Genomic DNA, 144,179 nt, shown 5'->3' with positions numbered 1-144,179 from the left:
GTCACGCGGCGATGCCTACGTGCTCTGGTCATGTGGAAAAACCCGGGGTTTTTATCTCAGGGTCCCGTGTTGGGGGCTCATGTTCGTCGCGTAACGCTAACGACAGACGCCTCTCTCACGGGCTGGGGGGCGACCATGAGTGGTCGCTCGTCCCAGGGTCTATGGCAGGAGCATCAGCGGCACTGGCACATAAATCGGCTAGAGATGCTCGCAGTGTTTCTTGCATTGAAACAGTTCCTGCCCGACCTCAGGGGCCACCATGTACTAGTCAGAACAGACAACACGTCCGTGGTGGCCTATATAAACCACCAGGGGGGTCTGAAGTCTCGTCCGTTGGACAAATTGGCACATCGGATCCTCCTGTGGGCCCAAGGGAAATTGCTGTCAATCAGGGCAGTATATATCCCGGGGGCCCTGAATCAGGAAGCAGACAGCCTGTCGAGACAGGGGCCGAGGCCCGGGGAATGGAGACTCCACCCAGAAGTGGTGGAGCTCCTCTGGAAGGTTTATGGGAAGGCAGAGATAGACCTGTTCGCTTCGGCGGAGAATTCTCACTGCCCGCAGTGGTTTTCTCTGACCCATCCGGCCCCGCTGGGGCTGGATGCCATGGTACAGGAGTGGCCGAGGCTGCCTCTGTACGCCTTCCCCCCGATTGTCCTGCTTCCAGGAGTTCTGGAGAGGGTACGCCGGGACGGGGCCCAGGTACTTCTAGTGGCTCCGAACTGGCCGACCCGAGTATGGTTTTCGGACCTGATATCTCTCCTGGAAGGCTCTCCGATGGAGATTCCGACCAGGAGGGATCTACTCTCTCAGGCGGGCGGGAGATTCCTGCACCCACGCCCAGAGATGTGGAAACTGTGGGCCTGGCCTCTGAGGGGGCTAGGCTCATAGAGGAAGGTCTCTCGGCCGAGGTCGTAGAGACCATCCTACACTCCAGAGCTCCGTCCACAAGGAAGCTGTACGCTTTGAAATGGAGACTTTTCTCAGCATGGTGCAGAGAACGCCAGTGGGACCCAGTTAACTGCCCGGTTGGTACAGTGCTGGAGTTCTTGCAGGCAAGGTTCTCGGCAGGGTTGACCCCCTCCACACTTAAGGTGTACGTGGCGGCCTTGGGTGCCTTCCACGTCCCTTGCAGTGGAGTGTCTTTGGGAAGACACCCTCTAATTACACGCTTCCTTCGTGGCACATTAAGGTTGAGGCCAGTTATGCACTCGAGGGTCCCGGCATGGGACTTGGCCATTGTTTTGAGGGGCTTGTCCGGACCTCCGTTCGAACCTCTGGAGGAGGTTTCGGATAAGTTCCTCACCCTAAAAACCATCTTCCTTTTGGCCATCTCATCTCTTAAAAGGATAGGAGATATTCAGTCCCTGTCGGTAGAGCCCTCATGTCTAGAGTTTGCGCCAGGGATGGTGAAAGCATTTCTACATCCCAGGCCGGGTTATGTCCCCAAGGTTCCTACGAGCCCACGGGGCCCCATCACTCTACAAGCCTTCTGTCCTCCTCCATTTATGACGTCAGACCAGGAAAGATTAAATCTGCTGTGTCCTGTGAGGGCACTGGATACTTATGTCCACAGAGCTGCCCTGTGGAGAAAAACTGAACAATTGTTTGTTTGCTTTGGACCCCCTAAGAAGGGGGCCCCAGTATCCAAGCAGAGGATGAGCAAGTGGGTGGTCGAGGCCATCTCACTTGCTTATGAAGCTACCGGGCAGCCATCTCCACTGGGTGTCCGGGCGCACTCAACCAGGGGTATGGCTGCTTCTAAAGCACTTTTGTCGGGGGCTTCCCTCCATGATATCTGTAACGTGGCCGGTTGGTCGTCTCCTTCTACCTTCGTCAGGTTCTACGAACTAGACCTGGCATCTACAGTAGGGGCACAGGTACTCTCGTAACCGTGTGCGCTTCGGCTTCACACATACGAGACACTTGGTCCTATGGCGATGTGGGTATAAGCGTTCTCACAGCGTTTCGACGCAGCTCGAGTTCCCCGAAAGGGAACGTCTCAGGTTACGTATGTAACCCTAGTTCCCTGAGGGAACGAGACGCTGCGTCGCTTTGCCATACTCCCGGCGTGTCCGTGATCACTTACTTCAGGCTTTATCAGAAGTTAGTTCCTGTTTGTTTTCACGGACGTTTTATAGCTTCCGGTCGATGACGTCATCACGCCGACGATCGATCTTTTTTCCGATGGAATGGTTCTACAGGCGCTTCACGACGCATTAACGCAGAGGCGTTCTCACAGCGTTTCGACGCAGCGTCTCGTTCCCTCAGGGAACTAGGGTTACATACGTAACCTGAGACGTTTTCAGGAACTGTATATCTATTACACTGATAAAAACAACTTGTAAGATATACTTGATAAAATCTTTGTAACAATTTGCACTCAGTTTTTCTAAGTAAAATTTACTGCTGCGATATCAAGTACAATTTACTTGCCAATATCAAGTAAAATGTACTTAACTATAAATGTAACATTTGCAAAGACATTAAGTAAATGTTACTTAATTATATTTAACTTAGCATGTTGTATTTATTAAAAGTAATCAAGTAAATTTCATTTTAAAAGGAGCATAACTATTGTGAAAATTTTATAAATCTGTATTATTTACTCTTATGAAGTAATTAAGTAGATTTTATAATGTTTTTCCATTTGACATTTTGAATTACTTAGTTGAATTAATTTATATTACTCACTATTATTATGTAAATGTTGCTATTTTAAACCAAATAAAAGTAATAATGTTCTCTGCATCAAATACATTTATCACAAATCAAACATAAATACAATGAAGTTGAACAGTTTATTATGTCAAAATGTACAATTAACCATTAAATCAGTAATGTTCACATCAACTGATTAAGTAGTTAAGGTACATTCATTATAATTTACAATAACTGTAGAATTAACCATGTATGGTTCAACTAAACATCAGCAGCCAACAGTGGCATAACTAACATTAAAGGGTTAGTTCAGCCAAATATGAAATGTATCACATTTGAGTCCAAAAATAACAAAAACTACGACTTTATTCAGCATTGTCTTCTCTTCCGTGTTTGTGTTCAATCCTCAAATAAAGATTCAAACGGTGAAGAGAAGCCAATGCTGAATAAAGTCGTAGTTTTTGTTATTTTTGGACCCAAATGTATTTTGGATGCTTCAAGAGACTCTAATTAACCCACTGATGTCTCAAATGGACTACTTTGATGATGTTTTTATTCCCTTTCTGGACATGGACAGTATAGTGTGCATACACTTGCATACGCTCTCGGACTAAATATAAAATATCTTAAACTGTGTGTTAAGATGAACGGAGGTCTTACGGGTGTGGAGCGACATTAGGGAGAGGAGTTAATGACAGACATTTCATTTTTGACTGAACTGAACTAACTTAACCCTTTAATGACGAGCACATGCATAGTCCAGCTGAAACAGAATGGTCACTTTTCCTTAATGCTCATTCATCGACTGGATCCTCTCGATCAGCTCCATGGACGACCATCTTAAGGATATGTTCAGCAGCAACACTGCGACTGTCCTCCTGCATACAGTTTGTAAGAAAGAAAGAACAATTCCATTTAAGAAATAGAATTACATTTATAACATTACATTTTATTTTCATTAAAAAGGTGACCGGACCTTCATGTCGTTAGCTCACTAAAATAGAATTGCTGACATTCATGCACTTGTTGCTAACGTTATACATCAATGCTTATTTGGTATCAGAGTTCACCTGCCATCCAAACTTTCCTTCTTTAGTGCAGAGTGCAGACTAACTTATGCTTTGATATAATAATTGCTGTGAAATTTTCAGTGGATATAAAAACAACTAACTTAGACACTTTTAAAAAATGCTAACATTAGCTAGAGGACACACACACAGGCAGCCAGCACTTAAAGGGTCATGAAACCCCAAAACACTTTTTTTGAGATGTAAACAGATATGTATAGGCTGCACATCATTGAAAACACTAAGGGTACTCATTAATGGTATTCATATGTGAAAATAGTTATTTTTGCATTTTTCAGAGCGATTTCTGTCTTCCAGTTTGAAAAGCTTAGTCGGAGCAACGTCACAAATGCTGACGTCGGCGCGGCCTTTTCGGCCCAAGTATGGGCTGCTGTGCACATGCTGACGTCGACCGCTCCGAGCCATTCTCGATATATATTCATGACATAAAGCTCATTCAGTCCAATCCCTGCGCTGTAGTATGCATACAAGATAATTTAGTTAATATGCATGAGACAGTCACTTCTGTCAGGCTCGTCTTACATCATTATTGTAGAGATATGGTGGGGAAGTTTTGGAAGCAGCGTGCGGAAAAGTCACGGAGGAAAGCTAGGCGTTGTGCTGATACGAAATAATGTAAAGGGCGCCGAGCGAGCTGTAACCGGCGCCGTCTGTGGAAGCCTTTGCTACAAAGGCTCGGTAAAGTAAAATTCACCTGAGGAATCGCACGCCGAACCTGCAAGCGTTGACTATCTATGTCAGGAGTGCAAAATAACCAATCTGTAATCTGTAGGCTAATGAACAAAAGCCACGTCCTCTCCGTTTTATTTGTCTTTACAGCCATGCACTAAACCGCATTTGTTCGGGCTCTTAGTGAAACAGTGTGCATATTTGGACAAATATAGATTTAGCTGCCGAGTGATAGACAGCGCGGATCGTCACGGCAACCCAGCGCGCGTCGCTCTGTGCCTCAGATGCGCGGTCGAGACCATGAAGCCTCAAACCCCTTCGCTTTTACCCCGATCTAGAATTACACATCTCTGTCGCATCGCATGTTGGGTGGTTCACGTTCTCTTATCACGTCGGCGCGTTGTTCATCTTGCCAAACAGCGTGCATATTTGGACAAATATAGTTTTATCACGTTTGCAAAATATTTTGTCATGCAGAATAACATTTATTTTCATTTTTCACTGAATTATGCTGGTTTGAACTTTGAAGAGCTGAATGATTTGCGATCTCTGCTGCACGCCACTCATAGCTCCATAGCTCGCTCATTCGCTGTACTCATCCCTCATTTAATCTCTCTTTGGTAAACAATGCCAACGTGAACCAAGAACATGTCTCAGATCCGCTGTAACTGCTGCTGTTGGTATCGCTAATCTTAATGCACCTACTGACACTCCCCTATTTATGCAAACATTCCCTCTTTCCACACAATACCATCCCACCTTTTCACAGTCGACCACTCCCCTTTTAACAAGCTTTTTCAAATCGAAGGTGTGAAAAAACACCGCTGCAGCAGGGGGGTTTCATGACCCTTTAATCACGGCCAGCTAACATTAAATTATTTTGAAGTTAACCAGACAGGGTGACTTTTTCGACAAGAACGTGGCTAACTACATTTAATCCCCTCTATCTTTGACTAAACACCAGTCTCAACTTTATAGAAGTGGATAATGCTTTAGCTTTAGCTACCGTTATTGTGATTAAAACTCACTTTTAGTCAATTTTAAACCGTAACGTCTATGCAATAATCAAACCATCAAAACGAAGTACATCGTTATCACAAATCTAAAATAGAAAAGTCAGAACTTACCGAGAATAAGTCAGCCATGTAAAAGCGAATTCCCAAACCGACCGTCTCTGCCACTGAACCGGGATCTTTTTGAGCAACAACAAAAACGGGCGGGCAGATTCAAACACACTTTGCTTTTCAGATTAAAATTTACTTTTAAATTTGCCCGTCCACCATTGGCAAATGAACGAGCACCCGTGCCCCAGGGGTGGCGTTGAGGTCAAGCTCGTAGGACCTCACAAAAGTGTGCAGTGAGGACCACCCTGCCGCATCACAGGCTTCACTCAGGGAGGCCCCTGATAACAAAGCTTTAGAAGCCGCCATACTCCTAGTAGAGTGGGCCCTTACAGCCAAAGGAGAAGGCTGACCGGCTGCCTAATAAGCACGTGAGATAGCCTCGACCACCCACTTGCTCATTCTCTGCTTAGATGCTGGGCCTCCATGAGAGGGTGGCCCAAAACAAACTAAAAGCTGTTCAGTCTCCCTCCACAGGGCAGCTCTGTGGACAGCATCAAGTGCCGTCATCTCATTGATTGGTTACATACGTGCTTCAGGATGCAATCACACAGAGGCGTTCCTGCAGCGGTGACGCAGCTCGAGTTCCCTTGAAACAGGAACCAATTTACCTCTATAAGGTCTATCAATCAATCAATGTTAATTTATAGAGCACATTTCAACACAACAAAGGTTGACCATAAAAGAAAACAAAGTAAAACAAGAGAATAAAGAAGTAAAATAACAAGAACATGCACACAAATAAACAATCAACAATAAAAAAGGAGAGCAGATATACTAAGCAGTGTTAATAGCCAAAGAAAATAAGATTGAGATGAGATTTAAAAGTAAGGTCTAGTTCTCCCAGAAATGCAAATTCTGTTGCACTTGCTCTCCCTTAGGTTGTTTCATACCTTTAAGACATGCGTTCATCTTCTGAACACAGTTTTAATTAAAAAAATAAATAAATGTTTTAACAGTTTTTTCACTCTATTGAAAGTTAATTAAAAATACCTTTATTTGCTTTCAGAAGATGAACGTACAAATTGACTGCAATGATCAAGAATGAAAAAGTATATTCATGATTAATTGGTGTCACAGAACGCTCAACTGCGCCTCCTCCTGGTGTCACCAGATCCCTCTCTCCTGCGTATTAGGACTGCATGCTCCCATCACACTCATTATCTCTGTATCATTTTCACCTGTGTACCCTCAGCTCACCTTTATATGGACTACTATGTTCTTTGTTCAGTTGTGAAGTCTTGATTTACCTACACGCAGTCTCTAGCTTATTTCTTGTGTTAGCTCTTGTATTTTTGACTTGGACTTTGATATCGTTTTTGAACCTAAGCCGCCTGCCTCTGACCTATGCCTGTTTGACCTACGTTTCTTGGATTGCCCCTGTTTGCTGTATTAATAAATTTCTGCAAATGGACCCGAAAGCCTCAGTCTCTTCATCACAGAAGACTTCACCACAACAGGATCCAGCAGATTTCCTTCGCCTGGCCTCTGAGGTTTCCGCTCAAGCTAAGGTACTGACTGCCCACCAACAGCAGCTGGTGAAACTAACCTCTCTCACGGAGGAGCTTGTGAGATCTGTCCGAGCCCTCTCCTCGCCGAGCGCGGCCGAAGAGCTCAAGCTCCGAATCCTACCGCACCGGCTTCCGTGCCACCGGCCGTGAGTAACAATTCCAACCACCCTAAATTATCCCTTCCCGAAAAGTTTGATGGCTCCCCTTCTGCCTGTAAGGGATTTCTGTTGCAGTGCAGCTTGTATTTTGACCAGCAGACACAGTCCTACACCACGGATGCAAGCCGCGTATCCTTCATATGTTCCCTACTCACCGGCCGGGCTCTGGAGTGGGCTACTGCACTCTGGTATGGAGGTCAGCTCTCCTTTCCCTCTTATGATGAATTTCTAACTCAATTTAGAGAGGTGTTTGAACATTCTGCGGGAGGAAGGAATCCAGGAGAACTATTGCTCACGTTGCGTCAGGGAAACTCTACTGCAGCGGACTTCACACTCTCGTTTCGGACCCTGGCAGCCCAGACTCGATGGGAGGAGGGACCTCTCAAACTGTTGTACCGCAAGGGATTGAACTCGAATCTCCAGGGAGAGCTGGCATGCCGCGATGACGGGAAATCCTTGAATCAACTAATGGAGCTCGCCATCCGCCTCGACAACTTGATTCGCTCCCGACGCACACTTCTCAGACCCAACTCAGTCGAGGGTGCGTTCCCCAACGCGGAGCCGGAGCCCAGGCAGATTGGCTACACACGTCTCTCCAGGGCGGAGCGAGAGAGGAGACGGCGTAATAATCTCTGCATGTAATGCGGAGAGGCGGGACATCTGAGAGCCACCTGCCCGGTCAATCCTGTGCTCAAGAATTCTCCTGCGGTGAGTTCCAAGTACACTTCTAGATTGTTTGAGGTGAATAGTTCTTTGAAGATTAACGGACAAACTCTAAACGTAAAAGCTTTTAATTGATTCTGGTGCTGCTGGAAACTTCATCGATCTTGCCTTCGCAAAAACTCACCATGTTTCTCTCCTCGCATGTGACTCTGGGGTAACCGTGGAAGCGCTCGATGGATGCCCCCTGGGGTCAGGAGAGGTGCAATACACCACGCAACCTCTCACGCTTTGTGTCGGGAGGCAGCATTCTGAAATCATCCAGTTATTCACGATTCACTCACCCATGCATCCGGTTATCTTGGGGCTCCCCTGGCTGGAGAGACATAACCCCCAAATCTCCTGGTCTGAAGGGAGGATTTCCCAGTGGTCAACAGGCTGTCAGAGCCACTGCATGGTCGCTGTCCCAGGTACTGAACCCCACAGCGCTTCCCTCAAGGGAGTTGAGTTTCAGAAAATTCCCCCCGACTATCATGACCTAGCTCTGGCTTTCAGTGAGACCGAGGCTTCTCATCTTCCCGCTCACCGGGCTGGCGACTGTGCGATTGAGCTTTTGCCGGGAGCGGTGCCTCCACGCGGAAGGGTTTACCCGCTGTCACAACCTGAAACGGAGAGCATGAGGGCGTACATTGAGGAACAGCTGGCTAAAGGTTTCATTACTCCCTCTACCTCTCCGGCCTCCGCCGGATTCTTTTTTGTCAAGAAGAAGGATGGGGGTCTTCGGCCGTGTATTGATTATCGTGGCCTGAACGAAGTGACGGTGAAATATCGCTATCCTCTCCCATTAGTTCCTGCAGCCCTGGAGATGCTCCGCACTGCCCGCTACTTCACCAAGCTGGACTTAAGGAACGCTTACAACCTGATTCGCATACGGAGGGGTGATGAGTGGAAAACCGCGTTCTCTACTACATCTGGGCACTATGAATATTGGGTAATGCCGTTCGGCCTTTCCAATAGTCCGTCAGTTTTCCAAGCTTTTATAAATGAGGTTTTCCGGGACATGTTACAGCGGAAAGTGATTGTCTATATTGATGATATTCTGATCTTTTCTGATTCCCTCGAGGAGCATATCCAGGATGTCCGGGCGGTCCTCACGCGCCTGATTGAGAACCAGCTTTATGCCAAGCTCTCCAAGTGTGAGTTTCACCAGACAAGTATCTCCTTCCTGGGCTACATCATCAGTGCGGAGGGCGTCCTGATGGATGACAGCAAGGTCAAAGCCGTGGTGAATTGGCCCCAACCGACCTCGGTGAAAGAGCTGCAACGCTTTTTGGCCTTCGCCAATTTTTACCGCAGATTTATCCGCAACTTCAGCGTCATTGTTGCGCCTCTCACCTCTCTGCTTCGTGGAGGGGGAAAATATTTCAAGTGGACAGCGGATTGCACTGTGGCTTTTGCCCAGCTCAAGGAGAGATTCACTTCTGCTCCTATTCTCCGTCACCCGGACCCGGAGAGGGAGTTCATCGTGGAGGTGGATGCGTCTAACACAGGAGTGGGGGCTGTCCTGTCGCAGCGGTGTGGTAAACCTGCTAAAATGTTCCCATGTGCCTTTTATTCTTGCAAGCTTACCTCTGCAGAACGCAACTATGATGTGGGGGATCGCGAATTGATGGCAATGAAGACCGCCTTTGAGGAATGGAGGCACTGGCTAGAGGGAGCTCATCAGCCTTTTACGGTACTCACGGATCACAGAAATCTTGAATATATTAGGTCAGCCAAGCGCCTTAACGCTCGTCAGGCTCGTTGGTCTCTATTCTTTTCCAGATTCGATTTTAAGATCACCTACAGGCCAGGTGCTCAGAATGGCAAAGCGGACGCTCTGTCCTGACAGTTTGACGGTCCTGGTGAGGAATCCAAGCCCGAACCTATTGTTCCCACAACCCTTATCGTGGCCCCTGTGCAATGGAACATCATCAGGAAGATTAACGCATCCCTTAATCGTCATCCCGCTCCGCCCGAATGTCCCGCTGGTCGGCTTTTTGTTCCACCTGGGCTCCGCCACCGTGTGCTTCAATGGGTTCACTGCACTCCCAGCGCTGGTCACCCAGGTATCGCAGCCACCCTACAATTAGTTGCCAATCGCTTTTGGTGGACTTCTATCCAGTCGGACGTCATAAAGTTCATCCATCAATGCTCTGTCTGTAACACAGTGAAATCCTCTCATCTCAAACCAGCTGGACTATTACAACCTCTGCCAGTACCACAGCGTCCCTGGTCGCACATCGCAGTGGATTTTGTGACAGATCTCCCTCCATCCCAGGGGTTTACCACCATCCTCTCCGTGGTGGATCGCTTCTCTAAGTCCTGCCGTTTTATACCCCTGACCGGTCTGCCCACGGCCTTACAGACAGCGGAGGCTCTTTTCAACCAGGTGTTCCGGCTCTTTGGTCTGCCCGAGGACATTGTCTCAGACCGTGGGCCTCAGTTAACCTCCCGTGTCTGGAGAGCGTTGTGTGGCAAGCTAAATATCAATGTCAGTCTAACGTCTGGTTACCATCCCGAGGCCAACGGGCAGGTCGAACATCTCAATCAGGACTTGATTCGTTTTCTGAGAACGTACTGCCATCAGAATCAGCAGGACTGGAGTCGCTTTCTGGCCTGGGCGGAGTATGCCCAGAATTCTCTGGTAAAACCTGCCACGGGTCTAACCCCTTTTCAATGTGTCCTAGGGTTCCAGCCTCCCCTCTTCCCGTGGGCTATTGAGCCATCCGACCTCCCCGCAGTAGATGCATGGCTTCGGCGCAGCGAAGCCACCTGGGATGCTGCGCACGTTCACTTACAGCGGGCCATACGCCGTTTTCAGCACCAGGCAGATCGGAGGAGGCGCGAGGGTCCTCGGTATCGACCCGGTCAGTGGGTGTGGCTCTCGGCACGAGATCTTCGGCTCAAGCTCCCGAGCAAGAAGCTGTCACATCGTTTCGTCGGGCCATTCAAGATCCTTCGTCAGATAACACCTGTTTCTTTTCGTTTGGAACTCCCCGCTCATTACAAGATCTCACCCACATTTCATGTGTCCCTTTTCAGACCCGCTGTTGCCCCCAGGAGAGAGAGGAGTCGGGAGGAGGTCGCTCAGGTGCAGACTCCCCCCATTGAGGTGGACGGTTCGGAGGCTTTCCGGGTGTGAGAGATCCTGAACTCCAGGCGTCACGGCGGGGGGTTGCAATACCTCATCGATTGGGAGGGGTACGGCCCAGAGGAACGCTCCTGGGTCAGGTCCCAGGATATCCTGGATCCCACACTAACTGCTGCTTTTCACCGAGATCACCCCGATCGACCAGCGCCAAGACCCCGTGGTAGACCCCGCTGCCGGCCAGGTCCTCGCTTCCGGAGCCGCTCGTGGGGGGGGGGCTCTGTCACAGAACGCTCAACTGCGCCTCCTCCTGGTGTCACCAGATCCCTCTCTCCTGCGTATTAGGACTGCATGCTCCCATCACACTCATTATCTCTGTATCATTTTCACCTGTGTACCCTCAGCTCACCTTTATATGGACTACTATGTTTTTTGTTCAGTTGTGAAGTCTTGATTTACCTACACGCAGTCTCTAGCTTATTTCTTGTGTTAGCTCTTGTATTTTTGACTTGGACTTTGATATCGTTTTTGAACCTAAGCTGCCTGCCTCTGACCTATGCCTGTTTGACCTACGTTTCTAACAATACACTGTACAAATTATGAATAAAAACAATGTGGAAGTTTCGAATGTCAATATTTTATTCAGAATACAACATAGACATATCAAATGTTTAAACTAATAAAATGTATAATTTTAAGGGAAAAATACGTTGATTTTAAATTCTATGGTATCTCAAAAAATAGAGGGCCATGTTTACCACTGTTGGCTTCACTTCTTCTTTTTATAACAGTCTGCAAACGTCTGGGGACTGAGGAGACAAGTTGCTCAAGTTTAGGTATAGGAATATAGTTCCTTTTTGGTCTAATACAAACTTCTAGTTGCTCACCTGTCTTAGGTCTTCTTTATCGCATCTTCCTCTTTATGATGTGTCAAATGTTTTCTAATGGTGAAAGATCTGGACTGCAGGCTGGCCATTTCAGTGCCGGATCCTTCTTCTACGCAGCCATGATGTTGTAATTGATGCAGTGTGTGGTCTGACATTGTCATGTTGGAAAATGCAAGGTCTTCCCTGAAAGAGATGACGTCTGGGTGGGAGCATATTTTGTTCTTGTCAAATAACAGAAGATGGATTCAATAGCGAGTGGAATACATGAGTGTTTATTTCTCAGAACACAGTTAGTACAGAGCGGGTCAGATACGTTGGCAGGCTACAATCTAGTGATGTTAGGTTCTTGAACGAATTGTTCTTTTGAGCCGGTTCTCAGCAGGTAACCGGTCGAACCGGTTTACTAATCGAACTGAATCGAACTTTAGTTCCGTGTTTATTACGTAAGACGCAAAAGCCGAAGTAGCACGTCCGACTTAAAAAGAACCGAATGAGCCGGTTCAAACAGCTGTCAAAGTTTGCCGAGGATTACCGAGGCGAGAGTGATTGAGTTGATGACGAAAGTCTGAGGCATGTAGACTACTGGAAATATGTGTATTATGATGACTATTGTTATTAAATAACATTTTATTAAAACATGCAAAAACCATAAAATTTACTGTAATTTATTATGCATGCAGATTATTGTTAAGCGAAATTAATACGTTTATAAGACTGGTTTATTTTTTCTATATCTACTTTAGACATGTTATCCGTGCTTGTTGATCAGTGCCTGTAATGTGTAGGCTACTGTAGTTGCACAATTTTCACTTGAATCTGACACAAAGGATACATTAATTAACTGAACACAACACAAACACCATTGAGTTAATGAAAGGCAATAATCAGAAAATGCATTCTCGCAAAAAACTATTTAATTGTTTCAATATGCATTGATACAGATTATTACTTTATTTGAATGTTCCCTTGATATAACATTACACAGAGAAATGTATTAAAAAGCATAAAAGAAATGCATAGTGACATCATTGCATGATGACATCAGGAACCTATGAATCTGCTTTTTGAACCGGATCATTGAGCCGAACTGTCCGAGAAGAACCGTCATCACTTTTAATAGCCTGGGTCACGAGTTAGCCAATTCTTTTTCTCCTATAGCAGTGAATGAATGTAATCTTTTCCTCAGTGACACTCCAATGCTCTGTCTGTCTGACTAATGGCTGACATCAGCGTTGGTGTAAGAATGTGTGAATGTGAGGCAATATGTAAAGTGCCTTGGATGGCCATAGGTCTGTTAAAAGCACCATATATTAATGCAGTTAATTTACCATGACCGAAGATTTATCCATGGAGAGGGAAGACCAATGTTTTTGTGAACAAAGAAAACATTATGATCAAAATAAACCATAATTCATGATAAAGTACTAATTTTAGTTAATGTTTTAATAAAAGTGTTATTCATCCATGAAGTCATGAATGAAAGACTTTAAACTCCTGTTAGATCCTGATGATTCACAACATAGTAATGCATAAGCAATGGATGAAATAATGCATTACTTCATGACAGTTCATGTACCCTTGCCGTAAAGGGTTGTCGATGTTTCTATCGGAAGAAGGAGGTATTTATTTTTAGATTGGGTGACATGACAGTGACAAAAAATGTACTACAAGAAAGTTATAAAATGCTTGGAGTCTTCTGTTATTGGCTCATCTTGCTCAGGTCATTCTGAAAGGAACAAGGTCCTTATTTTGGCAAAAACCTGGTAATAAGACTTTGCTATGGAGTGTTCAAGTCAAATGTATTGTATTTTCTTTCCATTTCTCTTTACAATCAATCTAGTAACAATAGATGTTAAACTGCTTACAGCAAGAACATTGTGACATATTCTTTGGTCTCATCATGTTTATATTTTCTCTTAAAAATCATTGTCCATTACTTTGCAGAAAAGCCATGGTGATCTACAGAGTAACGGCGCACACTGGAAATAGGCTCTTGGCAGGCACCACTAGCCATATCTCCATCCAGCTGCGTGGCACTGAGGCTGAGAGTGAGGAACACAATCTAAAACGCTTTCAGGGGTTTTCTCAAGGATCAGTAAGTGCACCCAATTAAACCATCAGAAAGGAGTTTTAGTCCCAAAAAAAACTTCAGTCAGAATACTTGAATGAAAATATATATTTTTTAAAAATTAAAAAATAAATTAAAGTAGTATGTAGTAATGATAAAAATGTGTAGTTTTTATTTATCTTAAAATTCCCATGTGTCTGTGTAGGTGCATACATTTGAGATACACTGTAAGGCGTCCCTGGGAGAACTCATATCTGTCAAGCTCTACTCCAAGCCATTTATGGGTCTTCTTTACAACCAGTGGTTCTGCGATAAGATCTTGGTCAACACGCCGGAAGGTGAAGAGATTTTGTTTCCGTGCTACTGCTGGCTTGATGAGAAGCTTGTTTTAAGACCAGCTAAAGGTAGGCACTCCTGTTTCAGGTCATGTCCAACATTTAGATTTACTGGTGTACTTGAAAGTTCAGTGTTGATATCTAACTATGTAAGCCACACACACACACACACACACACACACACACACACACACACACACACACACACACACACACACACACACACACATATATATATATATATATATTAGGGGTGTAACGATACGCGTATTCGTATTGAACCGTTCGGTACGAGGCTTTCGGTTCGGTACGCGGTACGCATTATGTACCGAACGGTTCTTGGACTAATTAATTAGATTTGGAAAATAAAAAAGTGTGTGAAATATAATAATATGCGTTCAACAAGGTAGCCCAATAACCAAAACGACATAGGCAATGCCCCTGACACCGCCGAAGCATGTGGGAAAAAAAAAAATAAAACACCATATATGTTTTAGGCTGCTCAGTCAGGTGCTCGCTTACTCAGTAGGCTACGCGCTGAATGCTCGTGGCAAAATGGCTATTGCGTTTAAAAAACCAGAAATAGAAGATCCTCCAATAACCAACAGGTCTGGTGTTTGGGTGAACTTTGGATTCTTTGTAAGCTATGATGGTGTTGGCAAGAGTGATTGATTAAAAAACAACGGTATGTCGCATTTGCTGATGGTACAGCAGCGGGAATAATTCATGTCATGTCAATCAACTCATTTACGCCGACAACAAGACGATAAAAAGGAGAAACAGCCACAAACTATCCCACAAACTATCCCCGCAGCATTTAGACAGACATTTCCAACTTATTCAAATGGCAAAAGACATCACCGCGGCGAGTGGTCCATTTATAGCCGCGGATATGAGACCTAACGCCCGTTTCACACATACTCCGTCTGCAGTGCGTGTGCGGTGCGTATTTTTCCCGTACCCATGTTAACGGATGACAGCTTTCACACTGCACGCGGATGCGGTCCGTCAGTCTGTTCCAGGAGCGTTGCGTCTGCAGCAGTGCACGGAACGTTTTCGTACCGAGGCTATTTTTTGCTGCGCTGCGTTGCTGCATTAAAGCGACAGAAGATTGTTTGCATTAAAATAAACATGTACTGACGCGAAAATCTAGTAATTTCACCACAGATGCCTATCATTTAAAATATACTCTTGTTTCAAAGTCAACACATGGCTTTTTTTCTCAAGTAAAGCAACAAAACGACACCTTACCTGGCATTTAGGTTAAAAAAAAGTGCCATAATGGAGAGCACTCGTACTTTCTTGGAGGTGAAAAGCAACGTTCTTTTTGACCTGCAGGATTTCTTTTAAAAGGGTGTAAAAACGAAAGAAAAGACGAGAGTCAGCTGTTTTTGAATAGACTATTGTAAGTTTCTAATTTAAAATGTTTTTGATTGAAGGCTATAAACTATGTTTAAATGTTTTGCCACTTGTGTGAGCTAAATCTAAAGTATATAAATATGAATAAATTAATTTAATAAAATGTTGTTTAAATGTAGTAGGCTACGTAACCTGACTTCTATTAAAGAGTAAACAAAGAGAATTGGAATTCTGACGAGGCATGTTCAGTAAAAACTTTTGGATTTTAAATAAAAAATAATGAATCAATGCTGTGTTTGTGGTATGCAACAGCGGATCAGTTTTATTAGTTTTAATAAAGAAATAATAAAAAAGGTAATTTATCTGCCAATTTTTTCTTTTTGCTGTATCTAAAACATACCGAACCGTACCGAACCGAACCGTGAGACCAGTGTATCGTATCGAACCGAACCGTGAATTTTGTGAACCGTTACACCCCTAATATATATATATATGTCTGTGTTTGTTTAATGCAGGATAATTCCTTTAAATAAACAGTTGTGTCTTCAGTATAACACAGCACGGGTCAGGACAAGAGATGGCATCTATCATACTGCTGGCCTATATTTGTTGTGATGTTCATTGAGTGATAGATTGCAGATATACTGTATATGTAGTTGTCATTCATGTGTTTCTTAATTTATTTTTTGCGTTTAAGAAGACTGACTTATGTATAGGCTAATGCACCCATTAGGCATTTTAGATTGAGCACATTTGTAATTAAAGGTGCCCTAGAATGAGTTGAAACTATATGTTAAATTGTTCTTTGATACCTACATATAGGATATGTGGCTTATTTAAGGGCAGACATACAGTTTTACAGGTCCATTTACAACCCTATAAATTGTCCCTAGTATGTAATGCTCTGTTTTTGCCTTATTTGGAAGGGTCATGAATATTAATTGATGAGCTCTGCTCTGATTGGCTTATTTCAGCCACTCACAGCTCACTCAAGTTCAGTTGTTTAGCGAAGCGGCTCGTGAGTCCTAACAGAACACAGACCGACTGAACGACACTTTAAACAGAACATCTCAAATGGAGATGGCTAAAATGCTGCTTACTTGCTTATTGGTGTTTTCAGATCATCCACGCACGAGAGAGAGCGAGAGGTTGCATGCATATTGTTGCCAGATTGCATGTTTAGGTAAAACACCGGATAGTATACATTCTTTTAACAAAAAAAGCTCTGATTGGGGATTTAAATGACTGAAATCTGGCAACCACAGGCACAAATACTCGAACTCTCTTCTTTCCCCCCCAACAAAACCAGTGCTTTTTGTTCAAGTTTTCACTGCAAAAAAATTATTTTCTTACTTAGTATTTTTGTTTTGTTTCTAATCAAAATATCCATAAATTCTTACATTAAGAAACATTTACTAGACAAGTAAAAATTATTGCCTTGGTTTGGGGAAAAATAACTCAAAATTAAGAGTTTTTGCTTAATAAGCAAAACAATCTGCCAATGGGGTAAGAAAAATAATCGTTTTCTGTTTGAATTAAGTTTTTAACTTATATAGTGGAGAAGGTGACGTCAGCTAGAAGGATCGATTGAACGATCTGTAAGCAACTAAACTAAGGTAGTACTATACGGTTGTATTTTGTAATACAAAATATTATTAACCGTTGTCATTAGACACACTATTTAGTTTGGTATGGTACTTGGAGTTTCCTATTCTTACTGTACTAGCATCTCGCGTTATCTAGACAATGCGGTCTCTCTAAGAAACTTTTAATTTAATCAGAACTTGTTTAGTCCATGTAACTACTCATTATAATGCTGTTTGCACATTACACTCCTGCACTTCTGTTATCCACGTATTTATTTTTATAGTCTCCAGTTTACTTCATCTGCCTTATTTTAGTCCACATCTCTTATTTCTTTTACTTGATTTATTCATAATTCTACATATGTATATATATATAGCACCTTATTCTATTCCTATTTTATAATTTATTGTGCTTTTTTTTGTTAATTGTTATTTGCTGTCAATGGAGCGGACCTGTTTACATTTCACTGCCGGTTGTATTCTGCATAACTGTGTATGTGACAAATAAAACTTGAACTTGAACTTGTTTAGACAGTCAATAAGTGGATAAATCACTTCTTACTGCTTGCAGGAATATAGTTGGAATTGCCCCTTTCTTCAGTTTTAGACGCTGAGCGAAGCTTGCTTGATATTGTCCCAGGTTAGAAAAACCGTCCGGGGTGAAATGGGCCAAACAAACGAACGATTGTGAATTAAATTGTTGTGGTATCCGATTATAATAAACATAAACCATGACTATTGTATTTTTTGTCTGTGGGAATGGTAGAAAAGTCCTCACGTCCCCTGCACAGCCTGGAACATGACATTTAAGTCCATGATCTGCCATTTTCGCTATCCTTGTGTGACGCTTGTGAATGTACATGTGCTGACATATGCAAATGTTTGGAGGCGTACATATTAATGATCCCAGCGATTGTGTCACATTTGGTGTTATGTTGAGATTTGCCTATTTTTCCGTGGTGTTATTCATGTGCAAGATTTACATATGAAGTTGTAGGCAATAGTGTTTGAGACTCACAGTATGTGATGTCCATGTACTGAACTCTTATTATTTCACTATGGCAAGGTTTATTCAATTTTTCATTCTAGTGCACCTTTAAGTTAAAGTGTCTATAAAAATCACATGGATGACAAGTCATTGTCATATGAATTAATGTTTCCATTTCAGCTTCACTTGTGTTCGAGGACATCAACATAATAGCACAAAGACACAGGACGAGGCAGAGAGAAGAGCAACAAACGTTATTTAGGTTTGTGAGCAGCATACCAATACAAGTCATGTGTGCCAGTGAAATGTCTGCATTAAATTAAAATAAAATCAGTGAATTCCTTCCAGTGAAATATGGTTGAATATTCTACTCCCAGGTGGCGTGTGTATGCTGAGGGCACGCCCCAAGTTATTGATTATGACACTCCCCTTGCTCTGCCAGCTGAAGTCCGATTCTCTTTCACAAAGGAAACCGAGTTTTACCTCACTGCTGGAAACCAGTAAGTGACTAAGTTATTATTAACCCTCCTGTAGTGTTCTTCTCTTTGTTACGCACGGTCATGGGCATCGCTAGGCCCATTATAGGGGGGCTTCAGCCCCCCTAAAAAATATGCGATTAACCTTTAAAACATATGATACTGGGGGGAGGCTTCGGCTTCGTCCCGTCTTTCTGTTCTTCAATCCGCAGTGGCGCACACGTCAGGAGCAGAGGTGTGTGTATGTGTGTCAGTTTGTGTAAATCTGAGCCTCAATCCATGCACAGCCCCAGCAGCAGCTTCCAAGCCGCAGGAAGACACCCCAGTCCGCTCCAGCCCTGCAGCCCGCGAAAAAAATGCCAGGCCAAGCGGCGCTTCTGGTGCAGACAGCTCAGGGATGGGCAGTTATTTAAGGGAGATGGTAGCAGGAACGCTTCTTCCCACAGTGGAGGGTCGGGGGAGAATATTTTGTTCAGCTGCTGGCCCACGGGTCAGCAGCACCCTAATGTGGTTAAAGAAATCTTTGCCATCACATTTTATGGAGTCAGAAGCATCTGAGGTCCCTTCGTGCTGTCCATATTCCGGGAGAACTGATCCGTGCAGCCGACGAGCTCTCATGGGTTCGGCCCCTCCCTGGAGAGTGAAGACTCCATCCCCAGACGGTCCAGCTGATTTGGGATCAGTTCAGCGACGCATAGGTAGATCTGTTTGCCTCCCACAACTTGTCCCACTGCAGCCTGTACTATTCCCTGACCGAGGGCACGCTCGGCACGGATGCACTGGTGCACAGCTGGCCGCAGGGCCTGCACAAGTATGTGTTCCCCCCAGTGAGCCTTCTCGCACAGCTTCTGTGCAAGATCAGGGAGGACAAGGAGCAGGTCCTTCTGGTCGCCTGATATTGGCACGGCCGGATCTGGTTCTCAGGATTCGTACTACTTGCGACAGCCCCTCCCTGGCCTTTACCTCTGAGGAAGGACCTCCTATCTCAGAGACGGGGCACCCTATGGCACTCACGTCCCAATCTTTGGAACCTCCACATGTGGCTCCTGGAAACTGTGGAACCTCTGAAGTGGAACCTCTTCGTCACCTGGTGTTCTTCTCGCCAAGAAGACCCCTGGAAATGCCAGATCGGGTCTGTGCTCTTGTTCCTCCAAGAAGGGTTGGAACGAAGGCTGTCTCCTTCCACCCTTAAAGTATATGTTTATTTGAATAGGGACAGATGCAAAATCAACATAGATTATTACATAAAGAACAATCCGATGCATGCATCACAGTGTTTATAGCCAGGGCTAATGCGCAACACCTGTCTCCATATGTGGCCACTATTTCTGCCCACCAAAATCTCTTGGAGAACAAATAGGTAAGTCAGCACGACCTGATCATCAGGTTCCTGAGGGGGGTAAGGAGACTGAATCCTCCTTGCGGCCCCTCCTACCCTCTTTGGACCTTGCAGTAGTCTTAAATGCTCCGCAGAAGCTTCCCTTTGAGCCATTGCGGTCAGTTGATGAAGACAGCACTCCTAATCGCTTTGGCCTCCATCAAGAGGGTGGGGGACCTGCAGGCATTTTCGGTTGACGAAGTGTGCCTGGAATTCGGGCCGGGTGATTCTCAGATGATCCTGATCCTGTTTCAAGACCTCAGACCAGCTCTTTTTCTGTTATGGTGGGAAGCTGAAGGGAAAGGCTCTCTCAAAGCAAAGGTTGTCTCACTGGATAGTGGACACCATTGTTTTGGCTTACCAGATGCTGGGGCATCCATGCCTCCTTGGGGTTAGGGCTAACTCCACTCAGACAGGCAGAAAAACACTCCACTACTGGCAGGGTAATGTTAGCGCGAATGCTATGTGTTTACTGTGTGTACGTTAGTTCATTGATAGATTGATGTTACAGCTAATGCCAATAATAACTTTTTTTATGTTAATTTCGGTTTGTCAGTGATGGGTATCGCTATCTGTGCATTGTAATAACTGTTACACACAATTTTCTTTTTACAGTAACAGACACCGTTATAAACCATCTACATAATTAAGCTTAGTGTAGTGTAACCACATCCACGTTAACTTTAAAACCAACGTATACAGTTTGTAATAACACAATAGCAATAACAAGTTGTTCATTATAAACCTTGGATTATGAATTATATTGAGAGCATCATACAATCATACATAGAAAGCATGCCGTAATGTAACTTACTGTCTTTAGCAACATTCATTGTGAAGGGTCCATGTGTTTCAAACTACACTCAGCTCTTCTGGAGGGGCAGCAGGAACATGTCAGATCTGAATCTTTTTTTCAGGAGCAGCTTCTTAGCCAAACCTGCTTTATACTGACACTCGGTTATAAAGCAGTCTGGTGAGAAATAGTTCACGGTTTGCGCAAACATAAAAGCATTGACGAAAACAAACTCAGCCACTGCGTCTTCAGCGGTTCAGAGTTATGTGTTTATTATTACACCCGATCGCTTAGACCCCATTCTGCTCCAGCGTATCAGCAATGGCGGACTATGATGACGACAGCTTGAGCTCGCTCAGGGCGGGTCTGAGTTGAAACGCTGCTCGTCAATCAACAATCGTGGGACGGGTGTTCAACCGTGTGACGTCGCATGGTCGAACAGCTCAATTTGAGAAAGGAGAAAACATACAGTGAGGAAAATAAGTGTTTGAACATCCTGCTATTTTTGCAAGTTCTCCCACTTGGAATTTATGGAGGGGTCTGAATTAGTCATCGTAGGTGCATGTCCACTGTGAGAGACATAATCTTAAAAAAATAATAATCACTCCTTTAATTGATTGTATATTTAAACATTAAACTATATTCATGATTTCACTATAATACTGATCTGCCAACATTGTTGCTATTTGATAAATTCAAACAAGCTGATAACATCACTGTTTTTACCAGGGAGGTTGTACAGCTGAATCAAATATTTTGCATTATTTTCCTGTTTAACACTGTGAAGCTGCTTTGAAAAAAACGTCATTTTAAAAGTGCTATATGAATAAAGTTGACTTGACTTGACTTGACCTGCCATCCACCTAGAATAGTGTATTCTAGGTGGATGGCATTTACAAAAAAACTTTGAAGACAGCAATACAATACCTAACATAATAGTAACTACAAAGATGCTTACAACTACAACTAAGTATATTTCCAGAACATTCATAAATGTTTGCACTGTGTATTCTGTGTATGTGTAGGTTAGCTGCTCTGAAGCTAACTGGATTAGCTGACTGCAGAAGATCGTGGGAAAGCATCAGCCAACTGGAAGAAATCCTTTGTGAAAACATAAACAAAACCTTTGGTACTCATCTTAAAAGGATGAACTGTTTAAAATGACTGTATTGCAAATAAATTTCTGTCTGTACTGTAGCATATGTTCTGACATAGCATGCTTTGCAGAATACATTCAGGAGCACTGGGATGAGGATGAGTTTTTTGGCTACCAGTTTCTGAATGGCCTCAATCCCATGATGATCCAGCGCTGCTCAAAGCTGCCAGAGAATTTCCCCGTCACAGACGAAATGGTCAAAGATTCCCTAAGCGGGAGCAGCTTGGAGCAGGAGATGAAGGTATGCTACTGGCAATGATTTGGAATGACTAGGTCTGGTTTGTCTTGGTTTTGTCTAATCTCCTGTGTTTCTTTATTATTGTTTGTGATCTACCCCCACACCCAGAATGGGAACATCTTCTTGTCTGACTACAAGATGTTGGATGAGCTGGTGGGAAATGTAGTCAATGACAGGCAGCAGTATCTCACGGCTCCTCTGGTCCTGCTGTACTGCAACACTCAGGGCATGATGATGCCCATCGCCATTCAGGTGAATATCTTTCATTTGATGGGGGGAGGAAAAAATTTAAATAAACCTTTTGTTTAAGATGTCAATGTCTTCATAGAGTATTTATGACAAATGCTTTGGAAAGCCTTTGTTATTTTCTTGAAAGAAAGAAAAATCATAACCCAGACTCCCTCAGAATCCATTTGTACCATTTTCAAAAAATCTTAATCTGCACAGTTAGGGCAAAAGCCCAGCAAAGAGAATCCCATCTTCCTCCCAACGGATTCAAATGCTGACTGGAAACTGGCCAAGATCTTCGTCCGAAACGCAGAGTTTGGGGTTCACGAGGTCGACTTTCACCTGCTGAGAACTCACCTGCTGTCAGAGGTGTTCACCGTGGCAACATTGCGGCATCTTCCCTCTCCACACCCTCTATACAAGGTATTGAATCTGTCACGCATGAGTTAGTTTACTCAAGTGAATAATCATGTGCCCTAGCAAGTAAAGTCATAACATAATGATACCTTTATAAATCATTAGCTAATGATTAATTAAAGCAGACAACTGTAAGTTGAAATGCATGGCTTTAACCCCTTGTGGTAATTAACACATTCATTTACATTATTAGTTGATATAATATGTTATTAAGGAATTTATACATTATGAAACATTTAACTAATAACAATTTAATGATTATTCAATCTATTAATCATGTAGAAACTTCATTAGTTGCTGATGCAGTAATCATTAATAAATGAGTTAGTTAAACAATAGTAATACATTAACTCATGATTATCTGTGCATTAATTAAGCATTAATTAGTGCACCCATATTGTAAAGTGTTACCGGCTGGGCCATTCAAGAACAGTCATGGAGTTGTTGTAAAGCCACTCCGTCGTTATTTTAGCTGTGTGCTTTGGGTCATTGTCTTACTGGAAGGTGAACTTTCGGCCCAGTCTGAGGTTTTAAGCACTCCAGGACATCCCTGTACTTGGCCACATTTATCTTTCCCTCGATTGCAACCAGTCACCCTGTCCCTGCAGCTGAAAAACACCCCCACAGCATGATGCTACCACCACCATGCTTCCCTGTTAGGACTGTATTGGACAGATGATGAGGAGTGCCTGATTTTCTCCACACATACGGCTTAGAATTAAGGCCAAAAAGTTCTATCTTGGTCTCATCAGACCAGAGAATCTTATTTCTCACCATCTTGGAGTCCTTCAGGTGTTTTTTTTTTTAGCAAACTCCATGCAGGCCTTCATGTGTCTTGCTCTGAGGAGAGGCTTCCGTCGGGCCACTCGGCCATAAAGCCTCGACTGGTGAAGGGCTGCAGTGATGGTTGACTTTCCACAACTTTTTCCCATCTCCTGATTGAATTTCTGGAGCTCAGCCACAGTGATCTTTGGGTTCTTCTTTACCTCTCTCACCAAGGCTCTTTTCCCCGCTCAGTTTGGCCGGACAGCCAGCTCTAGAAAGGGTTCTGGTCATCTCAAACGTCTTCCATTTAAGGATTATGGAGGACACTGTGCTCTTAGGAAACTTAAGTGCAGCAGAAATACTTGTGTAACCTTGGCCAGATCTGTGCCTTGCCACAATTCTGCCTCTGAGCTCTTCAGGCAGTTCCTTTGACCTCATGATTCTCATTTGCTCTGACATGCACTGTAAGCTTTAAGGTATTATATAGACAGGTGTGTGGCTTTCCTAATCAAATCTAATTAGTATAATCAAACACAGCTGGACTCAAATGAAGGTGTAGAACCATCTCAAGGATGATCAGAAGAAATGGACAGCACAGTGAAATAGTCTGTTCAGAAATGGACAGTTAAATATGAGTGTCACAGCAAAGGGTCTGAATACTTAAGACCATGTGATATTTCAGTTTTTCTTTTTTAATAAATCTGCAAAAACCAGCAGCCATATCACCCTGTAGCCCAAGACTGGTTTCCCTCTGAAGCTAAGCAGGGCTGAGCCTGGTCAGTACCTGGATGGGAGACCAACTGGGAAAACCAGGTAGCTGCTGGTAGAGGTGTTAGTGAGGCCAGCAGGGGGTGCTCAACCTGTGGTCTGTGTGGGTCCTAGCACCCCAGTATAGTGATGGGGACACTATACTGACAAAAGAGCACCGTCCTTCGGATGAGACGTTAAACCGAGGTCCTGACTCTCTGTGGTCATTAAAAATCCCAGGATGTCTTTCGGAAAAAGAGTAGGGGTGTAACCCGGCATCCTGGACAAATTTGCCCATTGGCCTCTGTCCATCATGGCCTCCTAATAATCCCCATATCCTGATTGGCTTCATCACTCGGTCTCCTCTCCACCAATCAGCTGGTGTGTGGTGAGCGTTCTGGCGCAATATGGCTGCCGTCGCATCATCCAGGTGGATGCTGCACATTGGTGGTGGTTGAGGAGATTCCCCCCTTCTATGTAAAGCGCTTTGAGTGCCTTAAAAAGCGCTATATAAATTGAACGCATTATTATTATTATTAAAAATGTCAACAATTCAGTTTTTCTGTTGATATGGGGTTCTGTGTGTACATTAAGGATAAAAAATTAACTTAAATGATTTTAGCAAATGGCTGCAATATATGGATGGTAGGGCTGGATGGATACGGCCCACTTTCCACGCTTCCGCAGCCTCTCACACTGTTCCCGGTCCACACAGTAGCCAGATATCTCGTAGTGTGTCTCGCAGTCCGTCCCTTATTGCTCCTGAACTTGTTTCTCCAATTTTCAGCAGAACTTGTTAATGGTAGACATGTACACATGTACTACCAATGTGCATCTATAAAAAAAAAAAAAAAACTTTTCCTAATTGATATGAAATACACTTAACATTTAACATGCACCATTTGTGGAGCCGAAGTGGCTGCTGCATGCTATCGCGCCACCATTGATTTTCCACACTGCAATATAGGTACACATACACGTGTACACATAATGCACACAAGAAAATAAAATGCATCATTCATTCATATATTTTTATCTTTTGTGAAGAATGAGAAGCCAAATGTCTTACTTACCCTTCCTTCTGTAGCTCATCTTTCCCCATATCCGATACACGCTCCAGATCAACATCATGGCCCGGAATCTGCTGATATCCAAGGATGGGGCAATCACCACGGTATGCATATGACATGGTTTAAGTAACACTAAAGGTTCAATATTCAAATATAATCCAATGCAACTCAAACCCTACAACAATGCATATGGCTCTTTGGTGTTTTCTGTGATGACTGACTTCTTGAACAAGTTACTCTTTTTCTAAATGTATTATTTTTTTAATTAAAATTTTTGGTAAATTATTATGGGATTTGCAGTGCCAGAACCTTGTTTATAGCCTCTATGTCATGTGTCTTCTCTCTCATTAATGACTCTACTCTTAGTATGCAGGAGTAGGTGGAGAGTCATTGGAAAAGTTGATGAAGCGTGCGACTGCCTCCCTGACCTACAGCTCCCTCTGTCTTCCCGATAATATATCCGAGAGAGGCCTGGAGAAGGTTCCCAACTACTACTACAGAGATGATGGGATGAAACTGTGGAATATCATCAACAAGTATGACTACCAGTGGAGTTTAAACTAGTGTTTAAAAAAGTAAAGCTAAAAAAAGTAAAGCTGTAAATATGTAAACCTGGAAAACATCTGACTGTGAGGTTGCTTACAGGTTTGTTGAAGCGTTCTTGTCCCACTACTATCAACACGATGAACTCGTGCAGAAGGACACAGAGCTACAGCGCTGGATCAGTGAGATATTCACCAATGGCTTCCTGGGAAGAGCTCGCTCAGGTCTGTTATCAGTCGCTATCAGTTAAGGATGATTTCTGGTGGAATAAAAATGTGTGTGTGTGTGTGTGTGTGTGTGTGTGTGTGTGTGTGTGTAGAAACATCCTAAACTGAGTTCCTCTCAGAAACAGCCTTTCATTATATTTCCCAGGTATACCATCCTCTTTTCAGACATTGGAAGAACTTATCAAGTTTGTTACCATGGTGATCTTCACTGCATCAGCTCAACATGCCGCTGTAAACAATGGACAGGTCAGTTAGAAGTCAATTCCCTTCCAAAGCTGCAGTCTGTGATCCTAAAACAAAACAAAATATGGACTTTCATATCCACTTTCCATGGTGTGAAATATTAATGAAATGCTAAGTGATGTTAATCATGTGCTTATTATTCTTTGTGAATATTTAGCCTATACGTCACATTTTTCTTTTACATGGCATTTTACATTTACAAAGCGACTTACAACTCAGGAGTACAGGAAGCGATCTGTCAAGAAGAGGCAATGAAACGCAAAAAGTGCCCTAAATACAGAGATTTGTATACTACTCAGAGTAGCAAAAACCAGAAAAAAGGGAAGTAGAAAAGAAAAGTAGAGGAGGAAGAGTTTAGAGGGGTTTTCCTTCACCAATTCTTTTCCCCCAGTTTGACTTTGGCGGCTGGATGCCTAACTACCCCACTGCCCTCAGAAAGCCCCCGCCCAAAGAGAAAGGCCAGACCACTGAGGGCGCGATCCTGGAGACCCTACCAGATGTGAGCACAACGGTGAACGGGATGGCTGTCCTGAAACTGCTGAGCAAGGACTCTGCAGACCATGTGAGTTTGAGCAAATTCAGGGCACATGGGAAAATAATCTGAATGCTATTTGTGTGTGTGTGTGTGTGTGTGTGTGTGTGTGTGTGTGTGTGTGTCCTTGTTTATATGCGACCAATCACAGAAAGTAGGGACACAAGTCGGTTCTGGGGCATTATGAGTTATTCATGAGATTGTGAAAGTGTCGTCTCAAAGCTTTCCAACGATGTGTAACACATGGAAATCTGGTAATATTTAGAGAAGTTGTGGCCATTTGAAGGTAGGCATTTAAAAAGTTTAAAGGGGAGAAAACGGTCTCTAAAGTTTGGCAGTTCTCACCTGTTCTCACCTGCTGGGAGTGACAATAGGGCTCATTTACATATCATTTAGATAAGCCACACCCCCTGTAAAGCTGCATGGTTGCATAGCAACGTCAAACGCAATGGGAAAAATTGGACCACATACTATTAATAATAAAGGATAACTGATGCTAGCATTACCATCTAAAAGCCCATTATAGTAATGGTGGTTTTTATCAAGTGATACGATGCTAAAGATTACAATTAAAATTAGTAACAATCGGTAGATATGGGAAGGTCTAAACATAAGATAACGTGTATGTGTTCTTAGAATGAACACAAAATGACAAATTTGGATGTTTATGGAAATTCACCCCAAAGGACACAGAAAAGTATTCTTGCCTCCAATGAAATAAGTCGTTCGGGCACACTTTCTGTTTTTCGGGGTCTGCATTGTGACCAGTACCGTCGCACAGGGCCTTACACGGAGAAAAGTGACAGCTGACTTGATGTAAAAAGCCAATTGCCTAGATAAAGTTTGTTTTTGTCCTTTAAAATAATATAATAGTCTTAAAAAATCATTGACATAGCTGAAAATGTTTACCTTGATGCTATATTATCTACTTGTTCAAATTGTATTATGTAGTTGGCTAACTTAGGATATTTTTCTTTGTGTGAGACAGTGATATGTCACTCAGCGCAGCATTGCACGTCAGGCCCGTAGAGAGAGCTTTATTCGGGCATTCAAATTCAGATTTTGGCTGCCTTTGAAACTATAGATATTAGACTACCTAAGAAGTTCAAGTAAATAGGCTACACTAGAACTCCACGCTCATTGAAAAACAAAACGGAAGTCACTTTAAATAAAGACTTTTATTCAAAACAATATTTAATGCCTGACCTCACTCCATGTCTCCAGACATGTGCATCTTATATACAATCTCATGCTGCTTTTTTAATAAGCAACAGTGTTTGGAGTAACGCATTACAAAAGTAATTCATTACATTAACTTACTACTCTTTGCTGTAACGCAGTAGTGTAAGGCATTACTAATGAATTTTCTGTAATATTTTACTCTGTACATTTTCAGTAACGCTTTACCCTAAGCTGGGGTAAAGTGAGACACAAAATTACTTTTTTTTTTAAACAATCATATTTTCACTGACCATCACCCTGAATACATGCGGATCATTTCCATTGCTAGGAGACATCCTGAATTAATAGGAAATGTGTCAATTTTACAGATATATCATGTTAGCTTGCTTGGAGGGGAGCAAATGTAAAAACTGTCTCACTTTACCCCACTCTCCCCTACCGACTGTTACATCGTCAAGGACATTTAGCAAACTGTAAGCAGTTTGCAGTTGTTGCAGTTACAGTGTTTCATTGGGCTCTTGCTCAATATGAGTGTGTCGTCATAGTTTGCACATGATTTACTAACAGTTTGTGTCAGTGCAAACCCTCTTTTGCTGTTAAACTACTGTCAGGAATTACTAAAGACACACACAGTGAAAATTTCACACTGAAAGGCATGGCCAGGGTTATTTTTGTTGCTGACATTGTTGCATATGCTTATTGTAGGAGTTTCCCTTCCTGTTCCCTTACAGTATTTATGGGAGGACAGTATTTGGTAACAAGTTACAGTTATTCATGCATTAATTCATTCATGACTTTACTACATGCAATAATATCTCATGAATCATCAGGATCTAACAGGAGTTTAAAGTCTTTTATGACATCATGGATGAACAACATTAAAACATTAATTAACTTAGATGAGTACTTTATCATGAATTGTTCACAAAAAACATTTGTCTTCCTTATCCCTGGATAAAGCTATGGTTATTGTACATGAATCATCATGAATTCATGCATGTAAGACTACTTGAATTATTAAAATAATACACAAAAATTCACATAATCATGCATGCACAGGTTAGACCAGTATATCAATTAATGTGAGAACCTTTTCATTACTCATGATCTCTGAGTCCTTAAGCATGTTCATATCCTCTTCATAGTAAATGGACAGACCCCAATTGGTGCTGGCTCCTTACCTAAAAAGAGACCAAGCTTTTTGTGAAACTTTTTTTGTAAAACTTTGAACAGCTTTATGGTTTTATAAAAAGTTTTCAGAAATAAAGGCACTTAAAGTTCATGGCACTGAATTCCTTCTTGGCTTTCCCCAGGCATTGCTGTTGATTTAACTGACTTATACTGTTTAACAATGAAGCAGAAACATTACGATGTCCTTTTGTGTACACACTACATTGTGTGTACAGGCTTGAACTGTCATGTCCACGTTCATGTCATTTCACAATTATGCCATCATTGATAACACATTGTTCATCAGTGTTTGAAAGGTTCAATTCCCCACTTTAGTTGAAGGGCCACACACATGTTGAAGTCATGAGAAGCTAATGCTCAGTTAATGATGACTACTGTATTATAATGCCAACAGAATTCATGTGTTATGTGCTGAATGCTCTATTTTGTGGTCTGTCCATTCAGTATGAAGAAGACATGAACATGCTTAGGGACTCAGAGATAATGATTAATTAAATGTTCTCACATTAATTGATGTGCTGGTCTAGATAATGTGGATTTTTGTGTATTCCTTTAATAATTCACGAGTTCACACTTAAAACACACATTAAATTAAACAGTGCCACATCCTGCCTATTCTAGGCTGTGTAAACACAAAGGGAAGATCACACGGATTATAATATAAAGAAATATATTTATTAAAGATAAAGAATGAACAATGTAAGTTAACTAAAGTCAGTATATGTTAGGTTGAGAAATAAGGGCTGTTCCCTTTCGTTCAGTCACTCCGACGTAACGTCAGTGACTGACGAATGGGGGTTTCGCTTAGAAGCCTGTCATCTCCGAGACTAGAAAGCGCCCAATGGCAGTGCCAATGCCATGGGCATGCGAGATTTGCATGCGTAACTCCACCTACCCACGTGGGTATATAAGGAAGTAGCTGGCATCATTGCATTATGTTTTGATGCTTCGGAGCCAAGGGTTACATACCTTTCACTCCTATAAGCCTTCTGAGTTAAGTCAGTTCTTCGAGACGATCAGGATCTTCCAGTCGGTGTTGGTGTTCGGCGCGTTCCAGCGGTCACATACTTCCTGCCTGCTGGTCAGACGATTGGTTTCCAGTTGGTGTGTGGTCCCATGGGCGCTTCGGCATCGACTGCGAGGTTAATCCTCTCACAAAAGAACTCACACGTGGCACGTCCTTTTTAGGATGTCTCACCCGTGTGCTTCTGGGTGTGGCCGGTCTCTACACTCTTCTGATGGGCACTCGCACTGTCTGGCATGTTTGGGCTTTCAGCATGCTCAGGCGGCGCTTGTGGATGAGTCATGTTCCCACTGCGGGAACATGGCCATCCCCGTGTTGCGGTCGAGACTCAATGATCTCCGTGCGGCCGCCGGAGTGAGAGTCCCCTCCGTCACCCCCCGATCTGACGTGTCCGGTCCGCGGGGCGTCTCTTCGGCTGGTGGCCAGGGTGACCTGAGGGTGATGGTGTGGAACACAGCTCCAATGCTCATGCCTCGGCCCACACCCCCCTCTGTTGCACCGGTACCTGCGAGCGTTGTGATGGAGCCCGCGGCCTCTGTCTCGGCCGGTCCGCGGGTTTCGTTCGGCACTCCAGAGGAGAACGAGATGTCGGTGACCGCATCACAAGGTGGGCTAGAGTCCTCTGAGGATGATGATTCGGCTGTGCTGCCGCCTCCGGGCGCGCCAGCATTGTCCGAGTCGGATACGGAGCTGACAGCCATGCTTGCCCGGGCGGCCGCGGCGTTCGGTCTGGAGTGGAACCCTCCACCCCGGCCGGAGCGTTCGCGGCTTGACGATTGGTTTTTGGGTGCGCCCCCAATTCCTTTCTTCCCGGAAGTGCATGAGGAGGTTGCGCACTTGTGGAGGGCCCCCGTGTCTTCTTGCGAGCGTTTGGCAACCTCTTCCGCCTTCTCCGCCCTCGATGGGGCGGTGGCTAGAGGGTACACTAGGGTCCCCCCGGTGGAGCATTCTGTGGCGATGCAACTGTGTCCCCAGAGCGCCTCCTCCTGGCGTGGCGATCCTAAGCACCCCTCCAAGGCCTGTAGATTCACATCTTCCATGGTGTCGAAGACCTACAGAGCTGCGGGGCAGGCTGCCGCTTCTTTGCATGCCATGGCAACCCTCCAGGCCTACCAGGCCAAGTTGCTGTGCGACATGCACGAGGGTAGAGCCGACCCAGGGCTCAGAGATGAGCTGCGTGCCACGACAGACCTCGCTCTCCGAGCGACGAAGGTTACCGCACACTCCCTGGGCCGGGTGATGTCCACATGTGTGGTCCAGGAGAGACATCTATGGCTCAACCTGGCCGATATGCGGGACGCCGAGCGGACTCGTTTCCTCGACGCCCCCATATCCCAGGCTGGGCTATTCGGCGGTGCGGTCGAGAGCTTCGCCCAACAGTTCTCGGCCGCCCAGAAGCAGACTGAGGCTATCAAGCACATACTGCCCCGGCGGCCGGCTGCTGCACCCCAAGCGCCGCCGGCACAGTCGCCTCAGCTGCCTCGCCGCCGAGGGCGGCCTCCTGCGGTCCCCCCCACTCCTGCGGGGCCACAACAGCAGCCTTCACCCGGGCGCTCCTGACGCGGACAGCTCATAGATGAGCAGTTCTTTCCAGGAGACGGCAGCAGGGCCGCTCCTTCCCCCGGTGGAGGGCCGGGGGAGAATCTTTCGTTCCGCTGCCGCCCCCCGGGGTGGCAGCACCCTAATGTGGTTAAAGAAAGAACTGACAAACCCATCTCTGAGCACCCCTGGGGTGGCAGCACCCTAATGTGGTTAAAGAAAGAACTGACAAACCCATCTCTGAGCCACGCCGCTCTCGTCCCTCTCTGTCGCCAGCCCCCTCTCAGAGCAGACCCCAGTGGAACGCGAGTCCTTCCCTGGTCTCCTCTGTCAGGGCGCAGCTGTTACCGACGCCCCGACACCGGGCCGCTACGCCACCCGAGTCCGGGCCGGTAACGCTGCCTTGCTGCCCCACCGAGGGTACACTGGTGCTCCGCATGACCCCGTTGGTACACTCCCTGGGAGCGTGGCTACAGCTGCCGGGACTGTCCCGCTGGGTCGCACGGACCATCCGGCTCGGCTACGCGATTCAGTTCGCGCGAGCTCCTCCCCGCTTCCGGGGTGTCCAGTACACCATGGTGGGGTCCAATGCCCCAGTCATGCGTGCGGAGATCGCGACCCTACTGGCGAAGGGTGTGGTCGAGCTCGTCCCTTCAGCCGAGATGAAGTCCGGCTTCTACAGCCCTTACTTCATTGTACCGAAGAAATCCGGTGGGTTACGACTGATCCTGGACCTTCGCGTCCTGATGTTAATGTCCGTTCAGGATGTTGACTGCGAAACGCCTTTTCGAATGCGTTCGTCCATGCGATTGGTTTGCAGCGATCGACCTGAAGGACGCGTACTTCCATGTGTCCATCCTTCCGCGACACAGACCGTTCCTACGGTTTGCGTTTGAAGGGCGGGCATATCAGTATGCTGTACTACCATTCGGGCTAGCTCGGTCCCCCCACATCTTCACGAAGATTGTCGAGGCAGCCCTTGCGCCACTCAGGCAACAAGGGGTTCGCATCCTGAACTATCTCGACGACTGGCTCATACTGGGCCACTCTCGGGACCGGGTGTGCGAACACAGAGACCTGGTTCTCCACCACTTAGCTCGTTAGGGCCTTCGGGTCAACTGGGAGAAGAGCAAACTCTGCCCCGTGCAGAGGATCTCTTTTCTCGGTATGGAGATCGACTCGGTCGCCATGTGCGCGCGGCTTACCGGCTTGCGCGCGCAGTCACTGCTGACTTGCCTCAGACAGATAGAGAGCAAGAGTGCGGTTCCACTGAAACTATTTCAGAGGCTCCTGGGGCATATGGCATCTGTAGCCGTGGTGACGCCGCTCGGATTGCTTCATATGAGACCGCTTCAGCACTGGCTTCGCAATCGAGTCCCGAGATGGGCATGGCAGTCTGGCACGCTCCGGGTCCCAGTGACTCAGGCCTGCAGACAGACACTCACCCAGTGGTCGAACCTCAGTTTTCTACGGGCAGGTGTGCCCTTAGAACGAGTTTCCCGGCATGTTGTTGTGTCAACAGATGCGTCCACCACGGGTTGGGGTGCCATGTGCAATGGACATGCAGCTGCCGGCTCTTGGTCAGAGAGCCAGAGCCGCCTGCATATCAATTGCCTCGAGTTGCTGGCAGTACTGTTCGCCCTGCACCGCTTCCGAGCGTTGCTGAAGGGTCAACACGTACTAGTCAGATCGGACAACACGGCCGTAGTAGCGTACATCCACCACCAGGGCGGTCTACACTCCCGCCGCATGTCTCAACTCACCCGCCATCTCGTCTTATGGAGTCAGAAGCGCCTGAGGTCCCTTCGTGCTGTCCATATCCCGGGGATCCTGAACCGTGCAGCCGACGAGCTCTCACGGGTTCAGCCAATCCCTGGGGAGTGGAGACTCCATCCCCAGTCGGTCCAGCTGATTTGGGATCAGTTCGGGGACGCACAGGTAGATCTGTTTGCCTCCCACGACTCGTCCCACTGCAGCCTGTACTATTCCCTGACCGAGGGCACGCTCGGCACGGATGCACTGGCGCACAGCTGGCCGCGGGGCCTACGCAAGTATGCGTTTCCCCCAGTGAGCCTTCTTGCACGTGTTGTGTGCAAGGTCAGGGAGGACAAGGAGCAAGTCATCTTGGTCGACCCGTACTGGCACGGCCGGACCTGGTTCCCAGAACTAGTGCTCCTTGCAACAGCCCCTCCCTGGCCAATCCCTCTGAGACAAGACCTACTCTCTCAGAGACGGGGCACCCTGTGGCACCCGCGTCCCGATCTTTGGAACCTCCGGTGGTGGCTACCATCACTTCCGCTCGGGCCGAGTCCACGAGACAGGCCTATGCGTTGAAGTGGAACCTCTTCGTCAATTGGTGCTCTTCTCGCCAAGAAGACCCCTGGAAATGCCTGATCGGGTCTGTGCTCTTTTTCCTCCAGGAAGGGTTGGATCGAAGGCTGTCTCCATCCACCCTGTAGGTTTATGTGGCCGCTATTGCCGCCTACCATGACCTCTTGGAAGGGAAAACGGTAAGTAAGCACGACCTGGTCATCAGGTTCCTGAGGGGTGCGAGGAGACTACATCCTCCTCGTGCTCCTCTCGTACCCTCTTGGGACCTCTCAGTAGTTTTAAGTGCTCTGCAGAGGACCCCATTTGAGCCTTTGCGGTCAGTAGATGTTAAGTTCTTGTCTATGAAGACAGCGCTCCTGACCGCACTGGCCTCCATCAAGAGGGTAGGGGACCTGCAGGCATTTTCGGTTGACGAAGCGTGCCTGGAATTCGGGCCGGCTGACTCTCACGTGATCCTGAGACCCGGGCCTGGATATGTGCCCAAGGTTCCCACCACTCCGTTCAGAGACCAGGTGGTGAACCTGCAAGCGCTGCCTTTGGAGAAGGCAGACCCAGCCTTGGCACTGCTCTGTCCAGTACGCACCCTTCGCGCTTACGTAGACAGGACGCAGTGTTTCAGGACCTCAGACCAGCTCTTTGTCTGTTATGGTGGAAAGCTGAAAGGGAAGGCTCTCTCAAAGCAAAGGCTGTCTCACTGGATAGTGTACACCATTGTTTTGGCTTACCAGCAGCAGGGACGCCCATGTCCCCTTGGGGTCAGGGCCCATTCCACCCGGAGTGTGGCCTCCTCTTGGGCGTTAGCACATGGCGCTCCGCTGACAGACATCTGCAGAGCTGCAGGCTGGGCGACACCAAACACATTCGCCAGGTTTTATAACCTCCGAGTGGAGCCTGTATCCGACTATGTACTCGCCTCTACAAGTGGCCGGTAATGGATTGGCTCAGGTGTCTTCGCTTGCTCGCCATTCCACTCCACGGACTGGATACGTGCGATATTCTTCTCAGGTGAGTTCCCCGAGAGCCCTGAGCTCCTCCAGCACTGCTGACGCCGACGCCAGTAAGTCTGCCCTTAGCCCAGACACTCGTGTCCGGCCAGGTGCCCCATGTGCATGGTTCCCCTCCGGTGACCCCCACATGTGTATTTCCACCGTAAGCCTCCCTGAGCGGGTGTATTCCCTTGGCAACCTTGCCACCCCCTGGGGTTAAAAATCCACCTGCGGCTGGTACCCCAGTGATTTTCCGTATGCAACCCCCCGGGGTCATACGTGTATTCCTAAGTCCTCCCTACGGGTAGGCATCTTGGCGCATATCTCCTCTGGAATATGCCTCCCAGTGTACCTTGGTATTCCTGCGTTAAGTAGAGGCCTTTGACCGTCCTAACTTGCATCAGGGTTCTCACGCTTGCGCAGGGCAGTGGAAGACAGCCGAGTGGCGTTATTGTATTGGGACCCCCATTCGTCAGTCACTGACGTTACGTCGGAGTGAATGAACGAAAGGGAACGTCTCGGTTACGTATTTAACCCTCGTTCCCTGAGGAGGGAACGGAGACGTAACGTCCCGTTGCCACATCCGCTGTACCGCTGGAACGGAGTTCAACTTGGCTCCTCAGCAGGTAAAACATAATGCGATGATGCCAGCTACTTCCTTATATACCCACGTGGGTAGGCGGAGTTACGCATGCAAATCTCGCATGCCCATGGCATTGGCACTGCCATTGGGCGCTTTCTAGTCTCGGAGATGACAGGCTTCTAAGCGAAACACCCATTCGTCAGTCACTGACGTTACGTCTCCGTTCCCTCCTCAGGGAACGAGGGTTACATACGTAACCGAGACGTTTCCCACCGCAAGTGTGAATGCACTCATTGATTAACATGAGCGCCCAAAAAAATATGCGCTGCTTTTGTGCATGAAGGCACCTCACAAAACTAATTTCGAACAGACTTCTAAGGCTTTGTAACGGTTTAATGGTCCACAGCAAAATAGAGAGAGCTTTGGCGAGAACTAAACACATTTAATTCCTACATTAGTAATTTCTCACTAGAAATGACATCAGAAGTGGAACATATTGGTAAAAAAAACATACATTTACACAGAAACTGACCCGCAAACACAACTTTCGGACACCATCTCTTTCCCCAGCTCAACTGTCACTGAATGGAAAGCACAGGATTGTGGGATACCAAAGGCAACGAAGGATACATGCATCAGATCTGTCTTAGAGCCAGGTCTGTCAGGAGACAGGAAGTGAAGCTAATATTAGATTTGGACGTGCCTCTATGCCTTCCTGCCCTGAAATGTGTCCTCCGATGGAAACATTTTGCCAGTTTGGCTGCGTCCATTTGAAGGCATCAAGCCACGTCTGAATCTAATGTTAACTTCCTGTCTCCTGAGAGCCCTTCATCTGATGGAGTTTGGAAGGCATCATACATGTTTCTTTCGCTGCCTTTGGTATCCCACAATCCTGTGCTTTCCATTCAGTGACAGTTGAGCTGGGGAAGTAAGATGGCATCCGAATATTGCATTTGCTGGTCAATTTGTGTGTAAGTGTATGTTTTTTTACCAATGTTTTTCACTTCTGATGTCATGTCTAGCGAGGAATGACTCATTTGGTAATTGAATATGTGTTTAGTTCTCACCAAAGCTTGCTCTATTTTGCTGTAGATCATTAAACTGTTACACTGCCTTAGAAGTCTGTCTGAAACTAGTTTCACGAGGAACCGTATGCACCAAACACTGCCTTACGAGCCATTGTCTGATAAGGCAATGAGTCAAGAGTCAGCTATAGGTTTCAGACGCAGCCTTCGTGAACAGGAAAGAGCCAGAGGAGGAGCCCAGCAGATCCGTGACAAGAGTAAACCTTTCATGTATTTGGCTCTGAGCTCTGAATTTAGGCCTGAAACCAGAGTATTAATTAGGTTAATAAAACATCATGATCATATGTAATAAACCATAATTCATGATCTTAGTTAATGTTTAATATCTCATAATCCCAAAGTGTTGCAGAGTATATAAATTAATCATACAAGGTGATTTACAGAGGTTTTAGCTCATTAATTCACTGGGATATGCGTTATTATTTACAACCCAAAAAAATCATGTCTTAAACAGGTCTATGCTAACTTGTAGACTGCATTGGTTATTAAGGAAATGATCCGCTGCGTCTGTGTTCTTTACTTCTGTGTGTAGTCAGTAGATCACATGCCAAACTTTCCACTCCATCTGAGGACTGTTGAATTGTGCTCTCATGCTAATTTGCCCTGTTTAGTAAAACATTGTGTTAAACATTATTATAAGCATGTTATTAATTATTAATCATGCTGTTCTGTCCGTAGTACCCTCTGGGATATTTCCCAGAACATCTGTATGATGAAGACGTCCCCTGCAAGCTCATTGAAGATTTCCAGAAGGATCTGAGGGAGCTGTCAGATCTCATCGAGGAGCGGAACAAGAAGTTGGAGCTTCCCTACATCTATCTGAACCCCAAAAATGTGGACAACAGTGTGGCCATTTAAAAGGATACAGTAGACCTTCGTAATATGTTTGTCTTTCCATTAATGGTTAATGGAATATTAACTTTATGAATACAAAAATAAAGACCAAAGAAAATGGATATTGCTTTTCAGGGAAAATAAGATAAATAATGGGAGAGGTGCGGCTTAATATTTGTGTGTGGATTCAATTTTATTATTCTGTATTACTCTTTATTATTGTGTATCTGCATTATTATTTTTATTAGCATTCATAATCCTTTATAACCGTTTTTTGCTTGAATACATGTGTGTTAGAGAGGCATGGAGAGCTAGACTGTGTGTGTGTGTGTGTGTGTGTGTGTGTGTGTGTGAGTGTGTGTGTGTGTGTGTGTGTGTGTGTGTGTGTGTGTGTGTGTGTGTGTAGGGATCACATGTCAGATACAGGGGGAAGAGTTAGGAGAGTTAGTATTTGAGAGTTAGTAACATGGAAATGTGTGTGTGCTGTGTGAGTTTCAATGCAATTTCAAAAACAATTCGCTATACATTTAGTTTGAATGGAAATCGTGTTCTTCTGGGTGCAAATGCACAAACCCTGTGTCCAGAAAATCAGAGAAGGACCAGAGAAGCTTTCCTGAAGACCTTGTTCGGTCCATTGTCTCGCTCTCTCTCTATGTCTGACAAAAATATTCAATAAAGGAAATCTCTTGGCAAAATATCTGGTGTCTGGTCCCATGAATGGAACAACAGCAGGGAAAGAGTTTAATTTCAAGTCAACAGTGTGATATTTTTTTATTACTTTTGGGTTCTGAGATGTAAGTTCTTACAACTGTGGTGCCATCTGGTGGCATCAATCAGTACAATCCTGCAATAATACACTGCATAAAAAGGTAACACTTTACTTGAAGGGGTGTGCATAAGACTGACATGACACCTTCATAATCATGACATGACACGTGTCATGAATATGAACGAGTTTTTATGCATGTTTATGACAACTGTCATTAAGTGTCATTCGCTTAATTATGTCATTTTTAATGCAATGATGACATTGCAGAGTTGTCTTTGTTATGACAACTTGACATAAACCAATACATCATAACCTGTCAGTGTCTTTGTCATGACAACTTGACATTACCAAGACAACATAACCTGTCATAAACAGACATGAAATGACATAGCAGATTAATTATCAAATTTAAGAAACTACTTCGCTTTTTGGGTTTACATTACATTAGTTGCTAGGCAACGTGGGGGAGAGGATGCTGGCGTTGTCTGTTCGGCGCTTCTCCACCCACAAATCATGTTAACTTTACTATTAAATTTAGATTTTATTTTATTTTCTTATGTTTGTGACTAGTCTAACAGTCAGAGCTACAACTTGCTGATTGCTGGCAGCCACTGAGAGGACGTTGTTTGCCGTTTTTTCACCACTTCTCTTCTGTTTTTGTTTGAATGAATTTGAATTTGTGGTTGGTTTTGATTTGAAGGACATTTGATGTTGCTCTCTGCGGCTGCTCTCTCTTCTGGGTGTCGGCTCGTGGTCTCCCTCGGGCTTGAACTGCATGGTGGCTGAAGTTTGCACCAGGCTAGCGTCATCAGCGTCCGGCATGATGTTTATTCATGTATTGTTATTTTTTCCCTTTGTTGCACTTTGAGATTCTTCGGAATGAAAAGTGCGTTATAAATAAAATCTATTATTATTATTATTATTATTATTATTATTATTATTATTAAACTGTCATGTGGTTGGTTTTGACGTTGGCTGTCATTAGGCTATTATAATGTCATGATTTTTCTATAAATTTAATTTGTCCTTTACATGTCATTAAGTGTCAATACTCTGTCAAATTATTTTATAACATTGTCATGAATCTATTTCTTGACCTAAACTACAGTGGTACAAGTTGAATTTGTCATTAACATGTCATTAAGCGTCAATACTGTGTCAAATTATTTCATAACATTGTCATGAATCTATTTCTTGACCTAAACTACAGTGGTACAAGTTGAATTTGTCATTAACATGTCATTAAGTGTCAATAAATGTCAAATTATTTTATAACAGTGTCATGAATATTTAGCTTGACCTGAAATATGGCATCATAGAGGAAATCGTACAGAGTCATTAAAAACAATTAATATAACTCAAAATGATAGCGTGGCATAGACATATACACCTATATGCTGATGTCAATGGTGGCACCACTGGTTATGTGTACGCTGTAACAGATGTTGGCAGAGCCTCAGTCAGGTTAGTTTGTTTAGGTGTTTAATGTCAATTTAGTTTGCAGTAAGTAAAAACAATTCACAACAACGTTATTTTGGGTTTAATATACTTTATTTAAACTTTCGCTCACTCTTTAACGAATAGTTTGAGTTTATTCTTACCATTTTTTTTTGTTTGTCTGTTTGTCATGGCGTGGCGGAGTCCCGTGTGCTGGTGCACCGTCAAAAGTGGTTCGGGCGGAAACGTTGGCCCTATATATAATGTTCCGGCCTAGGATCTAGCCACAACCATTCAGCCCGGGGTGGGGCTCTAAAGACTATTCCTCTTATTTTTATACATCGGAAGATAATTTATAAAGTGAAGTCATTTGACAAAGTGTTATTTTTCTGTGTTTGTTTATGTGTGTATATTATATATATATATATATATATATATATATATATATATATATATATATATATATATATATATATATATATATATATATATATATATATATATATATATGTTTATTTTGTGTAATGGCCAATATTTGTGCACGTGTTTTCCCCTTTTTGCGTTAATTGGTGCTGGTCACCTGTGTATAAATTAATGCCTTGTGTTTTTAAGAGTCAGTTCTGTGAGAGGGCAGGTCTTAAAAATTAAATGATTGATTTTATTTCTCGAACTCCTTTTCATATTTTTAAGACATTTGAAATTTTCTATTATCTAACCTTCTGTTGAAGCTGGCGGAGGTAACTTAAAACATAAAATAAAACATTATGAACTGAAAAATATTAATGATGCTGTTATTAAAAAATAATTTGACAGCGTATTAACACCTAATTACATTTTAATGACAAATTAAACTTGTGCCACTGAAAAAAATGTATGACATTATAATAGCCTCAGTCAACATCAAAACCAACCACATGACAGTTTAAGGTTAACCCTATAAGCTAAGTAAATTTCTTAAATTTGATAATCTGTTATGTCATGTTTATGACAGGTTATGTTGTCTTGGTAATGTCAAGTTGTCATGACAAAGACACTGACAGGTTATGATGTATTGGTTTATGTCAAGTTGTCATAACAAAGACAATTTCGAAATGTCATCATCGCATTAAAAATGACATAATTAAGCGAATGACACTTAATGACAGTTGTCATAAACATGCATAACAACTCCTTCATATTCATGACACGTGTCATGTCATGATTATGAAGGTGTCATGTCAGTCTTATGCACACCCCTTCAAGTAAAGTGTTACCCATAAAAATCTATACTTTTTCAAAACCAAACAAATATTGCACATGGTTAACTTACAACTCTGTCACATATTACACACTAGTGTGATCAAACTAAAACAGTGCAAAATACAGTATGATAATTTGTTTTTGTTGTTTGTTTATCCCCAAACAGTGGCTTACTCAGTCTAGAAACCAGCAAACACTCCAGAACAGGTGAAATCAGGTGCATCTTTAGCATATGAATTCTATCGACATTTACATGCCTTTTTATTTAAAACATAACATTTCTCAACATTGCGTCAATAGATATAGCTTATTCCTTGTGTTAAAGGTTTTGTTGTTGTTGTTTTATTCTTCTTTTCAGGTGTGGATGTGTTTAAAAGTGCAATTGCGTATTTATTATGGTTTAAAATCTAAATAGGGCTTAAAGACTAAAATATACATCTTTGGACATGGCTTTGCGCAATATGTACGTGCCTTTTGGTGTCTTGAAAGTAACGTTATACTCCTTTTGTGGTCTATGTCTACATCTGCATCTCTCCCTGCGCAAGCACAACCGACTCCACCGGCGTCTGGAATAATATCTCCTTTTCCTGTGACTACAGCAAAGACTGCTATGTTTGTACAGGTTTCATATATTTATTGGTATGCACACAAAGGACAATGACAGCACCTGGATAACAATAACAAACATACCTGCATACAACTTTATTATTATTTTTTAAATGATGGAAAAAAAGAAGATAAAAAATAAAATAAAATAAAAATAATTATAAAAATAAATAAATAAAATAATTATAATAATTTTGTTTTAATAATAATTTAAAAAAAATAGGGGGGGGGGGGTGCGTGTTGGAGTTAGGCCTAGTTAGTCTGGAAAAATTGCATAAATGGTTGCCATGTATTGTAAAATTTGGCGAGATTCTCTTGTTTGGAGTATCTTATTTTTTCCAGTTTTAGAAAGGACATGACATCAGTGATCCTAAGTGTGTTGGACGGGGCATTTGTTGCTTTCCAGTTAAAGTATGTTGGATCAGCATTGAAACTTTGATGAAAGTCAGCAGCACACACGAGAGGAGACGGTGATGTTGAAGTAACAGTGAGTTGTAGTTGATGAGCACAAGATCCTGCAGGTGTGTATCTCTGCAGAACACTAGTGGGCGTTTCCCAATCAGTGGGGCGTTTTCAGACCACAATGGCCATTTTAATCGCTTCCCCTGATTTGCTCTAATCCTCTGGGGGCTTGGTTTAGGGATGGGCCTTCATCAGTTCAGCAAGTCTGTTGAAGAATGGTTGAAAAACATCTATTGAAGTTGGAAATTGGCCACTGATTGTTAAACAGTTTAGCATGTGTACTTCTCGGTAGTTTGATTGATGCTTCTTCATTAGAGAAAACCCAGATGCATCCTATACAGTCTAGTGTGTTGAACCACCTGACATACACGACTTCTCTTGTGCAATTTCAAACAATGCTCCATCTACTTTATCATTTCTGTTCCTTTATTTTGTGTGATTGTTATTTGCATTTGATATGTATTGTTAATATAAAGTACATATTGGTAACACTTTACGGTAAGGGTACATGAATTAATTCATGACTTATGCATTACTACATGCATTAATATCTCATGAATCATCAGGAACTAACAGGAATTCAAAGTCTTTCATTCATGACTTCATGGATGAACAACACCTTAATTAAAACATTAACTAAGGTGAGTAAATCATCATACATTATGGTTTATTACTCATGATCATGATGTTTTCTATGTTTAAAAATTGGTCTTATTCATGCATGTAAGACTACTTTCGAAACCGGAATTTATGTATGTTTGAATGTATTTAAATAAATTGTGTATATTTTACCTACTATGATGTAATGTTGTTGTATTTGCAATGTAACATTTTAGAATGGCAACCATGAAGACCAGCTGACTGCAGACTTTCAAGCTAATGGGACCCATTCAAATAAACAAATGAATAAAACTAAGACTACTTTAAATGATGTTATATTTTATTGATCGGGAGGAGCACATCCAGACAGTTAACCTAATGAATTAGCTTAACTCTAGTTGTGTAATGTAAGCGTGAACTTGTGAATTATTAAAGGAATATTCAAAAATCCACATTACCTTATGCACAGGCTAGACCAGTAGCGTTCACAACGCCATCATTAATAACACATCATCACTGATTCAGAGGACCATGTCTCCGCTTTAGTTGAGGAGACACACACATGATGAAGGCATGAGAAGCTAATGCTTAGTTAATGATGAGTGCGTATGCATGTGTGTGTGTGTGTGTGTGTGTGTGTGTGTGTGTGTGTGTGTGTGTGTGTGTGTGTGCTGTGATGATGAAGGCATGAGAAGCTAATGTTTAGTTAATGATGACTACTGTATTATAATGTCAGCAGAATTCATGTGCTGAGCCTGTGGCCAGTTTTGGGGTCTGACCATTGACCTGCAGGCTATGAAGAATGTTTTTTGATAATACTGAAAACATCATGATCATGTGTAATAAACCATAATGTATGATGATTTACTCACCTTAGTTAATGTTTTAATTAAGGTGTTGTTCATCCATGAAGTCATGAAGGAAAGACGTTGAATTCCTGTTAGTTCCTGATGATTCATGAGATATTAATGCATGTAGTAATGCATAAGTCATGCGGGCGGCAGTGGCTCAGTGGTTCATGTGGGTTGTCTACAAACTGAAATGTTGGTGGTTCAATCCCCGGCTCCACCTGACCAAGTGTCGAAGTGTCCATGAGCAAGACACCGAACCCAGCTGCTCTGGATGAGCTGACACCGAACCCCAGCTGCTCTGGATGAGCAAGACACCGAACCCCAGCTGCTCTGGATGAGCTGACATCGAACCCCAGCTGCTCTGGATGAACAAGACACCGAACCCCAGCTGCTCTGGATGAGCAAGACACCGAACCTCAGCTGCTCTGGAAGAGCAAGACACCGAACCCCAGCTGCTCTGGACGAGCAAGACACCGAACCCCAGCTGCTCTGGATGAGCTGACACCGAACCCCAGCTGCTCTGGATGAGCAAGACACCGAACCCCAGCTGCTCTGGATGAGCAAGACACTGAACCCCAGCTGCTCTGGATGAGCAAGACACCGAACCCCAGCTGCTCTGGATGAGCAAGACACCGAACCCCAGCTGCTCTGGATGAGCAAGACACCGAACCCCAGCTGCTCTGGATGAGCTGACACCGAACCCCAGCTGCTCTGGATGAGCAAGACACCGAACCCCAGCTGCTCTGGATGAGCTGACACCGAACCCCAGCTGCTCTGGATGAGCAAGACACCGAACCCCAGCTGCTCTGGATGAGCTGACACCGAACCCCAGCTGCTCTGGATGAGCAAGACACCGAACCCCAGCTGCTCTGGATGAGCTGACACCGAACCCCAGCTGCTCTGGATGAGCAAGACACCGAACCCCAGCTGCTCTGGATGAGCAAGACACCGAACCCCAGCTGCTCTGGATGAGCTGACACCGAACCCCAGCTGCTCTGGATGAGCAAGACACCGAACCCCAGCTGCTCTGGATGAGCTGACACCGAACCCCAGCTGCTCTGGATGAGCAAGACACCGAACCCCAGCTGCTCTGGATGAGCAAGACACCGAACCCCAGCTGCTCTGGATGAGCAAGACACCGAACCCCAGCTGCTCTGGATGAGCAAGACACCGAACCCCAGCTGCTCTGGATGAGCAAGACACCGAACCCCAGCTGCTCTGGATGAGCAAGACACCGAACCCCAGCTGCTCTGGATGAGCTGACACCGAACCCCAGCTGCTCTGGATGAGCAAGACACCGAACCCCAGCTGCTCTGGATGAGCAAGACACCGAACCCCAGCTGCTCTGGATGAGCTGACACCAAACCCCAGCTGCTCTGGATGAGCAAGACACCGAACCCCAGCTGCTCTGGATGAGCAAGACACCGAACCCCAGCTGCTCTGGATGAGCTGACACCGAACCCCAGCTGCTCTGGATGAGCAAGACACCGAACCCCAGCTGCTCTGGATGAGCAAGACACCGAACCCCAGCTGCTCTGGATGAGCTGACACCGAACCCCAGCTGCTCTGGATGAGCAAGACACCGAACCCCAGCTGCTCTGGATGAGCTGACACCGAACCCCAGCTGCTCTGGATGAGCAAGACACCGAACCCCAGCTGCTCTGGATGAGCTGACACCGAACCCCAGCTGCTCTGGATGAGCAAGACACCGAACCCCAGCTGCTCTGGATGAGCAAGACACCGAACCCAGATGAGCAAGACACCGAACCCCAGCAGCTCTGGATGAGCTGACACCGAACCCCAGCTGCTCTGGATGAGCAAGACACCGAACCCCAGCTGCTCTGGATGAGCAAGACACCGAACCCCAGCTGCTCTGGATGAGCAAGACACCGAACCCCAGCTGCTCTGGATGAGCTGACACCGAACCCCAGCTGCTCTGGATGAGCAAGACACCGAACCCCAGCTGCTCTGGATGAGCAAGACACCGAACCCCAGCTGCTCTGGATGAGCAAGACACCGAACCCCAGCTGCTCTGGATGAGCTGACACCAAACCCCAGCTGCTCTGGATGAGCAAGACACCGAACCCCAGCTGCTCTGGATGAGCTGACATCGAACCCCAGCTGCTCTGGATGAGCAAGACACCGAACCCCAGCTGCTCTGGATGAGCAAGACACCGAACCCCAGCTGCTCTGGATGAGCAAGACACCGAACCCCAGCTGCTCTGGATGAGCAAGACACCGAACCCCAGCTGCTCTGGATGAGCAAGACACCGAACCCCAGCTGCTCTGGATGAGCAAGACACCGAACCCCAGCTGCTCTGGATGAGCTGACACCAAACCCCAGCTGCTCTGGATGAGCAAGACACCGAACCCCAGCTGCTCTGGATGAGCAAGACACCGAACCCCAGCTGCTCTGGATGAGCTGACACCAAACCCCAGCTGCTCTGGATGAGCAAGACACCGAACCCCAGCTGCTCTGGATGAGCTGACACCAAACCCCAGCTGCTCTGGATGAGCAAGACACCGAACCCCAGCAGCTCTGGATGAGCTGACACCAAACCCCAGCTGCTCTGGATGAGCAAGACACCGAACCCCAGCTGCTCTGGATGAGCTGACACCAAACCCCAGCTGCTCTGGATGAGCAAGACACCGAACCCCAGCAGCTCTGGATGAGCTGACACCGAACCCCAGCTGCTCTGGATGAGCAAGACACCGAACCCCAGCTGCTCTGGATGAGCTGACACCGAACCCCAGCTGCTCTGGATGAGCTGATGTGGCTGACACCGCCGTCGGTGTGTGAATGGGTGAATGTGAGGCAAACTGTAGAGCGCTCTGGATGGCCATAGGGTCTGTTAAAAGTGCTATATAAATGCAGTCTATTTATAAGTCATGCATGAATTCATGATAGTTCACGTACCCTTACGTAAAGTGTTACCAAAATATATTACAATTTATGTCAGTGGTTCTGATATTGAATGGGCCAGTAGAGAAGGCCTTGCTGGCCCGTTAGATATGCTATCACTGCATGGGAAGAACATTTCCAAAAAAATATAATACACAAAAATAAACAAGAACAATGACAGAGGAACTATAAGAACTAAATAAGAAGTATTTAATGTGTCATTAATGTTTACATTTAAAGCAATACACACAGTGAAGTACAACAAAATGTGTAAATAACACATTTATACCATCTGCCATTATTATACTAAATAAATGATCTATGTATTAGGTCTATGTAAATTATGTTAATAAGGGTGATTATTTATTTGGTCATTTTAATTATTGTATTTATGGTCGTATATTGTTATTTAAATGTATTTGTTTTGTGTGTAGTGTTAAGGGATTTTATAGGACACATGGTGTGACGTTGCCCCCTTGTGGTTAGGCTGGGGAGGATAAACCAGGCACGGTAATAAAGTCATGCTTTGAGAGCACACGTTGGAAATATCTCCCCATGCTTTAAACTCTACAGTGTGTTTGTAATACATGGGGCTGGTAATCCTTGCCAGTTTCTTAGGTATGTTAGTGTGTTTGCTGTATTGGATTTTGAATTCAAATGAATATGTTTTATTGTGGCTGAAGATGAATTCCACATTTGTGGACTTTTCTTTTTCTTTTCTTTTTTGACATTACTTTCGCCTTTTTTTGTGATCAACTTTTTATTGTTTTTCGATATAACAAAATAAAACACATTCAACCAAACAAACAGGGAAGGGGGAGCAACAGATGAATCATCAATGATTTAACAATATGGACGGGAAAAAACCTTTACATGATCATTCCTTTGCAAATTCCAATATGCTGGAAGAAAAACATTGCCATGCATCAATGGTCTTAGGTTTAGTCTTGTTATTAGTGCTGTAGTACATCACATTCACAATTTTAAGGAGGCTGTGCATCCAGTAAGTTTTTGCACACACGTGCGGAGTAAACCAGTTCTGTATTATTGTCTTCTTTGGAGCAGTAAACCCAGCAAGCAAACTTCTCTTTTGTAATAAACCTTTACAGGCATCAGAATCATCATTGAGAAGACATAAACCTGGATTACACCTGTAATAAATTTGTAGCAGAGAGGAGAACAAGTTTACATGAGTCCATTCCAGGGGCGTAGCCAACGAGCCTACTATGAAGACTAGCCCTGTTTAATCATAAACAGTGTTCAAATATTGAAGCTGGAGTCTTTAATCTCTCTAATGATAATACGTTTGTCCAGATAAAGTAAGAGTGTGATGTTTTAACAAGCAGTGAATTTTGAACAATAGTAATCTGGGGCCGTCTTTGACAGGCAAGGGGTTCCCTGGAGCCATGTGGAGAACTTTTATAATGGACCCCCTGAGATTATTGTTATAAACATGAGCCACGTCTGAAAGGTAAAGGGGGAGGTGTTGCTATAATTTATAATAATATCTGCAGTATTACTCAGAAGTCTAGTTTCAAATATAATTCCTTTGAAGTTTTGGTGCTTTATGTAACGCTGTGTAGTGTAAATGATAAATCCCGTTTGACATTTGTGTTGGCTACTGTCTACAGGCCACCGGGGCACAATGCAGACTTTACCAGAGAATTTGCTGGTTTTCTATTAGAGTTAGTACTGGCTGTGTTGGAAATTTTCTTCTTGCAAAAATAATTTCCCAAAGATCATTTGATTTCAGAAAGACTTTATTTTCATCAACAAAGCGAGTCTCTCCTGCAGGAGACAACTCCAGTTCTTTGGTTTACCTCGCATATATACACAGCTGCTTTCCCAAAATGGTAACAACCTTCAGCTAGTTTTCCAGTTGGTTTCCTGGCTCATACGTCACCACATTCCAAGATCTTTTTCTGTCCATCATGCATCTTTTACAACCTCAGCAAACATCTGATATCTAATAGTGTCTTATATACAGCTTATTTTTCATTAAATTCAATAATACAAATAAATCTTCTACAGGCTTCCCCCCCTCTATACCCTCTTGGGACCTGTATCTGGTGCTGACCGCACTGCAGAGACCTCTCTTTTTTGTCTTTGCAGTCAGTGGAGTTGAAAATCCTGTCTCTAAAGACGGTACTCCTGACTGCATTGGCCTCCATCAAGAGGGTAGGGGACCTGCAGGCATTTTCAGTCGACGAATCGTGCCTGGAATTTGGGCTGGACTACTCTCATATAATCCTGAGACCCCGGCCTGGATACGTGCCCAAGGTTCACACCACTCCCTTCTGGGACCAAAAAAAACCTTAAACTTCATATGTTGTAAAAGGCTACACATGTTGTGACACCATTTCTATTATCAAGCCTAGATGCTAAATTTAAAGAAGTGGATTCTAAAAATGCAGAAGCAGAAAAGTCTAAGGCAAAGATTCAAGATCTTCAAACACAGCTAAATAGATTACTGAGCTGTTAGCCCTGAATGAAAAGTGTAAAACTCAGAAGGAGACCATTGCAGATCTCAAGGCTAAGCTAATAGTTAAAAAGTTAAACAAAGACAAAACTGAAATCACTATTTTTGGAAACAAAGATGAAATGAAAGATGAAAAGGTGAACACATATCTTGAAGCTAAAGGTCTAATAAAAAATCAAGTCAGGAATCTTGAAGTGATTTTGGAGTCAGACCTGAGTTTCAGTAGTCATGTCAAAGCAATAACTAAATCAGCATACTATCATCTGAAAAATATTGCAAGAATTTGATGCTTTGTTTCCAGGCAAGACTTAGAGAAACCACGAGGCGTCGGTCACTCGCAGAACGCAAGCTTCTGGAGGCTGTGTAAGTCTGAACGAGCGAGTTTAGGTATATTGGTGCAGAGCCAGTGGTTGCTTTGTAGGCGATAACTAGTGTCTTGAATTTGATGTGAGCAGCCATTGGCAACCAGTGCAGTTTGATGAAGAGAGGCGAAACATGCGCTCTCTTTGGCTCATTAAAGACCACTCTCACCGCTGCATTCTGGATCAGCTCCAAGGGTTTGATAGTGCATGCTGGAAGCCCAGCCAGAAGAGCATTACAATAGTCCAGTCTGGAGGTCTGGCTTTCATCACCAGTAGGGTGGACTATTGTAATGGCCTTCTCACCGGCCTTCCCAAAAAGACCATTAGACAGCTGCAGCTCATACAGAACGCTGCTGCCAGGATTCTGAGCAGAACCAGAAAATATGACCATATCACACCAGTCCTCAGGTCTTTACACTGGCTTCCAGTTACATTTAGGATCGATTGTAAAGTAGCTGTGTATTTAGTGAATGAGCACTGTGCCACTATATGTCCGACTGATTGCACCATATCTTATTTATGCATCATCTTTTTATTATTTTTATTACTGTTTTAGCTTACCTTTGTTCTTATCTTATTTAAGATAGTTATTTGTTATTATGGATAGTTACTTAGTTATTGTTATTTAAACAATGTTTTGGTAATCTGACGATTGACTGAACCTCACCCCATCTTAAAAGAACAATTCAACCAGTTCTGCAACATTTTTCAAAGACCATTAGCAAAATAGCAAGACTCTTCACATAGATATTATCATAGCATCACAGTGGAAAATAGTGTATGTGACCTGTGGCTTTGACTTCAAATATTATGAAATGCTTTGAAAGACTTGTTATAACTGTTTTAAAGGATCAGATTAAATAATTCCTAGACCCATTTCAGTTTACATGTGAATTTTAACACCATCAGGGAGATGATTTAAGGTTCTGGTGTGCAAGTCAAATCATTACAAAAATTATTTTGTGCCAACTGTGGTTAAAATTTTAAATAGAGATTCTCATGACTGAGATATGATGCTGCTTTTTTTAAATTTAGCTTTTATTATTATAATTATTATTATTATTATTATTACTATTATTATTACTATTATTATTATTATTATTATTATTATTATTATTATTATTATTATTATTATTATTATTATGTATTTATAGATTGTATGTCTGTAGGCAACTGGCTGTGTCATGATGTTCAAGACAAATTTCCCAGGAATGGGACAATAAAAGTATATTCTATTGTATAGACTATGAGGCCAACCAACATGTTTATTTATTTATTTTTCATTTTGATCATTCAGACCTTTTTACTTGCTTTATAATAAATGCATTAATAAAATATTACCAAAAAAAAAAAAGTTATATTTGTTATACACAATCAAAATACCATATTTCCACAGAACAGGAATGATCTAATTATGGTTTTGCATGATTTGAATAAACATGAATCTGATGGGTTTTGTTGCAGCACATCCCCTCAAGTAATAAGGAATGAATGTAGCAAACACAAATGTATGTGAATGATTAAATACTAATTCATGAATTATACCACATTAATTATTAGTAACCCACAACCACGAGTGTGACATCAGTTCCACATTAATTAAAATGATTATAGACTAAATGAATGTACAATGTTGTGGAAATAAACTAAAAGTGTATCTGGAGACTCATCAGTGGAACAAGTAACAGCATCAGTGAAGCACACAGACAAGAAGCCTCCGATACCTTCACTTGGTCTGGGAACCACTTATCTGTGAACAGGGAATATAATGCAGTGAATTGCAATGTATTCACAATAGAAATCAACATAAAGCTATATTAACAAATTATTAAAATAAATTAAATGTTCACCTGTGTTCCCTTCAGACCACACCAGAGGACCCATGGATATGGAAGCACTGTCATGGAAGTCCAGAGACCTGCCCTCTCTCCGCTGGTGTCCAGAGTCACAGTTCTGATAGAGAAAAGAGCAACATCCAGCGGTGTGAATCCCTGTTAAATATCACTGAACAAACATGAAACAAAGGAAAGTCTCCAGCAGAGGACAGCAAAAACAGGCATTTGAGCAGCCGTACACACTGACACTGCGGCATTTGATCAAAGATCTAATGTTGGGAAGGTTATTTTGGAAATGTAATAGATTACAGATTAAAAGTTATATTTAGTTATATTTAAGAGAAAACACACAATTCTAGATTATTATACTGTAGGGCTGTGAGACAGGATTAAATATCGGATGGACTGAATAAAAAGTCTATCATTTCATAATGATATGGAGACGGGACGAGTGAACGCTGGCACAACTTGCTGCCGCTGCTCGCTGTTAGTTCGCTGTAAGCTCACCTGCTCTGGTTTGTACCTCTTCTGCCGTCTTTACTGGCAATTGATGCTATTTCAAAATGACAATGTGGGCTGGCAGTGTCATAGTTTGCTTAGTTTGAACGAGATAAAAACTGGTTCTCTGGAACAGAGTGGGGACTGGTGACTGCTGATCTGCTGCCATTTTGTGTTGAGTGCACTTTCCTGCTCTGCACATGAAGCCCAAGTTCCCAGGCATCTTTGGTTGACCACCGGTATACTGCAGCTGGATTCCCACAACGCTCTCTAAAGCCTCAAACCTTTCTCAACGCTCTCTAATGTTGCCTAAAGGGCCGTAATTATATTTTATTACCACATATTGTGAATGGGGGTCCATTTTCTGTGGTGTTGGTGTTCATGATGATCACTTGTTTTTAGCCTCAGCAATACCTATCTGATGGTTCCAGTGGCTGGCATTGTCCCGAAGACTGTGGCTATCCTCGATCCTCCCTCAACGCTCTCTAACACTCGAACCTTCCTCAACGCTCTCTAATGCTGCCTGAAGGGCCGTAATTATATTTTATCGTACTACAGTGTAAGTGTGACCTGCTATCTGTGACGTTAGTGGTCATTCTTGGTGCTCTCTTCTAGCCTCTGGATTATCCATCTTGGGCTCCTGGGCCCAGTGTTGCTGTGAAGACTGTCTCGGTGACACCGGGATCTCCCACAGCATTTGCGGTTTGTTGCTGAGTGCCATAACTTTCTCCTGTGGGTCGGACGACTGCCGTGATCTTCTGGACGTGTCTGCTTGACTTCTGTTGGAGGGAGGATCGTTGGAGCGACCTGCTGCAAAGTCACCGAACTTTAACCTCTTCCCAGACAGCTTCAGAGACATCATTGTAGTTGACTTTTTTCCCTTTAAGTAACACGGTTTCTAGTAGTGCTTGCTGTCCCAATAAAGACTATTTGTTGTACCCACACATTGACTGTCTGTTTTGTTTCTCTGGCTTGGACCTGATTTATTTTATTTAACGTTGGTCACTAGGTGACAGCAGGACATACATTCTGCTCGTCTGTGTCTGGCTCTTCTTACTACCTGTTCACCTGCTAGTGACGGGTCTGCTTCAATATTCGGCCAGTGATCTGCTTCGGCTGCGCTGTCATCTGCCTGGACCTGTGCCAGAAGCCCTACACCTTCATCCGGACATCGCCTTCCAGCCTCGCCCGAGATATATCCACAGAGGATCCCGCCGGAACTTCCACCACAACAATTCAACAACAATAAAATCCATCTGGTCCAGCTTTCGTCGCCCTCAACGTTCCACGAACCGGGCTGTCGACCACAGCGTGTTAGCCCGCCTAGCTCGGTCGGCTAGCACCACCACCAGCTGTGACAACGCCACACTCAACTTTGCTCTGCTCAACATCCGTTCACTGACAGACAAGGGACATCTTATCCAGGACCTCATCTCCGATAGTAAGCTAGACTTTCTTTGTTTAACTGAGACATGGCAACAGCCAAATGACTTTACACAACTGAATGAATCCACTCCTAGTGGGTTTGTTTACATCTGTCAACCCCGTGGCTCTGGCCGGGGAGGAGGTCTCGCGATAATTTATCGCGACAAGTGGAAAGTCTCGCCGGTGACTGTTCCTGTTTTTAGCTCGTTTGAATCTGCTGTCTGCACGTTATCTGGCCCCACTCCAACCATCATCGCTACTGTCTACCGCCCCCCCAAATCAAACAGTGAATTTTTAAATGACTTTGCTGCTTTTCTTACTCATTTATCCTCTCTCTCATCAAACATAATACTGCTGGGTGATTTTAATATCCACATGGACAACATCAATCTGCCTCTTACTAAAGACTTTTCCTCCATCTTAGAGAGCTTTGAATGCCAGCAATATATTACTTTTCCGACACACTCAAAAGGACATACCCTGGACTTAATCTTTTGTTCTGGTATTACTCCTTCTGACTTTACAGCTGCTGACCTTCCCATAACTGACCATTTTCTCATCTCATTTACTGTGAAACTCACTCTCTCTATCTCTAAAGTACCACGATTCATCTCATTAAGGAATATAAAGAATATCAACTCTACCATGCTCATTTCAAGTATTCACTCCTTCTGCTCCTCTAACACTTATAATTTATTCACCCCTGATGATCTGGTTGCTCATTACAACACTGGACTCCATAATATTCTTAATTCCCTTGCTCCATTAAAAACCAGATCTGTTTCATTTTCCGTCTCTGCCCCGTGGTTCACCCCCGACCTTCGTCTCATGAAAGCCAAAGGACGGCAACTTGAACGTCTCTATAGGAAAACTGGTCTCACTATTCACAAAGAAATGTATAATAATCCCATTTTATGTTATATGGACTCCATTGCTAGTGCCAAAACCCACCACTACTCCAGTATAATCACTGCTAATAAGGGAACCCTTAAATCATTATTTTCTCTACTTAATAAGTCCACTCAACCTCAGGACTTTCTCCCCCCTCACTTTTATACAATCAATTTTTGCAATTCCATTATGTCATATTTCACTGAAAAAATCAAAAATATTCACCAGAACCTTGGATTTATCCCTCACCTCAGCAATTCAGCTGACTGTGACCCATCCATACACTTATTTTCTGCTTTCCACCTCCCAACTATCGCTGAAATCACAGAACTAGTTAGAACATCCAAGGCAACTACCTGTCAACTTGACCCATTTCCCACACATCTTGTTAAAGCCTGTCTTCCGTTGCTGGTTCCTCACATTTCAGATATCATCCACTCCTCTCTCACCACTGGAACTGTTCCTATATCATTTAAAACTGCTGTCATTACTCCAATTTTAAAAAAGCATGGTGCCAACCCATCCAATTTCAACAACTTCCGTCCTATATCAAATTTACCATTCATTTCAAAAATTCTTGAAAAAACAGTTGCCTCTCCATCTATCCGATAATAGCCTTTATGAACAGTTCCAGTCTGGTTTTCGCCCACTTCACAGCACAGAAACAGCACTAATTAAAATCACCAATGACCTCCTTATGGCAGCTGATTCTGGACTCCTTACCATTCTCATTCTCCTCGACCTGAGCTCAGCTTTTGATACCATCTGTCACACTATCCTGCTCAATAGGTTAGCTTCTATTGGCATCACCCAGACTCTGTTAAACTGTTTTACATCCTATCTATCTGGCCGCACTCAATTAAAGTCTTTTAAATCCAGTCCCTCCATTGTCACTTCAGGTGTTCCCCAGGGCTCTGTCCTGGGGCCCTTACTTTTCATAATTTATCTCCTTCCCCTGGGGAATATTTTTCGCAAATTTAATATCCAATTCCACTGTTATGCTGATGACACACAGCTCTACCTTTCGACCAAACCCTCATCTACTCTCCCACCTACCACTATTACTGACTGCATTTCCGAAATAAAAACCTGGTTTACACACAACTTTCTTAAATTAAATAGTAATAAAACTGAGGTTATACTCATTGGTACTAAATCCACTTTATCAAAAACCAACAGTTTTTCCCTCACTATCGATAACTCCCCAGTTTCACCCTCGCCCCAGGTCAATAGTCTGGGTGTCATCCTTGATAGCACATTATCTTTTCACTCACACATCAATAACATTACCCGGTCTGCCTACTTCCATCTACGAAACATTAATCGCCTCCGCCCCTCCCTTACTCCCCACACTACAGCTGTCCTTGTCCACAGTCTCGTCACTTCACGTTTGGACTACTGCAACTCTCTCCTTTTCGGTCTCCCTCTAAAATCCCTTCATAAACTTCAACTGGTCCAGAATGCAGCTCCCCACATAATAACCAGAACCCCCTCTATTCACCATATCACTCCGGTTCTCCAACAGCTTCACTGGCTCCCGGTCCAATTCCGCATTCAATTGAAAATTCTTCTCTTAACATTCAAAGCCATCCACAGCCTATCACCTCCATATTTGTCTAATCTTCTTCAGTTTCAAACCCCGACCCGCTCTCTTAGATCTTCTTCCTCCATACACTTGTTTGTTCCCCTTTTCCGCCTCACTACTATGGGGAGCAGAGCTTTCAGCCGCTCTGCTCCCCGACTTTGGAATTCACTACCACTGCAACTCAGAAACATCGATTCATTCTCTCACTTCAAATCGCACCTCAAAACATATCTGTTTAAAATTGCCTATTCTACTTAAGGTCACATGTTTTTCAGTTATTCTTTCTTATCTACTTATTTATATTTTATTTTTATCTTACTGTTTTTTAAATGTATTATTGTATCTTTGTACAGTGTCCTTGAGTGCCGAGAAAAGCGCCTTTAAATAAAATGTATTATTATTATTCTTACACTTAAATAAAATGTATTATAAATGTATTATTATTATTATTATTAAAATGTATTATTATTATAATATTCTCTATCATTTTTTTCGTGGTGTCGCAAAATACATTGTTTATGAGAATTTTTTTTTCCCTTTATTTGGATGACTGCAATCGCCACCACAAGGATTCAGACAGAAATGTGAATAACAACATGACGAGTGAAGGGGAGACAGAACCATGGATGACTCCGAGTCTGTGTTCATGTGTCACAAACATAGACTGTAAAAAAATATGAACGTAGTGTCCGTGACGTCACCCTTAGGGTACTGAAGAGCAGGTTTGAAGCATAAAGTGCGGCCGTTGCTATCTCGGCAGAGTTACTGCGCATCACTCAAGTCACGGATAACTGAAAATGGGCAAAGAGGCGGGATGTGGGCGGAGCTGAGGTGACGTGGATGTGGGCGGAGCTGAGGTGACGTGATGACTAATAGACAGCAGACAAACAGCAATCCACCTGTCACTCAAGTTGCCTCATTTATGCAGAACTTTACGGCTTAAGCGTCTGTTTCCAGCAGCCAGTCAATGAATTGCCATTTAAGTCATTTTCTGTATTGGCTTCAAGAGAAACAGGCAAAATCAGCGCAGTAGTTCAATATAATTATACACATCTGATGGTCTAAAATCGCTTGAATGTCCAAACCGGCAAGCCTTAAAGCACATACAATTGACAAAGTTTAGTTGCGATGCGACTCAGCTTTCTGTGTCACAGAAAACCACTTGCGAGCACTGAAGTGCCATGTTTTTCATATTGATATTATTGAATGGTGTAATTGTTTTAAAGATCGGAAATAAGTTCGACAACATTGATACCTGTCTGTCTGACATGTCGAAATCAATAGCCACGCTCAATGGCTATGCTGGAAAGCACCGTGTCAGATGTAAAACGAGATGTTTCTTCTAATGCAGGGTGTATTGTTCACCTGTGAGCCGTCCCTGGCTTGGCTGAGAGCGGTGGTGGTCCTGGAAGTTGGGACTCTTTTTGGATTTTTATCGTGCAATTAAGCACAGTTAATAGCTGTAATGTACATGATTGAGTTATATTGTGTCCACTGTGTGGTGTCCAGAAGGTTTTATCACATACAATTTTAATTATGAAATATGACCCATTAATGGACTGACAACAGACAGACTGCAGGAAACTTGTCGAATAAGTTACAGACAGTAACTAATTCGACAGGGTTCACCATATGTGATGAAGTTTCCTAAAATCCAATGACATGCTTCCGGGAATTCATCAGATCCATAAAAACAGCATCCTACCTGTGATCTATTCGACAGGGCCTCTGCCTCTTGTCTGTGGGCATGTCATTTTTAAAGCTAATTATGCCTTAAGAATAGCTGTAATGTACATCACTATGTTTCACTGTGTCCCCTGTGTGGTGTACAGTAGGTTTTACCACATAATTCAACTTTAATTATGAAATATGACCCATTAATGGACAACAGACAGCCTGCAGGAACCCTGTTGAATAAATCACTGGTGGCCACTTCCTGCAATATCACTGGAAATGCCAACCTGTAATTTATTTGACGAGGGCCTCTGCATGCTGTCTGTGGGCATGTCATTTTAAAGCTAATTACGCAAAATGAATAGCTTTAGTGTTCATCCCTGTATTTTCCTGTGTCCCCTGTGTGGTGTGCAGTAGGTTTTACTTAGACCACTGTATGTGTGTATGGGAAGCTTTTTTTAATTTGGGTAGGCCAAATCCAGGCGGAATTCCCAAAAATGGTCCCAGATCTTAAGAGGTTAATAAAGAAACTCAAGCTGGTCCAAAACACAGCAGCTCAAGTTATTACTAGAACCAGGAAGTATGATCATATTAGTCCAGTTTTGTCAACATTGTCAACTCCCTATTAAACATCGCATACATTTTGAAATCTTGCTTATTACTTACAAAGCACTAAATGGTTTAGCTCCAGTACTTTAGCGAGCTCTTAACACATTACAGTATACTCCATCACGTCTATTGCGGTCTCTAAACTCTGGCCAGTTGATCATACCTAGAATATCTAAATCAACTGCAGGCGGTCGATCCTTTTCCTATTTAGCTCCTAAACTCTGAAATAGTCTTCCTAGCATTGTTCGGGAAGCAGACACACTCTGTCAGTTTAAATCTAGACTAAAAACACATCTCTTTACTATGGCATACACACAGAACATTATTAACTTTCATTATTCAGATCAATTGACTGATTGTTAGGCTGCATTAACTAGGTCAGCCGGAACCAGGAACACTTCCCATAACACCTGATGTACTTGTCACATCATCAGAAAAATAGCATCTATGCTAATGTTAGTCTCTCTGTTTATCCCGACGTTTACTGCACTCGGCCGTATCTGGGCCGTATCCAGATCAGGTGGTGGACCTGCGCCTGGACATGACCAGCTCATCCTGGAGTGTCTGCAGAGAGTGTGTCAATTAAAGTCCCCCCTATATATGCAGCATCGACACGACATCCTCAATAAACCCGTCTCCAGGATGACGACTCAAATCTTTCCATATAATCTTACGAATATCTATTTACCTAATAAGAATTCTGATCTGTAATGTTGCCAGAATCATAATCATACACTGTTTGTTCATTAGCCAGAGAAGAACTGGCACCCCGACTGAGCCTGGTTTCTCCCAAGGTTTTTTTCTCCATTCTGGCCCTGAAGGAGATTTGGTTCCTTGTCACCGTCGCCTTTGGCTTTTGCAATTCTTCATATTGCAATATTACTGTCTCAGAATTGTCATGCGTTGCATTACTCCTGAATTACTTTTGAGTTACTTTCACCAAAATAACTATAGAAGTAGAACTTCACATTATAAAATGGCAAATGTTTTTTTGCTACTATAGAGCATTTTACATCCAGTAGAAGGTGATATGATTTAGCATAATGACTGTGGGCTATCCAGGCTACTGACAATATAGCATTTTATTGGAAAAGTGAAGGCTCAAGACAATGAAGATTGTCAAGGATGAAAGACAGAATCACAAACGATCCAAGTCTGTTATAAGTATGGTAGAAGCAAAGTGATTATCTGTCAACATGCAATGGGGCAGATTACAGAGAGTTGACATCATCTCCGTCTGGCCTCTGGTTGCCTCGCTTTGAGATTTATTGTTGTCAGCATTTTGCATTTTGTAAACCTCTAGATTGTTCAATAAATTCCATTTCTTATATTAATTACGTGTTGTGGTGATCCCACCTTTGTTGCGGTCACGAGCGGGCCGTAACAATCCCTTCTTCATACTCTTCTTGAACATCTGGACTCCCCAGCCATTATGCCAGGATTCTTTTTATAGATTTCTGTTCTGCTTTTAACACAATCCAACGTCCCAATATGATAACAAAACTCCACCATCTTCATGTGCTGCCTATTTTAATTCACTGGATCAATAATTTCCTCAGTGACAGACCGCACGACATCCGCCACCATTACTGTTAAAACAGGAGCCCTCAAAGTTGCGTCCGCAGTCCCTTTCTTTATACGTCATACACTAACGATTCCTGGAGCCCTTCTCCCATCATAAGATAATTCAAATATTCCGATGACACAGCCATACTCGCTCTTCTCACGGGCAAGGAATCAGTTACAGCATATCACTAATCTGTTGCTCATTTCAACCAATGGTGTACGGATAGTCATCTCCTCCTTAATATTACAAAAGCAAAGGAACTCATTTTTGACACACATCAAAATCTCTCCACCTCTCACTGACTTATTTCTAATAATGGCCAGCCAGTGGAAATTGTCAACAGTTTCAGGTACCTAGGCATTATCATGGACAAGAAATTGAGTTTTGATCAACACATCACAGACTTTCAGAGACTCTGCCAACAAAGACTATCTGTCATACGTTAACTCGGATGTCTCAGTTAAACCATGCCTTTTGCTTCTCCTTTATCGAAGTATCATTGAACCTATTCTTTTGTATTGTGCCACTTGCTATTTCAACATGCTCTCTTTAACTAATAGAAATAAGCTACTTAAAATCACAAACACCTCTTCAAAAATAATGTCTTCCAACTCCCAATTTGTCAGCTCTGATTAACACTGCTATCATTCGTAGAGCAAAAACTATTATACAAAATCCTAGTCACCTTCATCCTTCTTCCCTCAGGCCATAGATCTTCCCTCAGGCTTCTTCCAAGGCTGAACGCAAATGGAAAGGGGACAGGCTGCATGCCTTATTCCTTATGTTCAAAGACTCTTTAACTTCTTATCAAAACACTGCTAAGTCTGCAAAAGCTGCCTATCTTCCAAATTTTATTGAATCTAATAATTCTAATCCAAAAACTGTGTTTTCTGTCATCCAATCTGTTGTGAATCCATCTGTTAATTCATGTTCTGTTGCTTCTGATGCTCTATGTGAGGATTTCCAAAAATTCTTCATTGATAAAATCACTAATTTAAGACTTAGTGTCTGCTCTAATCTAACTGTCCCTCCTAGCTTTTCGCCTGCTTCTGTTTTCTGGGAGGTTTTTGAACCTATTAACCTCCAGACACTGAAGGGTGTGATTGTCAAGATCAAACCGGCACTTTGTCCGTATGATGTCATTCACCCAACATTTTTAAAACAAATCATAGATTCAGTTGGGCAAGTAATGGTCTCTTTTCTTAACAAGTGTCTCAAAATGACCTCTGTCTCAGGGCCACACAAACATGCAAATCTCACAGATACTGCCACAAGCTGTTTCTGTATGGTCAATATAAATAGTTTTGGTGTGATTGGTAAACAGGTTTCATTCTCACATCAGTGCAAAGGTTACATTCCTGCACCGGTAAAACAGGTCATAAAAGAAGGATAAGCGGGTTTGTTCCTCTGTTGTGGGGAGATGCTCATAAAGATCTTTTGATAAACATTTGCTGTCAGGCCTCAAGGACAGGTGGGACCATTTGGGTACGAAAGAACCAAAAGCTGCATAAATATTTGGGTGCTAAGTGTTTATTGTTCTTTGTTCTGGTTAAGTATTTAAGGAGAAGGGGCAAACCACTCAGGGAAGCATCTGTATCCAGAATTCCCACACTGTTACGGTGTGTCTCTATTGCCAGGTAAATGATAAATCTTTGAAACTAGGTTTATACTATTTATAATTGAGTTATATTGTATGCTGATCAGTTGTGTATAATTGTCTTTTAATTTCTTTATTTTGATGTTTTTGCCTGGCTAAAATAAACACTAACTTTGATTAATCTTGAATTACTCTAAGGCGGCTTCTGTTACTATGGATCAATCGGAGTCCTTTATTATCACAGATTTGGTGCCAGGATAGATCAAACCGTAGGACTCAATGACTGGAGCATAGAGCACAGCATTAGGGATAATCTGATGCTGATTATCATTGTATTAGCAAGTTGCAGTTCCTGTGATTATTATTCCCATTACGCTTTAAGAGGAGTGAGCAGGCGCAACCACTTAAAGGTAAAATATTCACTCTGCAATCCTCTGACTAATATCAGAACTGGCCCGTCTGCGACCGTGAGCAAATGTAAATCGCGAACATTATGTCTCTGAGCGATATCGGGTCCCCTGATGAACAAAGAAAGTGAGAAGGAGAGATACTAAGAGAAATCAAAGATCTAAATTAAAATCACAACTAATCATACGATAAACCGTAAATTTATAAACGTAACAAACTCAATGAAATTATATACAATTAGAGTCAGATTCAATTCAACATGGAGTCAGATTTAAAATTGGATCTTCACATTTTAATAAATTGCAGTGTTCTTTATAGAAGTGCCTGAAAAAGACATACACGCAGAAGTCCTTCGACCAGCTGTTGGATTCCTACGTTGGGCCAAACAGGTGGAGTTTACACTGTAATGCATTACTTTTGTAATGCGTTAGTCCCAACACTGCTAGTTACTAGTTCTAATATAGAATTTAACCATGATTTTTATATATTTGAATTTGAAAAGTGATTAAATATATTTGTTATCAATTACTCATAAAATCTTATTATTATGAAAGAGTTTTGTAAACTCACCGTTGAGCAGCGATTGCTTGACACAAGGCAAAGGTGAACAGCACAGTGCAGATAAAGATGAGCAGAGTTGGCAGTGAAGATATTCATCCCAAAAGAGAAACGGCTGGATGTTGAGATGCCGTTCTGCAGCAGCTCCACTGTGTCATCATTTGGATTGGGACACCTGAGAATATCAATAATGACAATCAACAATTCAAATTTGTTCCTTTGTTTCCATTGAACAATCCTAGGAATCCTAAGCTTTTCCCTTGATATCCTGAGAGATAAAGAATCTCAGCCAATCCTAATAAAGCTCAGATTTACTCTGAAAGGATGAGATCCCAGCGGATGCTGTAATCGGGATCATTCACAGGTGTAGCCCAACACCTGTCCATCACCAGGGCAAACTGGCGGCTGTCGAACCCCTCAACACGAACTTCCACATGCATCTCCTGGTCGAGCTCTGCAGCCACGCTACCAGTGAAGGGCCGGATAAACTCATCATCCTGATATGGAATCATCCGGACCCGATATCTGCCTTCACCAGCGGGAAGAGTCCTGTGCATAATACTGATAAAATAGGGGGAAAATGTATACATATTTATTTGTATACTTTTGTTTTTATGGTTAAAAGATTACTTAACCCCAAACTATGTCATTCTGTCATCCTTTATTCAACTGCATGTCATTTCGTTCTTCCATGAAACATAAAAGGTATATTTTTTGAGGTTCAAAAAAAGATACAATAACAACATAAAAGGATAATTAAAATACTCCATATTCACGCACTATTTTAAATTTCTTATGACAGTTTTGTTTTAGGAACAGACCAAAAGTCCTTATTCACTGAAAATGTTGACACACGCACTAGCTCTTTGCTAGTTTCAAAAGAGTTGATCAGAAAAGTAGTGATGTTCGAATCGTAAGTGAGTTGCTCTTTTGAGTCAGATCTTTTTAAGGAATCTGGTTCACAAAACAATTCAGAATGATTTGATCATGAGTCTGACAGCTCTGCTTCTAAAGCTCATTACGCAAATCTAGGGAATAATTCAGAGAATAATTCTTCCACAGAACAAAAATCAAGACATGATGGTTTAAACTACATTAGGGTAAGAAAATGTCTATATTTTAGTTGAACTACTCCTTAAATAAGTAAAGCTAAAGTCAGAATTTGTTTTTGACCCGCACCTCTCTAGTGGGTTGATGTCCACATTCATGGAAAATGTTTGTGTTTGAGGATAAACACAGCTGAAAGAAAGCTTCAGGCTTTTCTCTGACCTCGGTGTCCCCAGATTAAAGTTATCATAGATGAAGTGGGTGCCGTTGGCCTGTGGACAACAAATATAACATTTTGTAATTCTAAAACTAATTCAAGGTATTTAATAAAATTAATAAATATATACAGGTCCTTCTCAAAAAATTAGCATATTGTGATAAAGTTCATTATTTTCCATAATGTAATGATAAAAATTAAACTTTCATATATTTTAGATTCATTGCACACCAACTGAAATATTTCAGGTCTTTTATTGTTTTAATACTGATGATGATTTTGGCACACAGCTCATGAAAACCCAAAATTCCTATCTCAAAAAATTGGAAGGAAAAAAGTGTGGCAAAAAACGCTGCAAGAGGTGAGCGGACCCTGAGGAAGATTGTGGAGAAGGACCGATTCCAGACCTTGGGGGCCTGCGGAAGCAGTGGACTGAGTCTGGAGTAGAAACATCCAGAGGCGTGAGCAGGAAATGGGCTACAGGTGCCGCATTCCCCAGGTCAAGACACTTTTGGGCTACAGAGAAGCAGCACTGGACTGGTGCTCAGCGGTCCAAAGTACTTTATTCGGATGAAAGCAAATTTTGCATGTCATTGGGAACTCAAGGTGCCAGAGTCTGTAGGAAGACTGGGGAGAAGGAAATGCCCAAATGCCTGAAGTCCAGTGTCAAGTCCCCACAGTCAGTGATGGTCTGGGGTGCCATGTCAGCTGCTGGTGTTGGTCCACTGTGTTTTATCAAGGGCAGGGTCAATGCAGCTCGCTATCAGGAGATTTTGGAGCACTTCATGCTTCCATCTGCTGAAAAGCTTTATGGAGATGAAGATTTGGTTTTTCAGCACGACCTGGCACCTGCTCACAGTGCCAAAACCACTGGTAAATGGTTTACTGACCATGGTATTACTGTGCTCAACTGGCCTGCCAACTCTCCTGACCTGAACCCCATAGAGAATCTGTGGGATATTGTGAAGAGGAAGTTGAGAGACGCAAGACCCAACAGTATGCTATTTTTTTGAGAAGGACCTGTATATTAAACAACATCAGAAAAGCCAAAAAAGTTGTATCAGTCAAGTAAAATAATGGCGGGTTACATATTAATGGTGAACAAAAGTTCCAGTCTCTTTTGTGGCATTGTGTTGTGCACCCTTCCCCACTGAATCTCTGAGACTTTGAGTCTTTAGGCAGGTCTGTTTGGGCTCTTGTCCTTGGTTGTGAAGGATTCATTCTTCAGCACCCTTACAGACCTTCTCAAAGTCTAGTAGAGATTCTCCAGGTGGTCAAACTCTATTGGTTCACACAATTTCTGCATTTTAATCTTGAGTACCTACAGAGTAGTATTGCAGCCTTCATATTTCCGAATAGTCTTTCGTTTTAAAAGATTTATAAAAGACAGATCAGCTGTACTGGTTTTTTCGGAAAACAGTTGAGCTTGTGGAGGCGTGCAGGGCGGAGCTAAAGAGTCATTAGTGCACGCACGCACACACATACACACACACACACACACACACACACACACACACACACACACACACACACACACACACACAACGCATCATTGCATTATCCCTGGAGAAGTTTTGATTCACTATATGTTCATGTTGTTAACATTGTGTGCACTTACGCGCCGATTGCCAACAAAACTTGATTTGTGTCAAAATATCTGCAAAGCCAGCGTCAAACCGGGCCTCGTTTCATCACCGAAATGCCAAGGAAAAAAAAAAAAGCACACTTGCAAAACTTCCCCAGAAAAACCAACCGCGTACTGTTCCCTTAACGCTGGATTCTTTGGGAAGCTGAGGTTATCTTTTGCTCACAACCAGAAACACACTTCTTTAGTGACATTGATTTTGTTCTCTAAAAACAATATGACAGCGCTGCCGATAACTTCTGAAGTGTGCTCTCACTCTGGTTCATGTGTGTGTGTGTGTGCGATTACTCTCTTCTGGGACAAGAATATTTCCATACAAGGAATTCTGCCCTCTATGACGTTAAACAGGACCAACTTTACAAATCTAATACGAATCCTGAAGGAATGAGTTTAGAACAGAAATACTCTGTCATACCATATGTCCAACTCATTTATTTAAACTTTGGCCATGTTTAGCATGAGAGTCCAACTCTTTAACAGTGTAAATAAATCGGAATGTATGAAAAAGCATTAGACATCCCCTTTAAATAGATTATAAATGGTTAAACCTACCACAAAATTTGTACCACAGATGTGTTCATCGTTACCAAAATTGAATTCCACTCTGCCATTCCGGACCGTTCCTTTGCAGCTGGGATCATTGAGGTGTAAGACATCAGCTGGAAAACCAGCCTCAAAGAGCTGACAGCGAGACACAGACATGGAGCCAGAGCTGCTTTCACAGGTTTCTGAGAAATCTGAGAGAGAAATAAAGGCATCTAGAGATGAAACAATGGCACTGATGTAGTTTTAGATATGACAGTGCAAGATGCGTTCAGTAAAAACAGCTCAAACATGCATTGAAGTCTAGGACTAGGCTTAAGCCTCATCTGTGAAATCGGGGAAAAGATCATTAATGATTGAAAAAAACCTTATATTTCACATTTAATTGTGGAATGATACCAACCAAAAGAGCCAGCATGTGGTTGTGGTCGGTCCTTCTTACATAAACAGCCATAAACACCATTTTTCATCCCACACCATTCATCCTCAGAGCAGTTGAGCTCAGAACAAGGATCTGTCACATCTAAGAGGAAAAGCAAACACACATGTCTACAAGGGAACATATAAGTGAATTGTGTCTTAATTTAGACCAACTGTTTTGAAAGTTATTTTCAAATAAATATTTCTGAGTGATATCAGTGCACGTGTTTTTATTGTATTTACCCTGTAACTACATGAAATAAGAAGGGAAGAAACACCACTTTAAATTACAGCCAGTAGATGTATACTTACCCTGTAACTACACAGATAATTACCCTTTAACTTCTTAACCTGCGTCCTTATTTTTAAGGATTTTCTGAAAACAACATACCCGATAGAAATGTCTGCAGCTCTTAAACCCTATTGTCTATATTCATAAATCTCGTCTTATTTTAAACTAGACACTTGAATTTTTTTTTTACTCAAGAGTCATAATAACGCAAAATATTATAGGAACAGAGTAAAACAAGGGAAAATATACATGTAAGTGGGATTTTATTTTATTTTTTTAATTGAAATTCAATTAGGGAAAAATGACTTTAATATTAAGGCCCTGAAAATAACCTAAATATAAAACTGAATGTTGGAACATGTTTTGATTCAAATTTGAGAATGATACTCTCCTTTTTTTGTAAAAAAAAACAAAAACAAAAAAACCCGGCGTCCTTTAAAAAAGGCAATTTTTTTCAGAACATTTGTGAATGCACAGAGCCAGTAATGCGCTTCCTGTATAAAATGAGTGACCAGAAAGCCTGTGATTGAAGCAGAGAGATCTGGGAGAGTTTAATATGAGAGGAAGAAGAGTCCACAGTAAGGGGAGATCATCAGAATAATGATTAGAATCGATATTTCATTGAAAATGGACATTATTGATTACTGTAACTGAAAAAAAAGAAAACATTTTGTGCCTTTTTTCCCTATTTTTTCGTTGTTTCGTTGTTGAATTAAAAATTGGGATGCATTTTGAAGAGTAAACTCTTACACTGACATGTATGCCGCTGTTTCTAGGATTTGGCCGATCTGATCTGAACGACAGGAGACGAAAGATAAGTACGGCATTTATTATGCAAATATTAAAATATCTAGTGCGTCAGCATTTCATTTAAGCCTTTCCTCTCCGGTGTATTTATTGCAAAAACTGTTTAGAACATGCTTACAAATGATGCATAGTTTGTGATAGTTGACGTGAATATTGTGTATAAAACAATAGTAAAAATAAGTACAACCACCACTACCCCACATAAGTGTGTCTTTATATTTACCTGCACAGTATGCCATTTTGCAAGCAGTTGGGTTAGTAAACTCATAGACATAATAATCTCCTGGACAGGCTTTGACTTTAATGGGATTGGATTGGAAATAGCAGCAGTTATTTCTCCAGTGACCACAGACATCTCGAGTGACCACTCCATCCTCAACTGCTGGATGTCCTCCGTTCAGCCACAGTGGGGCATGAGTGCCACAACTATACTCAGCAACACATGTGTCTGGCATCTGAACGCTCTGACCCTCAATGAAGAGACGATACCAGCCGTCCCAGCTAACCTCAGTGTCACACATTATTTGAGAGGAATATAAATTGTTGGTTGCTCTCCATGGATCATCTAGCACATAGTAGTTGTAGCAGGGGTCAACAGGGGGAGCTGTTGTAAGTAAAAAATTAGAAAAAACATACATTGTTGAATGATGTTACATACTTATTCGAACAGTTGTAGTAGTTGTGATATGAAATTGTAACTCTCTTTATTTAAGCTCCCTGTTACTTTTGTGTTAAAGGTGCACTATGTAGTATTTTTGCAGTAAAATATCCAAAAACCACTAGGTATATATATATATATATATATATTGTTCAGTTGAGTACCTACAATATCCCAGATGTTTCCAACTATTTGTAAATTGTGAGAAAATTGCTATTTTAACTGAGGACGGGGACGTTTCAGCATTGCGTTTGAGGGAGTCGCCTGTCACTTGCGTCATATCTGCGCTACCCTCGGTTTGGGCTTTTATTTGGCAGGAGCGCTTTACTCTTAGCAGTGTGAACAAGTGAACGCACGGAGTAACGTCAAAACATCGTTTTAAACACACTTAAATGTATCTAATATGATAAACAGAGCTGCATTACCTCAAAATCATAACCGGAAGAGCGGATCAGTGCAGGCGACCGGCGACTGTGTCCCGTCCCATCATAATAAAAGTCCCGGTATTTGCGAGGCGGGCATTTGTTTAACAATGGCTCCAGCAGCTGTGCTCAGCTCCACAACACTCGGTCCTGCTCTGCTTTACTACAGTAACGTTAATAACCAATCGCTCCAGCAGCCGTGCTCAGCTCCACAACACTCGGTCCTGCTCTGCTTTACTACAGTAACGTTAATAACCAATCGCTCCAGCGGCCGTGCTCAGCTCCTCAACACTCGCTCCTGCTCTGCTTCTCTACAGTAACGTTAATAACCAATCGCTCCAGCAGCCGTGCTCAGCTCCTCAACACTCGCTCCTGCTCTGCTTCACTACAGTAACGTTAATAACCAATCGCTCCAGCAGCCGTGCTCAGCTCCACAACACTCGGTCCTGCTCTGCTTTACTACAGTAACGTTAATAACCAATCGCTCCAGCAGCCGTGCTCAGCTCCACAACACTCGGTCCTGTTCTGCTACACTACAGTAACGTTAATAACCAATCGCTCCAGCGGCCGTGCTCAGCTCCACAACACTCGGTCCTGCTCTGCTTTACTACAGTAACGTTAATAACCAATCGCTCCAGCGGCCGTGCTCAGCTCCTCAACACTCGGTCCTGCTCTGCTTTACTACAGTAACGTTAATAACCAATCGCTCCAGCGGCCGTGCTCAGCTCCTCAACACTCGCTCCTGCTCTGCTTCACTACAGTAACGTTAATAACCAATCGCTCCAGCGGCCGTGCTCAGCTCCACAACACTCGGTCCTGCTCTGCTTTACTACAGTAACGTTAATAATCAATCGCTCCAGCGGCCGTGCTCAGCTCCTCAACACTCGGTCCTGCTCTGCTTCACTACAAAAACGTTAATAACCAATCGCTCCAGCAGCCGTGCTCAGCTCCTCAACACTCGGTCCTGCTCTGCTTTACTACAGTAACGTTAATAATCAATCGCTCCAGCGGCCGTGCTCAGCTCCTCAACAATCGGTCCTGCTCTGCTATACTACAGTAACGTTAATAACCAATCGCTCCAGCGGCCGTGCTCAGCTCCACAACACTCGGTCCTGCTCTGCTTTACTACAGTAACGTTAATAACCAATCGATCCAGCGGCCGTGCTCAGCTCCACAACACTCGGTCCTGCTCTGCTTTACTACAGTAACGTTAATAACCAATCGATCCAGCGGCCGTGCTCAGCTCCTCAACACTCGCTCCTGCTCTGCTTCACAACAGTAACATTAATAACCAATCGCTCCAGCAGCCGTGCTCAGCTCCTCAACACTCGGTCCTGCTCTGCTTCACTACAGTAACGTTAATAACCAATCTCTCCAGCGGCCGTGCTCAGCTCCTCAACACTCGCTCCTGCTCTGCTTTACTACAGTAACGTTAATAACCAATCGCTCCAGCAGCTGTGCTCAGCTCCTCAACACTCGGTCCTGCTCTGCTTCACTACAGTAACGTTAATAACCAATCGCTCCAGCGGCCGTGCTCAGCTCCTCAACACTCGCTCCTGCTCTGCTTTACTACAGTAACGTTAATAACCAATCGCTCCAGCAGCCGTGCTCAGCTCCTCAACACTCGCTCCTGCTCTGCTTCACTACAGTAACGTTAATAACCAATCGCTCCAGCGGCCGTGCTCAGCTCCTCAACACTCGGTCCTGCTCTGCTTCACTACAGTAACGTTAATAACCAATCGCTCCAGCAGCCGTGCTCAGCTCCTCAACACTCGCTCCTGCTCTGCTTCACTACAGTAACGTTAATAACCAATCGCTCCAGCGGCCGTGCTCAGCTCCTCAACACTCGCTCCTGCTCTGCTTCACTACAGTAACGTTAATAACCAATCGCTCCAGCAGCCGTGCTCAGCTCCTCAACACTCGCTCCTGCTCTGCTTCACTACAGTAACGTTAATAACCAATCGCTCCAGCGGCCGTGCTCAGCTCCTCAACACTCGCTCCTGCTCTGCTTCACTACAGTAACGTTAATAACCAATCGCTCCAGCAGCCGTGCTCAGCTCCTCAACACTCGGTCCTGCTCTGCTTTAGACTACAGTAACGTTAATAACCAATCGCTCCAGCAGCCGTGCTCAGCTCCTCAACACTCAGTCCTGCTCTGCTTCTCTACAGTAACGTTAATAACCAATCGCTCCAGCGGCCGTGCTCAGCTCCTCAACACTCGGTCCTGCTCTGCTTCACTACAGTAACGTTAATAACCAATCGCTCCAGCAGCCGTGCTCAGCTCCTCAACACTCGCTCCTGCTCTGCTTCACTACAGTAACGTTAATAACCAATCGCTCCAGCGGCCGTGCTCAGCTCCTCAACACTCGGTCCTGCTCTGCTTTACACTACAGTAACGCTAATAACCAATCGCTCCAGCGGCCGTGCTCAGCTCCTCAACACTCGGTCCTGCTCTGCTTTAGACTACAGTAACGTTAATAACCAATCGCTCCAGCGGCCGTGCTCAGCTCCTCAACACTCGGTCCTGCTCTGCTTCACTACAGTAACGTTAATAACCAATCGCTCCAGCGGCCGTGCTCAGCTCCTCAACACTCGGTCCTGCTCTGCTTCACTACAGTAACGTTAATAACCAATCGCTCCAGTAGCCGTGCTCAGCTCCTCAACACTCGCTCCTGCTCTGCTTCTCTACAGTAACGTTAATAACCAATCGCTCCAGCAGCCGTGCTCAGCTCCTCAACACTCGCTCCTGCTCTGCTTCACTACAGTAACGTTAATAACCAATCGCTTCAGCGGCCGTGCTCAGCTCCTCAACACTCGGTCCTGCTCTGCTTCACTACAGTAACGTTAATAACCAATCGCTCCAGCGGCCGTGCTCAGCTCCTCAACACTCGGTCCTGCTCTGCTTCACTACAGTAACGTTAATAACCAATCGCTCCAGTGGCCGTGCTCAGCTCCTCAACACTCGCTCCTGCTCTGCTTCACTACAGTAACGTTAATAACCAATCGCTCCAGCAGCCGTGCTCAGCTCCTCAACACTTGGTCCTGCTCTGCTTCACTACAGTAACGTTAATAACCAATCGCTCCAGCGGCCGTGCTCAGCTCCTCAACACTCGCTCCTGCTCTGCTTCTCTACAGTAACGTTAATAACCAATCGCTCCAGCAGCCGTGCTCAGCTCCTCAACACTCGCTCCTGCTCTGCTTCACTACAGTAACGTTAATAACCAATCGCTCCAGCAGCCGTGCTCAGCTCCTCAACACTCGCTCCTGCTCTGCTTCTCTACAGTAACGTTAATAACCAATCGCTCCAGCAGCCGTGCTCAGCTCCTCAACACTCGGTCCTGCTCTGCTTCACTACAGTAACGTTAATAACCAATCGCTCCAGCGGCCGTGCTCAGCTCCTCAACACTCGGTCCTGCTCTGCTTCACTACAGTAACGTTAATAACCAATCGCTCCAGCAGCTGTGCTCAGCTCCACAACACTCGGTCCTATTCTGCTTCACTACAGTAACGTTAATAACCAATCTCTCCAGCGGCCGTGCTCAGCTCCCCAACACTCAGTCCTGCTCTGCTTCTCTACAGTAACGTTAATAACCAATCGCTCCAGCGGCCGTGCTCAGCTCCACAACACTCGCTCCTGCTCTGCTTCACTACAGTAACGTTAATAACCAATCGCTCCAGCAGCCGTGCTCAGCTCCTCAACACTCGCTCCTGCTCTGCTTCTCTACAGTAACGTTAATAACCAATCGCTCCAGCAGCTGTGCTCAGCTCCACAACACTCGGTCCTATTCTGCTTCACTACAGTAACGTTAATAACCAATCTCTCCAGCGGCCGTGCTCAGCTCCCCAACACTCAGTCCTGCTCTGCTTCTCTACAGTAACGTTAATAACCAATCGCTCCAGCGGCCGTGCTCAGCTCCACAACACTCGGTCCTGCTCTGCTTCACTACAGTAACGTTAATAACCAATCGCTCCAGCAGCCGTGCTCAGCTCCTCAACACTCGCTCCTGCTCTGCTTCTCTACAGTAACGTTAATAACCAATCGCTCCAGCGGCCGTGCTCAGCTCCACAACACTGGCTCCTGCTCTGCTTCACTACAGTAACGTTAATAACCAATCGCTCCAGCAGCCGTGCTCAGCTCCTCAACACTCGCTCCTGCTCTGCTTCTCTACAGTAACGTTAATAACCAATCGCTCCAGCGGCCGTGCTCAGCTCCTCAACACTCAGTCCTGCTCTGCTTCTCTACAGTAACCTTAATAACCAATCGCTCCAGCAGCCGTGCTCAGCTCCTCAACACTCGGTCCTGCTCTGCTTCACTACAGTAACGTTAATAACCAATCGCTCCAGCGGCCGTGCTCAGCTCCTCAACACTCGCTCCTGCTCTGCTTCACTACAGTAACGTTAATAACCAATCGCTCCAGCGGCCGTGCTCAGCTCCACAACACTCGCTCCTGCTCTGCTTCTCTACAGTAACGTTAATAACCAATCGCTCCAGCGGCCGTGCTCAGCTCCACAACACTCGCTCCTGCTCTGCTTCTCTACAGTAACGTTAATAACCAATCGCTCCAGCGGCCGTGCTCAGCTCCTCAACACTCGCTCCTGCTCTGCTTCTCTACAGTAACGTTAATAACCAATCGCTCCAGCGGCCGTGCTCAGCTCCACAACACTCGCTCCTGCTCTGCTTCACTACAGTAACGTTAATAACCAATCGCTCCAGCGGCCGTGCTCAGCTCCTCAACACTCGGTCCTGCTCTGCTTCTCTACAGTAACGTTAATAACCAATCGCTCCAGCAGCCGTGCTCAGCTCCTCAACACTCGCTCCTGCTCTGCTTCACTACAGTAACGTTAATAACCAATCGCTCCAGTGGCCGTGCTCAGCTCCACAACACTCGCTCCTGCTCTGCTTCCCTACACTAACGTTAATAACCAATCTCTCCAGCGGCTGTGCTCAGCTCCTCAACACTCAGTCCTGCTCTGCTTCTCTACAGTAACGTTAATAACCAATCGCTCCAGCGGCCGTGCTCAGCTCCTCAACACTCGCTCCTGCTCTGCTTCTCTACAGTAACGTTAATAACCAATCGCTCCAGCAGCCGTGCTCAGCTCCTCAACACTCGCTCCTGCTCTGCTTCACTACAGTAACGTTAATAACCAATCGCTCCAGCGGCCGTGCTCAGCTCCTCAACACTCGCTCCTGCTCTGCTTCTCTACAGTAACGTTAATAACCAATCGCTCCAGCGGCCGTGCTCAGCTCCTCAACACTCGCTCCTGCTCTGCTTCACTACAGTAACGTTAATAACCAATCGCTTCAGCGGCCGTGCTCAGCTCCTCAACACTCGGTCCTGCTCTGCTTCACTACAGTAACGTTAATAACCAATCGCTCCAGCGGCCGTGCTCAGCTCCTCAACACTCGCTCCTGCTCTGCTTCACTACACTAACGTTAATAACCAATCGCTTCAGCGGCTGTGCTCAGCTCCACAACACTCGCTCCTGCTCTGCTTCACTACAGTAACGTTAATAACCAATCGCTCCAGCGGCCGTGCTCAGCTCCTCAACACTCGCTCCTGCTCTGCTTCACTACAGTAACGTTAATAACCAATCGCTTCAGCGGCCGTGCTCAGCTCCACAACACTCGGTCCTATTCTGCTTCACTACACTATCGTTAATAACCAATCTCTCCAGCGGCCGTGCTCAGCTCCTCAACACTCGGTCCTGCTCTGCTTCTCTACAGTAACGTTAATAACCAATCGCTCCAGCGGCCGTGCTCAGCTCCTCAACACTCGGTCCTGCTCTGCTTTACTACAGTAACGTTAATAACCAATCGCTCCAGTAGCCGTGCTCAGCTCCTCAACACTCGGTCCTGCTCTGCTTCTCTACAGTAACGTTAATAACCAATCGCTCCAGCGGCCGTGCTCAGCTCCACAACACTCGCTCCTGCTCTGCTTCACTACAGTAACGTTAATAACCAATCGCTCCAGCGGCCGTGCTCAGCTCCACAACACTCGCTCCTGCTCTGCTTCACTACAGTAACGTTAATAACCAATCGCTCCAGTAGCCGTGCTCAGCTCCACAACACTCGCTCCTGCTCTGCTTCACTACAGTAACGTTAATAACCAATCGCTCCAGTAGCCGTGCTCAGCTCCACAACACTCGCTCCTGCTCTGCTTCTCTACAGTAACGTTAATAACCAATCGCTCCAGTAGCCGTGCTCAGCTCCTCAACACTCGCTCCTGCTCTGCTTTACTACAGTAACGTTAATAACCAATCGCTCCAGCGGCCGTGCTCAGCTCCACAACACTCGCTCCTGCTCTGCTACACTACAGTAACGTTAATAACCAATCGCTTCAGCGGCCGTGCTCAGCTCCTCAACACTCGGTCCTGCTCTGCTTCACTACAGTAACGTTAATAACCAATCGCTCCAGCAGCCGTGCTCAGCTCCTCAACACTCGGTCCTGCTCTGCTTCACTACAGTAACGTTAATAACCGCATGCATGAACGTGATTTCTGCCCGAGTCCTATTTTCCACCGGCTGTGATGAGAAGACCACATCTCCCAAGATGCTGCGCTCACACTTTGCGGCATCAAACTATGCATTTGTTTTGAATAGGCGCCCTCCAGTGGACGGAAAATTGCATAGTGCACCTTTAATATGAGATATATTATGAGAAATGTATGTATACATAAAATGAAAATTATATATACCGTATTTTCCGGACTATAAGTCGCACTTTTTTTCATAGTTTGGCTGGTCCTGCGACTTATAGTCAGGTGCGACTTATATATCAAATTTAATTCATACTGACTGACAAGAATAAACATATATCCGCGAGAATGCGCTCTATGCTGCTCCTGTAGCCTAATATTTACTTATACACAACAACTTAGAAAGACTGAACACAAACAAAATGCTCCCATAAAGAAAATCTTATTCTGCAAAATACAAACAGCATGTAGTAAAACATGCAGCGGAGAACGATTCACTCAGCGTTCGTCTCGCGCGGCAGAGCCTCTCCCGGCAGAGAGTTCAAGCCTCTGTGGACTCGTTCCTTCAGCTCTGGCCATCTTGCTTACAGTCCGCAAGTAGATTTATTTTTCTTCTTCATCACAATTAAAGTAACCTCTGCTTTTCGCCAGTCCCTTACAAGTTTCTCACTCACTTCAAACTTTCTTTCTTCTGCTCGGGTTATGCAGTGAAGCGGGCACGAGCGAGTGCACGCGAGCAGGTGGTCGCATGCGCGCGCGGGTGCTCGCGTGCTCGCATGCGCGCGGCTGCAGCTCTGCCCTAATGCGACTTATAGTCCAGTGCGACTTATATATGTTTTTTTCCGCGTCATGACGCATTTTTTGACTGATGCGACTTATACTCCGGAGCGACTTATAGTCCGGAAAATACGGTATATATATATATATATATATATATATATATATATATATATATATATATATATATATATATATATATATATATAAATAAGTTGAGACAATACTTTACCAGTGGTTGTGATTGGAGCAGTAATGGATTTAGTGGGCAAGATTGTCTCTGTTGTTGATGCTGATAGGATGGACTGGTTTGTAGATTCTGGTATTAGGAACATATTATATCAGCATTAATAATTTTCAAAATAAATGACTTAAAAGCATATGAGTAAATGCTCTCCTACCTATGCAGTAAGCTCCACAAAATATTGGCTTGACAAACTCATAAACATAGTAATTTCCTGGACAGGCTTTGACTCTTATAGGGTGGGATTTGTAAGTACAGCAGCCCCTCCATGAGGAGACACAGACCTGACGGGTGACCAGTCCATCTTTCAGCTGTGGGTGAGGGCCGTTAAGCCACAGTGGGTCACTAGTGCCACACCTGTACTGTTTTACACATGATTCTGGCATCTGAGCATTTTGGTCATTGTAGAACAGCCTGTACCAGCCATTCCACTCCACATTATAATCACAGGTGATTTGGTTATTGTAGTAAGAGTTGTCAGTCGCTCTCCAAGGCTCATTCACACTGGTATAGTTGTAGCAGGGGTCGACACTTGAGGTGATGAAAGGCACTTAAAAATGAATTCAAAAAAATTTGAAGAAAAAAAACAACTTATTTAAGGTCTTTAAACAATTAATGAAAATGACAAATACAATGATTAATGAATGTACCTGCACAATATACAGGAGCTGGGATTGAAAGAGCCGGCCTGGTAAATTTGTAGACATAATAATTTCCAGAACAAGCTTTGACTTGGATTGGATTAGATCTGGAGTGACTGCACTGATCATTACGGGAGGCGTAAATTTCACGAGTAACAACTCCATCTTCCAGCCGAGGATGAGAGTCACCAAGCCACAGAGAACTAAAACCTCCACATGACATGTAAGACATACACCACTCCGGCATCTGAGCACTTGATCCATTCATGAAGAGTCGATACCAGCCATCCCATTCTACACGAGCGTCATCATGTCTATTTACATATCCGTCTGTATACCAGTAAATGATTGCACCTCTCCAGTAGTTATCGAGTATGTTGTAGTTATTGCAAGGATCATAATCTGTTAGTGAGAAATCAAAACAAGGAACTTGAGGCATAATTTGGTCTAGTCAAATATAGTAATCATTATAATGTTATTTAGCCATTTGTACTGTACGTTACATGACTGCGTAATATGATGCGGAATCCTCGCAAAACAAAGACTTTTAGATATTTTTAATATCCTGTATTCATATACAGTATATCATTGTATTTACTGTGTACAACTTACTCAAGGGGATTTTGTATCCAGTGATTATATCTGGATTCACAATGGAAACTGCCTGTGAAATAGTGTTGACATCTAAATAGAAGGAAATTCAAAACATGACTGAAATCCTTTCAAAAGGTTTTAAAGTCTTTGTTAATAAGTGGAGGAAAGCGCATTACCTGTACAGTATCCAGCACACCCGATTAGTGGATTCACAAGTTCATAGACATAGTAATTGCCTGGACACGCTTTCACTTGGATAGGTATTGTTTTGTAATCACAGCAACCTCCCAAATGATAACTACCACAGACCTCCCTGATCATCACTCCATCCTCTATCTGAGGGTGAGGATCACTGAGCCACAGATTGATCTGTGTTTTACAGGTGAATGAACTAACACAAGTCTCTGACATCTGGATGTCCATTCCATTGTAGAAAAGGCGGTACCAGCCATTCCAGGAGAACGATTCATCACAAATGTTATCTCCACTTTCGTTGTTGGCTCTCCAGGGACGATCCAGAGACTCATAGTTATAGCAGGGATCACTGCTGATGCTTTGGAAAGCAACTGTCATGAACAAAAGAGATCTTTTTAAAGCACTGTTAAAATGCAGCATTTATATGGAAGACACGTTAGTTTTAGCCCTGAGACACTGGGATAGGCTCCAGCATTTATAAGCACAAGTGGTTTGGAGAATGGATGGATAATATATATTTTTTTAATTGAACCTGCACAGTACATCGGCCTGGGGGCTGATATGATGGGTTTTGGCAAATAAATTGATCAAACTCTCTGTAAGTCGGCAAAAGCGACAGCACCTCCGCCTTTGTTTTTTTGGGGGGGGGTTTGTGCGAAAGAGACTCAAAATACTCAGTTGATTTAGGATATACAGGCAAGTGTTATACATCATTATAATCTAGTAAATTTCTATTTTTATTTGTGTACAGTCAAAATAAAAACAGAATGCTTTTTGAAAAATAAAGAAAACAAACATGTTGTGCGATCTGCAGCCTCTCTCTCAATCAAGTCTTTTCTATTCTCTTCAGAAAATAAACTGTAACTTAGTGAATACTTATCACACAAACATGAGACATATCTAAAGACACTTTGAAATGTCAGGTTTTTGAAATGTCAAAAACAAATAATCTGGGTTAAGTAATCTGTTTGAAAAGAGAGAGATGTCAGTCGTTTGCGAGCCTCTTTGTTAGAGGCCACGTCCACGGAGTGTGCATTCTTTTGTCAAATACTGATGCAATCCATGCGAACAGTCTCAACAGTGTGCAAGAACTTTACATTGTTTGAGATGTGGTGAGGAAAAATCCTGCAATTTACCTGAGAAGAAAAGGTGTTTTTTTTTTTTCTAAGAGCAACTGATCCAGCAGATGATTGTGAGGTACGTTTATTCTGTTAGAGTCTGTGAATATTAAACCGCAAATGTTAATAAATAATACTTTATGCCTGGCTGTTCATCTGCTATCTGGACTTTCCGTATGCTCTGCCTTTGTCTGCCTCAGACTCAGTTTGTCCTCAGATGTCTTCGGACTTTATGTGAACTATGTACAGATTATGTGAGAATTAAATTAGTATATGAATCGCTTTTGGATCGTCCTGTTTTCCTTCAGCAACGTAACATAGGCACAGTTGCTCCTCTGCGCTTAAAGAGGATTAATGAAAATAGTCCAACAGCATGGTACAACGAGCACACTTGGGACCTTTAAACAGCAGCCAGAAAAATGCGCAGCTGGAAGTAAACAAAACTGGAAGTTTTTCGCAATTAGTGGAAAGAAAGCTTGATTGCTACAGATATTGCTGCAGTCTACGGAAAGACTGTAAAAACTGTTAGATTTGCTTATTTCTCAACTCTTCGAAATCAAACACAATTATTCGATACAGTGGCTAAATTAACCAAAAATCAAGCTTCAAATTCGAATGTTTGCAAACAGCACAGCAGTAATGACTTTATGAACTTCTTTACTTATAAGATTGATAAAGATTGAAGCTTTGTAGTGTCACAGAGGAAAAAGAAGAAGAAGAATTGGCTAAAGTCGTTAAATAATCAAAATCAACAATGTGTGCTTGACCCTATACCCACTAAGCTACTAAAAGAGATGCTTCCAGAGGTCATAGATAACTCTTCTTAATATCATTAATTCATCCTTGACATTAGGTTATGTACTGAAAACGTCTCGGTTACGTATGTAACCCTTGTTCCCTGAAGAAGGGAACGGAGACGTACGTCGGAACTGAATCGACAAATAGGGATCTGACCTCAGAGACCTATCCACTTTGTGTGTATAAAAATGAGCCAATCGGAGATTGGCATGTGATCCGCACATTCCACGATCCGCCCCGCAGCGCGGGTATAAATAGGAAGTGGAATGGCAGATCAATGCTTTTTTTCTGCTGAGGAGCCGAATCCGTGACTGGGCTCCTAGCGGAAGCACAGCACCTGGCGACGGGACGTACGTCTCCATTCCCTTCTCGAGGGTTACATACGTAACCGAGACGTTCCCTTTCAGTTGGTCACGTTCAACGTACGTCGGAACTGAACCGACGAATTGGGATCCCTCTGGAAAATACCAGGATGCTGGCCCTTCCAGCGTCCTGCTTGAGCGCACTGGACCGTCTAGTATGGTACGGAAGTCAGGGCTCCAAGCAGGGAGGTCAGTCACTGCTGTTTCTGCAAGACCCACTTAGAGTGACTACTGAACGCTGGGAAGCGTGCCCGTCTCGGAAGAAGCTACGCTGCGGGGCCACGTCCTTCAGGGAAGGATTGGTGGTGGAATACACATAAGGACTAACCTGGCAGGTTAGTGCAACATATGGCAGTCTTTGGGGTGGTTCCAACCTAATTGTAGGGGGGAAAGAACACGCCCAGAGACGACAGAGCGGACTCTGTCAAGGGAAAGACATGGAGCTAGCTGTTGGGGTAGCTGGTACCGTGGAGAATACACATATGGGGTTGCCGTGAGGGAACCGTTACATATGGACCCAGCCTACAACCACGTTCCACAAGCATACGGGTGCAGGCCTAGCATCAGACGGTCTGCCACGTCTGACATCGCATGGGGTCACAGAGTATCTCGACAGGGTTAGCCGGTTTCCCGGGGAACACAACTGGAGACAATAGACGCACGTATCCGGCCCAGAGGGCGGGAGTGGCGCTGCAAGCCGACACTTAGAACGGGCACTTAGCGCTCCTGGCCACCAGGGGCGAGGATGCGGGAAGATACCGGCTCTACACGGAGGCTATAGAATCTAGCGAACCTGTTATGTGCTGCCCAGCCCGCAGCTCTACAAATGTCTGTCAGCGAGCCGCCTTGAGCCAGCGCCCAGAAGGATGCTACACTCCTAGTGGAGTGACCTCGCAACCCGAATGGGCAAGGCACGTCTTGGGACTGGTAAGCCAAAACTATAGCATCCACTATCCAGTGGGCTAACCTCTGCTTGGAGACAGCCTATCCCTTCTGCTGGCCTCCGTAACAGACGAAGAGTTGCTCTGAGGTCCGAAAGCTTTGAGTCCGTTCAATGTAAACATGAAGAGTGCGGACCGGATACAGCAAAGCCAGGGCTGGGTCTGCCTCCTCCGAAGGCAGCACTTGCAGGTTCACCACCTGATCCCGGAAGGGAGTGGTGGGAACTTTGGGCACGTATAACGTGAGAGTTACCAGGCCCGAACTCTAGGCAGGATTCACTGACCGAAAGTGCGTGCAGGTCCCCTACCCTCTTGATAGAGGCCAAAGCAGTCAGGAGCACTGTCTTCATTGACAAGATTTTAAGCTGAATTGACTCCAAAGGCTCGAAGGGAGGGCTCTGAAGTGCTCTGAGCACTAGAGCTAAGTCCCAAGAGGGTACCGAGGTTGGGCGAGGGGGGATTTAGTCTCCTCGCACCTCTGAGGAACCTGACAATTAGGTCGTGCTTCCCCACGGACTTACTTTTGACTGCGTCATGGTATGCCGCTATTGCGGCAACGTACACTTTGAGGGTGGAGGGAGACAGCCTTTGCTCCAACCCGTCTTGCAGGAAGGAAAGCACGACACCAATCGAACACCTTCGGGGGTCTTCCCAGCGGGAAGAACACCACTCAACAAACAGGTTCCACTTCAGTGCATAGAGGCGCCTCGTAGAGGGGACAGACATGAAGATTCCAGAGGTCTGGACACGGGTGCCATAGGGTGCCCCGTCCCTGAGAAAGAAGGTCCTTCCTCAGGGTAATGGGCCAAGGAGGGGCTGTCACGAGGAGAGTAAGTTCTGGGAACCAGGTCCGGTTGGGCCAGTAAGGTACAACTAACAAGACCTGCTCCTCGTCCTCCCTGACTTTGCACAGAGTCTGTGCAAGAAAGCTCACTGGGGGAAACACATACTTGCGTAGGCCCCAGGGCCCTGGTCACATATCAGCTGGACCGCGTGGGGGTGGAGTCGCCACTCTCCCGAAGGTGCTGCCTGCCGAGAAAGCTCATTGGCTGTCTGGTTGAGCGCACCAGGGACATGAATGGCCCGAAGCAACCTCAGCTGCTTCTGACTCCACAGGAGCAGGTGGCGGGCGAGTTGGAACATGCGACGGGAGTGTAGACCACCCTGACGGTTGATGTACGCAACGGCTGCCATGCTGTCCGTATGGACCAGTACATGTTTGCCACGTAGCAGCCCCTTGAGGCGGCGCAGTACTCGAGTTGTACTACTAACAACTCGAGGCAATTGATATGCCAATGCAATTCCGGTTCTGTCCACAGACCCGCAACTGCATGCCCGTTGTACATGGCCCCCCAGCCCGTGGATGAGGCATCCATGAACAGCACAGCTTGCCTGGACACTTGTTCTAAGGGCACCCTGGCCGGGAGAATCGTCATGTCTGACCAAGGACTGAAGGTTTGGCGGCAGTACGGAGTCACTGGGACCCGGTACTGGCCGCTCTGCCACGCCCACCTTGGGACTCGGCCATGAAGCCAGTGTTGGAGCGGTCTCATATGAAGCAATCCGAGCGGCGTCATCGCGGCTGCAGATGCCAAATGCCCCAGGAGCCTCTGAAAAAGTTTCAGTGGGACTGCTGTCCTGACACTCTTGGGGCCCAGGGGGATAGGAAACTGCTCTTTTTGTGATAATGTGGGTACGGCCGAGCTCCGGAGAGCTGGCGGCAGATGTAGTGAACCAGTCGGGGGCCCACAGTCCTCCTCCGGGGGGTGGGGGAGGGATGCAGGCATCATCTCCCGAAGAGCAGCTTCTGTCCTCCGTGGGCTGCCTGTCTCAGGGCCGATTTCCCTTGCGCTTGCCGGCAGGTTTAGCGCCCTGGACAGGTTGGGCGCCACCCGCAGCGGTCTTGGGACACAGGTGCATCGCCACCAACCGCTCGACTGGAGGGATTCCCACGTAGCCCTTCACCGCACCGCCATCAAGGGCAGTGAGGACGGAGGAGTCCGTCAATCGCACGCGAGCACTATACGGCGCTGCCCACAACTTCGAGATCTCCTGATGCACTTCCGGGAAGAAAGGCACCGGGGCGGGGCACTGAGAACCAGCACGGGCCGTCCCGAGAAACCAATCATCCAACCGCGAAGGTTCGGGACACAGTGGAGGGTTCCACTCGAGCACTACGCTTGCGGCCGCCCGGGAAAGCATAGTCTCAAGATGCTGTTATCTGAAAAAGTTTGGTCCCCTTTTATTTATTTTCTGCAAATCTGTGATTAATGTTTATCATGCATCCATTTCCTGCTTTTACCTCTGGAAATCACTGGATAGGGTTGAAGTTGTGGCTGGATGTAACTAATTAATATTTCTATTTTTTATTTTATTTTTTTTTTCAGGCATATTTGTTAAGATATAATTTTTTGTTTGTTTGCAAAAAAGTGTAATTACAATCGACCTTCTGCTCTAATACCAAATAAAAACATTTAAACACGGAATTCACTTGGTCTAATAGTAATATGTCCTCCCAATCGAGGATCGACCTCTGCTCCTCTTCTCTTCAATTTGTTATAGATGTTTCTCATTCTTTTGCACCCGTCTCAGATAAACAAATAACTCTAAAATTGTGTGGCACACGGATAAAACTCCAAAGTTATGAGGTTACTGGAAATTGAATAATTCTCTCCTAAGAGATTTTTCCTTCAATGATGGTATTAAGAATTTGTTTTCAGATATATTTTCAGACAGAATTTGTGATAGTTATAAAGCGAAATGGGATATATGGGATTATTTATTATTTATTCACATATGTTCACATCTCATCGCTTTACAGAGAATGATTATTTCTATAAATGTATTCATTAAATTATATGCTCTCAAGAGTTTTGAGCGCTCTCTCCACGGCCATCACAATATAGGAAAAGGCATACATGTAATCAAAATGAAAAAACAAACCAAAAAATAATTTAGGCCTAACGAGTTCCCGTTTTATATAGTTAGGCTATAACACGAGCCTATGAGGCTATGTGAGTTATCACACCAGCAAGAGTGCTGTTTTTCCGAACACCTGCACTATCCCAAATGTGACATTATACAACATTATACAACAGTTCAAAAAAGTTACCGAGTGGGCTTATTTCTATAGATTAGCCTACCCAGAGTCATTTGCTAGATTAAGCGAATTAGGATTTTTGAAAGACTCGTTTGAATAAAGGATTCAACTCTTTCATTAAGAGAGGGACTTGCTGCCACCTACTAGCGGTGTTAGTTTCATAGATAAAGCCGTTTCAGTTTTTTCCCCAATCATTTCATATTTCTACATTACATATTTTACATTTTAAACATTAATCTCTTAACATCATTTATGCAATTACACTTTGCTGTTTAAATCTACATGCCATGTCTAAACAGCCTGTGTCAATCCAAAAATGTATTTTATTGATACAGACTTCCTTTCATTTGGTCATAATAGCCATACATTGTGTCTGGCTATTAGAGGACAGATAGCTATGACAATGATTTTAAAAATACAGTTTTCTCTTGGCTTTATTATTAGAGTTTGGATCTTCTTTCAACCGAGGGAGCACATCCTGCATTATATTGTATTATAATGACAATGTAATATTAGCCTACCACCAAACTTTGACTAAAGGCATGTTGCATATTACATGTTCTAGGAACCTGAAACCATATTCATTATTTTTGTGTAAATTTGTGCTACTCCATCATGATGCTTGTAGTGCAAATATAAACTCAAGCTACCTTTACCTTTATATTATATTATATTAATAAAATAAAAAATATTTTATTTATAAGAATTTAAGTTAATAAAAACATCTAAAACAAAGAATACATGTATTATTTACATTTGTAAATTATCAATGCGTGAATATGTTTACATTTAGGCTATTTCAACAGATTTTTTCAGTCAAAGAAGCCAAACAATTAGGTGACAAATAGAAATAGCATGCATAGACTATTCATTTTTACAGGCAAACAAATACAGTGTTGGGAAAACTCTTATTTTAAAAATCACAAATGCATATCCTGCCAATCCGATTTCCGTGCAAGAACGGGAAAACCAAAAATCTAGTCATAATGTTTTTTCATTTATCTAAAAAACATGAAAAAAATGAAAAAAGGAGTTGTTTTCTTGTTTTTTCATTTTCATGTTTGAAAGCAAAACAAAATGAACTAACCATACCTGGACCGCTCTGTCACTATATTAATTATACATACTACACTTCTTTTTCTTCTTTTTTTATGGAAATCAAAGCATGGAAATAAGAATTGAAGATTAAATGAAGTTTAAGGATGATTGTACCTTTCTGACCAATGGTTATTTATAATGTAAAAATACACACTATAGGCATCATTTATTATTGGAGTAATATTTAGGCATTTTATATATATATATACTATAAAACACTCACCATTAATCGGCAGCAGTGACACACACAGTGAGATCAGAAACATTTTGACGGCACCTGCACACACATGAAATATGTTTAATTTATATATATATATATATATATATTGTGACGAGCATCCTCGGAAGAATCAGCGTCGCCCTGGTAACCAACACAAAACACCTGCACCTCCTCATCGCCGGCTGATCGGTCACAGCTGCTCCCAATCAGCCCACAGCCACATAAGCAGCACAGACTGAGCAGATGGGGAGACTGAGGTCTTGAGCCGACAAAACGCTGGTCTAACCTTTGTTTCTCTGTTCTCCCCAGAAAGCAGCGAGTGACCGACAGCCCACCCCTTTGGAGCACGTCTGGGTCCCCCACTTTTGGTTGGATTGAGCACTGAAGAGCACTTAAAGCACCAGCCACCACGCCCCGGATTCCCTTCCTTCACCAGTTTGATTTCACTGTAAATAAATCTACCCTCCGGGGCCACTTTTCACGAAGCCTGCCTTGTCGAGTGGTTCTTCACCCCGTGACAGTGGTGGAGAATGCGGGCAAGTTCGTGAGGAATCACCGACAAGTTCATCGCTCCACCCCTTAATCCTTTTTTTTTTTTGTGTTGTCCTCTCTTCCTGTGTAGACACCGGGCCGGGGGAACGCGGCGCGCTCGTCCCCACGATGGAGGAGGTATTACAGCGCCTCGCAGAAGTGAGCATCCGCCAGCAACAGATAGTGGAACATCTCGCCACTCGCCAGGGCAGGACAGAGGACGAGCTCTTCGCCGTCCGTGCCGCCGCCGCCCAACGCGTTCCGCTACCTGATCCTCGCGCCCAAGCTACCCGCCTGCTGCCAAAGATGACTGCTGATGACGATGTGGAAGCCTTCCTACAGGTCTTTGAAAACACCGCCACACGTGAGGCATGGGCTGAGGATGATTGGGCACGTGCGCTGGCACCCCTCCTCACTGGAGAAGCCCAACGGGCTTATTTCTCGCTCCCCCTTGAGACCGCCGAAGACTATAACAAAGTCAAGCGGGAAATTTTAGCGAGGCTCGGCCTCTCACCAGTCTGCGCCGCCCAGCAGTTCCACGAATGGGAATTCAAGCCCAGAGTACCAGCCCGTGCCCAGGCAGCCGAGCTCAGCCGCATCGCGCATCACTGGCTATTGGAGGGGGACCCCACCGCAGTACAGGTAGCGGAACGGGTAGTGGTCGATCGACTTCTCCGCGCGCTACCCCGCGCTCATCGGCAAGCAGTTGGGATGAGGAATCCTACCAACACCCTGGAACTCGTGGAGGCGATCGAGCTGGCGGATGCCGTCCATCATCGCGAGGCCGGGGACCGACCGCCGCCGTTCCCCCGGAGAGTCGGCCAGGAGCGACGCCCGCTCGAAGGGACCCCGCGACCAGTCAGCAGGCCGACGGTTCCCCCACCGCGAGATGAGCCCATGCCCAGCGCTGAACCTCCATCACCTCCGCGAGCATGGCTGGCAGGTTGCATCGTCCACCAGCATGTACCCTCGGGAGCCCCCGAAGCAGAAGTGATGGTGGAAGGAAAACGGTTCCGGGCCTTGCTGGACTCAGGCAGTGCGGTCACCCTAATCCAGTCACGGTTGTGCGCCCCTCGAAGCGGCCAGAAGACCTTCTTACCGATTACATGTGTGCACGGAGACACTCGCCAAGTTCCGGCCCGCAGAGTCATCATCTCGTCACCCCAAGGCACCTGGCCGGTAGAAGCGGGCCTGGTGAAGGACCTGCCGGTGGCCGTACTGCTTGGGAGGGATTGGCCTGGCTTCGACAGACTGCTCAACGCTGCTACTCAGCCTGCCAGCCCAGAGGGAAACCATCGAAGACGGAGACGGCCTCGGGGACCCCGCCGCCGACCGGCCCTGCTCGCCTCTGACAGCGGGAGAGATGGTGAGTCCCCTGCCCAGAATACTAATCTGTTCTATGATATTTACCAACAGGCTGCTGGAGGGGGCTCATTCGCCAAGGAACAGCGGGAGGACGATCGGCTCAAGCACTGTTGGGCTCAAGTGCGAGTCGTCGATGGAAAAGACGTTCTCCCACGGCCCCATCCTCTCCCGCATTTTGTCATTGAGAATGGCCTGCTGTACTGTGTCGCTCAGCGGAGGGGGGAGGAGAAGAAATTGCTGGTGGTACCTCGAGCTAAGACCGAAACCATCCTGGAGCTGGCACATTCCCATCCCATGGCAGGTCACCTCGGGACAGCCAACACCACTCAGCGCATCCGTGACCGTTTCCTTTGGCCAGGCCTGGAGGCCGAAGTGAAGCGGTTTTGCCAAGCCTGCCCGACCTGCCAGGTCACTTCGCCCAAGACCCCTCCCCCCAGCCCGCTCATTCCGCTGCCTATCATCGAGGTGCCCTTCGAGCGGATCGGAATGGACATAGTGGGGCCGTTGCCAAAGTCTGCCCGCGGACACGAACACATCCTGGTAATCGTCGACTACGCCACCCGGTACCCAGAAGCAGTTCCCCTTCGTAAGGCCACCGCGAAGTCCATCGCCCAGGAGCTGTTTCTGCTGGCCAGCCGAGTCGGCCTCCCCTCGGAGATCCTGACTGACCAGGGGACCCCGTTCATGTCCCGGCTAATGGCGGATCTTTGCAGGCTGCTGCGAGTGAAGCAGTTGAGGACCACGGTCTACCACCCTCAGACGGACGGACTCGTAGAGAGATTCAATCAGACCCTAAAGCAGATGCTTAGACGCGTGGCGGCGGAGGATAAGCGGGATTGGGACCTCATGATTCCCTACGTGCTCTTTGGGATCCGCGAAGTTCCCCAGGCCTCCACTGGCTTTACCCCCTTTGAGCTCCTGTTCGGCCGTCAACCACGTGGGCTCCTGGACGTCGCCAGGGAGGCGTGGGAGCAGCAGCCTGCCCCTCATCGCACCATCATCGAACATGTTCGACAGATGAGAGAACGGATCGATCGAGTGATGCCATTGGTCCGGGAAAACCTCAGCAAGGCCCAACAAGCGCAGCAACGCCACTACGACCGGGCAGCCCAACCACGGGAATTCCAGCCCGGAGACCGCGTCATGGTACTGGTCCCCAGCTCTGCCTGCAAGTTCCTGGCCTCATGGAAAGGACCATATACAGTACTGGAAAGAATGGGACCAGTAACATACCGGCTGAGACAACCTGGACGACGGCAGACAGAGCAACTCTATCATATCAACCTCCTGAAGAAGTGGGTGGGGACCCGGGACCAGCTGGCGGCTTTGAGTCTCACCGACCCCGTGGTTGTGGACGTCAACCCTCACCTTTCGGCTGCCCAGAAGACGGAGCTGCAGCACCTGGTCAGTCAGTTCCAGGATGTGTTCTCTTCCCAACCCGGGCAGACCAACGTGATCCAGCATAACATCAAGACCCCCCCAGGAGTCATCGTCAGACAACGGCCCTACCGCGTCCCGGAAGCTCGTCGGCAGGCTATTGAGGATGAGATCCAACAAATGCTAAAGTTGGGGGTAATTGAACCATCCCGGAGTCCGTGGTCCAGCCCCATTGTGATGGTCCCAAAGCCGGATGGCACCCTCCGCTTTTGTAATGACTTCCGCCGCCTGAACGAAGTCTCCGAATTCGACGGGTACCCCATGCCTCGGGTCGACGAGCTGCTGGACCGCCTCGGAAGGGCCCGGTACATCAGCACCCTAGACCTCACCAAGGGCTATTGGCAGGTACCCCTATCTGAAACGGCTAAGCCGAAGACTGCTTTCTCAACCCCCAGTGGCCACTGGCAGTACCGGACCCTTCCCTTTGGCCTGCACGGGGCCCCCGCAACATTCCAGAGAATGATGGACATCATCCTGCGGCCCCACCAGGCGTACGCAGCCGCCTACCTAGATGACGTGGTGATCCACTCCGAGGCATGGGAGGAACATCTGGATCGTCTGCGGAGGGTGCTCTCGGAGCTCCGGCGGGCTGGACTCACCGCCAACCCCCGCAAATGCCACCTAGCCCTCTCCGAGGCCAAGTACCTGGGCTTCCAAGTCGGCCGAGGCCTCATACGGCCGCAGGAAAAGAAAGTAGAGGCCATCCACTCTGCCCCGAGACCCCAGACGAAGACCCAGGTACGAGCCTTCTTGGGGTTGGCGGGGTATTACCGATGTTTTATCCCCAACTTCTCCTCTTTAGCCGCCCCCCTGACAGACCTGACCAGGAAGGGGCAGCCGGAGAAAGTATGCTGGACCCCATCGCTTGAGGAGGCCTTTGCCCAAGTCAAAGCAGCGCTGACGTCCTCGCCCGTACTCCGTGCTCCAGACTTCAGCGGCCCCTTCCTGCTGCAGACGGATGCCTCCGACACAGGACTGGGAGCCGTCCTGTCCCAAATCCAGGAAGGTGAGGAGCATCCGATCATTTACATCAGCAGGAAGCTGTCCCCGGCCGAGAGGAAGTACGCCACCGTGGAGAAAGAAGCCCTGGCCATCAAGTGGGCAGTCCTGGAGCTCCGGTACTACCTCCTAGGCCGCAAGTTTACCCTGGTCACAGACCACGCGCCCCTACAGTGGATGGCCCGCGCCAAAGACACCAACGCCAGGGTGACCCGCTGGTTCCTAGCGCTCCAGGACTTCCACTTTGAGGTACAACATCGGGCCGGGGCTGCCAACGCGAACGCCGATGGCCTCTCACGGATCTGGACAGCGTATGCAGGTCTGTCAGGGGTCATTCCCCACCCTCCCCTTACATCACCCCTGCTGTCTCCTTTTGTTCACAGGACCAGAGCGACGCTTAGGGGGGGGGAATGTGACGAGCATCCTCGGAAGAATCAGCGTCGCCCTGGTAACCAACACAAAACACCTGCACCTCCTCATCGCCGGCTGATCGGTCACAGCTGCTCCCAATCAGCCCACAGCCACATAAGCAGCACAGACTGAGCAGATGGGGAGACTGAGGTCTTGAGCCGACAAAACGCTGGTCTAACCTTTGTTTCTCTGTTCTCCCCAGAAAGCAGCGAGTGACCGACAGCCCACCCCTTTGGAGCACGTCTGGGTCCCCCACTTTTGGTTGGATTGAGCACTGAAGAGCACTTAAAGCACCAGCCACCACGCCCCGGATTCCCTTCCTTCACCAGTTTGATTTCACTGTAAATAAATCTACCCTCCGGGGCCACTTTTCACGAAGCCTGCCTTGTCGAGTGGTTCTTCACCCCGTGACAATATATATATATATATATATATATATATATATATATATATATATATATATATAATTTTTTTTTTTTTTTTGATAATTTGTAAAAATAACTTAAAGATAGATATTAATTTAGATCCATCAAAGCCAATGGCGTTAAGAGTGATTTGAAAAAAAAGAGAAAATACAGAGAAATAACTTTACCTGAGGTCAGATGATACTGCAGAGCAAACTCAATGCTCTCGGGATCATATCACTTTATCTAATGAAATGGGTAGATCGTTACTGGAAGCAAAACCAGTTTTCACTGTACATGTGAAGAGTATTTTGTCAGTAAACTGACTGAACCTTGGATAGACCCATTATGCAGGCATTCTTGAATAGATAATGGCACATTTTGTGTCTAAAAATGTTGTGAAACAGTTTCATTACCGCAAAGTAACCAACTACCGAACATTCCTTTACGGTCCGTGAGTAATAAATTAGCCCCCAAATTTATTGGCCAATTCACAGTCACCAAGATCATTAGTCCAGTGACTGTTCACCTAAAACTGCCTCCTGCGTACAGGAGGATACATCCCACATTTCATGTTTCCAAATTAAAGTCCGTTTTTTATTCCTGCATTAACCCGCCTGTCCCGGTTCCCCGACCGCCGCTTCTCGTAGATGGGGAACCTACCTATTCGGTAAATCGGATTCTGGACTCTAGACGGAGAGGACACGGATTTCAGTACTTGGTGGACTGGGATGGTTACGGTCTGGAGGAGAGAAGTTGGGTTCCTGCCAGGGACATCCTGGATCACTCTCTCATCGATGATTACAATCGACAGGTAGGTCCTTCTTGGTTTCTGGGAGCGCCAGGAGGTGCTCCTAGAGGGAGGGTACTGTCACGTTGGGTGAATGCAGCGTCTCCCCTTTTCTGTGTGTGTGGGTTTGTTGGAGGCGTGGTTTCTGATTACTCTCACTCTGATCACGGACACCTGCTGCACTCATCACCGGGGCTATTTATATGAGGTTCTCACTCTCCTTTGCTATCAGATTATTGCAGTTCGTCTGGGTCTTGTCTGCGTGGTGTTCCTGTTTCCCGTGTGTCTTGGATGTTCTTCTCGTCGCTCCGGAGTCCCGTCTCCCGCCGATTCGGATTTCCCTCTCTCTGCCTGCCTGCTCTGCTGGTGCCTGATCTTCAGCCTGCCTATCCTATTGTGTTCCTGAGTACTCGTAGTGATCGCCAAATGAAGCGTTTCGAAGCATTACTTTCTGATACAATTGTGTCGAAAATGGTTCATTACTCGAAGCTTCATTCAGATACAAATTGCAGCACCATCTCCTGGTGAAGTAAATGTAATGCAACAAAGCTGACAACCAGAAAATGCACCTTGATAATAAAACATTAAGCATGATGTGTGTGTGTAGTTATTTCTTTAGACAAGGACAGAAGATCAGAGCAGCTTTAAAAAGCTGGAAACCTTCAGAGAAATGCTATTGGTTTCTATTAAATTAGGAACAATAGGAACCGTTTGGCTTTTACCTTTTTTTTTTCCGTGTGTGGGACATATTCCATTAGGATGTGATATCCCACCAGTAGAACCCAACACATATTACAACCAATAAAATTCCCATGAAAACCATTAAATGCAATAGAGTTTCAGTAATGGTTTCTATCGTGTTTATTTATTTATTAGCATGGCAGTATCATGTGTGAAAGCACATAAGAAATACAGCCGGCAGGTTTCAGACCTGTCAACACTGATTGGGCTGTTAAAGCAGTCAGGTGGTTCACTACAGGAGTGAAGCAGTGTTTGCTTCAGAAGGCATTTTCACCTGATTAGTGATGTAATGATACAAGCTCCGAAGCAGTGGTTCATTGCAAGGACCGTTCGAGTTTGAAGCAAGCTTCGGAGCATCGGTGTCAGACGTAACATCACTAAGTACTCGTCTCACGTCTTCCAGCGAACTGTTTGTGTTCTTACTGAACTTGAGTATAATAAACGGTTTAATTCTTGCGCCTGGATTATCTGTCTCTTTTCCACCAGCGAACGTAACACCTTGCAATGAACCACTGCTTTGGAGCTTGTATCATTACATCACTAGTCATGTGAAAATGCCTTCTGAAGCAAACACACTGCTTCACTCCTGCAGTGACCCACCTGACTGCTTTGCCCAATCCAGTGCTGACAGGTTTGAAACCTGCCGGCTGTATTTCTTATGTGCTTTCACACATGATACTGCCCTACTAAAAAAAACTATTACAGAAATTATCTTGGATTTAATGTTTTTCATGGGAATTTTATTGGTTGTAATGGGAATTATAGTGGTCTCTGTGGGTCTCTACTGATATGGGTTGGGTTCTATTGGTGGGGGGATTAAATCCTAATGCAGGGGTGTCAAACTCATTTCCTGGAGGGCCACAGCCCTGCAGAGTTTAGCTTTAACCCTAATTAAACACACCTGATCCAGATAATCAAGTCCTTCAGGCTTATTTGAAAACTAGAGGTATGTGTGTTGGAACAGAGTTGGAACTGAGTTTGACACCCCTGTCCTAATGAAATATGTCCCAAACACACTAAAAAAGATTTATGTAGTGGTTTCTATTGATATTTTAATAGAAACCATTATCATTTCTGTGATGGTTTCCAACTTTTTTAAGCTGGTCTGATCTTCTGTCCTTGTCTAAAGAAATAATTACACACACACACACTAGGGGTTGCACTGACTAATCGGCTAGTCGTTCTTAATGCTCTGCCATGACGCTTTAAGCTTGACATCGACTAGTCGCTGGCCTGTAGAGGCGAACAAATATAGCACTCGCATGGGCGTGCCAAATTCTCTGGGCGGAAGAAAGGGAGGAAACCCGTTCCTGGTATGACGTCAAAACAGGAAAATCAATACCGGTTTGTCTGAACTCTCATTTTCTCAAAGGCAAAAAAAGGCAGGCGTAACTCGGTTTACACCAATTGAAATTTCTATCCACTTGGGGACAATATTCAGGCTAGGGGAACTCATATTAAACAATGTTGAAAAACCTCATAAAATGAAAATGTCATGCCATAGGACCTTTAATGTATTATGAAAAAGGATTAATTAACAACAAGGAGTATATTTTAAATATTATTTAATAAATGCTTAGTTTATGTATTTATTTATTTAGAATTATGTATAATTGAGTTGATGATTTTCTATTTACACACAGTGCATCTGATACTAATGTGGCACTAATATAAAGAACACGTTGTCCCGTGAACTACAGTATTATATCTTGTGAGAAGTACTGTGTAGTCAAAGGTTCACTGTAAACATTTTTTAACATATTTTAGAGCTTTTAAATAAGCACCAGAATGTATTCCGGACAAGGAATGATTTTTATCATGTCATCAATGTTCAGTTGTCAGTGAATTTTTCCAGTAATTTTTGCAAATCCAGTTGACCAAGATTCCCCAGATTACTTACAGTACATGACTGTCACTGATGTATTAACAGCCTTTTATTTTATTTTGCATTATCACACAATGATGATATGGTAATTTATTACGATTGCAGTTACTGGTTAGTTTACTAACCTAACCCTAACCCTAACCCTAACCCTGTTTTTACAAATGGGCAACATAATCATGTTAAAAAACAGTCACATCAGAGCTACGTGATAAAAAGTATAAGGGTTGATGGCAAGATAATCTATGATCAGAGACAAACAGCCACTCCTCTGTGATTGAACAGCATGAAACATGAACATTATTAGGAGCTGATTGTATCTATTGGCTCTCATTGAGGCTCAAACCTTATGTATAAAGGTGTTATAGAGACACATTGAAGAGGATGAATATTCACAACTATTCATTACTCAAACTCTTATTAGCATCTCACAGAATTGAAATGGAGACACATGTTCATCTGTGTGTCTAAGGTAAATAGATGTGCAAAGACAAATAAGATAATATCTGCCATTCAAAAACCTGTAATACAAACTATTGACTTTTTCCAGCACTTTAGACACAGTTGCTGGCCTGGGCTTAAATAAGATTAAAGAAAATAATTAAACGCCGTGGTACAACGAGCACACTCGGGCCCTTAAAACAGCAGCCAGAAAAATGGAGCGCAGCTGGAAGAAAACAAAACTGGAGGTTTTTCGCAGTTCATGGAAAGAGAGTATGAGCGCATACAGAAAGGTCATAAAAATGGCTAGATCTGCTTATTTCACGTATAAGCATTTACAGCAAATGAAATAAAAAGCTGAATTAACATTTAGTTAAAGGTCCCATGGCGTGGATTTATTTCATATTTCCTGACGTGTTCTTATATTGTTAGTACGATTTTTACATCATAAATGATCGAAAGATCGAACGTGTCCAATAGAAATGGTTCTCGCTCCTGTACTGGTGATCCGAAAAGATCGACCGGCAACCCGGTCCTGATTTTAGAACCGCTGTAGCAGTGTGTGTGTGCTGAGCTGCGAACTGCTGCAAGCTGAATATGTAGTCTGATATCGAACCTACTGCTTTGATTACATTTGAAAATGTGTATCGTCTTAGAAATTAAATAAGAAAAAAAGCTGTTCCTGAAAATATCATGCATTATTGATAAAACAAATAAATTTAATTTGACCGTTTTACAATCCATTGTTTCCAAACTTTAAAATAATACAGTGAGGACAGCTTTATGTTTTGATGCCACACAGAGCAGCCTTTACTCGGGTGAAAGCCTGCTGACATGACTCCGTCCACTGGACCGTATCTGGTGCCTCCTTTTTAGTGAGGTCAGTCAGTGGGCTGGTGAGGTCCAAATACTTAGGCACAAACCTTCTATAATATCCCGCCAGCCCCAGGAACTGCCTCACCTCCTTTTTGGTCTTTGGATGCGGACAGGTTGCAATGGCTGCGGTCTTACTAATTTGGGGACGCACCTGTCCATGCCCTAAGTGGAAGCCCAGATACTTAACTTCCACCCGCACAACCGCACACTTCTTCAGGTTGGCCGTCAGTCCCGCCCCCCTCAGCGAGTTCAGTACCACCTGCACATGCTGCATTTGCCGCTGCCAGTCATTACTATAGATGATTATGTTGTCCAGATATACGGCAGCATATGCAGTGTGCGGAAGAAAGGATTCGGTCCATCAGTTGCTGAAAGGTGGCGGGCGCCCCGAACAACCTGAAAGGAAGCATGCCAAATTGGTGCAATCCAAACGGCATTGTGAAAGCAGTCTTTTCTTTAGATAATGAAGTTAAGGGGATCTGCCAATATCCCTTCTTTAAATCCAGTGTCGAAAAAAAGCGAGCCGCATGTGGCAAGGGGGGCGTGGTTCAGCGAGGTCTGCAGCGGGAGAGAGAGCCGCGGGACGAGCGGTAAGTGAGTGGGTTGGACGCAGATTAATAACACCTGTCTCTTGTTCCAGTAATGAGCGCGGAGAGGGTATAAAACCTCGGCGGAACCAGAGACCAGGGAGAGAGAGAGACGGACGGTTGATGCTGAAACACGGACTGAGAAACCGGAAGCCGGAAGTACCGACCCGGAAGTGATCGCGAGTGTTTGGAGTTGGAAAGAATCTCCACACTACTAAGTGTGCTTTTGATATTGAGTTGATAAATAAAAGAGCATCAACCGTCCAGCCGACCCCCGTGTCCTCTTCCTTCCTCACATTAAGAACTTTGTTACATTGGTGCCGAAACCCGGGAGGAAGTAGGACAGCGCCGCCGCCATGCAGACGCCCTCCGCCTCGCCATTTGCGGACATTATTACATCCCTCGCGGTCCTCCATCAGGACCAACACCAAGCCATGCTGGACCTTCGGGCAGACCAGGAGCGCCGCTTCGAGGCCATTGTCCGAGGCCAGCAAGAGGACCGCGAGAAGTTCCGGAGCTGGATCGACCGGGAGGCTCGCACCGAAGCCGCCGGGCTCGCCAGCGCACCGGTCCACGTGCCCCTGCACAAAATGGGTCACAGGATGACCCAGAGGCGTTCGTTGACCTCTTTCAAAAGGCCGCGGAGGCCTGCGGGTGGCCCCGGGCACAGTGGCCGGTGCGCCTGATACCACTGCTGACAGGCGAGGCCCAGGCGGCTGCACAACAGCTACCGGTGGCGAACCTCCTGGACTATGATGACCTAAAGAAGGCCATCCTCCAGCGGGTCGGCCGCTCCCCGGAGCAACACCGACAGAGGTTCCGCTCCCTGGAGTGGGGGGAGGCCGGCCGACCCTTCGCGATGGCCCAACAGCTCCGGGACTCATGCCGCAGATGGCTCCTGGCCGGCGGAAGCGACGTGGACCTCATCGTCGATCTGGTGGTACTGGAGCAGTTCATCGCTCGGCTCCCAAGGAAAACTGCCGAGTGGGTCCAGTGCCACCGGCCCACGTCGCTGGAGACGGCCATCCACCTGGCGGAGGACCACCTGGTGGCGTGCCCGGGGGTCGGCGCACCCCTTTTAACCTCTCGCTCTCTCTCTCCCCCCTCTGTGTTTCCCTCTCCTCCTATCCCTCTCCCTAGGTCACGCCCTCCGGGCCCTCCTCGGATTTCCCCCAGAGGCCGGGGTGGGATGGGCCCTGGACCGCTCGGGAGTTCGCGGGCTCCGCCCAGGGGGGCGGGGCTGCTGGGGATGGGGGGTGATAGTGGCTCTGGTTCCGCGCCCTCCCCGCGCTCATTGTCCAACCCACTCCCCGCCGCAGGGGTGGCGGGTAAGCCTGGGCTGGCCTGCTGGCGGTGCGGTGATCCGGATCATTTTGTGGACCGATGTCTGAGGATGGACATCGGGACAATGATCCGGATCCCGGACGTCCAGCGGACCACCCCCGATCAAGCAGGAGAGTACCAAATTCCTGTAAGTATCAAGGGGGGTACATATCAGGCCTTGGTGGATTCAGGATGTAACCAAACCTCGATCCATCAAAGCCTGATGCAGCCTGGGGCATTGGATACAAGCCGCATGGTTAAGGTACGGTGTGTGCACGGGGATGTGGTGGAATATCCGGTTGTCCCAGTCACGATACAATTTCGGGGGCAAAAGCATAGTATAGAGGTGGCGGTTAGTCCACACCTCCGGCATCCGCTAATTCTGGGGACGAATTGGCCCGCCTTTACGGCTTTATTGGGATCGTTGTGTGCGGATGCCGCTTGGGGGAAAAAGGCAAGGAAGGGGGCGGTGCGAGTACAGCTTGGGGAGACTGAACCGGGACCCTCGGAGACAACTCCAGAGGAACCGAGCGGGATTGAGAGACTAATTCTCTCGGACCGCGATGACTTTCCTCTGGAGCAGTCCCAGGACGACACCCTTAAGAACGCTTTCCAGCAGGTCCGATCGATCGACGGACAGTCTCTCCAACCTGCCTTGCCTGTCTCCTATCCTTATTTTGCCATAATAAAAGATCGGTTGTATCGAGTGACCCAAGACACTCAGACAAAGGTAGATACAACCCAGTTGTTAGTCCCAAAGAGCCGCCGAGAAATGCTTTTCCAGGCGGCTCACTCTAACCCGATGGCGGGCCACCTGGGACAGGCGGCCACGCTGAATCGTTTAATGACCCGATTTTTTTGGCCAGGCATTCATGACAATGTGCGCAGGTGGTGCGCGTCTTGTCCTGAATGTCAGTTGGTGAATCCACTGGCCGCCCCAAAAGCGCCATTGCGCCCCCTTCCATTAATGCAGGTCCCCTTCGAGAGAATTGCGATGGACCTCATCGGGCCATTAGAGCGATCCGCACGCGGACATCGTTTTGCGCTAGTTATCGTGGACTACGCAACACGATATCCGGAAGCAGTGGCTCTCCGCAACATCTCTGCGAAGAGTGTTGCGGACGCACTGTTTCGTTTAATCTCCCGAGTGGGGATTCCGAAGGAAATCCTCACTGATCAAGGCACGGCGTTTATGTCACGCACGTTAAGCGAATTGTACGGATTATTGGGCATTAAATCCATTCGAACAAGCGTCTATCACCCACAAACAGACGGCTTGGTCGAACGATTTAATCGCACTCTTAAATCCATGATCCGTAAATTCGTACAGGAAGACGCCAAAAATTGGGATCGGTGGTTAGAACCCCTCTTATTTGCTGTGCGGGAGGTCCCGCAAGCCTCCACGGGGTTTTCCCCCTTCGAGCTTCTCTACGGACGGCAGCCCCGGGGGGTGCTGGACGTCCTACGAGAAACTTGGGAGGAGGGGCCTTCTTTGGCCAAGAACGAAATTCAGTATGTGCTGGACTTACGAACAAAACTCCACACCTTGGGGCGGCTATCGAGGGAGAATTTGTTGCAAGCCCAGGACCGCCAGAGCCGGTCATATAACAGGGGTACAAAACTACGCAAATTCACACCGGGAGAGAAAGTGCTCGTTCTACTCCCTACGTCGAGCTCAAAATTAATGTCAAAGTGGCAGGGGCCGTTTGAGGTCGCACGACAGGTAGGAGAGCTCGATTATGAAGTGATACGATCCGATAGGAACGGGGCACGTCAAATATACCACCTCAACCTGCTAAAAAAATGGAATGAGGTGGAATCAGTGTTGTTGGCAACGGTGATCGGGGGAGAGGATGATCTCGGGCCAGAGGCGAGCATTAAAGCACAATCAGTCGCGCTGGCCCCTGGGGGAGATCACCTCTCACCGTTACAACTCACTGATTTATCAAAATTGCAGGCGGAGTTCGCTGACGTGTTCTCGCCCCTACCGGGACGTACCGACTTGATTCAGCACCATATCGAGACCGAGCCGGGCGTGGTAGTTCGCAGCCGGCCGTATCGCTTGCCTGAACACAAGAAAAAGGTAGTTCAGGAAGAATTAGGCGCAATGCTCGACATGGGAGTAATCGAGGAGTCCAACAGTGACTGGGCGAGCCCGATAGTTTTGGTCCCCAAAACAGACGGCTCGGTCAGGTTCTGTGTGGACTACCGCAAGGTGAACGCTGTGTCGAAATTCGACGCATATCCAATGCCGCGGGTTGACGAGTTGCTTGATCGGTTGGGCACGGCTCGATTTTATTCGACGCTGGACTTAACAAAGGGCTATTGGCAGATCCCCTTGTCTCCATTGTCCAAAGAAAAGACAGCTTTCACCACGCCGTTTGGATTGCACCAATTTGTCACGCTTCCTTTCGGGTTGTTCGGGGCGCCCGCTACCTTTCAGCGCCTCATGGACAGGATTTTGCGTCCCCATGCCGCATATGCTGCTGCCTATCTGGATGATATCGTGATTTACAGTCACGATTGGCAGCGGCATATGCAGCATGTCAGGGCGGTCTTGAGGTCGCTGAGAGGAGCGGGGCTCACGGCCAACCCAAAGAAGTGTGCGATTGGGCGGGTGGAAGTAAGGTATCTGGGCTTCCACTTGGGTCATGGACAAGTGCGTCCCCAAATTGATAAGACCGCAGCAATTGCAACCTGTCCGAGACCCAAGACCAAAAAGGAGGTTAGGCAGTTCTTGGGGCTGGCGGGATATTATAGACGGTTCATACCAAATTATTCGGACCTCACCAGCCCTTTGATTGACCTTACTAGAAAGGGGCTACCAGATACGGTCCAGTGGACGGAGCCGTGTCAACAGGCTTTTACCCGAGTGAAGGCTGCTCTATGTGGCGGGCCGCTCTTACACTCCCCTGACTTTTCTCTCCCTTTCTTGTTGCAGACTGACGCGTCGGACAGGGGGCTGGGCGCAGTCCTGGCCCAGGAGGTGGAGGGGGGAGAGCGGCCGGTGCTGTACATTAGCCGTAAGCTCTCCAAGAGGGAAGCTAAGTACAGCACCATAGAGAAGGAGTGTCTGGCCATCAGGTGGGCCGTTCTCACCCTCCGCTACTACCTCCTGGGGCGAGAGTTCACCCTCTGTTCGGACCACGCTCCTCTCCAATGGCTCCACCGCATGAAGGATACCAACGCGCGGATCACCCGTTGGTATCTAGCTCTTCAGCCGTTTAAATTCAAGGTGGTCCACAGGCCGGGTGCTCAGATGGCTGTGGCCGATTTCCTCTCCAGAAATGGGGGGGGGGGGGCTGCAGGCCGGACGGCTCCCCGGCCTGAGTCGGGCGGTGGGGGTATGTGGCAAGGGGGGCGTGGTTCAGCGAGGTCTGCAGCGGGAGAGAGAGCCGCGGGACGAGCGGTAAGTGAGTGGGTTGGACGCAGATTAATAACACCTGTCTCTTGTTCCAGTAATGAGCGCGGAGAGGGTATAAAACCTCGGCGGAACCAGAGACCAGGGAGAGAGAGAGACGGACGGTTGATGCTGAAACACGGACTGAGAAACCGGAAGCCGGAAGTACCGACCCGGAAGTGATCGCGAGTGTTTGGAGTTGGAAAGAATCTCCACACTACTAAGTGTGCTTTTGATATTGAGTTGATAAATAAAAGAGCATCAACCGTCCAGCCGACCCCCGTGTCCTCTTCCTTCCTCACATTAAGAACTTTGTTACACCGCACCTAGCCAATCAAGCAACTCGTCAACCCTCTGCATTGGATAAGCATTGAATTTTGACACCGCGTTCACCTTGCGGTAATCCACACAGAACCGAACTGCGCTGTCCGTCTTAGGAACTAAAACTATCGGGCTCGCCCCGTCACTATGGGATTCTTCTATTTCTAGTCCAGCATATCCTCCAATTCCGCCTGAACTACCTTTTTTCCTGTGTTCAGGTAATCTATATGGCCGGCTGAAAACGATCACGCCCGGCTCTGTCTCAATATGTTGCTCTTAGAGATTAGTTCGGCCAGGTAGGGGCGAGAACACGTCCGCAAAAGCTGCCTGCAACCTGGCAATGTCAGTGAGCTGTGAGGGTAATAGGTGATCTCCTCCTGGGGCCAGAGCGATCGGATGGCATTTGATGCTCGCTTCTGGCCCGAGATCATCCTCGTCTGATATCACCGTCGCCAGCATCTCTGACTCCACCTTTTTCCATTTTTTTAGAAGATTGAGGTGGTATATTTGACGTGCCCCATTCCTATCTGTCCTAACTACCTCAGAATTGAGATCCCCTACTCGCCGTGTGACCTCAAATGGTCCTTGCCACTTGGCGAGTAATTTCGAGCTAGACGTTGGCAACAATACAAGAACTTGATCTCCAGGTGCAAATTCTCGTAACCTGGTTCGTCTGTTGTACAACTGGCTTTGTGTGCCCTGGGCCTGTAGCAAATTCTCCATTGATAGCCGCCCCAACGTGTAGAGTTTTGCTCTCAGGTCCAGGACATAGTGAATTTAATTTTTGCTTTCAGACGTTCCGTCCTCCCAAGTCTCCCACATGACGTCAAGTACCCCTCAGGGTTGATGCCCATACAGGAGCTCGAAGGGGGAAAACCCTGTTGAGGCTTGGGGGACCTCTCTTACAGGGAACAACAGAGATTCCAGCCATTTTTCCTAATTTTTGGCGTCTTCGGGGACAAATTTATGAATCATTGTCTTTAACATGCGATTAAATCGTTCTACCAAGCCATCTGTTTGTGGGTGATAGACGCTGGTACGAACTGACTTGATGCCCAATTACTCGTAAAGTTCGCTTATGGTGTGAGACATAAACGCCGTGCCTTGATCTGTGAGAATCTCTTTCGGGATTCCAACCCGAAAGATTAAACGAAACAGTGCCTTTGCCACACTCTTCGCCGAGATGCTGCGGAGGGCTACTGCCTTGGGGAATAGCGTTGCATAATCTACAATGACTAATGCAAAACAATACACTCGTGCGAATCGTTCTAATGGCCCGATGAGGTCCATACCAATTCACTCGAAGGGGACCTGCACGAGAGGTAGGGGGTGCAAAGGCGCTTTTGGAGTGGCCGGTGGGTTTACCAACTGGCATTCACGACAAGCGGCACACCATCTGCGCACATTCTCTCGAATGCCCCGCCAAAAAAATTGGGCCATTAAACGATTAAATGTGCCGGTTTGACCCAAATGCCCGGCCATAGGATTACAATGAGCCGCCTGGAAAAGCATTTCCGACAGCTCTTTGGTACCAATAACTGGGTTGTATCCTGTTTTGTTTGAGCATACTGGGTTACTCTGTACAACCTGTCTTTTATTACTGCAAAATAAGTATAAGAGTCATGCAGGTTGGAGAAGCTGTCCGTCGATGTTGCGGACCTGCTCAAAGGCATTTTTCAGCGATTCGTCTTGGGACTGTTCCAGAGGGAAATCACGCTCGGAAAAGATTAGCCTATCCATTGCACTCTATTCCTCTGACCCAGTCCCAGATGGTCCCGGCTCGGCTTCTCCTAGCTGCGCGACCGCGTTCTCTCCCGGCGCTCTTTCCTCCAAGGGGACATCCGCACACATATACCCCTACAAATTCTTAAATGCCGGCCAATTCGTTCCCAAAATCAGTGGATGCCTGAGGTGGGAATTAACCGCTACCTCCACTCTATGTTTGATTCCCTGAAATTGAATTATGATCGGCACCAATGGGTACTTCACCACATCCCCGTGCACATACCTTACCGTAACCATGCGGCTATTATCCCATGCCTCGTGTTGAATCAGGCTTTGATGAATGGAGGTCTGGTTACAACCTGAATCCACCAAAGCCTGATATGTACCCCCCCTTTATACTCACGGGTATCAGGTACAGGCCGGCTAGATTGGGGGCAGCTTGTGGCGCATCCGGGACCCGGACCTCCATCACCGGACACCTATCAATAAAATGCCCTGGGTCCCTGCAGCGCCAACAAGCCGGCCCAGACTTCTCCGCCGCCCTAGTGGCAGGAAGCGGGTCAAGGGATTGGCGCGGAGAGAGCAGTGGAACGTTGCCGGTTCCCAGGCCCGCACTAAATGGCCCCTCCCCTTGTGACGAGGTTCCCGGTCCGACGGATGCCTCGCCGCTCCTCTAACGGGGCATGGGCCTTGGCGGCATTCCCCAACGGGACCTGGGAAAACCTTAAACCTGGCCTCGCCAGAGAGGGACCTGGCCTCGCCAGAGAGGACGAGGGAGGGGAAGGAGAAGAAAAAGAAGATGAGAGAGAGAGACTGCTGGAAGGGGTTCGCCGACCCCTGGGCATGCCACCATCTGGTCCTCCATATTTTAAGAAGTAAAATGAGTTATAAAAAGAAGGAACATTTAATGGGATTTGTATGTTTCATTTAATTGTTGTAGATTTAATTAGGGCCTGAGCACTTTCCACCACTACAGTAGCAGGAAGTGTGGCAAATACAAATGATTGATATAGTCCTCCTATTTTGTTATACTTAAATGCATATTGCCCACCGTGTTCTGTGTTCCTACAACCACAAGGAAGTAGTGGCACAGTTGCGAGGACCCTTTCATTGCTCTTGCAGCTTTAATGTAGTTTTGTATTTTTTACTTTTTGGGACCTCAGGAAGCATAGTCACTGCCTAGGTATTGGCTAATGGGGATCTAAATAAACAAATAAACTTAGATTATAGATGGGAAAGAGCATTCATGGGTAATTTAACTAAGGAAAAATATGTTTGTTTGACAGTTATAACATATCCAAGATTATTTAGGTGTCCTCAATGGGGGCCCATAAATATATGTCAAATTTTTCTTCCAAAATTTTGGCTTTGTTTTGGTCATTATTGTTTAACTATTGACCTATCTAAGTATTCAGAATTTCCTATTGTGTTTTTATTTGGATTGGACTAACTGTTTCGAAGACATTCGCAAAGGTTTTTTAGGTGCTAAAGTACACCTTTTTACAAACCATAAGGTGAAACCAGGAATGTATGGTATTATTGGACACGGCAAGGATTCAGGAGTCTAAGGAGGTGAATACTGTGAAAAACACTGGCTTGAAAATTCTCAGGCTCCTTCAGGGCATTGTGCCAATAACATATACTGGGTTTGTGATACGCCAGTGTCCTCATAGACTATAATGGTACCCAGGATAAAGACAATGAATGCCCATTTTCATCTGACTAATGGTTGGGTGTGTATATTGCCAGTTTCATGTGTTTTTCCCCTGTTATAGTGCCACCGAGTGGTCAATCATTGCGATTTTTTAAATGGGATCTCAGACTGATCACACATGATCTTAATTTGGTGAAAATATCTCGTTCTGTTCACAAGTTATAGCCATTTTATTAAAAGAGGTCCCAGTCACATCAAACATTTTGGCTCCCCTTAGCGACCATGAATCAAAATGTAATTTTTTTTTGGTGATAATTATTGATAGTCTCTCTCCAGAGTACATTTCAGTGACTAACAACCTATGTTTCCGAACTTCTGACACTGGTTTCGTCTCGATCGGACTAGCGGTTTCGAAGATATCGGCAAATTTTTTTAAAGCGCTAAATTACAACGGTGCACAAACCATACGCCGGAACCTAGCAATTTTGGTATCATTGGACTCGGCAACGATTCAAGAGTCTAAGGAGATGAGCCCCGTGAAAATAAGTCAACCACACCCAAAGTTATAAGCACTTTAAAAAGTTATAAGCACTTTAAAAGTGTGCTGTTTTGAAACTTCTCAGGCTACTTCAGGGCATCGTGGTGATGACCCATACCAAGTTTCGTAACAATCCGTTCATGTTGTAATAAAATACAGCATTTTGGCACATAATTCAAGATGGCCGACAGCCAAAATGGCCGACATGGTAAAATTGGATATCAGTCGACTCGGCATGATGTCTCGAATCTGACGAGACCACTTTTGTGATTTTTGGACAAACGTTTCAGCAAAAAAAGCAAAAATAGCCATTTTTCTTATCTCCGGACCAGTAGGTGGCGCTGCGCCGAAATGCATCACGTTGCCTCAAGACATTCTTATGCCAACATGTACCTAATTTGGTCTGAATACGATAAAGTGTTGCGAAGATACAGCCTTACGTCTGTTTTTGCAAGCGCTACGTAAAATTTATTTCCGCGTTTATCGGAAACGATTTGATGAATCAACTTGAATTCCATAACTTTTTGTTGGCACTGGCTGATGATGATCTGGTTCAAATTACATGCAAATCGGACAAACCATCTAGGACGAGTTTGCAAAAGTTTTTTGGGCAAATTTAAAATGGCGGGAAATATATAATGTCGGAAATGACGTCATTGGGTGCTTTCGGATTGGCAGGAGCTCAGAAATATGAGGAAAAAATAATTATTTTGTTTCTAGCCCTTAAAGTTCAAAAGTTATTAGCATAAACATGAGTGAAACTTTGGACAGGTGGTGGCGCTAGAGGGATTGAGTTAGAGACACCAAAAATGGTGTATTTAATGTCGGGACTGCCCTCTATCAGAATGTCAAATTGTTAAAACTTTCCCGCAAATGGTTCTATGGGCTGCCATAGACTTCTATGGCAGAAGAAAAAAGCGCGAGAACAGTTTCAATAGGTGCCTCCAAACCTTCGGTGCTTGGCCCCTAAATAACAAAACTTTCAAAAATATGAAAATTTTGCATCTGAATGTTTCATAAATGCAGCAGTGGGTCTTAGAGGTTAATAGTTATTTGCTCTCACACAACATGATCAGTCAAGGACAAAAAATTGTATGTCTGTGAAAACTGTTGAAATGTGTTTATATTTTTATGAAATGTGTTGTTGTCTAAATAACTAAATAAATGGTTTGGGAAACTGAACACAATGAATCAGTCATGGTGTGTTAGCAATCAGAAAAATACTGTAATATGTATTTTGCATTTTCTCTTGTCAAAATGGGAAGAGGTTAATGCATTATGCATAAACTGGGAATTGTCAACACTGCTACAGCATTTACAGCAAATAAATTAACAGGCTGAATAAATTAGCATTAGTTCATGTATTATGAAGAAGGATTCATTAACAATGAGGATTATATTTGAAATAGTATTTAATAAATGCTTTGTTGTTTGTTCTTTATTTGCATCAGTTATAATTGAGTTGATGAGTTTTTATTTACACACATGTGGCACTAATATAAAGAACATGTCGTTCTTTGAACTATAGTATTGTATGACCATCTCGTGAGAAGTACTGTGTAGTCAAAGGTTCAAAGTCATTTTGTACATATTTTAGAGCTTTTAAATAAGCTCCAGAATGTATTCCAGATAAGGAATGATTTTTATCATGTCATCAATGTTCAGTTGTCAGTGAATTTTTCCAGTAATTTTTGCAAATCCAGTTGATCAAGATTCCCCAGACTACTTACAGTACATGACTGTCACTGATGTATTAACAGCCTTTTATGTTATTTTGCAATCATTTATGCATTTATATAGTGCTTTCAACAGACCCTATGGCCATCCAAAGCACTTTACATTTACCTCACGTTCACCCATTCATTCACGACTGCGATGTCAGCCATGTAAGGCACCATCCAGAGCAGCTGGGGTTCGGTTGCTTGCTCATGGACACCTCGACACTTGGTCAGGTGGAACCAGGAATTGAACCACCAACATTTCGGTTTGTAGACAACCCATATGAACCACTGAGCCACTGCCGCCCAGTCATAAAGAATGTAGTAGATCATGATTATGTGATAAAAAGTATAAGGGTTGATGGCAAGATAAGGCGGAAGGAGAGCCACTTATCTTTAAGTTCCACCACAGGAACTTAACACCGGAACTATGAACTTTGGGGTGGTACTCGGCGTGTTTAGAGTCTAAATGAAGTTGCGGGTAAATATTTCCCCCTGCTCATGAGGTAGTACTTTTTCAAAGTTCTGGAACTTTCGAGGGCGGGACTTGGACTTGGGGATAAAATTTGCCTAATCTTCACGGTACTTTAGATGGCAGTAAAAACGCAGATAGTAGCATGTGAGTGTGTGGACAAGGTTAGACTGGGCACTGAGGATGCTATTAATTGTATCACTCATTTGGTAAATATCTAGAAGGTTCCCAAGTATATACTTGTTCACTTTTTTATTCATTTTTAACTTATCGTACACAACAGGTCAGAGTTAATAACTCTTATTCTGAGGTGAAAACTACTAATATAGAGGCCCGCAAGGTTTTGCCAGCTCACCCACTTCATTTACACTATATACACTAATGAGTTTGTTACACAGGAGAATACATTCTTCATATAATTTTCTGATGACACTGCTGTATTGAGTTTGGTGAATAGGAAAACAAAACCTTTGCAGTACTTTTCTGATGGGGACAGGTTTGAAGGATGGTGTGATACAAATTATTTGATTTTAAACTAAGAGTTAATACAGTCCTGTGCTAATACGGGGTAATATTATTGAACAGGTTTCTTCATTTAAGCACTTGGGTGTTCACGTGTATTATGCTGGTCTTCCCACATCAGCAGTCTGTTCTAGTTTGTAGCAGAGGCAATATTTCTTGCGAATTGAAAAATGTAATTAACCTTGCCATGGTGAAATAATAAGAGTTCAGTACATGGACATCACATACTGGGCCCTATCTTGCACCCAGCGCAATTGACTTTTGTACACCGACGCATGTGTCATTCCTATTTTGCACCCACGCAAAGCGAGCTTTCCCCTCCACAGAAGCACGTTAGTGAATGAACTAAACTAGTGAATGAACTTGCGCTCCCTGGGCAGTTCAGCGCAAAAAAGGAGGTGTGTTCCAGCGCAAACAATCCCTGGTGCTATTTTGCTGTTTCATTAAACAATTGCGCCACTGACCAGAAAAAACCTAGTCTAAAGTCAGTGGCGCGTTGCTCGTTGTTCATTATGCTATTTTAAGGGCGCATGCTTGACCATAATGTATAGCGTGCATAACGCGCATACACTTTGCTCATGTAATCTACACAGATGCAACAGTTATTTTTGCAAATCATAAATTGTTACACTAAAAAAATATCAACACATGAGATGACGGAAATCATTGTGGTGTGCCACGAAGATGTGAAAAAATAGGCATAAATCTAGCTTACAAATGATTCAGGCTAGTAATTAGTAGTTAATTGTAGTAATTAAGGATCAGACCTGTTTGCCCAATAGTGGCCAGACATATACAACCCCAAATCAGAAAAAGTTGGGACAGTATGGAATGTGCAAATAAAATAAAAAAGAAGTGATTTCTAAAATTACTTTGACTTGTATTTCATTGCAGACAATATGAACACAAAATATTTCATGTTTTGTCCGGTCAACTTCATGTCATTTGTAAATATGCATCCTTTCCTGTCATTCAGACCTGCAACACATTTCAAAAAAAGTTGGGACAGTAAAGCATTTACCACTGTGTAATGTTGCCATTCCTTTTCACAACACTTAAAAGACGTTTAGGGACTGAAGACACCAAGTGATGAAGTGTTTCAGGTGTAATTTTGTCCCATTCTTCCTGCAAACAAGTCTTAAGGTGGGCAACAGTACGGGGTCTTCGTTGTCGCATTTTGCGCTTCAAAATGGGCCACACATTCTCTATTGGAGACAAGTCGGGACTGCAGGCAGGCCAGTCAGGTACCCGTACCCTCTTCCTCCGCAGCCAGGACTTTGTAATGTGTGCAGAATGTGGTTTTGCATTGTCTTGTTGAAATATGCATGGACGCCCCTGGAAAAGATATTTTCTTGAAAGCAGCATATTATGCTCCAAAATCTCTGTCCTTTTCAGCATTAATGGTGCCTTCACAGAAGTGCAGGTTACCACAACCCCATAGGGCACTGACACAACCCCATACCATGACAGACCCTGGCTTTTGGACTTGTTGCTGGTCTGGATGATCCTTTTCTTCTTTGGTCCGGAGCACACGGCGTCCATTCCTCCCCAAAAAAAACCTGAAATACTGATTCATCTGACCACAGTACACATTTCCACTGTGTGATGGTCCATCCCAGATGCCTCCGAGCCCAGAGAAGTCGACGGCGCTTCTGGACACTGTTAACATAAGGCTTCCTTTTGGCACAGTACAGTTTTAGCTGGCATTTGTGGATGTAACTACGTATTGTGGTACTTGAGAAAGGTTTGCCAGAGTAGTCCTGAGCCCATGTGGTGATATCGCTTCTAGATGAATGACGATTCTTGATGCAGTGCCGCCTGAGGGATCGGAGATCACGGTTGTTCAGCTTAGGCTTGCGGCCTTGTCCATTACGTGCTGATATTCCTCCAGATTCCTTGAATCTTGTAATTATGTTATGCACTGTTGAACGTGAAATATCCCAATCTCTATATCTTTTTTTGAGGAACATTGTTTTTAAACATTTCAATAATTTTCTCACGTATTTGTTGGCAAACTGCCGATCCTCAGCCCATCTTTGCTCCTAAAGGATTAGATCTTTCTTGGATGCTGCTTTTGTACCAAATCATAATTTCAATCACCTGTTGACATCACCTGTTTCAAATCACATCATTATTTAACCCTTTTACCTCATTACTAGCCCTAAATTGCTCCTGTCCCAACTTTTTTTGAAATGTGTTGCAGGTCTGAATGACAGGAAAGGATGCATATTTACAAATGACATGAAGTTGACCGGACAAAACATGAAATATTTTGTGTTCATATTGTCTGCAATGAAATACAAGTCAAAGTAAATTTAGAAATCACTACTTTCTTTTTTTATTTGCATTTTCCAAACTGTCCCAACTTTTTCTGATTTGGGGTTGTATGTATATAAGGACATCTGACAAATTGGTTTGTCCGTCAAGAACCAGGAAAAAAAAAAATTGACTGAAAAACTGAAAAAAAACGTTTTAACCGACGCTATTTTGGGTGGGTTTCCCCCATCCCCATACAACACAACTTCTCTGTCTTTCACTGCTCTTACAAGTACACCAGTCTCCTCGGCTGTGAACCGCTCCTGGCGTGCGCCTAAATAGGCCATAATAATAGCGATCCATAATGGAACTTGCGCAGGAATGTTGGATGCCGCTCTGATTGGTTTATTCACGTTACGCCCAAACCACACCTATGAATAATGAAGCTACTTCAGACCAACCCATTTTAGATTTGCGCCGGGCGCAAGAGCCATTTATCCCGCCGGGAAAATAGCAACAGCGCCGAGACCCGCCCACAAAGTTACTTGCGCTTCGCGCTTTGACACTTGCGTTTCAGATCGTTAAAATAGGGCCCTGAGTCTCAAACATCATTGCCTCCTACTTCTTATGTAAATCTCGTGAATCCATAACACAACAGAAAAAAAGTGCTTCTCAACATAAACCCAACAGCGACACAAGCATTGGGGATCATTTATATGCACGCCCTGTTGGAAATTTTCTTCTTGCAAAAATAATTTCCCAAAGATCATTTGATTTCAGAAAGACTTTATTCAAATTAACAAAGCCGAGTTTCCCCTGCAGGAGACAACTCAGCTTTGTTAATTTGAAAAAAGTCTTTCTGAAATCAAATGATCTTTAGGAAATGATTTTTGGAAGAAGAAAATTTCCAACATATTTGGCACCCCAGATGGGACTGGCTTCGGAGCTGATGACAAACCACTGCAGGCTTGATGACCTTGAATGATCAACACAAACACCAAGTGGCCACTATCTTGAGGTGAGCAAAATTTAGCTTTTTCTCATGTTTGTGTTGATCACCAGGGCTCACTTGGAAGTGGTAAGTCACTAAAAAAGCTTCTCCAAATTTAAAGAACTAAAGAAGGAATAAGGATCTTTGATTTCAGAATAATTGCATGATCTGTATAAGCATGAATATAGGGTAAGTTTACCGGTTCGGCTATATTACGAACGACTGAGGTAAACAAAGGTTGATCTGTATAAGCATGAATACAGGGAAAAGGTTAATCTGTGTAAATGCATGCACACAGATGGAGTTTGCCGGTTACCGATTCAATTAGTGAGCGACTACTCGGTGCAAACTGAAAAGGAAAGTTTTACGGATACCGCTTCTGTTATGAAAGTATAACACGAAGGACTGCACAGGTAAAACAATCGTTTGGAATACCGGTCTGTTGAAGTTCAGCAGGCGTCTGTATGGGTAAACGATAAGGTTATGTCTATGATACCGCTCTGAGATAAACAACAGAGGTCTGAATGGTTAGACGGGATAGTGTAAAGACTATGTGTTGAGGAAGTGTATCTGTGTGGGATCCTGTGTCTTGTCTGACATTGTCTGTGGGTAAAAATAGTGACCCCCTCCCTGCCCAGCAGGCACACAATGTCATAAGACATTGATATTTAGTTATATTTTGGTAGCGACGTCAGTGACCAAAATTCTACGTCAGCTCAATGTCTAATGCCACCGTTAATTTGACGTCCAGTACCAACGTCAGCTGACGTTGATATTCAGTTGTTTTTAGGTTGTGTTGTAAGTAACCAAAATCCAACGTCCACACAACGTCCACAAATGGTAACGTCCACACAACGTCAAATTCTAACATCATTAGACGTTGATATCTTGTTAGTTTTAGGTTGTGTTGTAAGTAACCAAAACACAACGTCCACACAACGTCAAATTCTAACATCATTAGACGTTGATATTTTGTTAGTTTTAGGTTGTGTTGTAAGTAACCAAAACACAACGTCCACACAACGTCATAATGGGAACTTCCACACAACGTCATAATGGGAACTTCCACACAACGTCAAATTCTAACATCATTAGACGTTGATATTTTGTTATTTTTAGGTGGTGTTGTAAAGTAACCAAAACACAACGTCCACACAACTTCACAATGGTAATGTTCACATTACGTTAAATTCTGATATTATTAGACGTTGATATTTTGTGGGTTCTAGGTTGTGATATTTACTAAACAAAATCCAACGATGAGCCAACATCTCAAGCCAACATCATATTGATATCAAATTCTGACATTTAGTCATGAGGTACGATGACCGAAACACAACGTCCACACAACATCATGATGGTAACATTTATACAACGTCTAATTCTAACATCATTAGACGTTGATATTTTGTGAGTTTTAGGTTGTGTTGTAGTAACCAAAATACAACGTTGAGCCAATGTCATAATGACGTCAAATACTGACATTTAGTCATGAGGTATGATGACCAAAACACAACGTCCACACAACGTCAAAATGGTAACGTCCACATTACGTTAAATTCTGATATTATTAGACGTTGATATTTTGTTACTTTTAGGTTGTGGTATATACTAACCAAAATCCAACGATGAGCCAACATCATATTGATGTCAAATACTGACATTTAGTCATGAGGTATGATGACTGAAACACAACGTCCACACAACATCATGATGGTAATGTCCACACAACGTCAAATTCTAACATCATTAGACGTTGATATTTTGTTAGGTTTAGGTTGTGTTGTAAAGTAACCAAAACACAACGTCAAATTCTAACATCATTAGACGTTGATCTGTTGTGGCTTTTGGGCAGGGCTGGACTGGTAATCTGGCATACCGGGCATTTGCCCGGTGGGCCGACGCACTTTGGGGCCGGTATGTATTTTGTAAAAAAAAAAAAAATTTTTTTTTTTGTACACTGACAACATGCAGCGACAGCGGCCCATTGGTTTGTCTTCTGAACTGACAAGCCGAAGCGAGAGAGACCTCCCCTCCATATTAGGCGCTTTTTTCTATTTATTTATCTATTATTTGTGGAACTGCAAAGGTGAATATCCAACATGCAGCGCAGCCGCTGACGAACGTACGCTGTGTTTTAATGCTGCTCTATAGGGCACTTTGACTCCGAATTTAGTTTTATACATGATATGGGAGCATTACAGGTTCTGTGTTGAATCAGCTGAAAACAGCCGCGAGCATGTATTCATGACGAGGTAAAGTGGAAAACGGCAATACACACAAACGCTTCACTTTAGCAGAACCACAATTTACCTTGCAGCTACTAACAGCGGATAAATATGGTGTTTTGGAAGAAACATTTATTCAAAATGTTGCTGTATTACTTAAATTGATATTGCAGAATATAAATCACTTTTATAGAGGCTGTTTTCGTATTTTCTACAGGTGAAAACATTTTTTTTTACTTACAAATATAATAGTTTAGTATATATGTTTTATATAGTTTTAGAAACCATATAGCCATATAATGAGGAGCAAGGTTTTTACAGTCTATGTTTTTTACCTGTGACTGCCATGATCTTACATTTAAATGAAACTGGCCTAGAGTTAAACTACAGTCTATAAAACAGCTTTAATTCTGGATCCCATGAATTAAGGAAGCTTTTTTTCCCCTTTAAAAGTTGTATTCACTTTTTTAATTTAAGAATAGATTTAATGAAATTGAATAGCCTCATGAAAGATAGATATCAGTGTCTTACTTAAATGATGTGTTAACTCAACCCAAAAATGTGATGCTCACCCTAATGTCATTCCAAACCTAAATGAATTTATTTCTGTGTAGTATAAAATAAAATAATTAGAGTCTGTTTTTTTGTTCATACAATATTTTGAAATGGTAGCCTAACCAAAATGGCTTGGTTGCCAACATTCTTCCATACATCATCTTTTGTGTTTCCCAGAAGTCATACAGGTTTGGAACGACACGAGAGAGAGTAAATGAGGACAGCATTTAAAAGAAGTAAATTAACTTTACTGGATCCTAGCTCAAAATCATCAGAGCTTTACTGCCAAGGGCATTTCTGTGTGACAAAAAAGCAATATTAAGTTTATCTGCATTTGCAGCAAATTCGATAATGTCTATCATTATTTGTCCTTGTGCTAGTTTTATTTATATACTCCAATTTAAGGCCCCAACCCCAGCAAAAACATTCACGGGGAACTCATGGGCCGGATGTGCTGGGCATGCCAGAGCCGAATTTTAGCCCCAGTCCAGCCCTGTGAGAGATATGATCTAAACCATTTTAATACAGTGCCTTTAATCCCCACATTGTGCTCGAGACGCGAGATAAGAACACTGTGGTCAACCGTATCAAACGCTGCTGTAAGATCTAAAAGCATCAAGATTGTGAAATTTACAAATCTGTTGAAATCAAGATTGTTCAAAACTTTTATAAGTGCAGTGTCTGTACTATGAAATGCTTTAAAACCAGACTGGAACACCTCAAGAATACCGTGCAGAGCTAAATAGGCTTGTAACTGCACTAGGACATACAACATGAATAAAGCAGAAGCGAACACAAGAGAAGTGATTGCTAATATAGTTTATTTGATCAGGGTTTAGATCCGGATTGAGCAGATGTTTCTTCACATGGGCCGCTCTCTGGGCCGCGTGACGAACTGCCACCACAGAGGAGGCAGATCTCCTTCCTTACGGGCCGGAGGAAGAGCCTCAGACTTCGGGCCCTCGGCGGGGGTCTCGGCCTGCAGCTGCTGGACCTGCGGAGCCAGAGAACAGGACTTCAGGACTCAATATACAAAGAAGAAAATAAGTATTTGAACACCACTCAGAAATCACGGAGGGGTCTGAAATTGTCATCGTAGGTGTATGGCCACTCTGAGAAAAATCCAGAAATCACAATGTATGATTTTTTTAAAAACTATTTATTTGTATGATACAGCTGTAAATAAGTATTTGAACACCTGAGAAAATCAATGTTAATATTTGGTACAGTAGCCTTTGTTTGCGTTTCCAGAGGTCAAGCGTTTGCTGTAGTTCTTCAGCAGGTTTGCTCTGCAGGAGGGATTCTGGCCCACTCCTCCACACAGATCTCCTCTAGATCCGTCAGGTTTCTGGCCCACTCCTCCACACAGATCTCCTCTAGATCCGTCAGGTTTCTGGCCCACTCCTCCACACAGATCTCCTCTAGATCCGTCAGGTTTCTGGCCCACTCCTCCACACAGATCTTCTCTAGATCCGTCAGGTTTCTGGCCCACTCCTCCACACAGATCTCCTCTAGATCTGTCAGGTTTCTGGCCTGTCGATGAGAAACACAGAGTTTGAGCTTCTCCAAAGATCCTCTATTGGGTTTAGGTCTGGAGACTGGCTAGGCCACGCCAGAACCTTGATATGCTTCTGACAGAGACACTCCTTGGTTATCCTGGCTGTGCTTCGGATCATTGTCATGCTGGAAGACCCAGCCTCGACCCATCTTCAATGCTCTAACTGAGAGAAGGAGGTTGTTCCCCAAAATCTGGCAATACATGGCCCCGGTCCTCCTCTCCTTAATACAGCGCAGTCTCCCTGTCCCATGTGCAGAAACACACCCCCACAGCATGATGCTGCCGCCCCCATGCCTCACAGTAGGGATGGTGTTCTTGGGATGGTGCTCATCATTCTTCTTCCTCTAAACACGTTTAGTGGAATTAGGACCAAAAAGTTCTATTTTGGTCTCATCTGACCTCATGACTTTCTCCCATGACTCCTCTGGATCATCCAAATGGTCATTGGCAAACTTCAGACGGGCCTGGACATGTGCTGGTTTAAGCAGGGGAACCTTTCGTGCCATGCAGGATTTCAAACCATGACGTCTGTATTACCAGCAGTAACCTTGGAAGCGGTGGTCCCAGCTCTTCTCAGGTCATTGGCCAGCTCCTCTGTGTAGTTTGGGCTGATTTCTCTCCTTAGGATCATTGAGACCCACGAGGTGAGATCTGGGATGGAGCCCCAGTCTGAGGGAGACTGACAGTCATGTTTAGCTTCTTCCATTTTCTAATGATTGCTCCAGCAGTGGAGCTTTTTTTACCAAGCTGCTTGACCATTTCCCCGGAGCCCTCTCCAGCCTTGTGGAGGTGTATGATTGTGTCTCTCGTGTCTTTGGACAGCTCTGTGGTCTCGGCCATGTTAGTAGTTGGACTCTTACTGATTGTATGGGGTGGACAGGTGTCTTTATCAGCTAACGGCCTCAAACAGGAGCATCTAATGTAGGATAATAAATGGAGTGGAGGTGGACATCTTAAAGGCAGACTAACAGGTCTCTGAGGGTCAGAATTATAGCTGATAGGCAGGTGTTCACACACTTATTAGCAGCTGTATCAGACAAATAAATATTTAAAGCATATATTGTGATTTCTGGATTTTTTTTATTAGATTATGTAGATTGGACATGCACATATGATGACAATTTCAGGCCTCTCTATGATTTCTAAGTGGGAGAACTTGCAAAAAAGCAGGGTGTTCAAATACTTATTTTCCTCACTGTATATTAGGGCTGGGCATTATGGCCAGAATTTCATATCCCGATACAGCTCATTTGATATCCCGATAACGATATACATAACGATATAGCAATTTTTCTGTTAATTCAGTTTATGAATAGTCTATACAAAATTGCAATGTGGAAATGCAGTTTGAAATGATATACAAAACAAATAGGTAAAGGTAGTATGGACTACATTTTTATTTTATTTAGAACCTTTTTTTCAAGCAAGACTGTTGGTAAAGTTAACACCTGCCTAGGGATGTTAACCGGTGACCGTTTGACCGATGGTTGACCGTATCAACGTTAACCGATCAAAGTTGTCAGTAAAAAGAAAAAAAAAAGTGATCTCTAAATTAGGCTATTATACAGTGGGCTAACCGCTACTACAGTTAGCCGTCTCATTCCAAAACCTTTTTGTGTGAAGTGAACATATCCCTCGCACACAATTCTTCATAACTCGCCTGTTAGTACTTAATAAACCAATAAAAACATTTGGCGCGAGGTCACAGCGTTTGGGTTTGCGTGCTCACAAGGTTTGCCAAAAGTAAACAGGCTAAACACTCGAGGTTAGAGCCGGGGCAGACGACAGTATGAAGCGTCATTCCGCAGAAGATGGGCTTACATTTGGAAATATATTACATCTACATTTCAGTGGAAACACATAAGGTGTCGATCATCGTCTTTATTATTGTTAGCACTACCTCGAACTAAAGCGGCGTCTGTCATTTTGCCGCGGCAATGTTTCAAATGAGCTTCTTACGCTAGACAAACGCCTTTATCTTCAACGCGATCACCTTGACCAAACCATTTCGAAACTAAGGAGCCATTGTCCTCCGATTACAAACAAGCTCCTCGGCGGCGCGTTTGCGGGACTCGTGTTTCGCGCTGTGGGGGATTTAAAAAAAGTGACGTGAGTGGAAGGGAGGTGGCAGAGCTAGGACAGTGTGTGTGTGTGTGTGAGAGAGAGAGAGAGAGAGAGAGAGAGAGAGAGAGAGAGAGAGAGAGAGAGAGAGAGAGAGAGAGAGAGAGAGAGAGAGAGAGAGAGAGAGAGAGAGAGAGAGAGAGAGAGAGAGAGAGAGAGAGAGAGAGAGAGGCTCGCGGCTGTTATTTCAAATAGCGCAGCATATTTTAAACTAATCGGTTAACCGGTTTCAACCGGCTAATGAGGCTCGGTGGTCGGTCGAGGAAATGTTTAGTTTTCGCCATCCCTACACCTGCCAGTAAAATATTTCAATATATGGCTGGTGTGCCACGCGTAAAAGCCCGCTGCAGCGTCTGTGTCTGAAGTGTGTTTTGAGCGCTTATGCCCCCACTCTGGCATCATTACTCTGAGAATAACCCTGGTCTGAACCGCGTCTGCTACCGTCTTCCTCCATGTTTGTTTATGTATTGCAGCGTGCATGGGCATGCCGTGGCGTGAGGTGCATCTTGACGTAAAATTCTGCCGTAAACGCCTTATCGTGACGTAAGCGATAGAGCCTTATATAAAACAATAGACATTTTCTATCATCCAGATTATATATTTCGTCCTATCGCCCAGCCCTACTATATATAAACGTCACATGTTGAATGTTTAGCTCAGTTTCTCAGTGTCTCATGTGTTGTGATTTCTCCTCGAGAGGCTGCGCGAGCAATGGTGATTTTCCACACCAAACATCTTGATGTGGCTCTGGCTTGTCAGGCTACAATACTCCACTAACTGTCCGTTCTGATTAGATGTTGACCGTATGGACATATAGATCTGAGTGGATCTGTGAGAGATGAGCCGTACCTCTCTGTCCCAGCTCTGAGCGCGCAGCTTCTTCCACTGCTCCCTCTTAGCAAAGTAATCCGGATACAGAGCTCTCTCTGAGGGATGCCAGTGATCCAGACACCATTCAGGGACCTGCAGACACAGGGCATTCAGGACAACAGCTGACTGAAGGAAGCTCACACACACACACCAACACGCACACACGCATGCACACGCACACACACACACACACACACTCTCTCTCATGTACACACCAACACGCACACACGCATACACGCGCACACACTCTCTCTCTTTCATGTACAAACACACACACACACACACACACACACACACACACACACCTTGTAGCACTCGTAGCGCTCGTAGGACGTGCCCCCAGGTGAGTCGGGGAACAGGTAAGGCTGTGGATGCTGATTGGTCCAGAACTCCTCCTCTCCCGCCTTCAGCATCATCGTGGCCTTCACCATATCCTTCTCATGCTTGCTCTCGTCGAAGCGCGCGCGCAGCAAACACGCGTAGAAGCGGTACTTATCCCTGAGAACACACACACACATCAGCGGAGAGAGAACACACACACACACACACACATCAGCGGAGAGAGAACACACACACACACACACACACACACACACACACAAACACACACACACACACACACTTCAGCTGATATAATAATAATAATACGTTTTATTTATATAGCGCCTTTCCAGAGCTCAAGGACACTTTACAATAAACAAACAACAATAAAGCCAAATGACAAACAGAGTAGACAGAACAACAGTAGGCAATTGAGAGTGCAAGTATAATAAATGAGAAATCGGAGTGAGAGAAATAAAAAAATAAATAAATAAATAAATAAACAAATTCTAAGACCTATAACATTCAGAAAAGAGCTGTGTTTTGAGCATGGATTTGAATTCAGAGATAGTGGCAACGAAACGGAGTGGTCGGGGTAGAGAGTTCCATAATTTGGGTGCTATTACTCTGAATGATCTGCCCCCCATTGAAGCAAGGCGATGCTGAGGGACAACGAGAGAGTGTGAATCAGCAGATCGTAGAGAGCGAGTAGGGCTGAAGGGGAGAAGCAAGTTACAGAGGTAAGGGGGAGCAAGGCCGTGCAGAGACTTAAAACTGAGAAGAAGAATTTTGAATTTAATACGGTAGGACACAGGAAGCCAGTGAAGATCATGCAGAATTGGGGAAATATGAGCAGAACGTTTGGTGTGTGTGAGTAGTCTGGCAGCAGAGTTCTGAATATATTGTAATTTGGAAATGGAGCTAGCTGGTAGGCCAATGAAAAGTGCATTGCAGTAATCAAGACGTGATGTGACGAACGCATGGATGAGTGTTTCAGCATCAGAGATACTGATAAAGGGACAGAGCTGAGCGATGCGACGCAGATGAAAGAATGCTAATTTACTGACGGAATTAATGTGAGAGTGGAAAGATAAAGAGGAGTCAAAAATTACACCAAGATTTTTAACAGTAGTAGATGGTTTGATCAGAGTGCCAGCGGTCTCACAGGTGAAGTTGGTGGGAATTTTATTAGTGAGTGATGAAGGTCCAGTGAAAATAATCTCAGTTTTATCCATGTTGAGTTTTAGAAAATTTGAATGAAGCCAATGTTTTATTTCATGTACACAAGCAGAGATTTTGTCAGTTGTGAATGATAAAGTGGATGTACAGGTAGTGTATAATTGAATGTCGTCAGCGTAAAAATGATATTTAAAACCATGACGGCGTAGGATCTCACCAAGAGGTATGATATAGATTATAAATAATAATGGCCCAAGAACGGATCCCTGAGGGACACCTTGCTTCAGGGGGACGGTGGGTGAGCGGAAATTCTGAAGAGAAACGTAGAACAGTCTGTCAGAGAGATAGGAGGAGAACCAGGAAAGAGCAGCACCAGAAATACCCACATCCCAAAGGCGCAGAATGAGTAGATGATGGGAGATGGTATCAAAGGCAGAGCTAAGATCAAGCAGCAAACGCATAGCATAGCTGAGACTACGCTGTGTGTTATGAGAAATATGAGTAAACGCTAGGGGTGTAGCGGTCCTCTGAACATCATCTACGCTTCTCCACCCTCACACACACACACACACACACACACATCTCAGATCTGACCATGCATCTATAATATATCTAAAAATATCAACATGTACGATAGACAGACAGGGTTTGGCTAATGTGTGTTTCTGTCCATGGACACACACTCTGGCTTCACAATACATTACAACAGCGATGATCAGAACAGTCCCTCTTGTGTGTGTGTCTGCTCGGACATGACCATCATTAAACTGTTGTGTTGATAAAGACATAAACACACACACAGTGTTTTAACTAAACTCATTTAAGTATTTAAGAGCAAGATGCTGAAGACAGCGTGCTGACAGAAGAGAGAGTGTGTGTGTGGTGTGTGGTGGAGAGAGAGAGAGAGAGAGAGAGAGAGAGAGAGAGAGAGAGAGAGAGAGAGAGTTTGTGTGGGTGTGTGTGTCTGTGTATTTGTGTCTGAAAAGGTTTTAAAACAGGACAATCAGGGGTTAAATCTATTTGGGAAGTCAATGTCATCACAACACGAAGGTTGAACAGTGAAATATGCGGACTAACGCCTGTTCTGAACACGAGAGACTGAATAGGATTATAAACAGTGTGTTATATCACATAAATATATTATATTGCGTGTGATCAAAGCTATCGCTATCACACACACACACACACACACACACACACACACACACACACACACACACACACACACACACACACACACACACACACACACACACACACACACACACACACACCTCAGTGTCTGTTAATCCTGCAGATGAGCAGGAAAGGTCATGTAGTTCATATCTAAACAAACACAGCTAGCATGAGCAGTGTGTGTGTTATCAGACCGGCCGCTACACACACACACACACACACACACACCTGAAGATGCACCAGGACTCGATGTGTCTCAGGGATTTCTTGTAGAGCCGCAGGACCTTCTGCTGGTGGGTCAGATAGGCGGCCGCCATCTTGCCTCCCAGTCGCTGCTCTGCTGCTGCGCGTGCGCACTAGAAACAGCCTCAGAAGATCCGAATCTTTCGCTCAAAACAGCATAAGAATATCCAAATCTTTCGCTCGAAACAGCCTCAGAAGATCCGAATCTTTTGTTTTGAATCAGTGAACCAAACGTTTCGTTTATAAGTGTATTTGCATTTTCAGAAATAGCTCCTGTTTTATTGATGTATGACTGACAAATATGCACCACATTAAATGGCAATTTTATTTCCAATTCTGAGACACATATTTCTGTGTACTGAGCCAGTTTATAATTTACCTTAATAAATGTTGAGTAGCCTATATCCTTTTCTTAAAAACGCTTTAAAACAATGTTGTTACAAAATATGTGCTACAAATTAATAAAAGACTGCATATTGTATTTAATGATATTATAGACAACATTAAACTTTTATGAAAACATAAATTATTGCTGCTTTTACACACCTGCTGTGACCCGTTAGTGTTATGTTTGTTTTTTTTTTTTTTTTTTTTTTTTTTTTTACTTTATATTTTATTGCATCTTATGATTGTTTTGTACAGCACTTTGGTCAGTGTAAGGCTGTAAGCTGAATTATAAATGTGCTCTATAAAGCAAATGTACTATCTTACCAGCAGATGTCCTCAGCGAGTTTCCAAACACTGAATCATTTCGAAAAAGAATCGGTTCAAATGATTCGAAGCCTAGCTTCATCCACTAAAGTCACCTTCAGCAACACAGGCTTTCCAGTTCAATGTTTTACTCTGTGTCCGAATTGGGTTAAAGCTCTCGGGGTCCCCATGGTTTATATATATATATATAATCATTTTTAATTTACATTATTTTGTTGGTGAGTTTCAGCTGTTGTTTTTGCATCTGAGCCTTTTTAATCTGTGCATACGTTAGGAGTACCAAACAATTGTACCATCAGGGCCTTGTGCAGGGTTTCTTAATATGCTAAATCCAGTTTGCTTTAGATGGGTTCGGGGCATTTTGACTCCCCTAGTGTAAATATGGCATTTAAAGGAACTGTCTGTAAGAAATGTATCTCAGTGAATCATAAATGTCCCTGATATGTCTCTAGACATTAATAAATCATGTTCATTTTAAACACTTCTGTCGCTGCCAACAGTAGTCCGGCCAGACCCCACGCACAAAATGACCCCACCTGTAATATTATTCACCAGCTGAAATAACCCCACCTGTAATATTATTCAGCAGCTGAAATAACCCCACCTGTAATATTATTCAGCAGCTGAAATAACCCCACCTGTAATATTATTCACCAGCCGCCACTGAGACCCACACACTTTGGCTTCTGACGCTCATGCTAACAATACGTTAGCCGTATTGGGACGCTAATTGTCCCTGTTTTCAGTCAGCTTTTGTTTAGTTTGTTTCTGGTTTCTTTATTAAAACACCTGCTCTTAGTTCCCTGCCTCAGCCTGCTCTCTCCATGTGCCGGGCCGCGTTATCCTGATGGGCAACATGGGCTGCAGCACACCAGGGCCCTGAACACCAGGGTCTGTGTGTGTGTGTGTGTGTGTGTGTGTGTGTGTGTGTGTGTGTGTGTGTGTGTGTGTGTTAGGGGAGGAATTCTCCTTTGCGTTATCCTTTTTTTTGTGATTGTTTTTCAATCGAGGTAATTATGCGTACATTGAGCATCGTTGTCACACACCCGAATCGAGTCACAGCGGACACCCAGTACATCGTCACCTCAACACGTCGAACGAAAATGTAAGAAAATATGACCGTGGCAGGGGCGGATCTAGCGGGGCTCAGCCGGACCCTAAAGAAGGACCATAGCCACCTCAGCAGGCAGCGTGTATCCCAAATTCCCAATGCAGAAAATATGAAATGTTCCTCTACCGATTTACATTAGCGGCGCTTCAAATGTGATGAGATAATAGCAATAAAACACGTCTTTATGTTATTGTGTAGTAGTCCAACAAATGACTCCTATGAACTGCTCAGATCTGCAATGCTAATAGTTTGATCATGAATAGATCGCCTGTTATACCTCCCAATGCTAACGGATTTCAGCTCTCACTGCACACGGATGCGGTCCGGCGGTGTTTTCCAGGAGCGGTGCGTCTGCAGCAGCGCGGCGATCGCTTCTACACCGAGTCTAGTTTGTGCTGGACACGCTGAATTAAAGTGACAGAACGTTATTCGCATTAAAATAAACATGCATTGAAGTGAAAATCTGGTTATTTCAACGCAGATTCATGTAACTTAAAGTCTACTCTGTTTCAATGGATAGGATATGTCTGTGGCTCGTTCCAGGATCACTTGATGGGATCTGGCAGTGGTGCTCGAAGGGTTGGCTGAGGCCCCCTTTGAGCCGCTGGAGTTGGCTGAGGCCAAGAGCCACACGCTTAAGGTGGCCTTTCTCTTAGCCATCACTTCTCTGAGGAGAGTGGGGGACCTCCAGGCATTGGCAGTTACGCCCAATTGCTTGGAGTTTGCCCCAGGCGGAGTAAAGGCTATCTTGCGTCCGATTCCGGGTTACATACCCAAGGTACCGTCTTATACGGTACGGTCGGTGGTTCTCCAGGCTTTGCATCCCCCGCCTCATGTGACGGGCATTGATGATTTATCTGGAGAGGTCTGCCTAATGGAGGGGGTCAGATCAGTTGTTAGTGTGCTTTGGTCCACCCAACAAAGGGCTGCCTGCGGCAAAACAGACCATTAGTAACTGGACTGTCCAGGCAATAGCCATGGCTTATCAGGTGCGCAACTTGCCTTCACCTATAGCCGTGAGGGCTCATTCTACCAGGGGCATGGCCTGCTCAGTAGCCCTCCTTTCTGGAGCTTCTTTGCAGGAAGTCTGCGAAGCGGCCGGGTGGGCCACCCCGCATACTTTCATTAAATATTACAGTCTGCACCTCCCGGCGACGCCAGGCGCTAGGGTGCTCGCCCCCTGAGTATGCACTTCGGTCCATACCAAGGGGCTCGAGATAGGCGAGGACTAGTGGGAACTCGTTCCCTGATGTGTCATCTACGATGATGCAGTGCAAGTTCCCTCGATAAAGGGAAAGTCTCGGGTTATGCATATAACCCATGTTCCCTGAGAGGGAACGAGACACTGCGTCTCGTAGCCCCGCCTATCGACAGAGCGTTCCGCTTCCTAGCAGTAAGCTGCGTTTGCTTGTGCCGGCGTCCCTTTATACCTCCGGGTATGCCGTCACTCGTTACGTCATGACGCAACACCAATCAGGATTGGACTTTTTTGATATGAACTCAGCAGCGTCACGCCGAGGGCGTTCCCCGATGTGTCATCTACGATGACGCAGTGTCTCGTTCCCTCTCAGGGAACATGGGTTATATGCATAACCCGAGACGTTTTTTATGTGTCCAAGACAAATTTCCTTCGGGATTAAAGTCAACCAATCTGAATCTTCAGACTTTTCACGAGAATGCTTCAGTTTGCGTGTCGTCGTGTGTGAAGTGAACCCAAAACTCTTCTGTACAGGTTTACAGAAGTAAAGTCCATTTACTAACATTTCTATATATAAGCCTGTAGCCTATTACATGATCATATACTTTCATATAAACAAAATAACATAATTGCAGCAAAATTAGCTTGCATCAAACCTGTTACATTTACTGTAACACTTTAAAATGTGAATTATACCATCAGAAAGTAAACATTTAGTGTGGATAAACAGGCTTTATTATGGCTGCTATAAATGTGGCCTGCCACAAGAGGGCACTGTGGTCAACACTCCTGGTGCTTCACATCTTTTCCTGAAACAATCAGAGAAAAGCTGCCAAGATTGAAGATCTTCAGTTCTCCATATTCCTGCGCAGAGCAGCTCCGCCTGCTGGATAACGGTGGGAGGACAAGAGGCCAGTCTGAGTCAAACACAACAGAGGGAAGAAAGGACGGGGAAATAAGACTCAAGACTAAAGCGATGATTATAACTAGATCAGGATAAACCGTGCTCAGCTCAGGGTAAAAAGATCACCTCTGATCAGGCAAAGGACAGAAGAGGAAGATAAATAAAGAGATAATGAGGAACATGTGACAGCACAGGACACTGGTCTCCATTTTGCATTTGGGTTCGGCCTCGAGTCGGGATAAGACGGTCAAGATCACAGCTATCAGTTCCTCTGATTAACTTGTTAACATCATTAATATGATTCGATGTCAAATGTCCTGCTTCAAAAGCAGTCAGTATCTAATTTCTAAATTGATCTCTTCTGTTATAAAAATACGAGGGACTGTGTCAAAAATGTCACCACAATTAATATGAATGTCCACAAAATTCAGGATATGATTGCACAAAGGTACTTGATTCTGTTTTATCTCTAAACACAGATTAGCTTATAACGCTTGTCTATGGGGCACAGGGTAAGTGAAATTAAACCGCTAGTTAATACCACTAACAAGACTCAAAATAGCCTCACACTAAAGCTGTGTCCAAAGTGAAGGGTGCGCACTTCGAAGGCCATGCACTTCGAAGGCCAGACCAGGCCACGCCTTCAAAGTGCACAAAGTGCACGAAGGGCGAACCGAGGGACAGGGTTGCCAGGTCTGAATAATAAAACCCCTCCAATTGTTATTCAAAAGTATCGGAATCACAGCCAGAATGGGCCAAAATATCCCAAAATGCGGGGCGCGGGCAGTAGAAATATTGCTTAAGTAAAGACAACTTAACCTGTGGACTATAGGCTACAAACACCTCAAAGCAACAGTAGCCTAAATGCAACCCCATTCCAGACTTGGCAACAATGAACCAAAGCGCCGTTAATGGACTAGCAGGTTCTGACAACTGACAGCGGACGTTCGTGAGGAGATTTTAAAAAGAGAAATGGAGCATATACTACTACTTTTATATATATACTTTTTTTGAGCTTTCTATTGGGTTTTGACATGCTTCAAAGCCTGCGACGATGGGCTGGACCATAAGCATGTAAATCTGTAGCCGGTTAAATATTGTCAAATTGCAAATATTATTTAACAGTTTATTTCTTATGTTAAATGTAACTGTTACAATATATTTTAAACATTTAGCCTATATACGTCCAAGTTTTTTTTTTTTTTAAGTAGGCCTACTTATTTTTATTCAACTCATCATCTCAGATGCATTTTTTATGGCATGCCATGCAGCCGTCGACCGATTCGGCCCCGCAGAGCTGCGGACAGTGGAAATATGCACTCATCCCAGAAGATGATGTCCCGCTCAGACCTTACCAGAGTCTCTTGTGCATTATTCCCCATACCGGTCCAGCTCCAGCTTCTCCCGCTCAGCGCAATGAAAGTGTTGAAAAGTGTTTTCTTTTGGTTTGGCTGATAATAAAAATGTGTTGTTTCTAAAGTTAAACTTAAGTTATTTTATTGGTCTATAAATAGGCTAGTTGTAAAAAGCCTACGTAGGCTAATAGACCAATTTATTTTCATTTACACATTTTAAATTACATGACAAGAAAATATATGTATAAACATAAATGTGTTTAATGTAGCTACAAATTATAACGTGCATTACAAAAATAAACAATAGCTAGGCTATAGAAAAACCACTTCTCTTTAATTTAGCCTACGTTTGAAGTTAACGAAAATGAACAATAGACAGCAGTTCGTTTAATTTACAAATAACTTGCATTAAAAATAATAATCTAGCCATTTATATTGTTCTGTGTCGGCCACACATTCAGCCTTTGGAGGATCAATGTTGACCGTCGTCAGTGAACATTCATTCATATATATATAGGCTATATAAACTTTATTTTAGCATCTAAGTCGGCAGTTTTCGTTTGTTTATATTTTTTCTTATAATTCTGAGTGACAGATGTCACATTTGATTTAGCCTATTTTTCTGTGATATTTGTTTTAGTTACGGTGTTGACACAGGCTACAGCCTAGGCTGTAAGAAAAATAAATGATTGCACATTCCTATCCAGTGTCTCTCTTTCTGTAAGGGAAATTTAAAAGATAGATTCTGGAAACAAAATCTAAATTTAGCTGGATCAGTCGGGTCGGGAATAAAATAATTTATAGCGGGTGAGCACGGAGTGAATTTTGCGCGAGCGGAATGGTGCGGTGCGGAATAGCGGGAGCGGGACGAAAATACAGCGCCGCGCAGATTATATTTTGAAGGCTATTTAAAGAAAGTGTATGGGAAAAAAAGAAACAGCGAAAAGGGTGATAATGGACTGATTCTTCTTCTTGAGATAATGGTTGAGAAATAAATAGCATTTAAAAAATGCGAAATTAAAGTTTATCTTGCTCAGGGCAGGGAACTGGGAACTGTGTGAATGCACTAACGTTGAACGTTTTATTTACTTCTAGCGCTTGCGCTGTTGTGTTCAATAGTACCCAGGCTACACTTGAGTTACCGACCGCATGCAAACGTCTTTAACTGGAATCTGATTCGAGTGCCGCGGGAATGCGGACCAGTCAAATCCTGTAGTCACCAGTGTGCTATGAATTCTGGGATAGGGAAGGCTGCGAAGTTATGGGAAGGTCCCATCTGCTGTACCCTTCCTTTGCCTGAGAACCGAAGGGCGCATTTTGAAGTCGCTCATGAATTGCGGCAGCCTTCGTTGCACCGCTGTGACGCAATCGCACTTCAAATGCGGCCTTCAGAGGTGCAGCTCTCCCTTTGGGACAGCCTACGTAGTGCCGCTGTGACGCAATCGCACTTCAAATGCGGCCTTCAGAGGTGCAGCTCTCCCTTTGGGACAGCCTACGTAGTGCCGCTGTGACGCAATCGCACTTCAAATGCGGCCTTCAGAGGTGCAGCTCTCCCTTTGGGACAGCCTACGTAGTGCCGCTGTGACGTAATCGCACTTCAAATGCGGCCTTCAGAGGGTGCAGCCTTCACATTGGGACAGTCTTCGTAGTGCAGGTATGACGTAATCGCACTTCTAATGCGGCCTTCGAAGTGCGCGCACTTCACTTTGGGACACAGCTTAACACGGCAGCATAATGAGGGTCCCTACATGCAAACCGAAGCACTGAGAACTTTGTAAGAGTACAAACAGTTTAATAAGAAGACACTTTATAAAGAGAGTACATTACGCGTTTACAGACAGCAGCCATCTTGGAGAACAGTCTCAACGAGTCGAGCCACGAGCGCTGTGCTAAGTGAGCTGGTCGATAGGAATTAAGTGGACATGGACATTTTTATTTTTATTTATTTATTTTAAATAAATAAAAGAGACTGTTTTCCAAGATGGCACCTGTCCGTGAACGCGTAATGTTCTGTCTTTATAAAGTGTCTTCTTATTAAACTGTTTGTACTCTTACAAAGTTCTCAGTGCTTCGGTTCTGTTTGAATTAAGATAATTTTTCTTACCTCATTGGCAGATTATTTATCTTATTTTAATCAAAAACTCTCTTCATTTTGAGTTATTGTTTCCCCTAAACAAGACAATAACTTTTGTTTGTCTAGTAAATACTAGAAACAAGACAAAAAATACTAAGTAAGAAAAGCATTTTTTGCAGTGTTGTGTGAGATGAGTAAAGTCTGCTCGGAATCCATTACTTTATAGAAACATTCTTGTAAGATCACTTTGCCAAATCCAATTTGTCGACTACAGCGGTTGTACAACAGTTGTATGTTTAGTTTATTAGCATTAAAGTAAAGAAGAAAAAAAGAAAAGAAAAAATATACATTTTTAAAGAATAAAATGTGCATAGAAAGAACAGCTTTTTAAACAGCAGATGGCAATCGAAACCCAAAGCCATTTTAGACATGCGTTTCATCTCTATATTCTCTGAAAGGAATGTGATTATGAGAAGAGTGTAGACTTCATCTCAGCTGGAATGAGAGTAAACCGGCCGTGGGTACGCCTGCTGTGACGTGAGCACGTGTTTATCATGAAAAATCAAACTGCAGATACTTTGTTTTCTAAGTATGCTTTATTGGATACGGTTCACAAGCGTGAGTATTAACTTTCAGGTTCATGGCCAGACATGTGGGTGGTTTCAACATTTGTGCTGTTATTAATTCACACGAAGCCTTGCTGAACTGGCAGGGTGAGTTTCGGAGAACACATTCAGGTTCTCACAGGATGCCAAGACTATTCATTGAAGACTTGTGTTAGCAACCAAACGCTTGAAGTCAAGGAAAAGCTGATAACAGAGATAACATTATGACCAGGTGAAGTGAATAACACTGATGATCTCTTCATCAAGGTTATTGGGTGGGGTATATTAAGGATCAAGTGAACATTTTGTTCTCAAAGAACAAAATGATGTGTTAGAAACAGGAAAAATGGGCAAGCGTAAGGATTTGAGTGAGTTTGACAAGGGCCAAATTGTGACGGCTAGATGACTGGGTCAGAGCATCTCCAAAACTGCAGCTCTTAGGCATAACATTATGACCACCTTCCTAATATTGTGTTGGTCTCCCTTTTGCTGACCCGTCGAGGCATAGACTCCTCTAGGTGTGCTGTGGTATCTGGAACCAAGATGTTAGCAGTAGATCCTTTAAGTCATGTTAGTTGCAAGGTGGGGCCTCCAAGGATCGGACTTGTTCGGCACATCCCACAGATGCTCGAGTTGTCACGGTTTATGGATTCACCGGCTCATTTTGTTTATGTGCGTTTGGTTGTGTTGGAGGCGTGGTCACTGATCACTGCAATCATTCACCAGCTGCACCTCATCTCACCTGCCTATTTATTTGCCTCACCTGCAGTCTGTTGTTCGTTGCAGTAGTCCCTGTGTGTTCCTCATGTGCAGTCGTCTTCCCGGTGTCCTGTGTCTGTGTGGATTCTTCCGTCCTGGATTTCCTGTTGCCTGTTCTGTGCCCATTGCGTCCCTGTGTCACGTTGCTGCACTGTCTCACAGGAGAGTGTGCTTTTGCTCTTATTTAATGTCTTACCAGTGTAATAAAGAGATCTTTTTTGCATTCGCTATTGGATCCGCATCTGTCTTCATTCTCATTCCACCGTGACACGATTGGATTGAGATCTGGGGAATTTGGAGGCCAAGTCAATGCCTCAAACTCTTCTTTGTGCTCCTCGAAGCATTCTGCATTCCTGAAGCATGCGTTCTTTGTGTCAGGAGCATTATTCTGCTGGAAGAGCCACAACCACAAGAATACAATTTCAATGAAAGTCTGAACATGGTCTCAGTGTCACGGTTCATCAATCCATCGTCTCATTCTCATTGTGTTGTGAGGTTGTGTTGGGGGCATGGATTCTGATTATTGTCTGAGCACCATCACCTGCTGCACTCATCACCGCTGCCTTCATATACGTGTCAACGTGTCACTGACAGCATTCATTGTCAGAACGTTGCAGGCTTCTGTGGTCCTTGATGTCGGCCCTTGTTTCTCCCAGGAGATCGCCTCTGTTCCTGGATTCCTGACATTCATCTGCCCACTGCTTCCCTGCGTCACAAGCCCGCTGACCTGCTACCCGCCTGTTCACCATTTCCTTGGACTGCCTGATCACTCTGCACTTTTCCTGCCTCTCTTCATTGAGTATTTGCTGTGGTCTTCGGACTGTTTGTGAACATTGTGCAGTTCTGTCGAATAAATGAGTTTATCGCATTTGGATCTCTCAGTTTCCTTCTAGTACCTGACAGAACGATCTGACCGTGAAATGGATCCAGCGAGAGTTGCAAATCTGCAAGATTATCTCACAACCAGTATGTGACAAGAGGGGCGTGGTTCAGCGAGGTCTGCAGCGGGAGAGAGAGCCGCGGGACGAGCGGTAAGTGAGTGGGTTGGACGCAGATTAATAACACCTGTATCTTGTTCCAGTAATGGGCGTGGGTAGAGGATAAAACGCCTGTGGAACCAGAAGCCTGGGAGAGAGAGAGACGGGCTGTTGATGCGAACCACGGGACCCTGAGTTTGACCCGGAAGCCGGAAGTTATTATTGTTTATGAGTTTTGACTGGAGACACACGCCTGAGTGTGCTGCTGAGTTTTCAGAGACTAAAATAAAGAGAAACCATCAACAGTCCAGCCGACCCCCGTCTCCTCTTCCTTCCATACACACGAACTTATCACACTGGTGCCGAAACCTGGGAGGAAGTAGGACAACGCCGCCGCTATGCAGACGTCTTCCGCCACGCCATTTGAGGACATTATTACATCCCTCGTGGTCCTCCACCGCGAACAACATCAAGCCCTGCTGGACCTTCGGACGGATCAGGAGCGCCGCTTCGCGGCGATCATCCAAGGCCAGCAAGAGGACCGCGAGAGGTTCCGGAGCTGGCTTGACCGGGAGGCTCGCACCGAGGCCGCCGGGCAGACCGGCGCACCGGTCCACGTGCCCCTACACAAGATGGGGCCACAGGACAACCCCGGGGCCTTCATAGACCTCTTCCAAAAGTCAGCAGAGGCCTGCGGGTGGCCCCGGGCACAGTGGCCGGTGCGCCTCATCCCACTACTTTCAGGAGAAGCCCAGGCGGCTGCCCAACAAACTGCCGGTGGCGAACCTCCTGGAGTATGACGACCTCAAGAGGGCCATCATTCATTCGGCCGGACCCCTGAACAACACCGCCAGCGATTCCGCTCCCTGGAATGGGGCGAGGCCGGCCGACCCTTCGCGATGGCCCAACAGCTCCGGGACTCCTGTCGCCATCAACCTGGCGGAGGACCACATGGTGGCGTGCCCCGGGGTCGGCGAACCCCTTCAAACCTCTACCTCTCTCTCTCCCCCCTCTGTCTCTTTCTCTCGCCCTGTCCCTCTCCCTAGGTCCCGCCCTCCGGGCCCTCCTCACATTCCCCCCAGAGGCCGGGGTGGGATGGGCCCTGGGCCGTTCGGGAGTTCGAGGGCCCCGCCCAGGATCATAGGACACCATCATAGGACACCGGTCCACAAAATAATCCGGGTCCCGGACGTCCCGCAGGCCACCCCTGATCAAGCAGGAGAGTACCAAATTCCTGTGAGTATCAAGGGGGATACATATCAGGCCTTGGTGGATTCAGGATGTAACCAAACCTCGATCCATCAAAGCCAGATGCAGCCTGGGGCATTGGATACAAGCCGCGTGGTTAAGGTGAGGTGTGTGCACGGAGATGTGGTTGAATATCCGGTTGTCCCAATCACGATTCAGTTTCGGGGAGAAAAGCATCGTGTAGAGGTGGCGGTTAGTCCTCACCTCCGGCATCCGCTAATTCTGGGGACGAATTGACCCGTATTTTCGGTTTTATTGGGATCGTTATGTGCGGATGCCGCTTGGGAGAAAAAGGCTAGGAGGGGGGCGGCGCGAGTGCAGCTTGGGGAGACTGAGACGGGACCCTTGGGGATGGCTTCAGAAGAAACGAGCGGGATCGAGAGACTGATTCTCTCGGACCGCAATGACTTCCCTTTGGAGCAGTCCCAGGATGAGACCCTCAAAAACGCCTTCCAGCAGGTCCGCTCTATCGACGGCCAGTCTCTCCAACCTGCCTTGCCCGTCACCTATCCCTATTTCGCCATAATAAAAGACAGGTTGTATCGAGTGACCCAAGACACTCGGACAAAGGTAGATACAACCCAATTGTTAGTTCCGAAGAGCCGCCGGGAAATGCTTTTCCGGGCTGCTCACTCCAATCCAATGGTGGGCCACTTGGGACAGGCGGCCACACTGAATCGCCTCATGACCCGTTTTTTTTGGCCAGGCATTCATGACAACGTGCGCAGGTGGTGCGCGTCTTGTCCGGAATGTCAGTTGGTAAATCCACTGGCCGCTCCAAAAGCGCCATTGCGCCCCCTTCCATTAATGAGGTCCCCTTCGAAAGAATTGGGATGGACCTCATCGGGCCATTAGAGCGATCCGCACGCGGGCATCGTTTTGCGTTAGTTATCGTGGACTACACAACACGATATCCGGAAGCAGTGGCTCTCCACAACATCTCCGCGAAGAGTGTTCCGGACGCACTGTTTCAACTAATCTCCGGGGTGGGGATTCCGAAAGAAATCCTCACTGATCAAGGCACGGCGTTTATGTCACGTACGTTAAGCGAACTATACGGATTATTGGGCATTAAATCCATTCGAACAAGCGTCTATCACCCACAAACGGACGGCTTGGTCGAACGGTTTAATCGCACGCTTAAAACCATGATCCGTAAGTTCGAACAGGAAGACGCCAAAAATTGGGATCGGTGGTTAGAACCCCTCTTATTCGCTGTGCGGGAGGTCCCGCAAGCCTCCACGGGGTTTTCCCCCTTCGAGCTTCTCTACGGGCGCCAGACACGGGGGGTGCTGGACATCCTGCGAGAAACTTGGGAGGAGGGGCCTTCTTTGGCGAAGAATGAAATTCAATATGTGCTGGACTTGCGAACAAAACTCCACACACTGGGGCGGCTATCCAGGGAGAATTTGTTACAAGCCCAGGACCGCCAGAGCCGGTCGTATAACAGGGGTACTAAACTACGCAAATTCACACCGGGAGAGAAAGTGCTCGTATTACTCCCTAAGTCGAGCTCTAAATTAATGTCAAAGTGGCAGGGGCCGTTTGAGGTCGCATGACAGGTCGGGGATCTCGATTTTGAAGTGATACGGTCCGATAGGAACGGGGCACGTCAAATATATCATCTCAATCTCCTATAAAATGGAATGAGGTGTAATCAGTGTTTTTGGCAACGGTGATCGGGGGGGAGGATGATCTCGGGCCAGAGGCGAGCATCAAGGCACAATCAGTCGCGCTGGCCCCTGGTGGAGATCACCTCTCACCGTCCCAACTCACTGATTTATCAAAATTACAGGCGGAGTTTGCCGACGTGTTCTCGCCCCTACCGGGACGGACCGACTTAATTCAGCACCATATTGAGACCGAGCCGGGCGTGGTAGTTTGCAGCCGGCCGTATCGGTTACCTGAACACAAAAAAAGGTGGTTCAGGAATAATTAGGGGCAATGCTCGATATGGGAGTAATAGAGGAGTCTAACAGTGACTGGGCGGGCCCGATAGTTTTGGTTCCTAAAACCGACGGCTCGGTCAGGTTCTGTGTGGACTATCGCAAGGTGAACGCTGTGTCGAAATTCGGCGCTTATCCAATGCCGCGGGTTGACGAGTTGCTTGATCGGCTGGGCACGGCTCGATTTTATTCGACATTGGACTTAACAAAGGGCTATTGGCAGATCCCCTTGTCTCCATTGTCCAAAGAAAAGACAGCTTTCACCACGCTGTTTGGATTGCACCAATTTGTCACGCTTCCTTTCGGTTTGTTCGGGGCTCCCGCTACCTTCCAGCACCTCATGGATAGAATTTTGCGTCCACATGCCGCATATGCTGCTGCCTATCTGGATGATATCGTGATTTACAGTCACGATTGGCAGCGGCATATGCAGCATGTCAGGGCGGTCCTGAGGTCGCTGAGAGGAGCGGGGCTCACGGCCAATCCGAAAAAGTGTGCGATTGGGCGGGTGGAAGTAAGGTATCTGGGCTTCCACTTGGGTCATGGGCAGGTGCGTCCCCAAATTGATAAGACTGCCGCGATTGCAACCTGTCCGAGACCCAAGACCAAAAAGGAGGTAAGGCAGTTCTTGGGGCTGGCAGGATATTACAGACGGTTTATACCAAATTATTCGGACCTCACCAGCCCTTTGACTGACCTTACTAGAAAGGGGCTACCAGATACGGTCCAGTGGACGGAGCCGTGCCAGCAGGCTTTTACCCGAGTTAAGGCTGCTCTATGTGGCAGGCCGCTTTTACACTCCCCTGACTTTTCTCTCCCTTTCTTGTTGCAGACTGATGCGTCGGACAGGGGGTTGGGCGCAGTCCTGGCCTAGGAGGTGGAGGGGGGAGAGCGGCCGGTGCTGTACATTAGCCGCAAGCTCTCGAAGAGAGAGGCTAAGTACAGCACCATCGAAAAAGAGTGCCTTGCCATCAGGTGGGCCTGGGGCGGGAGTTCACCCTATGTTCGGACCACGCTCCTCTCCAATGGCTCCACCGCATGAAGGAGACCAACGCGCGGATCACCCGTTGGTATCTAGCTCTTCAGCCTTTTAAATTCAAGGTGGTCCACAGGCCGGGTGCTCAGATGCCTGTGGCCGACTTCCTCTCCAGAAATGGGGGGGGGGGGCTGCAGGCCGGACGGCTCCCCGGCCTGAGTCGGGCGGTGGGGGTATGTGGCAAGGGGGGCGTGGTTCAGCGAGGTCTGCAGCGGGAGAGAGAGCGGTAAGTGAGTGGGTTGGACGCAGATTAATAACACCTGTATCTTGTTCCAGTAATGGGCGAGGGGAGAGGATAAAACGCCTGTGGAACCAGAAGCCTGGGAGAGAGAGAGACGGACTGTTGATGCGAACCACGAGACCCTGAGTTTGACCCGGAAGCCGGAAGTGCGGAAACTGGAAGTTATTGTTGTTTATGAGTTTTGACTGGAGACACACGCCTGAGTGTGCTGCTGAGTTTTCAGAGACTAAAATAAAGAGAAAGCATCAACAGTCCAGCCGACCCCCGTGTCCTCTTCCTTCCATACACACGAACTTATCACACAGTATCAAGAGAATGGATCATCAGGATGAATGGGTGACAGCGACCACCCAGGCAGTACAGGCTCTTGTGGCGCAGGTGTCCGAGCTCTCCAATCAGATAAAACAACTGAGACAACCCACTGCACCTTCCCCACCGCCAGTTCCCCAAAACCCAGCGAACATCAACGGCCAGCACGAGCCTTGCATCCCCACGTCAGAACATTATGCAGGCGAGCCTAATCTGTGTAGATCCTTATTAACCAGATGCTCTGTTTTTCTCTTTACAGCCCATGACATTTGCCACAGAGAATTCTAGAGTAGCACTGGTGCTTAATTTGCTGGCAGGACGGGCTGCGCTGTGGGGAACGGTGGTTTGGAAAAACGAACATCCATGCTGTTCCTCCTTCCATGCACTCTTGGAAGAGATGAGACAGGTCTTCGACTGTGCTGTGGTGGGTCGCGAGGTGGCCCAGAGACTCGCAGAGGTTCGCCAAGGCAATCAACCTGTCTCTGATTACAGCATCAAGTTCCGGACTTTGACCGCAGAGTGCAAATGGAACAAGGAGGCGCAGTGGGATCGTTTCCTGCATGGGCTGGCTGACCGTGTCCAATGAGAAATCTTCACACTGGAGCTGCCTAATAACCTCAACAGACTCATGGAGTTGGCTGTGCAAGTGGATTCACGCAAGGAGATCACCAGAGTTTCTGGTCGGAGACATGGTCAGCCCACCCAACGATCACAAGCCCATGCAGATGGGGCGAGCTCAGCTTCTCTCTCTCAGAGAGAACGCTGGAGGACGGGAGGCCTATGTCTCTATTTTGGCGCAGCGGGGCATTTCCTCAACCAGTGTCCGTTAAAATATCGAGCCCGACAGTAGAACGGGGGTTACTGTCGGGTGGAGGTGCGTTGGGGAAATCCTCGTCCGTGACTCTCCTTCTGGCAAGATTGCAGTGGGCAACCGGATCTCATCACTGCCAGGCGTTGGTGGACTCCGAGGCAGAGGGTCCCCCTCCAGATCCCCCTCACTCTCCTCTCCAACCTCATTGCTGTGCACGCCCTTAACGGACAAACTCTCTCTACGATCACTCACACCACTGACACCATTATACTGTTCATATCATGCAACCACACTGAAACCATTACATTTTTCATCACGGACTCCCCTCTAATCCCCATTGTCCTTGGTCATCCCTGGTTATTGAAACACAATCCCAGGGTTGACTGGGGTTCAGCAAACTGAGAATCAGCAAACCCTCGAAAAGCTAACCGCCCAACGTCAACATTGTCCCGTCCACCTCAGAATCACCACCATTCAGGGAAAACCGCTGGGCCGAGGTCGTGTCCGCCATTTCTCCCCCACACTTACACTTCGCGTTGGTCGTCTGCATGAGGAAACCATCACGTTCATGGTGCTGGAGGAGTCAACCGCAGACATCATCCTGGGACACCCCTGGTTAATATTACACCAGCCGCATATCCACTGGTCCACCAGAGAGATACTGCAATGGGGTGAGAACTGCTTTGATCGTTGTATTCATCGTCCTCGCCGAAAAGGTCCATCATCATCGTCAGTTCCTTCATCACTACCTGTCCAGTCCACCTCAGTAGAGAGCCCCGATACTCAAGTCAACGTGGCCATCCCTCCAGCTTACCGGGCATTCCAGGATGTCTTCAGTAAGCGGTTGGTTACCAAACTACCACCCCATCGGCCATGGGACTGCACCATCGACCTCCTGCCTGGGGCTACTCTACCAAAGGGCCGCATCTATCCTCTGTCCATCCCGGAACAGAAGGCCATGGAGGAGCACGAAGTGCTACAGCAAGGGTTCATCCGTCCATCGACCTCCCCTGCCGCTTCATGCTTTTTCTTCATGGCCAAGAAGGAAGGAAGCTTGCGGCCATGTATCGACAACCGTCACCTGAATTCTCAGACCGTCAAATTTAGCGGCAGGGGACACCCTCACGACTCCATCCATGCGTCTTCTTCTCCAAGAAACTATCCCCAGCGGAACAGAACTATGACATCGGCAACCGGGAGCTCCTGCTCACCCTGGAGGAATGGAGACACTGGCTGGAGGGAGCAGAACATCCATTTGAAGTCATCACCGACCATCGTAACCTTGGATACCTTTGTGACGCCAAGAGGCTGATTCATCGTCAGGCCCGCTGGACCCTCTTCTTCACCAGATTTAATTTCAAGGTGACGTATTGCCCAGGGAACCAGAACAACTGGGAGGATACCCTTTCTTGTCTCCACCAAGCCGACCCTGAGAACCGAGTACCTTGAAACCATCCTCCCTCCAGCCATGGTTGTCAGCCCGATCCAGTGGGCGCTCCACGAACAGATCCAACGGAAGAACGCCCAGCAACCTGCTCTGCCGGGAGGTCCAGAAGGGCGCCTATATGTCCCGCCTCACCATCGCCTGCCCCTTCTGGACTTGGCTCATTCGTCACCAGGCTCTGGACACCCAGGCAGGAGAAGAACCCTCTCGCTCCTTCACCACTGTTACTAGTGGCCCGCCATGCCTCCGGACGTCTCCCGATTCGTCAAGGGATGTTCAGTCTGCGCCATTGCCAACACCCCTAGGAGACTCCCCGAGAGCAAGCTGGTCCCTCTTCCAATCCCCGAGCAACCCTGGAGCCATCTGCGGATCGACTTCATGACCAACCTGCCATCATCCGAAGGATTCACCTGTATCCTCGTCGTTGTTGACCGATTTTCAAAATCCTGTAAACTCATCCCCTTCAAAGGTTTACCTACTGCATTGGAAACCGCGGAGGCACTCTTCATCCAAGTCTTCCGACATTTTGAGCTTCTGGAAGACATCGTTTCCGACCGAGGACCCCAATTCATCTCTAGAGTGTGGACCACCTTCTTCCGTCTCCTAGGGGTATCCGTCAGCCTCTCATCAGTTTACCATCCTCAGACCAATGGCCAGACTGAACAGAAGATCCAGGAGATTGGGAGATTCCTGAAGGTATACTGCCACCAGAACCAGGAGAGCTGGAGCCAGTACCTGCCCTGGGCCGAATATGCCCAGAATTCACTCCAGCAGTCCACCACAGGGCTTACCCCATTCCAATGTGTCCTCGGCTACCAACCACCGCTCTTTCCCTGGACGGGTGAGCTCTTGGAGGTCCCAGCGGTGGATTACTGGTTCTGCCAGAGCGAGAGGGTCTGGGACTCAGCACACGTGCAACTCCAGCAGGCAGTCCGGAGACACAAGCACCACGCTGACGCCAAGCGCGGACCCATGCCATGGTACCAGCCAGGCCAGAAGGTCTGGCTTTCTACGAGGGACATCCGTCTCCGGCTGCCTTGCCGTGAGCTGAGTCCCCAGTACATCGGACCATTCATGGTAGACAGGCAGCTGAACGAAGTCACCTACCGCCTTCACCTTCCTCCCACCTACAGAATATCACCTTCGTTTCATGTTTCACTGCTCAAGCCCTTCACTGAACCTGTCGCTTCTTCACCCACAGATCCTGGTGATGGTGCCATACCTCCTCCTCCTACCATCGACGAGGACCCATCAGTCTACCAGGTGAGAGCCATCCTCGACTCGTGGCGACGGGGTTCCCGGATAGAATACCTGGTGGATTGGGAAGACTACGGTCCTGAGGAGTGGTCTGAGTAGACCCCGTCACCACCCGTCCCAGCCGTCAGGAGCCACCCATGGAGGGGGTACTGTCACGCCCTCACAGCCATCAGACACTGCCATACCCTCTCGTTCCCCATCACTGGCATTCTAATCACCTTTGCACCATCACCAGTCATCACTACAAAAGCACTCCTTACCTTCAAACTCACTGTCTGGTCTTGCACCGATCCCATCATCGACTACCTGTCCTTCCTAGAAGCCCTCACCTGTAACCATCTTCGTCTTCATCATCATCGTCTTCACCTTCATTGTCCTTCGTCTGAGTGTCACCATCCATCTAAGTATCACCTGTGTCCGTTACCTCTGAATAAATACTTTGCACTTGCACTAATCCATCTGTGTCCTCGTCTGTGTCTGACAATTATAATATAGCCTGACGTGGTCATACTCAATTCTAGTCAAAATATGAGGCTGAAACTGCTCCATTGGGCTGTGATTATGGGGTGTGTTTCAACTGAACCAGGAAAGATTGGATAGACCTACAACCAATCAGAGCAACAAAGCGACATCAACAGAGCTCAACTGCACTATGTTGCCAAGTCCACGTTTTTTTCTGCGGGTTGTTTTCTATGTCCGAGGGTTGAAGCGACTATTATGTGATATATAGACCCCTGAGTGCGAATTTTAGCAGGCAACCTTGCCAAAATAACACACATTTTAGCAGGCAATCTTGCCAAAATAACACAAATTTTAGCAGGCAACCTTGCCAAAATAACACACATCATATGTGTCCGTTACCTCTGATAATAAACTTTGCACTTGCACTAATCCATCTATGTCCTCGTCTGTGTCTGACACAGCTAGTCTTCCTGGGGTCCATTTTAAAATGTTACATTGCAACTACAACAACAACAACATTACATCATAGTAGGTGAAATATACACAAATTACATAAATACATTCATACATGCATAAATTCTGTTTTCGAAAGTAGTTTTACATGCATGAATTAGACCAATTTTTAAACATAGAAAACATAATGATTATGTGTAATAAACCATAATGTGTGATGATTTACTCACCTTAGTTAATGTTTTAATTAAAGTGTTGTTCATCCACGAAGTCATGAATGAAAGACTTTGAATTCCTGTTAGTTCCTGATGATTCATGAGATATTAATGCATGAATTCATGATAATTCATGTACCCTTACCGTAAAGTTTTACCGCTAAACTACCTACGGCTAAGGAGACAGCGGTAGCTGCCGTTGACCAAGTCTTCCGTTTACATGGCCTTCCGATGGACGTGGTTTCCAACAGGTGGTCCCAATTTATTTCTAAATTTTGCTGTGAATTCTGTAGATTACTGGGGGCGACGGTTAGCCTGTCTTCGGGGTTTTACCCCCATAGTAATGGTCAGACTGAACGGGCCAACCAAGATCTTGAGAGAGGGTTGCGATGTTTAGCCTCCAAGAATCCTTCGTCCTGGAGCCAGCAGTTCTCTTGGATTGAGTAGGCTCAAAATTCGCTACCAATGTCGGGCAAGGGCCTCACTCCGTTTGAGTGTAGCTTAGAGTACCAGCCACCACTTTTTCCCAGTCTGGAATCCGAAGTCGCGGTCCCACGCTTTCGTCCAGAGGTAGCGGCACAGATGGAGTAGAGCCCGTGAGATTGCCACCGGTCTAAGCCTCCCGTCTACGTTGTGGGTCAAAAGGTGTGGCTTTCATCCAGAAACATTCCTCTCCACTCCGTGAGTAATAAACTGGCTCCTAAATTTTTAGGCCCGCTTCCTGTCACCAAAATTCTTAGTCCGGTGACAGTACACCTCAAACTACCTCCTGCGTACGGGAGGATTCACCCTGTGTTCCATGTTTCTAAATTAAAGCCAGTGTTTTATTCCCACATTATTCCACCAGCCCCGGTGCCCCCTCTGCCGCGTCTCGTAGATGGGGAACCAACCTATACAGTAAATTGTATTCTGGACTCAAGACGGAGGGGACGCGGATTCCAGAACTTGGTGGATTGGGAAGGTTACGGTCTGGAGGAGAGGAGTTGGGTTCCTGCAAGGGACATACTGGTTCACTCCCTTATTGATGATTACAATCGACAGGTAGGTCCTCCTGGGAGCTCCAGGCGGCACTCCTAAGGGAGAAGTACTGTCATGGTTCATCAATCCATCGTCTAATTCTCGTTGTGTTGTGAGGTTGTGTTGGGGGCGTGGATTCTGATAATTGTCTGAGCACCATCACCTGCTGCACTCATCACCGCTGCCTTCATATATGTGTCACTGATAGCATTCATTGTCAGAACGTTGCAATGGTCCTTGGTGTCGGCCCTTGTTTCTCCCGGGAGATCGCCCGTGTTCCTGGATTCCTGACGTTGATCTGCCCACTGCTTCCCTGCGTCACGAGCCCGCTGACCCGCTGAACCCGCCTGTTCACCGTTTCCTTGCCTGGTCGCTCTGCACTTTTCCTGCCTCTCTTCATTGAGTATTCCCTGTGGTCTTCGGACTGTTTGTAAACATTGTGCAGTTCTGTCGAATAAATAAGTTTATCGCATTTAGATCTCTTAGTTTCCTTCTAGTACCTTACAGAAAGATGACCAATCATGATTTCTGTGGTCGTAGCTCTTAAAACGGTGGTCCTATGTCTTACAGCAAAGAGAGAGTCAGACTTGGCACCAAAGATAGCCTGTAATCATTCTGTGACAGCGGAAATAGAGCATGATCATCTCACAGTGTGTTTGCTATCTACTGACTAGCCAATTAAAATATATCAATGCGTACTGATCAATGTGATTCAAATCTGTTCCAGCTGAGCTATCGAGCGAGCTTAATAGTTCAGAAAGTCGAATATATGGAGCTGGTTAAGTGACGCAAACTCCAAAATGTATTTGTTTACAAGTCATGGACTATGGTAAAAATAAATAAATAAAAACATTAAAAAATGCTGTTTTACTGCCCCGGGTACATTTTGCCAATGAGACCAGGCTGTTTTATTCTTCTATACTAACTTGAGTTGTAGGCTACGATTCATCGTCGTACAGTCTACATAGCATACACAAGTTTATTAGATCCATGTCATACAGTTATTGCTGAAACCCCAGACTGGAGCAGGCATGGCTGAAGCTCATCTTTCTTCGTTTTCCTCTGGCTGAATCTAAACCACGCTGCTGAAAGAAGCCAGAAACTGGCAGAAGACACCTTTGACTCTCATGTATCTGGACACAGACTCAAGCCAATGAAAGAATAAGACTCCTAACTAGAGACGCTCCGATGTATCGGCCAACCCAGCTGGCATTTTAACATTGAGCCACTGTTGAATCAACGTCAGGTGCCAGTGTTGGATAACCGTTGAATTTTGTTTAGATTTTGCAAATCTAATCAACGTTGAAATGGCAACGTCTTTCCAATGTCATGTTTCTCAACATAGGTGAATTTGCCAACATTGAAACAATATTGATTTTAGTTTAGATTTTGCAAATCTAATCCACGTTGAAATGGCAACGTCATTCCGACGTCATGTTTCTCAACATAGGTGAATTTGCCAACATTGATTTAAGTTTAGATTTTGCAAATCCAATCAACGTTGAAATTTCAACGTCACTATAAAGTCCTGCTTTTCAACATAGTTTTTGTTAAACTGTTTTCACTGAAGTATTGATGTGTTCAACAGTAACACCAAACACCTTGAAATGGATACATAAACACAGTTTGCAAACACGCACAGTCAGCTTGGAAGAAGCCAATTGGTCAAAGGAAGACCAGGAAGAAGATTAATAAAGACATTTCACTGACGTAGGAAACATGCTTTATTACATAGCTGCAATTGTGCCAACCTTTCACATCAATTGTACACATGTCAAACTTTTACTTTACCCAAAAATTCTGTCATTAAAGGGTTAGTTCACCCAAAAGTGAAATTGAGGTCATTAATGACTCACCCCAATGTCAATCCAGACCCGTAAGACCTCCATTCCTCTTCAGAACACAGTTTAAGATATTTTATATTTTAGTCCCAGAGCATTGTGGCGATCCGAATCATTGATTCATGGCTGTTTGAATCTTTATTTGAGGTTTGAAAACAAACGCAGAAGAGAAGCCAACGCTGAATAAAGTCGTAGTTTTTGTTATTTTTGGACCCAAATGTATTTTGGATGCTTCAAGAGACTCTAATTAACCCACTGATGTCTCATATGGACTACTTTGATGATGTTTTTATTCCCTTTCTGGACATGGACAGTATAGTGTGCATACTGCATTATGCTCTGGGACTAAAATATAAAATATCTTAAACTGTGTGTGAAGATGAACGGAGGTCTTACGGGTGTGGAACAACATTAGGGGGAGGAGTTAATGACATCAATTTCATTTTTGGGTGAACTAACCCTTTAAATGACTCGCCTTGTCGCTCCACACCCGTAAGACCTTCGTTCATCTTCGGAACACAGTTTAAGGTATTTTATATTTAGTCCAAGAGCTTTCTGTCCCTTCATTGAAAATGTATGTACGGTATACTGTCACTTTTTATGTTGTTGTTATTTTTGGACCAAAATGTATTTTCATTGCTTTCATTGCAAAAATTCTATCCAACCCACTGATGTCTCATATGGACTACTTTGATGATGTTATTATCTTTCTGGTCCTTCTGGACATGGACAGTATACCGTACATACATTTTCAATGGAGGGACAGAAAGCTCGGAGTAAATATAAAATATCTTAATACGGGTCTGGAACGACATTAGGGTGAGGAGTAAATGACAGAATTTTCATTTTTGGGTGAACTAGCTTTTTTTAACCTTTAAAAAAAACGGCCCAAACATTGGGCAACATTAAACACAGCTGGTTAAGTCTTCCTTTCTTGTTACTTCTTTCTGCTACCGCCACCAGTCCTCTCAGGTGCATATTTCAAGTCTTTGGCCATGTATTCGTCTACTTTCATTGGCTTTAAGCTCAAGACCGCATCTGATGAGAAAAACAGATCAGTATTAGCAAACACTACTCTCTCAAATTAAAATATTTAGCAAATATCAACTTTTGTGGCATTGCCAATGATCAAAGTATATAAATTAGTATTGATCAACATGCAAAGTCATTGATAATCATGTGCTTGAGCGAGCAACAAAAGGCAGTTGGTAGTAACCCTTGCTTCAGGTAGAGAAGTTAGTCTAAAGCCCAGAATGGAGTATTTTATTATTTAAAAGTTTGGACACATTACTATGTGTAATGTTTTTGAACGAAGTTTCTTCTGCTCATCAAGCCTGCATTTATTTGATCAAAAATACAGTAAAAAAAAAATGTAATGTGATATCATTACAATTTAAATATTTGGTTTTCAATTTATATGTTAAATTACAATTTATTTCTGTGAAAAGCTGAATTTTCAGTATCATTCCTTCACCGTCACATGATCCTTCAGCAATCATTCTAATATTCTGATTTATTATGAGTGTTGGAAACAGTTCTGCTGCTTAATATATTTGATGAATAAAAGGTTTAAAAGAACTGCATTTATTCAAAATAAAAACATTTTCAAATAATATAAATCTCCTTTACTATCAATTTAACACAGTGTTTCTCAAACTTTTTCAGCCCAAGGACCACTTTATCTTCCAATTTTTTTTCTGAGGACCACCTGCAGAATCCCACTCTAACACGCCCCCCAAAACCAACAAAATAGGAAGGATAAGCTAAATTTAAGTTTAATATGCAACTGTTTCAAGTCAAAAACGAATCAT

The 144,179-nt window shown here is 45.0% G+C and overlaps 5 protein-coding genes and 1 pseudogene across 5 annotated transcripts; 3 read left to right on the top strand and 3 right to left on the bottom strand.

Moving 5' to 3' along the window:
* The first annotated feature begins 24,381 nt into the window (after positions 1-24,381).
* LOC137083989 (5S ribosomal RNA) lies at positions 24,382-24,498 on the top strand (annotated as a pseudogene).
* A 26,600-nt stretch (positions 24,499-51,098) lies between these two features.
* LOC137083467 (uncharacterized) lies at positions 51,099-90,248 on the bottom strand. The gene is made up of 15 exons (XM_067449423.1): positions 90,095-90,248; positions 84,763-84,816; positions 77,104-77,493; positions 76,946-77,017; positions 76,343-76,735; positions 75,850-76,242; positions 75,681-75,767; positions 67,338-67,718; positions 65,999-66,118; positions 65,605-65,789; positions 63,323-63,462; positions 62,459-62,704; positions 62,156-62,318; positions 51,347-51,449; positions 51,099-51,246 (listed from the first exon to the last, which is right to left on the bottom strand). The coding sequence occupies exons 2-15, from the start codon at positions 84,803-84,805 to the stop codon at positions 51,143-51,145; spliced, it is 2,820 nt and encodes a 939-aa protein (XP_067305524.1). The 5' UTR covers positions 84,806-84,816; positions 90,095-90,248; the 3' UTR covers positions 51,099-51,142.
* LOC137083963 (uncharacterized) lies at positions 84,872-89,634 on the top strand. The gene is made up of 2 exons (XM_067449896.1): positions 84,872-85,207; positions 85,382-89,634. The coding sequence occupies exon 2, from the start codon at positions 85,420-85,422 to the stop codon at positions 89,632-89,634; it is 4,215 nt and encodes a 1,404-aa protein (XP_067305997.1). The 5' UTR covers positions 84,872-85,207; positions 85,382-85,419.
* A 4,293-nt stretch (positions 90,249-94,541) lies between the features above and the next one.
* On the bottom strand, positions 94,542-94,910 carry LOC137083962 (uncharacterized). The gene has a single exon (XM_067449894.1). The coding sequence runs from the start codon at positions 94,908-94,910 to the stop codon at positions 94,542-94,544; it is 369 nt and encodes a 122-aa protein (XP_067305995.1).
* Positions 94,911-95,579: 669 nt separating this feature from the next.
* Positions 95,580-100,238, top strand: LOC137083961 (zinc finger protein with KRAB and SCAN domains 7-like). The gene is made up of 3 exons (XM_067449893.1): positions 95,580-95,756; positions 95,825-96,551; positions 100,006-100,238. Exons 1-3 carry the CDS (start codon positions 95,580-95,582, stop codon positions 100,026-100,028), a joined length of 927 nt encoding a protein of 308 aa, XP_067305994.1. The 3' UTR covers positions 100,029-100,238.
* A 13,492-nt stretch (positions 100,239-113,730) lies between these two features.
* On the bottom strand, positions 113,731-120,534 carry ndufb9 (NADH:ubiquinone oxidoreductase subunit B9). Its single transcript, XM_067449851.1, has 4 exons — positions 120,380-120,534; positions 117,781-117,973; positions 117,455-117,568; positions 113,731-113,920 (listed from the first exon to the last, which is right to left on the bottom strand). Exons 1-4 carry the CDS (start codon positions 120,466-120,468, stop codon positions 113,789-113,791), a joined length of 528 nt encoding a protein of 175 aa, XP_067305952.1. The 5' UTR covers positions 120,469-120,534; the 3' UTR covers positions 113,731-113,788.
* Between the last annotated feature and the right edge of the window lie 23,645 nt (positions 120,535-144,179).

This window comes from Pseudorasbora parva, chromosome 7 (genome assembly GCF_024679245.1).
Source record: "Pseudorasbora parva isolate DD20220531a chromosome 7, ASM2467924v1, whole genome shotgun sequence".
Taxonomy (NCBI): Eukaryota; Metazoa; Chordata; class Actinopteri; order Cypriniformes; family Gobionidae; genus Pseudorasbora; species Pseudorasbora parva.
The sequence above is the reverse complement of the archived record's forward strand: the minus strand, read 5'-3'. Positions and strand labels throughout refer to the sequence as shown.

Bases quoted from the DNA above. Each gene is read 5' to 3' on its own strand.
- LOC137083963 (XM_067449896.1), top strand. From the start codon at position 85,420: ATGGAGGAGGTATTACAGCGCCTCGCAGAAGTGAGCATCCGCCAGCAA.
- LOC137083962 (XM_067449894.1), bottom strand. From the start codon at position 94,910: ATGCAGCATGTGCAGGTGGTACTGAACTCGCTGAGGGGGGCGGGACTG.
- ndufb9 (XM_067449851.1), bottom strand. From the start codon at position 120,468: ATGGCGGCCGCCTATCTGACCCACCAGCAGAAGGTCCTGCGGCTCTAC. The intron at 117,974-120,379 runs GTGTGTGTGTGT...GTGTGTTCTCAG, and splicing joins GAGTCCTGGTGCATCTTCAG to GGATAAGTACCGCTTCTACG. The intron at 113,921-117,454 runs GTACGGCTCATC...CTGGCTCCGCAG, and splicing joins CTCAGAGCTGGGACAGAGAG to GTCCAGCAGCTGCAGGCCGA.
- LOC137083961 (XM_067449893.1), top strand. From the start codon at position 95,580: ATGCAGACGCCCTCCGCCTCGCCATTTGCGGACATTATTACATCCCTC. The intron at 95,757-95,824 runs GCTCGCACCGAA...AATGGGTCACAG, and splicing joins GGAGCTGGATCGACCGGGAG to GATGACCCAGAGGCGTTCGT. The intron at 96,552-100,005 runs GTAAGCCTGGGC...CTCTTGTTCCAG, and splicing joins CCCCGCCGCAGGGGTGGCGG to TAATGAGCGCGGAGAGGGTA.
- LOC137083467 (XM_067449423.1), bottom strand. From the start codon at position 84,805: ATGTTTCTGATCTCACTGTGTGTGTCACTGCTGCCGATTAATG. The intron at 76,243-76,342 runs GTACATTCATTA...TTCATTTTTAAG, and splicing joins AGCTCCTGTATATTGTGCAG to TGCCTTTCATCACCTCAAGT. The intron at 51,247-51,346 runs GTGAACATTTAA...CCCTGTTCACAG, and splicing joins GTGGTCTGAAGGGAACACAG to ATAAGTGGTTCCCAGACCAA.